General features: G+C 46.5%; 3 protein-coding genes, 1 long non-coding RNA gene and 2 pseudogenes across 5 annotated transcripts; 3 read left to right on the top strand and 3 right to left on the bottom strand.

Moving 5' to 3' along the window:
* The first annotated feature begins 22,197 nt into the window (after nt 1-22,197).
* Nucleotides 22,198-31,037, top strand: LOC144160250 (carboxypeptidase A2-like). Its single transcript, XM_077691769.1, has 8 exons — nt 22,198-22,374; nt 22,438-22,537; nt 22,707-22,816; nt 24,177-24,387; nt 27,819-27,909; nt 29,131-29,369; nt 29,879-29,963; nt 30,749-31,037. The coding sequence occupies exons 1-8, from the start codon at nt 22,232-22,234 to the stop codon at nt 30,943-30,945; spliced, it is 1,176 nt and encodes a 391-aa protein (XP_077547895.1). The 5' UTR covers nt 22,198-22,231; the 3' UTR covers nt 30,946-31,037.
* A 12,183-nt stretch (nt 31,038-43,220) lies between these two features.
* LOC144155051 (cysteine-rich secretory protein 2-like) lies at nt 43,221-128,594 on the top strand. Of its 2 annotated transcripts, none has more exons than XM_077686266.1 (8): nt 43,221-43,374; nt 70,357-70,472; nt 72,087-72,223; nt 119,553-119,646; nt 120,220-120,368; nt 120,978-121,081; nt 121,174-121,265; nt 128,317-128,594. In XM_077686266.1, exons 2-8 carry the CDS (start codon nt 70,388-70,390, stop codon nt 128,457-128,459), a joined length of 804 nt encoding a protein of 267 aa, XP_077542392.1. In that variant the 5' UTR covers nt 43,221-43,374; nt 70,357-70,387; the 3' UTR covers nt 128,460-128,594. The 2 variants fall into 2 exon arrangements, with proteins under 2 accessions (XP_077542392.1, XP_077542393.1); XM_077686267.1 differs by lacking the exon at nt 43,221-43,374 and adding an exon at nt 43,400-43,535.
* On the bottom strand, nt 46,000-50,765 carry LOC144155049 (uncharacterized). The gene is made up of 2 exons (XM_077686265.1): nt 50,384-50,765; nt 46,000-50,321 (listed from the first exon to the last, which is right to left on the bottom strand). Exon 2 carries the CDS (start codon nt 50,291-50,293, stop codon nt 49,289-49,291), a length of 1,005 nt encoding a protein of 334 aa, XP_077542391.1. The 5' UTR covers nt 50,294-50,321; nt 50,384-50,765; the 3' UTR covers nt 46,000-49,288.
* LOC144177018 (serine/threonine-protein phosphatase PP1-beta catalytic subunit pseudogene) lies at nt 82,754-83,725 on the bottom strand (annotated as a pseudogene).
* On the bottom strand, nt 97,866-113,661 carry LOC144171263 (uncharacterized). Its single transcript, XR_013322931.1, has 5 exons — nt 113,399-113,661; nt 112,256-112,429; nt 112,065-112,163; nt 104,520-104,598; nt 97,866-98,239 (listed from the first exon to the last, which is right to left on the bottom strand). It is a non-coding gene; the product is annotated as an uncharacterized LOC144171263 (long non-coding RNA).
* LOC144155052 (baculoviral IAP repeat-containing protein 5 pseudogene) lies at nt 122,366-123,259 on the top strand (annotated as a pseudogene).
* Nucleotides 128,595-144,179: the final 15,585 nt, after the last annotated feature.

The following is a 144,179-nucleotide window of genomic DNA, read 5'->3' as shown; positions in this document are numbered from 1 at the left end:
CTGTGTCATAAAGCTTGCAAGATTTGTGACCGTCGATCGACCCGAGAAAAAGCCGTGCTGATTTGGTATAGCAACGTTTTTGACGCAGGCAGCAAGAACTTTGTGCAGAGCTGACTCAAAGAGTTTTGAGGCGACACAAAGGAGTGAGATCGGGCGATAGTTAGAAACGGCTGACTTAGCACCAGACTTAAATATTAGAAAAATTCGAGCGATCTTCCATGCCCGAGGAAATTTTCCGAAAAGTAAACAGTTATTACAAATGGAAGTTAAGACAGGCACAAAAATGTTGCCGTAAGCCTTCATGAGAGCTGCTGGAATTCCATCTGCACCACAGGAAAATGACGGTTTCATCCGTTTAAGGCTATCATTGACAAGTTTTTCATCGAACATAAGTGTACTAAAATTAGACATATTATTAAACGATAGGCGTCCGTCGTGACCATCTGGCAGTTGAAAGACAGAATGAAAGTACTGAGCAAATCTCGCGGCAACATCCTCAACCTGTTCCCCATCGGAATTAAGCAGGCTAATGTGTTCTTTAGACGCCTTAGAACGGCCGCGTACGTACCTCCAGAAGTCAGCCGGTTTCTGAGACGCAGAAACCTCTAACGACTCTATATAGAGCTGGTAGTCACGCCGGTAGAGGCTTTTACAAAGTGAGCGATACCGACTAAACTCCGCTTTCAACTTGTCAAGCCCACAACGCTTGGCCTTTTTGTGGGCGCTGTCCTTAAGTTCAAGCGAACTTCGAAGTTCTTTAGAGAACCAGTGGGGAAATTTGGAATGAACAGGCTTATAACAAGGGATGTACTTTTCCATGCCACTTCTGATAATTTCGGTAAAACGTCGAACCTGTTCGTCAACATCATTGACATCCAAAACACTAGACCATTCAGCAGATGAATAAAAGTGATACAGCCCAGCATAATCTCCACGCTTGAAAGCATATCGCGGGACTGCACAATCGTAAACACCACCATAGCAATGCTGGGCAGCGACAGAGAGAGACAATAAGAGGGGGGTGAAACTTGTCGGGGTGTACAAGAGATATTTCAGAGGCACACACTTGTACGTTTTTCAAGTTCGAGAAGCACACATCTAGGACATTACCACAGAAGTTTTCTATGTGGCAGAACTGCTGCAAGGAGGTGAATGATTAAAAATCTAATAACATGATGCCTTTCTGCGCTGCATAACGGTTTTTATGCTGAAATGAAAGACTGTTCCAGTGAATACCTGGGGTGTTGAAGTCCCCAAGTATAATTAGCTTATGGTTGGAGTGTGAATTGGAAACATTTTCAATAGCTGTGAGCTTTCGATTATATTCAGCAGGTAAAATATCCGGGGATATATAGAATGCACCGATGAGCAGCTTCTCGCCCCTCTTGAGGCCTACCTCAAGCCAGACTGATTCCTCGGTCTCGAGGTCTGCACGCCGCACGCATTGCACTGAGCGAACGATGGCAATGAGAACACCGCCACCCTTTTGTTTAGGCCCAGTTAACTTTCTGTCACTTCTAAAAATTTCATAGGTCGGAGAAAAATAGTCGGAAGATGAGATATCATCGCAAAGCCAAGTTTCAGTAATAACAATAGTAGAAAATTTGGAGCACACAACATTTCTAAGAAATTCGGAGGACTTAGTACGTAGACCCCGAGCATTTTGATAATAGATGTCGAGAGTGTCGTTCTTACTGGTCATTCTCAGAAGCTTCACAGCTGTGCACCATGCCAGGGTGGAGCTTGCCTTGGAACGGCTTGAAGAGGCAGCCCTTTGGCCACATAGACGGGTCGCACAGGCGCTGAAACACTCTGCGTCAACAGCTACACAATAAGAAGAATACGAGTCATACTTGGTTTTAAGGCGTTTGCACGACAATGGCGTGACTTGTACATTCGACAAGTGGGCCAACAGTTGCCCAGATGTCGTATTAGCCGACAACTTCGAAACAAAGATGGCCCTGGAATAATAATAATAATAATAATAATAATAATAATAATAATAATAATAATAATAATAATAATAATAATAATCAATCAATCAATCAATCATGTTTATTTACGTGCCCAGGAACAGCCAGAGGCCTGAGTGCTGGCGCACGGGTAGTTACATGAAAACAAAATACAAGAAACATATAGCAAGAAACAAACAAGCGACAAGACACACACAAATAGAAGTAGTGAAAATGACAGAAATAAAGCACAGGCGGAGCCTGGGTACAGGTAAAAAAATAAAAAAGAAGATGCCTATGTTGCTCTGCCCGTCGTAAAGGCCACACGACAGGCAGAGCAACAAAGTTTGACAGTAATACAACAAAAAACAACGGCAAGAGCGTAGAGACAAATGAAAAAACGAACAAATGACAGTAAACAGTTTCAAAAATAGGCAACTATCAGTTGGATAGACACAACCGCACAGAAATCAAATTCCAGAAAAAAAAGAACGACAGACATATCATAGGTGTTTAACATACTGTATTCAACAGCGCTGTACGGTAAACTGTAAAGGGTTTCTGAAAGATGTCAAGGCGTTCAAAGAAGCGGTTGTAACAATTCTGTATTCTGCGCACAGGAGAATGATTGGAGTTGCGCGCAGCGGTGAAGAACGGGCGATGCGACCTGGTGGGCCTTTGTGGTACACTAAACTCTAAACAGTTAAGCAGGTCTGCGCAAGAAAGGTCACCATGAACAATTTTGTGAAGAAATGTAAGGTCTGCACGCATACGTCTGCAGTTCAAGGAAGGGATGGAAGGGACTATGGATAAGTCAGAATCAGGATGAAAACTGTGATTGTGATGACGGTGCTTAAATATGGATAAAAACTTCTTCTGCACACGTTCTATTAATTCACTACTACATTTGGAGATGCCGTTCCAGGCAACTGAAGCATATTCTAACTGTGGTATACATATTGCATTGTATAGCGTTAGAAATGGATCTGGAGAAGAGAATTCCTTTGTAATCCGACACACATTTCCAAGGCTTCGGAGTGCTCGCCGGGTGATGAGCCTAATATGGGGAGAAAAAGAGAGGGTACTGTTGAAAAGCACCCCTAGGTCCCTAATCTCCTCAACCCTTTGCAGAGGAGCTCCCTCAATACTGTAGGAAAACAGCAGACGGTGGGTTTTCCGGCTGTAGGTGACAACCTTTGTTTTAGTGGGGTTTAAAATTAGGCAGTTTTTCCTGCACCAGACCGATAATTCCGACACATCCCTCTGCAAGGCACACCGCTAATGTGCCTAAATAGTTTGACATCATCAGCATAGAGAAGAAAAGAAGAGTTTGTTAACACTGTTGACACATCATTGATAAAGACAGAAAACAATAATGGACCCAGCACGGAACCCTGGGGTACACCACTTGTTGCAGGGTAAACACTAGACTTTTTGTAGTTAACATCTACATAAAAGGACCGGTCAAGGAGATAGTTGGACAACAAGCCAACAAGGCTTGCGTCTACACCGGACTTAGCAAGCTTGTTAATTAATAACTGATGGTTCACCACATCAAACGCCTTACTGAGGTCAAAATAAATAACGTCCAACTGGCCGTTTTCACAAACTGCAGCCGAAGCCTGTGTCATAAAGCTTGCAAGATTTGTGACCGTCGATCGACCCGAGAAAAAGCCGTGCTGATTTGGTAGCACAACATTCTTGACGCAGGCAGCAAGAACTTTGTGCAGAGCTGACTCAAAGAGTTTTGAGGCGACACAAAGGAGTGAGATCGGGCGATAGTTAGAAACGGCTGACTTATCACCAGACTTAAATATTGGAAAAATTCGAGCGATCTTCCATGCACGAGGAAATTTACCTAAAAGTAAGCAGTTATTATAAATGGAAGTTAAGACAGGCACAAAAATGTTCCCGTAAGCCTTCATGAGGGCTGCTGGAATTCCATCTGCACCACAGGAAAATGATGGTTTCATCCGTTGAAGGCTATCATTGACAATTTTTTCATCGAACCTAAGTGTGTTAAAATTAGAGTTATTAAACGATAGGCGTTCGTCGTTGCCATCTGGCAGTTGAAAGACAGAATGAAAGTACTGAGAAAAACTGGTGGCAACATCCTCAACCTCTTCACCATCGGAATTAAGCAGGCTAACGTGTTCTTTAGACGCCTTAGAACGGCCGCGTACATACCTCCAGAATTCAGCCGGTTTCTGAGACGCAGCAGCCTCTAACGATTCTATATAGAGCTGGTGGTCACGCCGGTAGAGGATTTTACAAAGTGAGCGATACCGACTAAACTCCGCTTTCCACTTGTCGAGCCCAGAACGCTTGGCCTTTTTGTGGGCGCTATCCTTAAGTTTAAGCGAACTTCGAAGTTCTTTAGAAAACCAGTGGGGAAATTTGGAAGGAACAGGCTTATAACAAGGGATATACTTTTCCATGCCACTTCTGACTATTTCGGTAAAACGTCGAACCTGTTCGTCAACATCATTGACATCCAAAACACTAGACTATTCAGCAGATGCATAAAAGTGATACAGCCCAGCATAATCTCCACGCTTGAAAGCATATCGCGGGACTGAACAATTGTCAACACCGCCAGAGCGATGCTGGGTCGCGACCGAGACAGAGACAATAAGAGGGGGGTGAAACTTGTCGGGGTGCACAAGGGATATTTCGGAGGCACACACTTGTACATTTTTTAAGTTTGAGAAGCACACATCTAGAACATTACCACAAGAGTTTTCTATGCGGCAAAACTGCTGCATGGAGGTGAACGACTGAAAATCTAATAGCATGCTGCATTTCTGCGCTGCATAATGGTTTTTGTGCTCAAAGGAAAGACTGTTCCATCGAATACCTGGGGTGTTGAAGTCTCCAAGTATGATGAGCTTATGGTTGGAGTGTGCATTTGAGACATTTTCTATGGATGTGAGTGTTCGATTAAATTCAGAAGGTAATACATCCGGGGATATATAGAATGCACCGATGAGTAGCTTCTCGCCCTTCGTGAGGCCTACCTCAAGCCAGACTGATTCGTCTAGGGTCTCTAGGTCAGCACGCCGCATGCACTGCACTGAATGATCAACGGCAACGAGAACCCCGCCACCTTTTTGTTTAGGTCCAGTTAATTTTCTGTCGCTTCTAAAGATTTGATAGTTAGAAGGGAAATAGTCGGAAGACGAGATATCATCGGAAAGCCAGGTTTCAGTAATGACAACAGCAGAAAATTTAGAGCATACAATATTTCTAATAAATTCAGAGGACTTAGTTCGTAGACCTCGAGTGTTTTGATAGTATATGTCGAAACTCTCGTACTTACTGATCATTTTCAGTTATTTCAGAGCTGTGCAGCATACCAGAGTGGACCTTGCCTTGAAACGGCTTGAAAAGGCAGCCTTTTGGCCACATAGACGGGTCGCTCAGGCGCTTAAAACACTCCTCGTTAACAGTTACGCAAAAAGAAGAATAGGAGTCGTACTTAGTCCTAAGGCGTTTGCACGACAATGGCGTAACTTGCACAGTTGACAAGTGGGCCAACAGTTGAGCAGATGTGGTGTTAGCCGACAGTTTTGAAACAAAGATGGCCCTGGAGCTGGGTGGTCGGTGTACCACAACCAACTGAGAAGCTTCCGACGCACCCACGCGGGGAGGGCTCCTTTTCTTCTGCAAATAATAATCAATCAATCAATCAATCAATCAATCATGTTTATTTACGTGCCCAGGAACAGCCAGAGGCCTGGGTGCTGGCGCACGGATAGTTACATGAAAACAAAATACAAGAAACATATTGAAAGAAATAAACAAGCGACAACACACACAAATTGAAGTAGCGAAAATTACAGAAATAAAGCACAGGCGGAGCCTGGGTACAGGTAAAAAAGAAAAAGAAGATGCCTTTGTGGCTCAGCTTATTATAATGAATACACAACAAGCAGAGAACAAAGTTTAACAGTAAGACGACAAGAACAATGACAAAGTATAGAGACAAATGATAAGACAACCATGATAAGTAAACAGTTTCAAAAACAGGCAACTATAGTGGTTAAACAGAACCACAGAGAAACCAAATTTCAGCAATAAAAAAAAGAAAAACGAACGACAGAGATATCATAGATGTTTAACATACTGTGTTCAACAAAGCAGTACGGTAAATTGTAAAGGAGCTTTGAAAGATGTCAAGGCGTTCAGAGAAGCGGTTGTAGCAATTCTGTATTCTGCGCACAGGAGAATGATTGGAGTTGCGCGCAGCGGTCAAGAAAGGGCGATGCGACCTGGTGGGCCTCTGTGGAACACTAAACTCTAAACAGTTAAGCAGGTCTGCGCAAGAAAGGTCACCATGAACAATTTTGTGAAGAAATGTAAGGTCTGCACGCATACGTCTGCAGGTCAACGAAGGAATGGAAGGAACTATGGGTAAGTCAGAATCAGGACCCGAACTGTGATTGTGATGACGGTGCTTAAATATGGATAAAAACTTCTTCTGCACACGTTCTATTAATTCACTACTAGATTTGGAGATGCCGTTCCAGGCAACAGAAGCATATTCTAACTGGGGGATACATATTGCATTGTATAGCATTAGAAATGGATCTGGAGAAGAGAATTCCTTTGTAATCCGACACACATTTCCAAGACTTCGGAGTGCTCGCCGGGTGATGAGCCTAATATGAGAAGAAAAAGAGAGGGTACTGTCGAAAAGAACCCCGAGGTCCCTAATCTCCTCAACCCTTTGCAACGGAGCTCCCGCTATACTGTAGGAAAACAGTAGACGATGGGTTTTCCGGCTGTACGTGACAACCTTTGTTTTAGCTGGATTTAAAATTAGACAGTTTTTGCTGCACCAGACCGATAATTCCGACACATCCCTCTGCAAGGCACAGCAGTCCTGAAAACTGCTAATGTGCCTAAATAGTTTGACATCATCAGCATAGAGAAGAAATGAAGATTTTGCTAATACTGTTGACACATCATTGATAAAGATAGAAAACAATAGTGGACCCAGCACAGAACCCTGAGGTACACCACTCGTTGCAGTGTAAACACTAGACCTTTTGAAGTTTACATCTACGTAAAAGGACCGGTCAAGGAGATAGTTGGACAACAAGGCAACAAGACTTGCATCAACACCGGAGATAGTAAGCTTGTTAATTAATAATTTATGGTTCACTACATCAAACGCCTTACTGAGGTCAAAATAAATTACATCCAACTGGCCGTTTTCACAAACTGCAGCCGAAGCCTGAGTCATGAAGCTTGCAAGATTTGTAACCGTCGATCGACCCGAGAAAAAGCCGTGCTGATTTGGTATCAGAACGTTCTTGACGCAGGCAGCAAGAATGTTGTGCAGAGCTGACTCAAAGAGTTTTGAGGCGACACAAAGGAGTGAGATTGGGCGATAGTTGGTAACGGCTGACTTATCACCAGACTTAAATATTGGAAAAATTCGAGCAATCTTCCATGCACGAGGAAATTTACCGAAAAGCAAACAGTTATTATAAATGGAAGTTAAGACAGGCACAAAAATGTTGCCGTAAGCTTTCATGAGGGCTGCTGGAATTCCGTCTGCACCACAGGAAAATGACGGTTTCATCCGTTTAAGGCTATCATTGACAAGTTTTTCATCGAACATAAGTGTACTAAAATTAGACATATTATTAAACGATAGGCGTTCGTCAGGACCATCTGGCAGTTGAAAGACAGAATGAAAGTACTGAGCAAAGCTCGTGGCGACATCCTCAACCTGTTCCCCATCGGAATTAATCAGACTAATGTGTTCTTTAGACGCCTTAGAACGGCCGCGTACATACCTCCAGAAGTCAGCCGGTTTCTGAGACGCAGAAGCCTCTAACGACTCTATATAGAGCTGGTGGTCACGCCGGTAGAGGCTTTTACAAAGTGAGCGATACCGACTAAAATCCGCTTTCCACTTGTCAAGCCCAGACCGCTTGGCCTTTTTGTGGGCACTGTCCTTAAGTTTAAGCGAACTTCGAAGTTCTTTAGAGAACCAGTGGGGAAATTTGGAATGAACAGGCTTATAAAAAGGGATGTACTTTTCCATGCCACTCCTGACAATTTCGGTAAAACGTCGAACCTGTTCGTCAACATCATTGACATCAAAAACACTAGACCATTCAGCAGATGAATAAAAGTGATAGAGCCCAACATAATCTCCACGCTTGAAAGCATATCGCGGGACTGCACAATCGTCAACACCACCATAGCAATGCTGGGCAGCGACAGAGATAGAGACAATAAGAGGGGGGTGAAACTTGTCGGGGCGTACAAGAGATATTTCGGAGGCACACACTTGTACGTTTTTCAAGTTCGAGAAGCACACATCTAGGACATTACCACAGAAGTTTTCTATGTGGCAGAACTGCTGCAAGGAGGTGAATGATTGAAAATCTAATAACATGGTGCATTTCTGCGCTGCGTAATGGTTTTTATGCTGAAATGAAAGACTGTTCCAGTGAATACCTGGGGTGTTGAAGTCCCCAAGTATAATTAGCTTATGGTTGGAGTGTGAATTGGAAACATTTTCAATAGATGTGAGCTTGAGATTATATTCAGCAGGTAAGATATCCGGGGTTATATAGAATGCACCGATGAGCAGCTTCTCGCCCCTCTTGAGGCCTACCTCAAGCCAGACTGATTCCTCAGTCTCGAGGTCTGCACGCCGCACGCATTGCACTGAGCGATCGATGGCAATGAGAACACCGCCACCCTTTTGCTTAGGCCCAGTTAACTTTCTGTCACTTCTAAAAATTTCATAGGTCGGAGGAAAATAGTCGGAAGATGAGATATCATCGCAAAGCCAAGTTTCAGTAATAACAATAGCAGAAAATTTGGAGCACACAACATTTCTAAGAAATTCGGAGGACTTAGTACGTAGACCCCGAGCATTTTGATAATAGATGTCGAGAGTGTCGTTCTTACTGGTCATTCTCAGAAGTTTCACAGCTGTGCACCATGCCAGGGTGGAGCTTGCCTTGGAACGGCTTAAAGAGGCAGCCCTTTGGCCACATAGACGGGTCGCACAGGCGCCTGAAACACTCTGCGTCAACAGTTACACAAAAAGAAGAATAGGAGTCATGCTTGGTTTTAAGGCGTTTGCACGACAATGGCTTGACTTGCACATTCGACAAGTGGGCCAACAGTTGCCCAGATGTCGTGTTAGCCGACAACTTCGAGACAAAGATGGCCCTGGAGCTCGGCGGTCGGCGCACCACAACCAACTCAGAAGTTTCCGATGCACCAACGCGAGGAGGGCTTCTTTTCTTCACTAAGTTCACCGGCGGGTCATTACTCGCAGTGTCGGACTGTAGAGGCGGAGGCAAGGGGCAGTCCGATGGGGAACTCAAATCACTCAACACCGCAATAATAATAATAATAATAATAATAATAATAATAATAATAATAATAATAATAATAATAATAATAATAATAATAATAATAATCAATAAATCAATCAATCAGTCAATCAATCAATCATTTATTTGCGTGCCCAGGAACAGCCGGGGGGAGCACGCGTGGCGCGACGCAGATCTTCCTTTAGTTGGACAAATTGGTCATGTGGGTCAGTTGTCAGCAAGGGCAGGGGCCGTGGAACCGACGTAATGTGACAGAAACTATCCGCCGCAATATGAGCGGTGATAGTATTACGCCGTATCCACGACAGTCGGAGAGGGCAGGGCCACGTGTCCAGCAGGTCATGAAAGTCTCTTGAGACAGACGAGTTGGAGGCTACACGTCGCAAATCCCGTATGGCCGCCGTTGAGTCCGTGTAAATTTGTGCCGTAAAACTTCCAGGAGCTTCAAGAAGTGCCGTTAGGAGAGCTTGCAGTCCGTCCCGGATGGCTGTAAGCTCCGCCAGCATAGAAGGCCAGGTGCGGAGTGTTTCATAAGCACAGTTTTGGTTTGCTTCTGGATGAGAGGGGCATACGATCGCTGTAGTTAAAACGCCGTCTTGCGCCCCAGCGTCCACAAATGACTCTATAACCTGGGGCAGATTCGCAGTCGCTAGTAATCGCACGCCCGCGGATTGCTCGACTGCGTTTCCCATCGAGAGACTGTGGAGTCGAATGAGAGGCCGGTTGTCGGTCACTTGATGGTACAGCCAGGGCGGCCTAGCTACAGGGTGGGCTGGTAAGGCGGGTAGAGAACGGCCCATGTAGATCGCCAACGCCGCTGCCTCCGGAACAAAATTTAGTTTGTTCTGGCGTGCGGAGCGGCGTTGATGTACAAGCTCATCCAGGGTGTTAAGTTGAGCTTCGGCCTGAAGAGCTGGTATAGGCGTTATTTAAACGGGACAATTAAAAAGTGAATAAACAGAAAAAAAAACCGAAAGGATAGGTTATGTTGAAGTCACAGAATGAAAGTCAATTAAGTCCATTAACTCAGGGATAAAAGACAAATACAGAATAAGTTGACAGTTACGCCAATACAAACTCACAGACTTGTTTGCGAAACAGAGTAGGCCAATCATGAAATATATCAAGTAATCCGAATAATAATAATAATAATAATCAATCAATCAATAAATCATGTTTATTTACGTGCCCAGGAACAGCCAGAGGCCTGAGTGCTGGCGCACGGATAGTTACATGAAAACAAATACAAGAAACATATAGCAAGAAACAAACAAGCGACAAGACACACACAAATTGAAGTAGTGAAAATGACAGAAATAAAGCACAGGCGGAGCCTGGGTACAGGTAAAAAATAAAAAAAAGAAGATGCCTATGTTGCTCTGCCTGTCGTAAAGACCACACGACAGGCAGAGTAACAAAGTTTGACAGTAATACAACAAAAACAACGGCAAGAGTGTAGAGACAAATGATAAGACGAACAAATGACAGTAAACAGTTTCAAAAATAGGGAACTATGAGTTGGATAGATACAACCGCAGAGAAACTAAATTCCAGAAAAAAAAAAAGAACGACAGACACATCATAGATGTTTAGCATACTGTATTCAACAGCGCTGTACGGTAAATTGTAAAGGATTTCTGAAAGATGTCAAGGCGTTCAAAGAAGCGGTTGTAACAATTCTGTATTCTGCGCACAGGAGAATGATTGGAGTTGCGCGCAGCGGTCAAGAACGGGCGATGCGACCTGGTGGGCCTTTGTGGTACACTAAACTCTAAACAGTTAAGCAGGTCTGCGCAAGAAAGGTCACCATGAACAATTTTATGAAGAAATGTAAGGTCTGCACGCATACGTCTGCAGTTCAAGGAAGAGATGGAAGGGACTATGGGTAAGTCAGAATCAGGATGAAAACTGTGATTGTGATGACGGTGCTTAAATATGGATAAAAACTTCTTCTGCACACGTTCTATTAATTCACTACTAGATTTGGAGATGCCTCTCCAGGCAACAGAAGCATATTCTAACTGTGGTATACATATTACATTGTATAGCATTAGAAATGGATCTGGAGAAGAGAATAATAATAATAATAATAATAATAATAATAATAATAATAATAATAATAATAATAATAATAATAATAATTAGTGCCCTTACACTTTGTGAAAAAAAAACATGACCCGAGAAGCTGCACTCCCTCTGCAGCCTATTTAGGTCCACTGCAGAACGAAAGCCTCTCCCACTGACCTTCAACCACTCCTGGCCTGCGCTGCTGGAGTCTATTTTTGCCCCCGAATTTCCTCATTTCGTCCCTCCATCGAGTTACTGCCCTTCCCCTTCGTCTAGATCCGCCTCTAGGTATCCACTTTTGTTGCCCTGGTCGTGCAACGGTTGTCATTTCGTATCACTACATGGCCTGCCCAAGTCCATTTCGTTTTGAACTATGATATCCTATACTCGAGTTTGCTCCCTCATCCAGGAAGCTCCTTTTCGTCTTGAAGTGTCACTCCTAACGTTATTCGCTCCATGGCCCGTTGAGCCGACCCAAGTTTGCTTTCTAGTTTTTTAGTAAGGTGCCAAGTTGATTGATTGATTGATTGATTGATTGATTGATTGATTGATTGATTGATTGATTGATTGATTGATTGCGGGGTTTCACGCGCCGACGCAACGCAGACGATGAGGCGCGCCGTAGTGGAGGGCTCCGGATTAATTTTGACCACCTGGGGATCTTTATCGTGCGCCGAAATCTCGTACACACGGGCGTTTTTGCTTTTCGCCTCCATCAGAAAGGTGGCCGCCTGCATCGAACCCGCGTCCTCGCGCTCAGCAGCACTACGCCTTAGCCACTGAGCCACCGCGGCGGGTAAGGTGCCAAGTTTCCGCTCCATGTAATCACCGGCAGGATCCTGTGCTTGTATATTCACCTTTTGAGTGATGAAGGTAGCTTACTTTTCATTATTTGGCAGTGTTTGCTGAAAAAGCTCCAGCCCATACCTATTCTGCGCCGAATTTCTCTCTCGTGATTGAGTTCAGCTCTGTTCTAGTGTTTCGTTACACAGGCTGAAGAGGGCGCTTTCGGCATGTTTATTCATCATCACTTTAGATTTATTCATTTTAATCTTTAGTCCCACGGCCTTGCTTAGTGATTAGTTCCTCAAGCATTTTTTCCAGGTGTTCCGCAGACTCACTTAGCAAGACTGTCGCCTGCAAATCTCAGATGGCTCAAGTATTCCCCATTTATCCGTAATCCTATGTTTTCCCAGACAAGCTGCCTGAATACCCCCTCTAGACATGCTGTGAATAGTTTTGGCAAGATGGTATCTCCCTGTGAAGAATTATCCTGCCCGCACATCCTTGATATATGTCGTGAAGAAGTCACAGGCCTTCGAACAAGTAATGCATATAAGACATAGTGAGCAGCGGGAGGCCGCATTGCTCAGCTATCTTCCCGAAATGCAAGCTGCTGTCATACAACTGGCAGAGGACGCCGCCAGGGACCACGGGTTTCTGGCCGCCGTCTGATGGGATGAAGATACCGGATATTTCCGCACGGTGCATTCGCCTTACAAGGGAAGACAATAAAGTCTGTTCTCTCTCTCTCTTTCTCTCGTCAAGAAGTTTTATGTAGGTCTCCTCTATTCCCTGGTCTTTTGATGGTTTCGACACCGCTACTGTGTGTATTGGATCAAACTCTTTTTCGTAGTCTAGCCATGTAAAGGGGTTTGGTGTACCCTGCCGATTTTTCTATTGATTGACAACATAGATGTGATCCATTGTAGAGTATCCTTTTCTAAACCCAGGCTGCTCTCTGGGTTGGGAATCTAGACTGTCGCTGATGCGGTTAACTATTACTTTTGTAAACAGCTTGTATAAAACTGATAGCAGGCTGATGGGCCTGTAATTCTTAAGGTCTTTGTTATCGCCCTTTTGTGAATCAGAATTATTCTGGCATTCTTCCAGGATATGGGCACTTATAAAGTCCTTAAGCATTCCGAGAATTGTGCAGAAAGCTTTTCCAGTACAAAATCTCCCCTCTTTTTTTGAAGATACACGGTTATGCCGTCGTCCCCTGCAGCTTTTCCTCCTTCATGCCCTAGAGAGCCTTTTCAACTTCGTCTTCGGTTAAAAGTGGGACGTCGCGAGCTAAGCTGGTATACTCAGTAGTTGCCCCTGTTCTAACGTCTCTGGCGCAGCGTCGCTCTGCTTCTTTTATTATCTCGTCCATTCTGAGCGGTTTGTTACCCTGTTCGTCTCTGAGTGCGTACATTCTGTCTTTGCCGATATCTAGCTTTCTCTTAGTTGCCTTTAGACTTCCTCCTGTTTCTAGCGTTTCCTCGATCACTGCCACGTTGTACGCATGAGTGTCGTTCGTTGTACATCTGTTAATAAATTTCGAGAGCTCTTCTAATTCAGTCAGGTCCACATTACTCGACCTTTTCACGTTCTTACGTTTCGCCATTAGTTCCTTTGTTTTCTGAGTTTACCAGTTTCTTTCCTATATGTTGCCTCTGCTTCATCTGCTGCAGATTCTGTGATTGCCGTTGTTAGGTTGTCATTTAGCCTGTCTTTTTATTTTTCTGTTTAACCCCAATCATGGTTCTTACTTTAGGGAAACGCCCAGCCGGCAAGTTCACCCCTAAGAGAGAAGTCAAAAACGTTCATTCAACTGCGCATAAGTACCGGCCTCATCCTGGAAGCGTTTTAGCACTGCAATGAGGACTCGGGGGTTAGGCCAGCGGCCGTGCAGTGACATAGGATGTTCGGCATGGGCCGCACCGCAAAAGGAAGGGCGGCGAGGCGTCGAAGCGCGTCTCGATGTGGCATACGGAAGCCGGATGACCCGAAATAGGTCAAAGGGCGGCCCCGTGCTACTGACTCTCGCCGACCGCGAGCCCCGCCCGAAGTCGACAAACCACTCGGCGCTGTCTCCACGCTGTCTTGCCACGGTCAGGGCGAAGGAACCTGTCCGCGTGCGTCGTCTTGACCGTGCTCACTCAGCGGGACGTCCCCGGCTGCCCAGACTCGCTGCTGCTCCGCGCGATCACGGCTGCACCGCCGCTATCGGCGGCCTCGCTCCCGCTCATCACCGGCGAGCTGCAAAGGAGAAGGAAAGGTACGCTGTCCTCGGTCGCTGCGCCGCCTCTCACGGCACGCTGACACTTTCTTGCTTCATTATTAGTGCTGATTTCTCCCCCGCGACAGATTGTTGTCCAAGTTTCTCGCTGGTGTCAGACGGTACGGGGGAGTTAGCCATGGTTGTGGTACTAAACTTGCAAATATTAGCGCAACTATCAGAACAAGAGGTGTGTCATCATCATAGAAACAAAAAAAAGTGAGAACCGTACAGGAGACGCAATACACAGCGGTAGTATTGCGTTTATTGTGGCCTGCCTGTACACCCGCGTTGTATACATGCGTGCTCGTTCAGTGTCATGTTAACCTGTATTATACGTCGGCTATTTCTCGCTTTCAGCATTGCACCATTACTCCCGGTGGCTTTTCTCAGTCATTTCTTATGCGCAGCTCTATATTTTGCCAAGTTAGCCACAAGCTGATTTGTTAGTACAGAGTCATTCTTGCGCGAGGAACTAGCGTACTTTAGAAGCGTTGCAGGAAAACTAGCATAAGAAGAAACAGTTTTGAAGCAATGTGGCGTTGTGGTAGCTGGGAATAATTAAGCCAGGAGCAGAAGGCGAAGACAGACATTATAGCAGACGGAGACATACAAGTTGGCTGTTAAAAGATATAAGTAGCTACTTGAAAGAGCACCTTCCTAATCACCCTAAAACACTTTAAGAACAAGAGAACCTCTTTGTGTTCTTCTCTTCTGTTAATTAATGAACTCTTTGGTCAATACAAAAATAAGAAAGCTCCTTAATTCATGAAATAACATTTGAGAAACCACCTTTACAGCTCTCCAAATCAGTGTAAGTTCTATTGTTTCCCCTGATGGGAGTTGTTTTTGCCACACACTAAAATTATGGATCCAGTGCCTCCCAAGCTCGCATCCGAGAATGAATGGCTTGTTCAAGAGGGTGATCTCGCGTTCAAGCCAACTGCAGTTCACCGTCAAATCTTTTTGCCCCATAATGACATACAATAATAGGGCGGTTCTATGAGGCCCTTCCTCTAGCCGGTATCTTGATACGCTAGTCGAGGCTGTTGCTGAATTTTCTCCCCTTCGCAAGGTAGAACTTCAGCTACACCTCTCATTAGAACCGAATCTTGCAAAGCTGGGAAAATGCGGGGTGGGAATACGGGTCCTGCTATTTGTAACAACTTGGCAACCTATCCGGTATACGGCCATATGGCCATAGAAGAAGTCCGTTTATCTGCTGCTACGAGCTGAATTGTGTTAAATGCATGTATTAAATGGATACAACATCTCTCACGTTTTCTTTGGGCAGCCTTTGTTTTCTTGCATGTACCGCTGCTCACCAATCTTGCAACCGAAGTGCGCAAAATAGTATTATTCTGGGTAAAGCGCTACTAACACGATGACTAAGCAAGAGGCACGAGTATTAAGAATTAAGCTTTATTGCGGAAGAACGCAAATATTTATATGAAATGTCTCAAGCGCATAATCCGTACGCATTGTCGTTGTAAACATGGAGCACAAAAGAAGTAACGACCAGAAATTATGTATAAATTATACATAAACGCACTTTTGCCCGCATAGATCCCATTACAACACACTTATCCCTGATCCAGAAAAGCTATATCATTGTCAAATGGCACGACGTTACGCACGAGGCGTCCTTTTTCTGTATACGGGAGGCTTATATGATTTCGCCAGTTAAATGCTGCTTGCGTTTGTCGACAAACATCGTGTCATCAAGTTCTGGGTGGCACGCAAAATCGATGCAGTTGTCATTGCAAGGTGTAAATACGTTGATCCTTTGAATGAACTAGCGTGAGCTTGCAAGGAGAGCTGCTAAACACTATCCAGCGAACAACACCTGCGAACAACGTCTGTGAACAACACCTCTTTCACACTGAACAAACCCAGTGCCGTGTTTTTGTTCGACACCCTGTTCGGCTCCCCGTTTTCTTTTGTCTGCCAGTTACTGAGCAGCTGGAAAAACCTCACCCAGTCTGTTTGATAACCATGCGCGTCCTTTACTGGGGCAGTCGTTAGTTCAAACGGATTGATTTCCTCTAAAGAGAAAGTACGATGGAACGTTTTGCTCCTGTCGCACTTTGTTTCCCTTTCCCTGCGGATCGCCTTGGTTAACTCCTTGCAATTTTTTTGTTTTCGTACGCTAAAATGATACAACAGCGAGAACACACCACTTCCTGCAACCTATTCACGTGGTCGCACGCCATATTCCAGCATATGCTTACATTATTTTGTCAACGCTGATTTTATTTAGAAAGCTTCCTAGAAATGTGCAGACTGACAGCTGAGCAGTAGTTTAGCCCACCCGAATGCATTCAACAGGTATCAAGCAGTCGTGATTTATTCTGGAGATAAAGACGTTTCATCTGTCGTTGAGATACTAACCCAGCCATAATATTTGTTCCTTAAAGGTCTTTATTGCGTGTGCGGGTCATCTGCTACTCTACATATCATCAGCTAACATTGGGCAGTCATCCACATGCCTAACAGGCTTATTTCTAGCGCATACAACTTCCGCTCGAGTGCTTTGTCAACCTTGCTTAATCAGCAACATTGCTATGGACCAAGATGACTTTAAACCAAGTGCAAGCGCCTGTCCCCGAACAAACACGCTCGTGTTCCAACCAACAAACGTAACAATTCAAATATAATGTTAACAACTTCAAAAACATTCCAGAGGCACGAGATGTGAAACTAGGAAAACAAACCTTGTTATGTTTCTCAGCTGCACTCCCTGACACTCTACAGTGAAAGCTCGTTAATTCGAACTTCAATAATACGAATTTAAGGATGATTCGAACGGTACAACTTGGTCCAGCCAAGTCTCCATAGGAGTTTACGTATAAAGAAGCCCGTTAATTTGAACCCGTGTATGTTCTGCCACAGACAATTCAAACTATGTGCCATCGCGCCTGCGGCTTGGCGCCTGACACACGATTAGAGAAACGCACCCTGGGCCTGCGCACAAGGTTGCGTGGAACGGAGAAGGCAAAATAGGGTAGAACCAAACTAAACTCCACATGGCGGACGTTTCTGAAAACGTATCTTTTGCGAACTACGTCGATGAAGACGCAGCGGTGTGTGGTGTGCTGGCAGGTGAGGGCATCACACCTAGAGGCGTAGCAAGGGAAGGGGGGGACACCGGGCACGTGCCCGCCTCGTCCCCGAAGGAGCGGAGCTGTTCTTGGTCGAGCCATGCGACGAAATTTCGTGACGCGGTCGCAGCGATGTGGAGAGGGCGTAGCCTAGCGAGGAGCGCAAGCGCCAAGCGCACATGCAGCAAGTTAAAAGAATGCTTGAACGAGACGCCTATACAGAGAAAGCTTTTCAAAACTACCAAATCTGGTGGCAATGTTTGTACTTGTGAACAAACGTTTTGTGTTGAGCAAAACGAAAACATTAAGCATATTTGTGGCAAGAGGTCAATACTGAAGTGATATTTGCACTGTTTTTTTATTTAAAATGCATGGATGCTTGATGTCTGCGACAGCAAATGAAAAAATACCCTGTGAAACAATAAAAAGCACTCGCGGCACCCCTCCGTGGCAGTGTTCCAAGTTCAAAGGCAACAACAGGTTCCAGTAGATGGCGCGAGAAGTGGAACACGGCAAAAATGTATTGGCGCGAATCGGAATCGATCTACTGGCTTTGAGAAGTTCTATGGAGCGTAGCCTTGTGATTAGAGAACGCCAGGCAGCTTCGCTGTTAACATCAGTGTTTGCGACGACAAGTTACTGAGGCTGGGCTGATTTTTTGTTCTTACTTTACAGTTCCACTGGTTTTTTTTTATTTGGCTCTTCTACTATGCTATATAATCTTATCAACAGCAAGACGTTTGATATAAATATTTACCCAAAGTAAATCTCCAGTAGTTAAAAGCGCCTTGTCCTGCACATCTTCGTAGCTGAACCTCTACTGGCTCGAATACTTTTTAGTTCTAGAAATAATTTGCATGCTCTGTGGTTTTCTTGGCACCTACCTATAAACCCAACCTGTTAGAAAGCTTATTCTAAATTTATATGTAATTTGATTAGCAACTGAAGTCAAAAGGTTGAGGTCTTGCGTTGTCGCTATAAGCGCCATCGCGGTTTCGACGAATGGAAAGTAACGCTAGTTTTGAAAGCCAAACTAGCGTTACTGTCCACTTCTTACCCTGCAAGGCGGGACTCGATATATTAGGTCGATCGTAAAAATGACACATTTCTGGCTTTCCTGTTAAGCTTAGTGGGTGAGAATGGAGCTTGCGGGCCCCATTGTGTTTTGTTTCATGAACCAGAACTATAGATTTTTAGCTTGAGAAATGCTCTTATGACGCTTCTATGCCTTCCCTTCCGCTCGGGGCACGGTTGCTAATATCTGCTTGGAATTTCGTGACAGCCTTCCCCGTCCAAGCCTCAGTCCTCGCCAACTTTGTGAAGAAGCGACAAAAATGAGCAGCGTCCACGACTGCGTTTTTTTGTGGATGTTGCTTGCCGTGTGCAGCGAGAGCAACGCACGGGTCAGCTTTAAAGGGTACGTACAACATCTATTCGTTTTTGTATGCAAACACTGATGCGTACTATCTGTTAACGAGCAACAGGATTTTGCTGTGGAGCGACGTATGCGGAAGGTAATTTTTAGTGCGGTTAGCAATCTTGGCCTTTACCCGCCTGCCTCACCTCCCCTATTCATCTCTGTGTGACGCCTTGGTGAAAGTGGACAGATTGATTGATTGATTGATTGATTGATTGATTGATTGATTGATTGATTGATTGATTGATTGATTGATTGATTGATTGATTGATTGTAAGGTGTTTAACGCGCCGACGCTACACAGGTGATGAGGCACACCGTATGAGGTGATGAGGCTTCGGATTAATTTTGACCACCTGGGGATCTTGAACGTGCACCGAAATCTCGAACGCACGGGCGTTTCCGCTTTTCGTCTCGATCAGAAAAGCGACCGCCGCGGCCGGGAATCGAACTCGCGTCCTTGTGCTCAGCAGAACAACGCATTAGCCAATGAGCCACTGCGGCGGGTAAAAGTGGACCGGAGGGCAGAGTGATGAGATGGGTAAAAAGAGTGGAAAGGGTGGTGGGAATGATATGGGAGGGTGGCGGATAGTAGAGCTACAACCCGAATCGATCGCCTCAGTGGAGCATACGCCACCGCATATACTGGAATAATCGCCCTGGATCACAGCGCATATATGCCGCAACTGCACCCGAGCAATAACTCTCAAGTGGTAGAAATTCTTCGTCATCCCTGCTTGACCACTGGAGATAGAATGGCGGCTACCTTCGGTAATCAAGCAGTGATAACGTTACCCATTACATACCCAGCAAAACCAACACAACGCAAATCGCATTCACGTAGGCACTCATTCCCCAAGGAATGGGTTCTGTGTCAAGTTTTCTTTTATGCCGTCGAGGCTTTAAATATTGCCTCTGTTTACACAGTAATATGCGTTTTATATTCATTTAAATTGGTGTCATTGGTTATGATTAATATTATTATAAGATTAATCGACAGTAAAGGATTTACAACGTGGACAGCGGTGGCTCAGTATAGCTGCGTCAGTGTGCCCGCTGGACATGACGCCGCTGCGATTCATAGTGGCGACGACTACTTGCCTGGCGGAGGCGATATCAGACTAAGACCTTGCGTTCAACATTTTGGCCAGTAATACAAAAACAGCATGATACAAATTAATCGGCAGGCTTCTATTATGACTAAACTTTGATTGTTCGGCGCGACAAATTCAGAAAGAAAAAGAAGCACTGAGAGTGTACATCGGTGTCACGCAATCTTCAGCATCCAGTAAGCTTCGGTGCATAACTACGATCATCGCCAGTGCCAGCGTGGCTAGGATAACGATTACTTAACTCATAAAAAACATGGTATGGCTTGTTGGTTCGATATAAAATATGTAAAACAAAACAGTTCAGCCCTTCCGTACAGAAAGAAAGACAGAGGATAAACACGCAGAGGAGAGACACACGTGTGTCTCTCCTCTGTCTTTCTTATAGCTGCACTATTTTTATATCAGACATAGATATAAAAGCCTCATGGTATGGTTCCAGATTACCAGTTTGTAACTAGATCATCTATTGCTGCTGTCGATGAACGTATGTGGTGTTCTTTGTTTCATAGTTATGTGTACAGCATTGTTTACAGCATTGGTCGCACTCTATACATGGTTAGCTAATCCCGGTAATCAAAAGAATTTACGTTTGCTGGGTTCTGCGGCGTTTACGAACCAATTTACGCAAATATTTCTGCTTTACTTGCTCGATTTCTCATCAACGCGTCATAGCGTAAAGTGTATTTGCGAACATTGATCCAGGAAGCCTCCGGATGTGTAATGTCAATCCATGTAATTGTCAGAACATTTGTTACAGGTGGTACAATATTGTGTACATAAATCTTAACTTATTTAGCAACTACCTATTGCATGTGGCACTACAAGCTCATTAAATGATTACTTATTCTCTAAATGATGCCAGATTAGTAGAACGAGTGTATTTGATTGGTGCACAATTCTACTTCTAATGTTTTGTTTATTGTCCTCTGCTGCAGACACAAGCTCGTAAGAGCCTTCGTAACGTCCACCACCTCTGTTGAAATTCTTCGCAACCTTCAGACTACCAACACTGACGTACGTATGGAAGCCTTTGATTCGCAACGTACGCCGTCCGTTGCAGTCGTTTCCCCACGTATAGCACAGGTCTCCGACGTCCAGCATCTCAGGGCTCGAAGATCATTATTATTATGCGAAGCAGAGGGGACAAACCGTAAAAACCTACAGAAATTTTGAGAATCGTCGGCTAACGTGTAAGCGTTCTTGCTCCGTTTCTTTGTTTCACTAAGCTTATGTTTCTTTGGGGACGTTGAAGAAACACGTCAAACTGGACAAGCACAATAATGCTAGCACAAGAATGCTACAAGTTAAAAGCAACTTTATTTTGTGATTCGCCTGAAAATTTGTTTTGTTGTGATTTTTTGTTCTTTTTAGGCGTGTGCGTGTGTCTGGTACTACTGCTGTCTTCTTTTGCCTTAATGATTGTCAAATGTTTACCGGTAGGCCACTGCGGTACACGTCGTGAACAAGGTTGTTTCAATTTCAATAATATCGCACCTAATGCAAGCTATCACTACCCATCCTGCCTAGTTTAACCAATGAAAATGATGCTTGTTCTGCTGTTGCCGATTATCCGTCTTCTTACCGTTAGGCTTACCGGCACATACCTCGATATATGACACAAAGGGTCCGTACCCATTACGGAATGGCTGCACGGCCATATTATGTTCCTGCTATCTTCAACGAGTTGCCTGACGAATTGTTCTCTTCAACAACGCGGAAACACTTGCGTGCTGCTATGCTGGCATTATAAATATGCTGAAGTATGTATGTGTATGCGGTGATTGGTAGCTATTTCTTTGTTCTCTAATTGTTTTCTTGTGATGAGGAAAATGCCACTCATGTAGCTGAAACACATGTTGATTTATTGTATTTTTGTTTGTCTTCATCTCTTCTGTTTGTCGGTTGTTGTTTGCTTTCCTTTTTTTTTTCCTCCCTTTAATTTTTCATCTTCCCTCTTTTTCTCTTTTTTTCTCTCTTTTTGTTTGCTTGTCTTTTGTTTTTTACCTTCCTATTCAGTTACCACTGTCAATGAGTGTTTTTTTACAGAAGGGAAGGCTGTTGCAGCCGGGCGACGCCGCACAAGCCCACCTGTAGGCTTTGGCGGCCCCATTTTGCTTTTGTATGTACTCCTTGATAATAAACAATTATTTCTTCTTATTTTTTATAATGCAGCTAGATTTCTGGGACGAACCCGTCGCCCCCCTTCAGAACGTCACCGTACGGCTGCCTCCGTCGGAAGTTTTCAACTTCCAAAAGCATCTCGAACTGGGCGGAATACAGTATACCATTCTTACGGAAAACTTGCAGGAGTAAGTAACAAAGTTCGCTAGTAGCCTAAATAAATTCTTCATGTGCCCTCGTTTGCATTTCAGATGGATAGATCGAGAAAGAAGAGACAACCAGCGGGACGGGGACCTTGGTCCTAGAGACACTGCAAGCTTCCGCTTGGATATGTACCACACCCTGGATGAAGTCAGTGGCGCACTTTCTTTTTACGAGGGAAACAACACTGCAGCTCTCTTACATTCCCCCCTCCTGTGTTTGAGCGCTACTGATAGGACTCTAGCGCAATTACGTCGTTTTACCACGTCTTCAAATGTTTCCGTACTTTCAGCTAACGCGTTTTCCTACTTTTGTCTAGATATACGGATTCCTGGATTCAACAGCGCAAAAATTCCCTAACATCGTCAGCCGTGTCACTATCGGCAAGACCGGAGACGGCGTCGCGATTCGGGGAATCAAGGTTAGGACGCCTCTTTTCTTTTTGTTTTTTGCCGCGCACCTGTTAATTGCATGAAAACATTCCCAGTTGAATGCCCTCTTCATTGTTGGCTCGCAACTGGTTGTTCTAGATATTTTTTAAGCAAGGAGCCACCCAGCACTTGGCTTCTACACAATACATTGACTGCACCCTAGGTAATTTTCCGTTGCGCTGTAAAGCATTATAATTCGGTACGAAATCTGTATAATAATAAACCTGAGAATAATATGAGAAGGTTTTATGACAAAACAAGTCAGATTCTACAGCTTATATGTAACATTTATATGTACACCCTAAGGAGTCCATGTTGGTCGGCTTCACCGCAAAGCTCCAATATATCTCGGCGAATAATGAGGGTAAGCATGCAATTTGTCTCGAAATTTTTACACGCGTAGGGACAACGCTCAATACGTGCATTGCGTTTCGCATTGCATTACTTCTGTGCGCTGTAAGTTAACTTGAATGCTAAACCTGGTATCTCTAGGACACCACAATTGGCCATTCTCGAGCGTGGTTGCGAAGTGGACCTGACAGTACTTCTTAGAGTGTATATTTATATTCGCCCATAGAGGCTTATATTCGTCAATAGAAACGCATTTTCAAGCAAATATCTCTTGCGTGGATACCCTGTTTATGGCTTCGATATCAGTCATAGGGGACAAGGGGGTTTACAGGCGGGATTCAGCTGTTATTTGACCTTCATATTGTAAATAGGACTGTCATTTGGGGGAGTTGTTAGCGGTTCACCGCGTTCAATATAGTGAAAAAGAATAGGAAGAAAAGAGGAATACACAGGACGTGCGCTGACTAACTAGCAAACAAGTTATCACACAGGAAGATCACAAATAAATACCCGTGAAGCATCAGAAAAAATGAGAGAAAAGCAACGGGCATAGTTTTTTTTTTTTTTCGCGTGACCACTAGAAAACAAAAGCTGCAGGCTTTAGGCCAAGGCAAGGACCTGAGGAACGTGCCTTATACGTGTACGTATGCACGTACAGTCTCTGTCAAAATTTTCTACGCCAAGCCGAAAGTGCGCAGGCCGCAAAAAATTCGATCCACAGGCTTACGTCTCGAACGAGGCTGAAACGTTTTATGCCAAGCTAGAGAAAACATATTTTTTACTTACTGTCATAAAATAATATTGTCACAATTGAAGGTAAAGCTTATTCTATGAATTCTTTGTGGTTCACAAGGCTTAACATTTGCCTAGAAAATTTTGACAAAGATTGTACGTACATTTTTTTGCTTTGATCCAGTCGTAAATAACATTCTATGATAAAATGAGGGCCAACTACGAGCGAGCGTCGCAGTGCTTTGTTAAAAACACTGTTGTCCTGTGCAGATTAGCTCCGGGGGCAACTCCAGCCGGCCGGCCATTTGGGTAGACAGCGGCATACACGCCCGCGAGTGGATCTCCACGGCTTCAGCGCTGTACATCATCGACCGATTCCTCGCGAGTTACAATGACAGCGATGAAGTCACGAAGTTGATCGACACCTTCGACTGGTACATATTTCCCGTCATCAATCCGGACGGCTACAAGTACACCTGGACCACTGTAAGTGCTCGCGAACACTGTTCTCTTTAGATAGTTACAGTTGGAGTTTCACGCACCGAAGCCCCACTCGGGCTACGAGTTGCGCTATGTGAGGGGCTGCGGATTACCGTACACTATCCAAGGGTTTTTAACGTTTTCCGCAGTCTCATTGCAAGGGCGGTTGTTTGTAATAGTATGCTGTCAAAACAAACAAACAAACCAACAAAAAATCCCCGGCCATCTCCACTAACGTGAAACCTGGGGAGGGGTGAAGCATGCAGTGTATAAATGTATTCTTGGAGCCTTGGTGTTTTTGCCAAGGGAGATGAAACCGTTGGGGGATAGCGGTATACAGCTCTGCTGTAAAAGTCTCTCGGCTTTTAAGCACGAAGCTGTCTAGCGCGAGGCGTAAACGAGTTTTCAGATGTTTTGTTAGCACGCGTTGCGTTCTAGCGCGAGACGTAAACGAGTTTCCCGGTGTTTTAGTACCGTGACTACATGAGACGAACGACGATTACGACGACGGCGACGACGACAGGAGACGCCAAAAGCCCCAGCCCCTTTAACAGCCGTCTCCGCCTGTAAACGAAGGTCTTACTCACTGTCGATGAATGGCCCAACGCCATAGAGGTCAGTTTGCGTGGCAAATCAACATGCGCAGCGGCGTCAGAACAAGGGCACGGGGTGGCTGACACCTCCCTCTTCCAAATACTTCCCTTGTCCGTTATTAACGGGTCACTGCTAAAAGCAGTAATTCAAAGAATCCCTTAAAATTTATCCATCCAATTTATATTTACACTTTTCAGGCCGAAACGGAGACTTGCTTTGATTCCGGTGCTCGAGCGTGGGATTTAGGTTCAATAATTAAAGCTCTAATTGCAAATTTTGAGGCAGATAGGATTGTTATAACTATTTTTCTCCTACTTGTTGGTCTCTGTTACTGTCCGTGTGTTGGCTGCGACGAAATTATTGTTTTTAACTCAGCTTCTCTGTTCTTAAAACTTTTAGTAAAGCATTGCTGGAACACCAGGTATACGTGTGGTATACACACACAAGGTAAGAGCTATCGGGCCTTCGGGAATCACTGTCTCATACGAAAAAAGAAGGGGGAGGGTAGGCGAGCTCTATCTTTCATTCCTAGGTTTTTAAATGCAGAGCATTTCTTTAACTCACGACGTCACCCGTTCTAGTTGTCCATCGTCGTCCGCACCCCTCCCCCTACACTATATAAAAAAAAATAATACTTACCGGCGCCTGGTTTCGATCCCACGACCCTGCGGGCGGAACGCAAGGTACATGGTGCTCTACCCACTGCACCACAAAGCCGACACAGAATGGAGGGCTACGAACGCGCCTTATATCCTTGACTCATTCAAACTACGTCAAGAAGCTGCTGATACAACGCATTCACTACCTGTGGGCGGAACACGAGGTACATGGTGCTCTTCCCACTGCGCCACAATAATCATACCCACCTGCTAATAAATGATGTCACGTGACCACGTAATTACGTCTCCTCATTTAATTACAATACAACAACCAACAGCAACAAGTGCAACAACATTAACGTAACGCAAACTACTTAACGTCGTGCGCCCCCGGAAATGCTCTGCATTTGATCGCGCCCCTCGGGGGGATGTTTAGTTTCCTGCCGCAGCAAGAACCAGGCGGCCTCCTGCGCAGTTTGTGGCGCATACCCACTTGGGGGATTGGCCAGGATCGTTTAACCCAAACCCCGAATATACACGGAGTCAAGCATACAGTCATAACTCCGAATCAAGCACACAGTCATCACAAAGCTCATAAAACTGCGAATAATGAAATTAATTTTTGTCCTGTAACAAAAGCAGCTACAAAACACTCGTGGTTACGCTTTTCCACGTTCACATACTCGGTCCGTCCGTTACATTCCAGGACGACATCTCTCCTTGCTATTAACAAATAGATACGAAATGAGTCAAGAACTAACACGGCATGAACACGAATGCAAATGACGTACACTTCTTGGTACATAAATTGTGCACTGAGAGGACAGCCTGTGTCCTGGGAGAGGGGGGGGGGGACTGCTCCCCCACCCCAGGCACCAGCTCCCTTTACACAAGACGTTTCATTTACTCGGGGTCTTCCTTGCTTCATACGCAACTACAAAACATTCAAATGCAAAAACAAATACAAAAGAAACCGAAGATCAATCCGCATTGCCTTGAGGGGAGGTTTGAGCGTATGATTAAAGGCACGTTTCGTCGACGGGGCCCATCGCGACGAACCGACAACATTCGCCGCTGGCCAAATGTTTAACGAAATCCTCTCCATCGTTAATCCTTCTTTATAAACATTTGTGGCTATCATCTCCTGCTATACGTACCGGGCACAGGGCAAGTGGAGCGCAATGGTCTTGAAACACAGCTAATTATAGCCATAACAACAGCACAGAAAAAAATTGAATTGAATTACGGTTAAAAAGTTGTTAAATGATAGGATGAGCTGATGCGGCATCATATCAAAATATTATATTCTGCACATGCGTTCAGGACAAGATGGTAGCAGGCCTTTGTTCTTTTTTTTTATTTTTTTTTTTTGCATTCATATATGGATGACAAACAACCTCGAAAGTTGAGAGCAGAGTTTTAGCCAAAGCGAGGGGAGAGAGAGAGAGACAAATCCTACAGGTAGGGTTGGGAACTGGAGTTAGAGTGGGGGTCCATTGGCACTCCCATACCACGTGGTGTAGGGTGCCAGCAACAGGGCAGACGTTACAGGTGGTAAGGTATTGGGTGGGGTACATTGCGTTTAGTAGGGCGTTATGAGGATATGAATTGGTTTGTAGGCACCGAAAAGTGGTTCTTTCGTCACGTGTTAGTTGTGAATTGGGTGGTGGGAAGTGACGGCGGTAAGACGTTACAGGTGGTAAGGTATTGGGTGGGGTACATAGCGTTTAGTAGGGCGTTATGGGGATATGAATTGGTTTGTAGGCACCGAAAAGTGGTTCCTTCGTCACGTGTTAGTTGTGAATGGGGTGGTGGGAAGTGACGGCGGTAGTTTTCGTAGTGGGCTAAGATTTCGGTGTACGTGTGGAGTGGCGCTGGCGTTGAGGTAGACCGGTCGTTGTTTCCTCGTTCTGGGGTAACGACCCTGTGTAAACTGACGGTTTCAACTTAGGGTGGGGGTTGGGGGGGTGGAGGGCGGTTATGGTTTATTCACTGCATTACAAACAATGAAAGCTCTCTGCTCCCTTTCATTGACATGCTTCATGGGCATTCTAGCTGTCTAGGAACACTTCGTCGTATGTTTTTCTTAGTGTACTCGGCAGAGGCATCCTATTTTTACGACACGTAGAAATACGTAAGCCAGTATTCGTGTTTTATTATAGCCTTTTCGCATATTTACGCTTCAGGCTGACTAAAATGATAATTTAAGCTTATTTCCGTTTTTCCTCCCAATTTTCTTACTAGCACCGCCTGTGGCGAAAGAACAGAGTAAGAAACGTTGCAAGCCTTTGCCGTGGAGTGGACGCGAACAGAAACTTCGACGTGCGGTTCGGACGTAAGTGCCTAATATGTGACATACATCACCACCACCATCATCACCTCATCAGAAGCATCGTAATAATAAAAAAAAAAACATCAGCAGCAGCATCCGCTTATTTATGTACACTGCAGGACGAAGACATCCGCCATAGAGCTCCAAATCCATCCCGTATTGCTACGTCCTCTCTTTGCCCCCGATACTCCTATTTCATCCCTCTATTGAGTTAATGCTCGGTCCTCTCCTACTTCTATTCCCGTCTCTCGGTAGCCACTCTGTCACCCTGGTGGCCCACCGTTTGTAAATTCTCCGCCTTCCAGGCCCAGCCTACAGTTCCCTCCTTCCTCTTAATTGGAGCTACGATGTCTTTTCCAGAGTTTGTATCCTGATGCAAGCCGCTTTTTTTTCTATTCCTAAGCATTCATCCCATCATTCTTATTTCCCCGGCTAGTTGAGCTGACCTAAATTTTCTTTGGAGGTGTTTAATAAGGCGCCACTTTCCTGCCCTGTAAGTAGGATAATATGAGACAATCGAACTTGGTTTAAATGCACTAGGCCCCGTAAAGTCGAGCTCCTATTTAAGCAAGGTTATAAGAGAAAGCTCAATAAGTTGAAGTCGCCTTGTTGCTCTTCAATAGATTCAGTGGAACAAAAGTTGCCCGGTAAGAAGCATAGTTTTAACCCTCAATTCTTAATTGTAAACGGTGTCTGTTTTCTTTTGCGTGGTTTCAGTGAAATTTACTGAGTATCGAGTTGTGTATCGCGGTAAAAGCGGGCGGAACTTCGTAATTTGATTAGTTGCTCATTAAAGAACTCTCAATTATTTTTAGGCGCTCTAATGAGGAGTACCCCTTAAGGCAAATCTTGGAGAAAGCAGTGCAGCTGCTCTCCAGGAACACGGCACTAATTTTTTTGTCTTAACAAATCAAATAAATGTTTGCATACGAGCTCATGCAGTGCAGCTCTGTTCATTATTTACTGACTGACGGCAATTTATATGAATTTTGTGGTACATTTTGAGTAATTTGGATAATTTCTAATAAACTTGACATATTTTCATGGCTTGTTCCGGTTCGGCTTAACCGGGTTTACTTAGCGACAAAAGAGAGAAAATTGTGTACTGCTTGATTATAAGGTGTTGCGGGCGCAAATAAGTATAAAATGTACACGCCTTCATGGATTTCGTACAGTTCTTTCTTTTTTTCTTTTTTTTTCGGAATTCGTGAATTGATCGTGCAGTGGCCGGCTCGAGTGCCAACCCTTGCGCGGAGAACTATGCTGGCATGTTTCCGTTTTCGGAGGCCGAGAGCCGAGCCATCAGGGACGGAATCAACAACCTTAAAGACAGATTGAAGGTGTACATCAATCTGCACTCGTATAGCCAGATGGTTATGATACCGTACGGCTACTCCAAGGGCTACACCACCGACTACAAGAGCCAGGTCAGTCGCTCGTCGACGCTTCTTGCAGGTCTATACGTGAAATACTGATTATACGCAACTTCAGAAAACCTATTACTGCAGTCACGTCACGCTAGAGTTCTAGAGGTTGCCCGAATACTCTATTGACTTTAGTTCGCTTCAGTTTGCAGCAGAATGGTAGGTAGATTGCTACACGATCAAATTAATCTTGTCAGTTCCCCAATCTGGCTACTGGGACCTCGATAAGACGAATTCAAACATGACAAGGAGAATCCCAGTAGCAGCTCGCTTAGAAAATGTCATTAATGGCTTTCAGTGAAGCGTTTTAAAACAATGTCTGCAATACCGACAAAAAGTTCATCGCGTAAACAGGCACAATAAGCCGTTGCATGTCAAAGAAACGCAAGCTTTATCACATAGACATTTTGTCGTACAACAGGCGGTGTGTTTCCAGCTCCTTGTGTGTACAGACACCCTCCCCCCCCCCCCCCCCCTTCCAATGACCGAATACAGAAGTAACGTTTTTGAAGCTTGCTGATTATGCGCTTTAATATGTTTCATTTCAGTACGAAGCACTGGAGAAGCTCGTAACGGCCATTCGAAAAAGGAACAGCGCTTTTTACCGCCATGGCACTGCAGGACAAACGTTGTGTAAGTTCTTCACTTCTAAAAGATAATGAAGTTCAGGCTTACCACTACGCCCGAACTGCCAGTGTTCGTTTTTTTTTTTTTTTTTTTGTGCTTGCACACACACCTCTACTTCGGCATTATTGCCGCTCCTTTGGTGGCATGTATGCGCTGTAAATTAGCGAAGCAGATGTTTTCGTTCTGGGAACTCCGTTTTAAAGTCTAATGCGCGTTGATAAGAGAGACAAGAAAAAAATTGGCGCAGCTTGCACTACTGGTGCAAGGCTGGAAAAACAGCAGAGCTGGCGGCCCCGCTCCCTTAGTCGGAGACCCTGCTATTGCACCTCACGTGGATTTCGAACTTGCCGCTGAAAGTTCTCCATTACTGGCAGCCCCGGATTGTTTTGAACGCGGGATTTCACATCTCTCCAAAAATGGACCGCGTTAGTCCGCGCTAGAACCGGCGGTAACCGACTTCGCGAACTCGGCGTCTGTAGCATGAACTAGGTGTCTGTGCTCCCCATTTCGGGCGCGAACGCACGTGAACTGACGAGGAGAAGAGCACGTGAGAGATCACACCCCGAACGCTGGGTAGAGTGTTCTCAAAGGTCGAGCGGTGCCGGCGCGCGCGATGACGTCATAGGTATGCGAGGCTTGGCTCCACCTACGCGGCTGTGCGAAGGTCGTGCCGGGCGCCTCGCGGTAGAGGAGCTTTCTTCCTTCATATTTTTGTGCCAACGGCAACGGACCAAGCTCAAGCTCACACAGCTCTGCTGTTACAATGCGCCGCGTCTCTGACCTATACGCAGACATCACGTCGGGCGCGGCGCTGGACTGGGTGTACGACAAAGCCAAGGTGAAGCACACGTTCGTCATCGAGCTTCGGGACCGCGGCCTGTTCGGCTTCATCCTGCCGCGGGAGTTCATCACCCCCACGGGAGACGAGCTGCTCAGCGGCCTCAAGGCGCTCGCCTTCCACATCATGAAGGCCGAGCTGGGCATGTGACCGCCCCCGCCGGACTTGGCTCCTCGTGTGACCTTCGCTCTCTCGGGAGAAGCCCTTCCGCAGTCTTTCACGAAGAGCCCCTCTGCAGGCAATTAGGCAATTCAGCCACACTTGTCGATAGAGCGCAGCCACAATTCGGCGTGGAGCAGTTAAGCCGTTGTGTCCGCTTGTTGCAAAGAGGTAATTATCGGAAACTGCTTTGGCGAACGCGTATTATTTGCCAGAAATCTCAAACGAAAAGCATCGTGCTCTCAACGAGTAAAATCTCATAACTCTGATAAAAAGCGACCTCTGAAATTGTCTACGGAGAATTAAATTTTTGAAATCTATCGCTGTTCAGAAGGCAGCCTTGGTAGAATGAGGTAAGCAATGGCTGGACCGTTTTTTGGAAGATAATGATAGGTAGGCCGCAGTTGCTATAACAACATTTTGTTATGTGTTTTCTGTCTTAAAAATGCCGCGAATAACACTTTGCTGTTAATGGCACCGAATCCTCGGATTAGGTAGCCAAAATGGTGGCGAGCATATTGAGATGGAACCTACCTATTCACGTGTCGTTACCGGTTTAATAATTATGGGGGATCTCTTCTTTTAAGTTAATCCGGAACCGCTAATTCAGGTGCCGTTTGCACTCTGTGCAGTCACCTTGCGATGTTGTGCGGCACAGATCGATGCTACGTTTCGGCGGCGTACTGAGCGTACTGATGCGCTGATATATTCAGTGCGATGCTAGAGATATTGAAATATTGCAATACACCGCTGCCACTCCCGAGTGTAGTTAGCGGCAAAAAAGTGCACGTGCACATGCACGTTTGTTGTGCTAAATTTATCAACTGCGTATCAATGGACGCTGACGCCGCGGCAATTGGTTTGAGGGCCTTAGCTGGTACTCTGCTCTTCAGAGTGGTCGGTGTCCAATTGTGGAAGGCTGATGGTTGTTCTTTGCGAATTGTACTCACTAAGTTTAAAGTATACATAGTAATTTCGTGGTACCTCGAAAAAAATTAAGCAGAAAAATTTAGCCTGGTGACGCAATTCGAGTGTATTTAAGCCTGTGGCTCTGCTATTAACCCTCTGCACCACTCTCCCCCTTTTATGATAAATAAAATCGACAAAGAAAATTCTGCCGCGGGAACATAGCTCGGGTCCCCATAGTTCGAAATGGTGCCGCACGCATGAGGCTACATCATTTGTCTTGTTATAACAAATATCCTTGTTAAAAAGTGTGTCATGGTCCTTATATACCGCAGGTCCGGTCTTAGGGGGAAATGAAAGGGGAAAAAGGCCCAGAAAGAGTGGTTCCGTTTTTTCAAGAAAGGTATAAACCTTGCGGAGAATGATACGACAAACACTGTGTATCGCCGGCACTTTCACTTTTCTGATAAGCGACGGCAACACTTCCGTCTTCACGCCCCAACATATCGTAGCGTAAAAAAGATTTTTATGCTCTACTGCAGCTCTGATACAGTGTAACATAAACAAACGGCCGGCCCGTCTAAAGAAATCAGACTTTCGTGCCTATTTTTAAAAGAATTTCAGCGATTCTGTGAAGCCACTTACGTAAGGGTATCACTTTCCCTCTACTCGTACTACAAGTTAGAATGTAAGGTTGAGGCTTGCATACAGGAAAAAGGAAATTGAGCGTGCTTTCGTGTTTTGGCGCAGTATTCTCAAGTTCACTGCCGGGAAAGTCATTATTTATATAAATTATTCAAGACTCCATCACACCAGTTTTTTTTTATATATTGTGGCTGGAAAACGAAATATGGTTTCCTAAAGAGCGAGTGAACATGCTGACATATATGAGTGTAAATAGTGAAACATCAAACAGCGAAGTAGAAGGCTAGCTACCCTGTGGATGAGCTGTGTGGACATTGACACCAATTTTATATCAACATTTTTTGTTTGTAAAATAAACATCGTCAAAAAAAAACCTACCCCATGACTGTGGTTCTTAACCAGCTCGGGCTTGTCTCAGCCGTAGACTGGTTTCCATTCACGTAACACGCAGCCCGCAGCGCATTCCACGCTCGGTATGTGCATGCCTAATTAGAATGGTGAGTACATCACGCACCTGGTAGTTCGCCCTGCCCTTTAATGAGTACGGGCAGCTTTGATTTAACTCAGGGGAATATAAGCCCATACAAAATTGTACTTTTTTAAAATTTATCGAGGAGAAGAATGTTACCATTGACATTACACGAATAGCAGGGACTATTTTTAGCAAAATAAATTCTTACGGTCCCTGGCGATTAAATTATGGCAAAAATAATTTACCCCTGGTGGCCCCTCCTAAAGGCCACTTGTTCGGAATCCCGACACAACTGCGAGAAGAATCTAAACAACTTTGAGTCTACTTCACCGCAATGCATCAGAAGGACCAACTGCTGCTGCCATTGCCTGCCAACGAAACAAATTTGGCAAATAGTGTGGCCCATTTTGCAATTTGACCGAACCGTTTAGTTTCGCGAAGTCACATCACGTGCGTAAAACGTCATGCTTTTATTGCGTCACAGCTCTGGCAGGATTCTAATAAGAGTCAAGTTTTATCCTGGCATCATCATTGAAGTATACTTTCTTCCTTCAGCCACAGCAACTTGTCGTTATGGTGGGTGGCAAAGAAGAAAACAAACTGGTGTTTTAAAGAGAAACGACACGCGAATGTATATCTGTCAAAAAGAATTTGGTGTTTTTGAAAAGAGTTAACCTGTTTCCTTCGCTGAGCCAGGACCGGAATGTGTAATTTTTAACCGATCTATATTTTTGCGGGCATTTCGTTGACTGCATGGCTCCGTTTAAGCAGTCTGTTTGGTACACGCTGCTTTAGCCGCTGGATGGCAGTTAAGCAAACCGGCAGTTAGCATCAAGTGATATGTGAAGCAGAAATGTATGACACGATTTGCACCGCGAAACAGTTGCGTCATTTACATCTGTCGAGCATGTTCCGTAAGATTTCTTTAAAGCAGAATAAAAGGCACCTTCAACGTGCTTTCAGTACTTTTTCACCAGTAAAGCATATGTTGGAATGGGGGAAAACGTGGAGATATTCCCCACTTATCACAAGAGCCTTGATCAGTGTCCGTTTCAGGTTCTTTTTCCTTCCTGCTAACACAGACCCAGGAGGCAGAGCCACCGCCGTGACGGCAAAGCTCGCCGAGTTTCTTGTTCCGAAAGAAACAAACTGACTTTATGCTTGAGAAAGAAAATGGAACAGTCAGAAGCCGGACAGGCGCAACGAAAAGTGACACCTCAGCACCCAGCGTCTTTGAACATCATCTGGAATCGTTTATCTCGGCCGACAGCCAGGGTGTTTAAGATCTACAGGTCTGTCTCTCCGCCGTGGCAGATGGCTGGCCGTCGCGTTAACTAAACAAGAAAAGCCCCGGCTTGAGGGCCGTTTGATGGGCTAAGATGTGCTAGGACCGAGCGGCATCTGCAGCAGCTTTGTGAGACCAGCATACAGGCACCCGTTTGTTGGCACCGTGGTACAGGCGATCGGTGGTGCACGCAGACGCCAAAAGAAGTTTTAGCACCAGGAACAATCTGTGCAAAATAAACGACGAGGATATGAAACGTACACCCTTCATGGAACCAGGCGCCACCGTCGGCCGATTTTTGCTGGCGGGCAAGAGTATTATTTTCTCGTTCAGCTCCCCTGCATGTTTAAAGGAGCCATGAAGACAAAATACAAGTTGGGTTTATTAGAAAGACTGCTTAGTCCCGATAACAATGATACCAATATCATCGCAATCTTCGAACAAATAAGGGAGATATTAAAGAAAACGTGTGAAGCAGTCGCGACCCCCTAGCCGATTTCCCGCAACTTCTCCATGACGTCATTGAACCTTGTTTGTGTGTTTGGAGGCCGCCTAACTGACCTGTCGCGACGACACATGACTGGACGTCTGTAATGGGGCCTCTAGTTCCATTTGACCGCATCACTTGAATGCTAACGTGCAGTTAACGCACTGAAAATTATGTTTTATTGTTCGCCCGTATGACGTCATTCTTGCTCATGACACGTCACTGTGGCGCAAAATTTGAAAGTTTTTAAATACTTCTTGCTTTTTTTTTCGTTAAAAAACTATCTTTTGTGGCTTTAATGGAGCTGAGTGAGATACTAAATCCTAGTACTTCCAAATTAAACGAAGTTGTATTTTCTCTTCATGGCTCCTTTAAACGTTTGTCCCGTCAGCTCAAACTACGCTGTACTTTCGTTATGTCGCGCTGGGTGGCTCTTGTACAATAAGGGTTAGGGAATTTGTGCAACAAGGTTAGAAGATGATGTTGTTTCATTTTTGTTCTTTTTTTTTAAGTTTCCGCTTATAATTTTGTGCAGGTTTCTAAGCTTCTTTCAGAAACTACAATGTAACGTGGTATATAGTGTAAGCATACAAAAAAAGATCCCAAGGTTGGAAACCGCACGCGGAACCACCTATGACACTGCACAATGAATAGCGAACATTTAACAAAATATTACACGGGTTAAGTTTAGCAATCTTACAACACGTAATTACCTAAGTAATAAAAAATCAATTTCAATATAATGACGCAACAAAAACAAGGAATATCATTTTATACAGTATGACACGAATTTTTATATACAGTGAAACCCAAGTGAAAACACGCCATTGAATAAAAAATAAATTGTGGTTAAGTTGTTAACAATGTCTTGTAAAATACTTCGGTAAAAGCAGCAGTTTATAAATGCACAGAGATAAAAACAACGCGAGTCAAGAAATCGGTAATATAACCAACCAGCATAATATCGTAGCCTAAATTTTCGATTTTATTAGGCATACGTGTAAATACTTTTTAAACAAGAAAATAGAATTTGGGTTTTTAAGATTGGTGATTAAGTGTTCCAAAGGCTTATAGAGCAAAATGATATTGTAATTTTCCGAAAATGGTATTAATTTGGACAACAAGAGGTTATTTTGAGTCGCGAAACGAGCATTATTTGGGCTAGACAATAAATGACGACGGAACATTTGAAGTACAAGGTCATTATTCATAACTCCGAAACACATGATACTAACACTATATTTATACAATTTAGAAACGAGGGAACATCCAGCTTAATGAATATCGGTGAAGATGGTGACTGCCGGTGGGAAAATGTAGTGACTTGTTTTGGAATATTTCCTAACGAGCTAATATAAACATTGTACGACATTTCCCTCAGTGAAGTCAAATCGTATACTGGAAATTGGTATTAGCCGAAAGCAATTGACTATTGGCAGCATGGATGGGTTATTCGAGTGAGACGCCACGAGATTGCCTTAAAGTGTAGTGTTCCGTAAGGCGCCATCCCATAGTTCACCGAGGTCGTTCTACCGCTGAATAGCAACGTTCTATACTATTACCGAGCAATACTAATCAGGGAGGTGACCTCCAAAAAAACACGGCGGGTCCGTGCCGGATACCCAAGTTGGGAGTGCCAGCTGGTTCGGTGAAAAAATGCATCCCGGATACCAGCAGGCTCAAGTTAAACACGACGATGAGGATGTTTCGTGTCTGCGGCACGAAGGTGATGGTGAGCAGGTGCGGCTGGGCGGTGATGAAGACCAGTGTGAATAATAAAAGGGTAGAATTTGAGCAAATTCTCGCACTATATAGTGAGGAGAGCCAACAGTCAAAAGCCCCAATGGCGGCAACGGGAACGTGGGAACGCCTCTTTTCTTTAGAGAAAATGTGAAAAGAAGGGTTGTAAAGAAAGAAAAGAGCCAAATATTTGGGCTCCGGGTGGGAAGCGAACCCGAAACTTTCGGATAGCGCGTCCGATGGTCTACCAAGGGAGAGCTTTTTTTCGTTATTGCTAAGTATGGGCATCAACAAAAAGGCCCTTACAAAGGTTTAAAACCTAGCTCAGTGCTTTATAGCGTATCATAATTATAAACATGGTATGTGCAATACTTTTCCAATCTCGGACAACCAGTCAGGTACACATGGCTGGTCCTCTTCAATTCTCATGACGTTCACGCGGGTGTACATACTGCATTTACATCGCTATTGCGGAAAACCATGCGCGACCACCATATCTCGTGCAAGACGAAGACTATTAACACATCATAAGCCACACCATAATCGTTAGCTATACACACACAAAAACCGAATTCCGTGACAACCTAGCGGAACATACTTTTTTTAGCGTACGTTGGAGGACGTCCCACCGAAAGAGAGCGTCCCAACAATCCAGCAATACGTGTTCAACGGTTTTGGGCTTCTTACAAAGTGTACGTACAATCTATGCCCCATGGTACAAACATATAGCTTTTGCCCTTATCCACGTTTGGGAAGGCCAATTGCCAGCATGCAATTCAAAGAAAGAAGTTTCGAAACCTGGTGGAACCGCTGTTAACCTCGACCCGTTACAGCCTGTTTTGCGCAGGCACTACGCGGTACAAGGTTCTATACAGGGGATCCGGCAGTCATGAGTCGAACCGGTCTGTGTAGAACGTTCTTCCTTTTGACACTACCCAAGCATTCTATAGAAAAACGTGCGCACAAAAATTGAGCCGCAAGAACAACTTCGCCGAAGTAACGGAGAAATCCGCCGGCCAACAGTTGTGTTGCACTGGCAACAAGCTGTTGCAAAACCTTGCCCAAATGTACCTGAGTGACGGTGCGTAAAAACGGATCTTTCGTATCGCGCAGAAAGACAAAAACAATTTGCAACTAGACGCAGGAAAACATGCGTGCGACTCGACCGCTCCCATGTAGACCCCCAGATAAGGACTGTTGCGGATTTCTAATCTGCCGCCAACATGGACAATGATGATGATTGTAGAGACGCTGACAACGAAGTGGCACGTTCACGCGCCTCGCGATGCGTGCTGGCACGTTCGCTCGGGATTGAGTTCGGAACGCTGCGCTTGAACGACCATGCACGGCTTTGCGTCGCTCTCTCCACGGCGCCAATAAACCCTGAAGATCGGCTTTCCCTACTCGTAACATTGGTGCCGAAAACTCGGAAGCAAGCCAGCAACGCGGCGAGCCTTCTTTTTACGAGCTGGGTGAGCCTTTTCTTCAGTTGCGACCGGCATGGATCGAGTAAAGAGCAAGCGCGCGTCACGGCGGGCTATGAACACGAAGATTATCAGCGAGGTGGACCAGCTGCTACAGTCTCAGCAGTTGGACCTATCCGCCCTTCGTGTCATTCACGGACGTCTCCGAGCAAGCAATTCAGCATTGTCTGCACTCAACGCCGAGCTCGAAGCCCACCTGACCGACGACCAAGCATCCGAGGACTACGCTTCTGTCATGGAGTACGAAGACGCAGCGAACAGCACCCTGGCGTTACTTGAGCATCATATGGACGTCCTGAAATCTTCTACGTACCAGACTTCTTCTTCATTGGATGACGCCAGCGGGGACCGAAGAGCTGCGAATTCGGGCGCACAAGCTTCGCCTGCTACCCGTGAGTTTGGAGCACGTCTCCCGAAACTAGAACTGTTGCGCTTCGACGGAGCTATAACGCGGTGGCAACCCTTCTGGGAAATGTTCCGACATTTGGTCCATGAAAACCCCAGGCTGTCCAACACCGACCGCTTCCACTACTTAGTTTCGCTTCTAGACGGAGCTGCTGCGGAAGCCGTTGCGGGCATTCAAATGACCGAGTCCTCGTACTCAGACGCCCTAGATGTCCTAAAAAATCGTTTTGGAAACGTAAAGCTGATCGAGCAAAAGCACCTAGAAAACCTGCGGATGCTCAGGCCTGTCGATTTATCTAGTAACGTGGCTGCTTTGCGGAAGCTTTACGATGCAGTGCAGATGAACCGGAGAGGACTAGAAAGCCTGGGAATCGGCATGTCATCATACGCGGCTATGCTGAATGAAGTGCTTTTGAAGGTCATACCTAGCGACATTGTCGTGGACTATTTGAAACGACAGAGCCTTGCTACGAGCACATCTTCTACGAGCAGTCAAGCTTCGTCGGAACAGGAGATTGAACATCTGCTGTCTTTTCTGCGAGTGGAAGTAGAGTGCCGAGAAAGAAGCTGTCAAATCAGCAAGCCACCGCAAAGTCATGACGCCGAACGCGGATCTAAGAAGCAGCCGTTTATTCCGGCCGCTGCGGTTCTCCACAACAAGGCACAGACCTCTGCTTGTTTCTTCTGCGCCGCTATGGATCACAGGACTGAAGAATGTTCTGGCGACATTGACTTGGCTGACAAGCGAACTCGCCTGTCAAGTGACGGCCGATGCTTCAGATGCACCGGAAAGGGACATCTCGTACGGAGTTGCCGAAGAAAGGTCCAATGTCAATCATGTAAGCGCCGACATGCCACCACGATGTGCAGCTACCGCAGCGCTAAGAGACCTTCGTCGGAATCGGCTGGAAAAATGCGACAGGCAGCGATGCACATCGCCACACGCAAACCAGCCGTCCCGCGACTCATCAGCGACGTCCTACTACAGACGTTTAGGGCATGGATGACAACTTCATCGCATTGCTGCTACGTCCGCGGAGTGTTTGACAATGGTAGCCAGCGGACATTCATCAGAGCAGACGTCGTCGCTAAGCTGAAGTTAAAGGCGACTGGCGAAGTCGATCTAGCCATCAGTGCTTTCGGCCAATCTGGAGGTCCCAAGAAGAAGTTTAAAGTCGTCAGAGCGACCCTTCGCAGTCAACATGACAGCACGTCTGCTGAGGTCGACGCCATCGTCGTGCCTTTCATTTGTGAAGACGTGGCTGAAGCACCGAAGGGCAACACGCTTCTGCAACGCCTGGTCTCCGAGGGGAAGCTTCTGGCTGACACCATTGCTTTCCCAGGTATGGAGTTCAAGCAAGGAGTAAGCCTTCTAATTGGATCCGACCAGATCTGGAAGTTCGCGCCAAAAACGAGCCAAGTACAGTGGGAAGAAACGAATCCTGCTTTGGTCGCCGTCAGCACAAGACTGGGATGGACCTTTCAAGGACAGTTATCTCTGCAAGAGAGCAATAGATGCAAAGGCAGCACCCTCGTCTGTGTTCTCCGCACAGACACGCACGACAATGAGGACCGACCTTGCTCTTTTCGGCGGTTTCGGAAGGTAGATACTGTTGGTCTCAAGAACACTTCGATTCCCCATCCAGATGAAGATGCATTGCGCAGGTTTGAAGAGTCCACGGTCGACAACCGCAAGAATGCCCTTTCCAGACCTCATAGGTTACCTCGACAACTTTCTGCAAATGAAGACGGCATAACAGCCTACGATAATGCTATGAGGCAAGGCAACAGCGCTGACCACGCAGAAAAAGTTGTGAAGGGCCACATTGAAAAACGAATGAATCTTAACTGCTCCTCACAAGAAAAGAAACGCCGGCTACTGGAACCTGGAGATGACCGTTATAACCACTCCATTGGCAACGCTCATATGCGACTTTTTCACTGTGGAGTCGGCAAGGCTCTCGCTGAAATACGCGAGAGTGACGGGGAGGCTACAGGCCGACAAAGCATGAAGTTTTCGGACGTTGTGAATTGTGTTCACTTCCCATGCAGCAAGCAACTGCGACCACAGCGCTGCCGAGGGACTTAGACGGCCAATTCCAGTACTTTTTATGGAGCATGGTCAATCGACGATAGTGTTTGCCAAAGACGCTCACACTAGGATCTGACAAGTTCAGCTAATGTACTGTAGAATGTGCTTGACTAGTGCTAATGTTGTCTGGTTTGTATCTATGCGAGTGAGCATTTTGGTGGGCGCGGAGGATGTGGCGGATTTCTAATCTGCCGCCAACATGGACAATGATGATGATTGTAGAGACGCTGACAACGAAGTGGCACGTTCACGCGCCTCGCGATGCGTGCTGGCACGTTCGCTCGGGATTGAGTTCGGAACGCTGCGCTTGGACTACCATGCACGGCTTTGCGTCGCTCTCTTGACGGCGCCAATAAACACTGAAGATCGGCCTTCCCTTTTCGTAACAAGGACCGCGAACACGTACGCGATGCAGTTTGCACATTCGCTCAAGCACAGTGGAGAAACTGCAGAATATATCACGTTCGCTAAAGAACAACAACAACAACAAATCGCATCTTGTCGCACGTACAAACATAGACAATAATTTTCCTTTCCGTTCCAATTTTCTAATCTTACCATGCACCTCTGTCGTCTGCCTTCGCCAGTAAGGATCACTATCGCGAAAGCATGGAGCAATAGAAGCGACTGAATTCCCTCCCATTTCCTCATATGCTTATTTGTTTGTGAACGTTTCCGGCTTTCAGGGGTGGTAGCCAGCGCCGCGGTAACAACTTCGGGGTGAAAGGCACCTTCGTTTACCCTCGCGATAGTGCCTCGAGCGTGGACGCCGTGCAGAGAGAAGTCTGCTGGCCACAGACCATCGTGCGCTACCTGTGACACCCAGACTGCCAGAGACGAAGCCTTCCCTTTGCATGCAGCTTACGATCATGGGGAATGCGGGGCACGTTGAACGAATGATAGCAAGGAAAGCCAACATCCAGAAATGCCAGTGAGAGCACAGGGAAACCAGTGCGTCTCTTCTTCGCAGTCGGAATGGTGGGAAAGGAAGAAAATGGAGAGAAACTTGCGCTGTGAGCATAGAACCTGAACCTACAACCTACAAGGGCAGGACCTACAAGGGCAGGAAAAGCTTGCAGTGCACAAGAAAACTGGGGGCAATTCCTTCGCTCCCGTAGCTGCATTAATAGCGCACCGGACGCGTTGCAAAATGACTTTGAAAAAGAAAAAAACGGAACCATTTTTGCTTTCCTCGACGCCAGTGTTTCGGGGAATAATGTTACGAAAGAGCTGCGGGGTTTTGTGCGCAAGTTTGATTGGCTGCTATGAAGCCCAGGAGGCGAGACGAAAATTCACCGTGGTATTTATATTTCGCCACGCTCAAAAAAGTCCCAGTATAAACAAGAGGTCTTGAAACGTACGTCTGTAGAGTTCAGGCCTACGTCCACATTCCTAGAGAACGCACATACGCATGTGGCGGATTGGCCAAAAATATAGGCCTTTATATGGCCGGCCATACCCGCAGATTACACATACCCACGCGTTGGCGCGGCAAATAAGTGATAGGGTCCTTATATCACGTGCTAAGAGTGCCTTCACGTTTGCTTGCTTCCCGCCCCTTAAAGGGACCCTGCAACAGTTTCGATAAACGCTTTCACGCTTTCGTTCGCGTCTGGAAGCACTGCGAAAATCGCCAACACGGAGCGGCACTGCGTAATTTGCTCATCGCACCGGATGCGCCTTCCGTTTCTGCTTTGTTTTTGTGGCTTTATTTTTAAAGTTGCTATCGAAAAGCGTTCATTGCTGCAACTGAAAGAAAACCGGCCAACAGCCGCTACATGGCCTTAGTGACGTAGTTAGAGCGGTCGAAGAACGTCAAGACCCGGAAAGAGAGAAAAATTTATTGAGCGAGTTTCCAAGTTATCTGATGGGTATAAAGCCGTAATTTTTGGCTGAGGTACTTTGCGACCCCTAATCGAGTACTGGGCGTGTTGGGTGACTACGTTCTGCAAGCATGATTTCAAAAAAAATTGAAGAAAGTTTTGCAGGGTCCCTTTAAGGGAATCCCGTGGTTAAGCTCCACCACAATCCACTCGAGTGCCCAATCCATGCCACACACACAAAAAAAAAGAAGTGAAGTCGGCGAATGGCAGCAACATGCATACATTGACTAAAAAATGTGAACTGCGCTGTGCAACTGCGCAATGCAGAACGTGTGAAGCTACAGGGCAGACCAACTTTTGCTTTTCATCGGCCAAAATGTTATTGTTGGCATCATGGATTGGTCAGTCGAGTGGATTGTGGCAAAGCTCAACCACGGGATTGTCTTAGGATTGTCTTAGACACCTTAGTTGCTGGCTTGCTCAGCCGCAAGGTTCATTTAAATTTTTCATGCACTCAGTTATCTCTCCGCGGAAAAGTATTACTAGTAAAGGAACGAGCAACTAATACATAGAGCACGCGCAAAGGCCTGCTCCCATTGTGGTGCTTCTTCGCACTCTTGACACCTTTTTCTTAAACAGGCGACAGAGGAGGTAGGGGTCGCGCATCTTTCGACCTTCACGGCAGCTATGGCACGAGGACGTGTCTGGCGCCTTCCTTTTCTCACCGAGCTGCCCCGAGCCTTTGCAGGACGCTACAGCTCGTTTACCTTTAGCAGCCGGACTTTAGAGCAAACATGGGCTCCTCCGAATGGCCCGGTCTTCCCAGCCAGCCCTGTCTGCCGACGAGGTGGCTGGCTCCAGCGCAGGCGTCTCTGGGGTCCGCGAAAGAGGCTGCGAAATTCGCGTCTCCTCCTCCGCCTCCTCTTCGCTATTTGCCTTTCTTCGGCGGCGCGCACGCGAGCGTTATTTGCCTCGCCGAGCTCTGCCCCGCAAGAGCCGTGCCCACGCGCTTTGCGGCCTTGGCCCCGGGGCGACTGCAGACCGGCACCCGGAGAATCCCGGTGGTGGGCCTTTAAACCACGTAAGTACCTCTCCGGAGCGTTCTTCCTGTCGCATCTCAGCGCACTTCAGCGCACGTTCGCCCAGCCAGTAAGTTAGTGCGGGGTGTTCCAGCAATTCTCTTCGATAGATATCAACGGTCAGCGCAACACCAGATGGAAGCTCCTACATTCGTTCTTAATGGTGCGTAAGCCGTGTCTGAATCCACTGCTCCGGCTATCAATGTTGTCGGTACCACAATGGTGCCGATAGCGTTGATATCCCGAAAAAGGTCCAATTCATTACGATTTCGAAAACTTGTAATGTGAGATATATTTATCCTATCTCGAATCTGTAAAATACAGCACACTGTTTTGAAGGCCTTAAAGGGACAATGAAGTGAGTTGTAAACATTTGTTTAATTGTTTTACCACATTATGGTCCAGAATGTTTAGACCAGTTTCTCGGGCCAATTTACAGCCGTTTCTAGCCAGAAAACTGCGCTCAAAATGTCGTTTCGCTTGCTCCATCTTCCACGTCAATTACTTGAGTCCGCAATGATTTGGCAAGGAATTCGCAGATTTACAGCGTCCGCCTGCGCGTGAAGGAACAAAAAATCGGTCTTGATTACGAAGTGGGTGAAAATCAAAATTTTGAAGGCCAAAGTGGCATGAAAACGCATCGTAAACCAGACTGACATTATGCATTACGTTAGTTGGCGCAGCGGCCGGGAACGGTGGGGGTGTTTTGTTTTCTGTCAACCCCTACAGGGGAATTATATTTTTGCGAAATAGTCAAATCATGGCTAACAGTAGTTTAACTGCCCAATGACGTCCTAAATAAGACTTCGACAAAATCACTTCGGTGTCCCTTTAGGTTAGATTCACTCGCAAAATTTTAATACGAAATCGTTACTTGATTCGGCGTCCTCGGTCTAAAGCAGGAAATTGCGTACAAAACGGCTCTGAGCGCAGGGAGAATAAAAGATATGTAACAGAGCTGAAAAGAAATTAGGTCTGGATGGGAATGAAGCCCAGGGTCCCGGAATCTGAAACAGGCACACAACCCGAACGCTGGCTCAAGGTGACCAGAGGTGGACGTGTGGATAGCGCCTTGGCCTTCGACATAGAAACGCCACTTAGAGAGATGTACTGAGGTCTACATGAGTAATTGCAGCGTGATAATTGTAGTCATAGCAGTTCAGGGAGTAGCAAAGTACGTTGCCGCTAAATGTCCTCTTTGTTTGGCTATGCGAACGCGAGTATGCGCCGATGATGATGATTATGACGATTATGATGATGATGATTAGTGGCTCTCCCTATGAATCGGGGCGTCGGTTGTCAGCAACCAACTTGCCTGTTTTATTACTCTTACTTGCCCTACTCTCAGCTAACCTAATAGATTTGCTTCCTCCCTCCCATCTCCCCTTCTTCCCTGTTTTAAACTCATCGCTCCCACCCCCCTTTTTTCTCCCCTCGCTGTTCTAAATTCTCATCCGTATGATTACTCCGCCTGCGTACCCATCCCTTCCCTACTTTTCCTTTACCACCCCTCCAGTCGCCTCTTCGTCACCTCTACGGCCTTGAAGTTGATGTTCCCTCTCGCCCCAAATCCCAAAGCCTCCGCCAGCGTCGTTTCCCCCTCACCCCGCGGTGGTCGTATCTCTGTGCAGCCCCTCACAATATGGTCTATAGTTTTCCGATCAGTGCCGCAGCATGCACATGTTTCATCCTGCTGCCTGTAGCTACCCGTGTATGCCCGGGTTCGCCCGTGCCTCGAAGAGCAATGCCCTGCCTCTCGTATTGCCATAGAATCCCTCCTTCTTAATTTCCAGTTTCTCAGCCCTATAAGTATCCAGGGTTTTTTTCGCTTCCATTCTCTGTGCCCACTTTGTCATCTCTGCTGCCTTTACTTGCTTTTTAACTGTTGTGTAAACCCCACTTTCCCCTACCGACTTCCCGTACCACTTGGTCAGCTGTCTGGTCCTCCGTCTCCACCGCGTGTTCACGCTCCTCATATACACGTACTTAAACACCCTCGCGGCCTATTTTTCGTCCTCCATGTCACGAAGTCGCTCCTCAAACTTTATCTTGCCTGCGCCTCCCTCGCCTCGAAAGACGACCAGCCCACCATATCCCCCTGCACCGCTTCATTTGCAGTTTTGCCGTGGGCCCCTAGGGCCAATCTTCCTACCGCCCTCTGATTTATCTCCAGGCCCGCTTGGGTCTCTGGTTTCATGCACAGAACCGCATTTGCGAAAGTTAATCCTGGTACCGGTCTGCCGTTAGTAGCGCCATCTTGCCGAATCTACTCGAACCTGCCATCTTACGGCGCTGCCCCAACAGGCGGCGCGCCAGCTGTGCGAACGCCGGCGTGGCGGACCGGCTTTAGGCCTAACGCTACGTTTTGACCTCTAGCGCGGGTAACCGATACCCCCCAGCTTGAAGGATAATACGTCAAACTTTTATGGCACGCCAGAAGGCTTAGCGCTACGGCCATGAAACTTTATGACCAGACATGAGCCTAGCAAGAGCGATTGGCCAAGGCTCCCAGTCGTAAAAACTAATAGAAGAAGAAAAAGACGAAAAGGAAAATTATGGTAATAATGAGAGAACACATTCCGCAATTTGGAACTAATGACATGACATTTACTACTTCTCAAGAAGGGCTTAGGTGTATCTGTGATTTTATTTCCAACAAATATGCGCCGCCTTTTTCGCAACGATGCTCATATAGTTGGGCGCAAAAAAATGCATAACAACATTATAATGACAATGCAACAAAACAAAGTCTATGTACGTACAGGTACAGTCGGGATCAATTTGAAGGTGTCGCTCCAGTGGCAAAGAAACAAGCAGCAGGGCCATGTTAACGGTTGTATCATGGTTGTATTATGCAAGATACTATATACAGTCTCTACGAGGGGAAAAAAGCAGTGCTATCTTTATATCCAGAGTCCTCAAATCGGTCGCTATGCAGCTTCAATGGCCCGCTATTCGATGCTCCCGCGATCACCTTCAAATTGATCCCCACTGTACAGTGTATTATGACGTCCGTACGAATCTGAGTGGCACTAGTGCTTTATTGCACGCAACCCCGAAGCTTACGAGTATACTTAGAGCAGGGCAAAGGTGGATCTGATAACATCATCCAGGTTAAATACCCTGTTGCATCAGTCTACTAATGGTTGCATGAAGTAAATGGAGCGCATAATACCAGAAATAAGCGTAGTTGTGCTGTAATTTGTTTCATAAATACGGCGCTCACCAAGTGTTTCAAAAATGACCAAATTTAGCGCGAAGTATGCGGTAGACGACATTTACCAAAACACCGCAGCAGATAATATATGTCGTGCTCATGTCTTCATAGCAGTAAAGTCACCCAACGATGAGCCTCATTTCATACCGCGGCTCCCTTTCCACAATTGGAGCAGGGTTGTAGGTGCATCATTTCACCTACCCCTCCTCCACCCCCTCGCACACACGCACCAATCGCTTGTTTTATACTAAAAAATTCTGATGCTTAGAAATACATTTGAACTGTGGGATCTCAAAACCGCATTAGAGGCACATGAATGGACTATTCTATAACCACGACTAAAAAATCCACTTTGCAGACACCACCACTCTTCGTACGCCACAGTTATTCACTCGCAAAAGAAAATAAAAAGATCAAGCATAATTAAACTTGAATAACATATAGATAAAAATTAACACTATAGATGGTTGGCGTATCACAAGGGGCCCGACGACAGCGGCATCTCACCCTGCCCATCCGTTAGGCTGAAGACGACTCTGCCAGAAGACGAGCACGAGCCACAGAACAAGAAACGCAAAAGACAGACTACACAGAGGGAAGGTGCATATCGAAATAACGATAAATATTGCCGCTAATGTCTCAGCCGGCATGCGTCGTGAACGAAAGAGATAATGCGAAAAATTCCGAAAAAAAAATACGTGCAAGCGAGTAATTTTGCGAGAAGTGAGTGCGAAAAATCGAATATATGTCTGAGGTACGGAGTAGCACAGCCTTAAGGAACCAAAATTCTGCGCAAATTTATAGGCGGCGTGGCCACGGCACAACAATTGACTGATGTACGGACACCAGCAAGTACACACACGAAGTACAAAATAAGCACTGCTGAAAAAAAAAAAAACTTACTTCAAGGAGTACAAATACGGAAAAGAATACACAAAATGCAAGTACGTACGGAGGAGGAAAATCGGAAACGCGTATACACTGTGCAAGCAAAGCTATGTGCCTATGTAATGACTAGGGGTGTCTTCGATATGCGTGCTGTCTTCGTATGTCATCGACATACGGCTTGAGCCGGTTTATTCCTAGCCTGTTCAAGAAATTTGGAAAAATAGTATGAGTTTAATCCTACTTGCGGCTACAACAGGACCCCGCATCTTGCCATAAACTACAAAAATAAATACATAAAATGTTGCGATAATAAGCGACAGCGCAACCCCTTTTAGGTAACCGTCCGTAGAGCCTTAAATGTGAACGTATAGCGAAATAAGCAATCGATTTCACCTTCACTATACCGACCCAAAAATATTCTTCTAAGGTGTGGCTGATAACGGGGGCCGGATTCCCAAAGTAGCTTCAGTACACTGTACCGCCCTGCCCGCATCGTATACCACTTCCGAAGGTGCAGCCAATGTTTCCCGCACGTCATGATCCTTGCTGGTCTGGGGTGCAATCTACTTCCTGCACGAAGCGTGAAGTTACTTCCTTGAGGATGCGTAAAACGCTCTCGCGTAAACACATTTCTCGCTGTTTCGTCCTGAGGCGATATTTAGAGCAAGACAGTTCTTTCATTGCTACATTCTTCTCCGTCTCGTTCTCGTTGAAGTTCTAGCGGCATCTGCTCACCACAGCTACGATTTTTTTTTGTCATTTCGCTTGGCACGGTGCGGTGACATTGCAAACCCACTGTGTAGTTTGGAAAAATTTTGCCGCTGTTTCTATAAAATTATCAATAAAGCCATGTCTACTCCTTCTCCCTGCTTGCCTACCATACATATTTACAACGTCTGTGATCTTTTGTTTGAGCGCATACATTTGAAAATCGTTGTAGTCAGCGTCCGATGACTAAAAATGGCACAACCGGCAATTGCAAAAAATGGAATGATAGAATATGGTACACACAAGAGATTTGGCGAAAGATGGAAAACATTAAAATGCGGTTCGGAATGTTATTTTTCACATTCCGAAATGAAGCCACCCAGACACCAACCGAAATCTTGCGGGCTTGATTTCCGTACATGGCGTTTGCACTTCAATAAAGGTGAAATAACAAACATTATTGCCACGAAACATCAGTAAACATCCACAAAAAATGTATGCTGGTACAATGAAATGCAAAGCACATCCCCTTTTCTACTATGTCCCTGTCGCTACAGCGGCATGTGTAGAGCCACTGTTCTTTGGCAAATTTGACATGCATATTTACATCACACTCAACACATTTGTCTTGGCTTCAAAAGGTCTCCGAAGGAATTTTTTCACTCAGCGCATGATCTGCGATGTACCATGCAGCACTGCAAGGTGCATTGATTTCCCTTCAATGACGTGCTTTTCATACAGTTATTGGATTTCCCTTTTGCGCAAACTGCCAATCAAAATAAAGACTCCGCATTCGTTCTCCCGTCTTATTTGGATATGGAACACATTATTAGAACGCAAAGGGTGGCGAAGTCTTCACCAACCTTCACTCTGTAATGTGTTCCATAGCCGAGAACAAACTTGCCCAACAACATATTCTCCCGCCATATTGTTTACGGCAATGACATAATGACCCGCTAGGATTACAAATTTTTACTCTAGCTTGTAAAAAAAAACAATGCTAGGATTTGTACGGGCTTGAGTCCCGGCTATTAGGCAGACATGACGGAACGCGCAATCGGCCGAAAAGGCAGCTACCAACAATGACCGCATCACAAGGACCGTTACATTCCAAATTCCTCTCCTTTCGCGTCCGGATTTGATAACGATCGTCTAAGCCACGCACTCCGGCAGGCGCTGCGGTACCTGGAACATCTCAGCAAATTAAAGAAGGGACCCCAGCAACCGAGGCCAGTCCACCAAAGGAATGCCAAGCGGGAGCCGAGGCAACCAACCTCCAGCTGTAGGTAACTCTCAATTATCACGTACGGCAAATAACCCATGTAGAAAGTGCACACCAAAGATAGCACGAAGACCATGGAGGACAAGTCTTTCTCAAGCTTCTGGCTACTGCTTTTGGAGCAAGTAGCTTGTATAAAGCGCGGCATGCTCGTATCTGGCGAGTTCTGGGGAGAATTTTTTCTCACCGACATCACGTGCGTCATGAGTCGGACGTACACGAAAGCCGTCACGGCTACCGGCAGAAGCACGGTGACGAGTCCGTTCACGAGGCGAGTCGAGCGCGGCCCGCACAGCGTGCACAGGCTTGTGAAGCTGCTCGGCCGAAAGTGGCCCCAGTATTCGACCGCGTGTGGGATGGTCAGCGCCCAGGACAGCACCCACGGAGCGATGGGGAAGAGGGCCCTCGTCCACTTGCGATGCCGAGAGCTGCAGTGCAAAACCACCATGTACTGCTCCACATTCAGGAAAGCTAGGGAGAAGGCCGTCGTCTGCACTGCGCTGTGGTACAGACTTCCCGTGAGCACACATTCGACACTCAGTCCGGGCGCTGTGCCTCCGAGCTGCATGGCCGGATTCACGAGCGAAGCAACGCACAGAGCCACAGCCGACGTGAAGATGACCGCTAGCAGACGGGAAGACACGCAGTCCGCGGGCGCACGAGACATGAGCAGAGCCACCAGCATCAGCGCGCTAACCACAGCACCAGATGACGTCAAGCCCACAACCACGGCTTGAAAGGACAGGTCAAGCCAATATCCTTCACACATTTCGCCTTCCGTAGGTGTCAGGCCGCAGTCGTTCGATGGCCTTGCGATCGTTGCATTCATGGTGCCGCGGCTTGACTAGGAGTCGACTCTGCGTTAAAGGTACGGAGTGACGGTCTCAAAGCTCAGCGCATTCGCCGAAAAGTGGCTCACCTATATCGATAACGTAGTCATTTCCTGGCGATACCGGCCGCTTCGGGTGCGCTGTGGCTTGGAGAAAGTTTCGCGAGAGAATATTGCGGGCCCGAGTGCAGCGCTCGGCCGCGCTGGCGCGAATCGCAGCGGCTGCGCCCTCGCCACAGCGTGCGTAGCTCTGAGCTGTCCCGTACAACGCTGCTGCTGAATCAGAGGAGCCCATATATTCTTCCGGCGGCGTTTCCTTGACTCAGAACGCGAGGGAGGATGTTGTGTCACCTGAGGACAAAATGCTCGCAACTGAATGTAGGCGACTGCAGCGTTCATGCGCCCAGCGCGAGGTTCGGTTTCCCTAGTGTACACGTTCCGCGTTCGCGTAATCTTATTTATACAACGCAGGGAACGCGGTGACTCAACATCGCCCGTCGCGTGCTTTCCGATCAGAGCAAGTGCCGCTATCGCTAGGCGTCAAAACGCGGTGGAATGGCTTGTTTGTAAATGTAGCAGTGGTGTTCCGTTTCCGCCTTCAGGCTTAGCTAAATATGTGCTTTTTCGCCGCGTAAAGTTCACACATTTTGTGGGGAGTTATGCTTTTTGCGCGTGTTGTCATGGCTTTCAAGCAACCGCAGCATTGAGGCACTCGGTCTGAAGCAGAGCATCAATAATAACGACTAAAAAAGATGAGAAGCGAAAAAGCCGGTCCAATAATATATCATCTACTTTGTACCAACCTCATTTTTCAGCTGATCATTGTAGATAATTGCTTGCAAAGTTATCACATGTAACCCTGCGTCATGCCGCAGGCCGAACCTGTCGATCAGAGAAATATATTATACATCTTCGCCTCACGAACTACCTTTTACAACCATTTAAATACAAAATTCCGAATATCTTCAACAAAATAGAACAGCACTCAAGGAAATATAATAAGGTCAGACGAGGGGAATTGCGTATTCTTTGTTTCAGTGATGAATTGCTTGTTTCTTTGTCTGCATGGTCGGGAATTTGAAGCCGTTGCCTCCTTTATCTAAAAAGGTATAGGGGGCAACGTCTTGTAAATAAGCAACGATTTGTAAATACAGCTACTGAGGCAACGAGGCAACGAGGTAACCTCAAATAAGCATAAATACTTCTGCTTACACAACATTGTAATGCAGTTTTCCCTTTCGGTAGACACCGTAATTTCCTGCCTTGTTTTGTTGTATTTCAGTGTTTAGACCAGTTTTGCATCCGAGTACCGGCCGCAGTTTTTATGCAAATAATTCCAATGTGCCGCACACTGCATCTCGAATTCCATGTGTCATTATTTTCTGTTGTCTGCGCAAGTTCTCTAACCCTCCAGCATCTTCTAGCTGTTAAGCTTTTCGCAAGAAAGGCCGCAACATAGCAAAAAATGTTGACATGCACTGTGATTTGATTTGATTTGATTTGAATATGCCCAGATTTACTAGAGAAAGACTTTTTTTTTTTTCTCATGGGTCACATGTCCTATTCATTTTTCTGGCAAAAAGAGCACGCAAAATCGAAAGCAGTGATTCCTTTCGCGATTCCGGCGTCCTTCAGACTGAAGATAACTATTACATTACTACAACCCACAAACCAGACGCCAGTTCTGTGTTTAGCTATTCTCTGCGAACATCCCGCAATTGCAGAAGAAAACATGGCGGCCTTATCCAAAATAACGACTGCGTAACCACGTCTCTCCCTACTAAGTAATGTGACTGCACAATATAGCAACATGGTTGGCCCCTAGAAAAACGGCTAGAAAAGCCAGCAGAGGGAAGCAAAGCTGATTTAGGGGAAGTTGTTAACAGCGCCCGACAAAATGAGTCTCAACTACCTCGAAGGCACTGCAGAGAAGCAACGACGCACAAGGCTCACATCATCTGACATTTTCTTTTTAGAAAGAAAATAAACACTGCGCTGACATATAAGTATTTCCACACCGGCAGATGTAGTCACATTCTTGAAAGATGGCATCTAAACGTCGTGTATGGAGTATACTTCTAAACGACGAAATAGTGCACCCTCCCTCTCCCTCTTTCAGCGCATATATCTCGAACTTTAAGGGGCTCTACAAATGGTATGCATATGGGTGCTGGTCAAGTGGAATTGAGTGCGTTGTTGTTTCACCTTAACTGTCCGTTCATTGTAGAAGTGCCAGCCGAGCAAGTTAGTAGTGGTTAATTCTGTTAAAACAGCGCTAACACGACGGACGACGAAAAAAGTGTACCTCTTTTTCTTCGTCCGTCGTATTGCCGCTGTTTTAACAGAACGGAACTGCTACGTTGTCGCCTTAGTGCACAGACTGCTGCCTGCTGCGGAGGCCCGTAAAATGTGCGCCTATATCAGACGACTTGGAATGTGTATTTAAGGCGAAGCCAGGCCCATGGATCCGCGAGCATTTCTCCTGGAATTTAGGCAGTGATCATGGACACTATAAAACACTCTGGTTCGTGCCCATATCAGGAAAAACTGTGTTAATTCGGGCTTGTTGGTACATACTTAGTTTGATAACAGCGCTAGGACAGGACACAGAGAAGGCGACACGAGACTGGGCGCTGACTCAGCGCCCAGTCTCGTGTCGCTTTCTCTGTGTCCTGTCCTAGCGCTGTTATCAAACCCATATCAGGATTTATGGTTTACCCCCCCCCCCTTCCCCCGTAAGTTAACCGTATGCATTCATCGAGCACGTAGTTCAAGCGTATGTAATTTGTAAAATTCCATACACTTTTGCCAATTTGCCTTCGTACAAGTTTGGATGAAAGCCTGTAAAGTCGATATAGTAGATCCACATATCCTGAATATTGCAAATCGATTGATCATCGTCTTTTTCACGACGGTGACGAGTAGTTCGGCATTATGTACTCAAGGCCTTCTTGCCCTCGGTGCGATCTGATTCGAGACTTGCGAGTCTCCGCGCATCATCCAAGTGGTCGAATGACGCACGCGGCGGCACAGATTGGGCTCGATCAGCTCAAGCGGCGCAATGCCCTCGGTGAGGCGTGAATTCTATGCCCTCCAGAAATGCTCCTTGACATCTTTCCTCAGCGCTAACAACTGTATATATATAAAAAGAAGGGGGTGGCTGCGAGCTCAGGGCCGATGTTATCAATACAGACCAATTTTCTGGGTGACGTCACTCGCCCAGGCTATTCTCATGTCAAAAAGTTACAAAAACTCAGTGCGCGTATAAGAACAATAAGGATGTAAAATTACTACATACTGTGAATTAAACTACAAAGAAAGAGAGATGCAAATAACGCTTTTGATTATCTCAATTTTAACCACGATCCGCGCTGGGCTGGTTGGGCTAATTGACTCTTGTGGAGTTCAAGGGTACTCTGCTAAAAAACAAGAAAATTCAAGGAAAGTAGGCACAGCGCATGTGTGTCGTTTGTGCGGCTTTCCTGTGACGTCTTCTCTTAACAGCGGAGCTGTTGTAGGTCGAGTCTTTTCGTCTGTCTGCTGTCGGTCGTGCGTCACGCGCGGGTAGGAACAGGTTCCCAATCCCACCGATAGAGGGCGCCGTGGTATCGTATGGTTGGATTCTGCTCCCTTTCGCTAGGGGAAAGAGAGGGGAGGGAGTCTCCCGCATCTAACGTTTACTTGACGATTTCTTTGCGCGAACCGTAGAATTTGCACGGCGACGGCGCGGCCGTTCTCGGGCAAGCGCCCGTTTACGTTCGAGCCGACACAAGAGAACCACAGCTTCGCTGTTTAAGCCGCAGCAGATGTGACACTGGGTGAAATTGCGTTTAATTTTTTCAACGCGTGGGCATCTCTCGTTTGTTACTTGGATGAGTTGGGGAAAAGAACGGCGTCTCAGGTTCGCGGAGCCACAACTCCTCATCGAAATCCCCGATGCTGCATCCAGCCAGAAACCTGCAATCAAAATGTCCATTGGCTGCCAGCGGAGGTATGCGCTGGGCTGGCGTCCCTATTGGCTACGAACAGATGGCTGCTAACAGGGGCATGCGCGGCCTGACCTCCCCATCGGGTGTACGACGGCCCGTATTTAGCACAGCGTTGAAGTCGTCCATCGGTACCCACAGCTGAATGTACGTTGAGTTGGACGTTGTTTCGCACGCCGTTTGGCTCAACGTTAAGGTCACCCAACATTAAGGCTGAATATAGGCCCGACAAGATAACCCCGCAGGTGGACTGGCCGATGACAGTGCCGATGACAGTAACCATCCGGAACTCATGGCCGATTCATTAACTCCCGTTTGGCCTCGATGTCAACACACGTACCCACAATCTCGCCAAGGAAGACTGCAGCCACTCAAGAAGACTGGCCAATGGCAATGACAGCTGCCGAAGCTTATGACCGATTCCCCCTTCCGTTTGACTGCTTTGCTAACATATAACCATAACACCCACAATTCCCAAATTCTCTCTCACTGGGAATTGTCCAGTGACGATAACAAAAGCCACTAGAGGCTCAAGGCAGATTTACCGATTCCTTTACGAACGACGTCGTCATCATCATCATCATCATAAGCCTATCTACGGCCACTGCAGGGCAAAGGCGTCTCCCACGGATCTCCAATTATCCCGGTCCTGTGCTAACTGTGACCAATTTATCTCCGCAAACTTCTTCATATCCTCTGCCCATCTTACTTTCTGCCGCTCCCTGCCACGTTTGCGTTCTCTAGGGATCCACTCTGTTACCCTTAATGACCAACGGTTATCTATACCTTCGCATTACAGGCCCTGCCCACACCCATTTCTTCTTCTTAATTTTTCCTAATATATCCTTACCACGCGTTTGTTCCCTGACCCCCTCCGCTCCTTCTTGTCCCTTAATGTTACACCTATCATCTTCCATTCCATTGCTCACAGATGCGTCCTCAATTTAAGCTGAACCCTTTTAGTAAGCCTCCAAGTTTCTGCTCCGTAGGTGAGTACTGGTAAGATGCAGCTGTCATACACTTTCTTCTTCAGGGACAATGGTAGGCTGCCATTCATTATTTGAGAATGCCTGCCGAATGCACTCACCCCATTCTTATCCTTCTAATTATCTCTGTCTCATGGTTGGGATCCAGGGTCACTACTTGGCCTCAGTAGATAAATTCGCTTACCCCTTCCACTGCCTCGCCACCTATTTCAAACTGCTGTGCTCTCCCGAGTTTATTAAAAATTACTTTAGTTTTCTGAATATTAATTTTCAGGCCCACGATTCTACTATACTTGTCCACTGCGGTAATCATGCTTTACAATTCGTCCCCCTAATTACTTAGCAAGGCAACGTCATCAGCAAATCTGAGGTGACCATTAACCCTTACGCCCAGCTGATCCCAATCCAATGTTCTGAACACTTTTTGTAAACATGCTGCGAATACCATTGAAGAGATTGTGTCTCCTTGTCTGACGACCTTCCTTCAGGGCATTTTACTGCTCTCCTTATTTCATTTCATTTCATTTATTGTACCCTCAGGGCTTTACAGCATTGCAGAGGGGAGCGGGCACTGACGAACAGTGTACAAGATACAAAAACACATGAATACGGCACAGCAACATTTTCAAACAAGAGGCAACTAATATCAAAATGCTACTGTTCACAGTATCATAATTCAATAGAAAGCAGTAACAAAAGTCAGCCTGTTACACTGTCAATGCAAAATAGATTATCAAGCGCTCTTGATGCGAGTGATTGTGGGAGGTGATTCCATTCCTGACTCGTGTTAGGCAAGAATAAATGAAAATATTTTGACGTCCGGCAGCGAGGTACGGCAACTTTCTGCGCATGGTCAGTACGATTTGAAACACAAGATGGTGGGGTTGTCAACAGTGGACAAAGAAGAGAGTTTTTATGATAAATTTTGTGGAAAAGTACCAGGCGCGATATCTTATGGCGAGTAGTGGGCAGTGGAATGGCAAGAATCGATTTCATGCTTGTAACGCTAGTGGCTCGGTGATAATCAGATAATATAATCCTTACGGCACAATTTTGGATCCTACCGAGATCGCTAACTAGGGTAGTATTGCCAGGGTCCCATATAGATGAAGCATATTCCAAATGTGGACGAACGTAGGTAGTATAAAGCAGCTTTTTTAGATCCACCGGGGCTGTGAAAAAATTTCTTCTCAGGAATCCTAAGACTCTGTTTGTTTTACATGTAACAGACGTGATGTGATGTTTCCAAGGTAGTTTGTTAGATATATGGACACCAAGGTACTTGTAGGAAGGGACGAAATCGAGCGTGGTTGTGTTAAGGAGGTAACTTGGACATGCGGCGTTGTTACGAGATACGCGCATAGACTTACACTTGGAAACATTTAATTCCATTTGCCATAATTTACACCAGTTAAGTACTTTGGTTAGATCCTCTTGGAGAATAGCGACATCATCATCATTGTATATTTGGCAATAAATTACACAATCATCCGCGAATAGGCATAGTTTTGATGATACTGTTAGGTAAGTCGTTAATGTAAATTAGGAACAGTAAAGGTCCCAGGACAGACCCTTGTGGGACACCGGAAAGTACTGGTGTAGTAGAAGAATCTAAATTATTGGCTGATACAAATTGACAACGGTTAGTAAGAAAGCCACGAATCCAAGCAAGCACAAATGAGTCAATGTTTAATAGGCCGAGTTTGTGTAAGAGCAAGGAGTGAGCTACTTTATCAAAGCCTTTGGTGAAATCAAGGAAGACGCAGTCAGTTATTGTTGCGGAGTCGAGAGATATGTGCAAATTATTGGTAAATAGTAGTAGCTGGGTTTCGCAGGAGAATTGTTTCCGGAAGCCATGTTGAGCAGGTGTAAAAAATTATGTTCTTGAAGAAACTTGATAAGGTGAGTGGCGATGATATGTTCCAAAAGTTTGCATGGCACAGATGTAAGCCAGATGGGACGAAAGTTAAGTGGATTATGGATTGCCTCCGACTTACGCACTGGGACCACCTTGTTTATTAACCAGTCGTTAGGAAGCTCAGCCGTAAGAAGTGACTGTGTAAATATTCGTTCAAGAATGATAGCAGAATACTCGGCCGTATTTTTCAAGAATTTTGTGGTGATGCCATCACAGCCTCAAGTAGATGAAATCTTCAGTTTGTCGTTGATAGACCGTATTCCTTCTGAGCTAACAACTATGATATCCATTAAGGAAAACTTTGATGGCTTTGAGGGAATTGTTTTATTAGTACTGGCTGGTTCAGAGAAGGCTTTAGCGAAGGTACGGTTAAGTAAAGATGCACACTCATTATCCGAGACTACATGCCTTGAAACATTAAAGACAGTTTGTTATGCTTCTCATTACACTTCACAATGTTCCAAAATTGTTTACGATTATTTTGGAGGATAGAGGGCAAAGTACACTTAAAAAAGGTAACTTTAGCAACTTGTATGCTGACCATCGAGCCGAAGACTGGGACGATCTTGCAGCTCTAAACAGTCTTTTCTTGCGGTTAGAAAGCCTATCTAAGTGTCGATTGTACCAAGGGGAATTAGCATTGCAGTACACCTTTCTTAGTGGAAAATATTTATTTGTTAATTCGAAGATTTTATTTTTAAACAAATTCCAGATTTCTTTTACAGTGCGTTCAAAGCTTGCAGGAAAAAACGAGTCCAAAAAAGAACATAAATCGTTATTTATTGCGTTAAAGTCGGCTTTGTTATAATCTCGGATCATTTTGAAATGACTGGGCGAGCGCAGGGGTGGAAGCGATACCGAAAAGTGAATTATGTCATGATCGCTGAAACCAGGCATCAATGTTATCGGGGACACATGATCTGGAGATGACGTGAACACAAGATCTAGAAGCGATGATGAAGTCGAAGTGACAGGCGTCGGATACTGCACTAGTTGTGATAGCCCAAAATCACTACAAATTGAAGAAAAATGAAGAGATTCGGATGACGTTGCGATAGAGCACTGATACGCGTCTGACCACTGAATGTCGGGAAAGTTGAAACCGCCTAAAAGAATAATAGTTGCGCCAGGAAAACGTACAGTGATCTGGTTCAAGCAGTCGTGAAACGATTCACAAAAATTTGGCGGGCTGGATGGTGGTCGATAACAGACTCCTAATATTAGGTTTTTAAATCCGGTACGAATACAACACCATGTCGATTCAATGTCAGTAAGAATAGGAACAGAGAAGCATTCAATTGCATTTTGGACCGCAAGTAGAACAACCCCACCTCGTCGCTCAAATCTGTCACAGCGAAACACCTTGTGCTGTTTTGCGAAACACAGCGAAACACCTTTTAGTGTTTTGTACTGTTTTGGTACTGTCGACGCACCAAAGAAGTCATGAGAGCGACATTCGCCAGTCGGCGTCGTTGCGTTTATGCCTTAATGCAATAGTTTTCTTACACGGGGCCGCGGTGGAGGAATAAGTTTGTGCACGGGGCCATCGCACCCGCAGCATACGCGGCGGATAAGCACCACCGTTTACGCTCCTATATGCTGCCCTATCGAGGCGCCAACTATCGGTCCTCATTAGCGTCATGACGCACTACTTCGCTTCATCTCTACTAGACGGCAGCTCCATTTGAATGGAGAATGTTATAAGGAAGGATATAAGGCGCGTTTGTAGAGCTATGCAGGCTTGAGTTCATAGCCCAGCCGGCAGGGCGTTTCACACCTCTCATTGCGGCCAGAGTGATCGTAGGCTCGAATCCTAGTGCCGCTGAGTCAATGGAACTTTTTCTGGCGATGTCATTTCCGTGACGGATATGACGTCGGTGAGGTCTTGCTGTACCACGGCTTAAAACCATTTCGTGTTAATATATCATAGAGATGGCTTCACGTCATAAACGCGCAAACACAAGAAGGAGAGCACAGGCGCAGACCTCGTACGATAATGGAAGTAGCCCGCACGCGCATGCACTTGCAGCGGCACCAGAAGTATCTCGTGCCGTTCATGAAAGCACCGGAAGGAGGAGGGGTTAAAAACTGTTTATACAACGCGACAACTACAACGCTGCAGCGCTGCGTTGTATACGAAGGCATCGCTGCAAGCTCTCTTTGGCAGTGAAGTGCCATCCATGTTTGCTTTAAACACGTACACGCGATTATAGGTTTGCTTTGCGCTGCCACCGAAGTCCGAAGTCTCACCCGCACCCCCTTCCCGAGTTCCGTGAACGTGCGTGTGTTTGCTTTCAATTTAGGCGAGAGGTGAAGGGAGAGAACTTCTGATGACGCCATTTCTCAGATGTTCTTTTAGTTAAATTTGCTCGCTGAAAACAGAATTTCAGATAGATTTGCATTACTTTACGCATCCGACGTGCAGATAAGTAAAATTACGTCGAACGCCATTTCAATTGAGCGAACCTTTGGGGACGCCTATGACTAACCACAAGCGAGATATTAAAATTTTATTAATTGGGCCAGCTTTCTTAAACACTTTCCTCCAATTCCCTGCATCCGGTAACTAAAAGCTATAGGACTAATTAACTAATTATGTCAGCTATTGTGGTTACTGGTGTCCCCTCGTGGTCGGTGGCCGGGTGCCGATGCACGTACTTTTATTTTATTTATTTATAATACCTCAAGGGCCTCAGTCAAGGGGTGTTACATGAGGGGGTAGACAGTTCACAAACAGATGATTTGTTCGATGGCTTCTTTGAAATCGGCGATGCTGGAGTGGTGCACGATGTCAGCAGGAAGATCGTTCCAGTCTATTGATGTTTGCACAAAAAATGAAGAGTGATGAGCAGTGGTATGCGCACGGGGTGGATAAACGGCTTTCGAATGGCTAATACGGCATGAAAGACAATGAGCTTGAATGATAACATGGTTTAGGTGCAATGCATGATAAAATTTATGGAACAAACACAGTCTTGAAATTTTTCGGCGTGAAGCTAAGTTAACCATGTTAGCTTGAGATTTTAGTTCGGTGACGCTACTGTGATAGGAGTAGTCTGAATAAATGAATCTGGCTGCGCGATTTTGGATGGATTCAAGTGTTTGAATAAGAGAGATATGATGGGGATCCCAGATGGCACATGCGTATTCTAGCTTCGGGCGAACTAGTGTTAGATAGGTTAAAAGTTTAACAGAAGGTGGGGCAAGACGTAAGTTTCTACGGAGACAGCCAAGAACACGGTTAGCGTCATTAGTGATGTTCATTATGTGGGATGACCAGGTCAGATCTGAAGTTAGAGTGATACCGAGGTATTTACATGAATTTGCTGCTGTAATTTCAGAATCAAACAGGAAGTATTTATCGGAGGGATAAGATTGACGGCGATGGAAAGAAATGACACAAGTTTTCTTTATGTTAAGGGACCTCAGCCATTCTTCGCACCATGATTGAATCAAAGAAAGGTCAGACTGTAGGATGACAGTGTCGCGTGCATTGTGAATAGGACAATAAATGACACAGTCATCTGCGAATAGACGAATGTTAGAAGCCAAGTTATTGGGGAGGTCGTTAATATGGATTAGGAATAGTAGAGGACCAAGGACCGTGCCTTGAGGTACGCCGGAGGTTACCGCGGATAAGGAGGAGCGATGGTTGTTAGCACAAACGAACTGCTTACGGTTAGTCAAGAAGTCACATATCCAATTAAAAACAAGACAATTAATGTTAAGACGTGAAAGCTTCAAAAATAATCTATTATGGGGAACTTTATCAAAGGCTTTTTCGAAATCAATGAAAATGGCGTCTACAGGTATGTTAATATCCAGGCAAGAACTGAGGTCGTTAACGAACAGGGCGAGTTGAGTGTCACATGAAAGTCTTTTTTGAAAACCGTGTTGGTTAGGGTGAAAGAAATGTACTGAACGTAAAAAATGTACTATGTGGGAACAAATTATGTGTTCCATTAACTTAGAGCATACACTTGTGATAGAAATGGGACGATAATTACTCGGCGAAGATGAAAGACCTTTTTTCGGGACAGGAACGATCTTACCAAGCTTCCAGTCCTCCGGCACCACTCCGCATGAAATGGACTGCTGAAATATGTATGAAAGAATAATGCTTGTTACAGGCTTAGTGTTTTTCAGTATTTTGGAATTAATTCCGTCCATTCCCGCGGATGACGTTAGTTTCAATTCGTCAATTAGTTTTGCAATTCCGTATGAATCGAATGTAATGCCTGGCATGACCGGATAATCAAGGAATGGGGAGTCTGGAAGCGGGCTGCAAGATTCAGGGGTAAATACGGAAGAGAAGGCAGAATTTAATACTTGAGGGGTAATATGATCTGGAATAGAATCACCGAGTTCATCAAGTAATGATAATGTTTTTGTGGGGTTGGGGTTAATGGCTCTCCAAAATTGTTTAGGATTATTGCGTAGCATATTAGGTAATGTAGAAGAGAAAAAAGAACGCTTAGCCTTCGCAGCAAGCGATTCAAATTCCTTTGCTGCTCCGCGGTACCTGTTCCAAGCACTCGCGGTGTTAGACAGTCTAGCCGAGCGATATAATCGCTTTTTCTTATTGTTAAGACGCTTAAGAGATGTGTTAAACCAAGGTGAAAACGCCCGTTCCGTAATTGTAATTGTGGGTATAAACCTATTGATCAAATCATGGATTTTGCACTTGAACAAAGACCAGTTAGTTTCAAGGGGGCGTTGGAAGAAGTCGTTTAAATACCAGTCGCAAAATATGGATAGTTCATTGTTAAAGGCGGCATAGTTACCCTTATCGTAGAGCGTGAGGGTTTTCTTTGAATGTTTTGGGGCTGGTAGTTGATTAGAAAACGAAGCGTGAAGTACAGCGTGATCACTTATCTCGGGGAGAGGAACTAACGATACAAGATTGCCGGGGTGTGACGTGAGAATGAGGTCAAGAATATTTGAAGAGTGCCCAGTAGCTCGCGTTGGGAAGGAAACAAGTTGAGATAAACCAAATGTTAAGCACGTGTTAACAAAGTCGCTTTCCATAGTGTGTTTAGATACCGTGAGCGCGAGGTTAGACCAGTTTATTCCTGGAAAGTTAAAGTCACCCACTAAAATAACCGGTGTGTTAGGATGAGAGGCATTCAGGAAGTTAAGAGCACTGTGGAAATTAGCGATAAATGAAGCATCTGAGTCTGGGGGGCGGTAACAGACTCCAATGATAACCGGAGGATATGAATTTCTGCAGCAGACAAACAATAATTGGAGGCTGGAAGGGATGACCACTGGGGAGCAATTTAATCGACTGTGAGCAGCTATAACAATGCCACCACCACGCTTACCATCACGATCTCACCGAAAAATTGTAAAGCCAGGAAAGCATGGTGTCAATTCGGAATCGCTTATTGAAGGGTTTAGCCACGTTTCAGTTAAAAGAACAAAGTTGCATTCTGTCGTGCTGATAAGATTAAAAAGCGAGTCGCGTTTCGGCAAGAGGCTTCTAATATTAGTGTGTACAATTGACAAAAGTTCAGGGTTTAATTTAGGATTCGCTGGGGTGGGAGGTGGTAGCTATGGGCGGAGGGGGATTACTTTTTCAGAACAGCGATCGAAAACGTAAGTAGTATCGTCAATGGTTAGCTTGTTGTACCGAAGTTTATACGTCTTGGGAGATGCTTTACCAAATTCAATGAGGTGCTTACGGGCCTTGCGCGTGTTGGGGGAAAGATCTTCACTAATGCTGTAGTTGGTGTCTTTTAGTTTTTTGGCGTTAGACAGCACTAGTTCTCGGTCCTTGAAATGGCAGAACCGGACAATGATGGGCCTATTTTTACTTGTTTGAAAACGCCCTAGGCGGTGAGCGCGTTCAATGTCTCTAGATTGGACTGAGACTTCAAGATTGGCAAGACATAGATCGATGACGCGCTTCTCAGACTGTGCCCAAGTCTCGTCACTGTCATCTTCAAAACAGTAAAAGACAAGGTTGGATCGTCGCTGTCTGTCCTCAGAGTCGTCCATCCTGGCGACAAGGCTAGCGATATCACCGCAGTTTTGCTCAGTTAGTGTCTGCAAGCCGTCGACCTTTTCTTTTACCGTGGCTATTACAGAGCAGTTGTCTTCAATTTTAGAGAGTCTTTTAGTAATTTCTTCAAATTTTTCCTCGTGTTGCAGCAGCGTAGAGCGTATGAATTTCATTTCATTAAGGATGGCTGCCTGTCCGGATTGGATATCGCTGAGGACAGACATAATGTCGCTAAGGGTTTCAGCATTAGCGGACCGAGTTGCAGGGCCAGGGTTAGTCTCGATGTCACCACATAATAGCAACAGCACTCGCAGGGCACGAATACAACTACAAACAATCTCTAAGCAACAGTTGGGGCTCGGCAGCACTAGCAAAGCAGCGTATTTGGTACGCTTGGAAAATAGGGAACAGGAATGTAAAAAAAAACTGGATGGATCTAACATTAGCACTCTATATATAAATGTCTGGTGCAGTTAACAATATCCCTGTGTATAAATTTTCGCTTCAAACGTGAAGCATTTGGTGGACTGTTTGCTGCTACCATGACATTCCGGCTCATTATCACTACTGCAACTGATTCGCGATCACTGCTTCGCGGCCATCGCGAGTGGGGGATTCCCCGCCCGGAACAAGGCAAGATTTCCTGCCCGGGAAAGATATAGGGCACACGACGACATGGAGCTGGGTAAAAGACAGAACGTCTTTTTTCAGCATACAATCCTATCCCTGGTCGCCACGTTGCCATCTTCTCGAATGGAAATTTCCGACCTCCAGTTGTAAGGGATATCATCACGAATGGACCCAAAGTTAGCCAGACTTTTGAATCGTGGACCCTGCTAAGGTTTGCGATTATTACATGAACGAACGTTTTCTGGTCATGACGAATTAATTGTAGGGTCATATATGTGCCATTGTAACGGTTCCTGTATATCTACCGCACTTTTCAGGAGGCTGGATGTTATATAGCAGCCGTAAGTGCAGTAATAGCAAGCACGCTTTAGTAGGCTCTCTGCTCACACTTTTATGATGTGCAAGGAACGTCATGCTTTTACGTATAGCGTGCCAATGGTAAATGTTTTGCTGCAGCTCAGACGCGTACCACCTGTCCTGTACGGCGCTCATGCATGGTAGATGCAGTCACTGTAACGTGCAAAATCATGCTTTTTCGAAAGCTTGACGTTGGCCTTCTTGGGTACACATTTCTCAAAAATCAGCGCGGAAAATTTGAACGACGTAGAGGTGACACAGCGCTTGTGATTGTGCTCTCGTTCGTCCAAGTTTTCCGCCATGTTTTTCAAGCAGTGCTTTTGCTAAATATTAGCTGGTGACTCTGTGCCTTTCCTGTGCCCCATGTTCCTCAAACTTGTTGTATCACTTGCACTTATCAAGCACTTGTCTTGCTTGCGCGCCAGAGAAACTAAAATTGTCAGAAAACATGCACATAAATAGTCTATGCGTGTTCAAACTCTCTTGCTAGATTGCCGAGTTCAACAGGGAAGGCAATAGGTATCTTGACAAGGCCCTCATTGACTCGCTCAATGGCCCTGAGGGTTGTTATTTCCTCTTCGCAAAAGTGTCCGCGACATCGATGATGAACGCCTTGCTTTCTGCATACTAATAAAAAAAAAACAAGTTACCATCAATGCCGGCGACAAGAGAAGTTTGACGAAAAAGCTATGAAGGACGTGTGAAACTTACATTTTCATGCATGACAACAAGTAAGAAAACTCAAGCAATTTTTATTTGCGCAAGATGTTGGGACGCCAGTTGAATTGAACAATGCCCATTATTTTGAGAGCATGAAAGAAGAATATGCAACTAAGCAATTTGCAAGCTGTTATTGTTCGGCGCGTAAGCCAGAACAAGGTGCTATGACGCTTTTAGGAGATATGATTGAGCAACGGCACTTTTTGAAATAAAGAGATGAGGACATGCAAAGTAGTTACTGAAGTAATAGCGTCATTTGGACCTCAATCCACAATTAAGTCTGCTTCAATGGAACTTATTGTAATTCCTCAAGCATTGTTTGCATGTGTTCTGCATTCTCACTCAGCAAGACTATGTCGTCTGCAAACCTCAAATGACATACGTATTACCCGTTTATTCGTAATCCTATGTTTTCCCAGTTAAGCTGTCTAAAACCCTCTCCAGACGTGCTGTGAGTACCCCCTCTAAATACTCCCTCCAGACATACCTATATATGTCTGCTAGAAGTATTATGTAGGTTTCCTCTATACCTTGGTCTTTTAGTGCTTCTAAACGGCTGCGATGAGTACAGAATCAAACGCTTTCTCGTAATCTATAAATGCCATGTAAAGGGGTTTAGTGCACTCTGCGGATTTTTCAATCACTTGATTGACAACATGGATGTGATTCATGGTTGAGTACCCTTTCCTAAACCCAGCCTGCTGTCTGGGTTGTTGGGAATTCAGGCTGTCACCTATGCGGCTAACTATAACTTTGGTAAACAGCTTGCCAGCAACTGAGAGTAGGCTTATGTGTCTGTAATTCTTGAGGTCCTTGGGATCTCCCTTCTTAGGAATCAGAATAATGTTGGCGTTTTTCCAGGGTGTGGGCACTTTTTGAGTCTTCAAGCATTCTTAAAATAGTACAGCAAGCTTTTCCAGAACAATATCGCCTCCCTCCTTCGAAAGATCTACGGTTACGCCGTCGCCACCTGCAGGTTTTCTATTTTCATGCCTTTGATAGCCTTCCCTACTTCCTCTTTAGTTACTAGTGGAACATTTCAAGTTGAACTTGTATTCTGCGTAGTTAAACGTTGCTGGCACACAGCCCGGTGTAGAATAGTTTTGCTTCCCTAATTATCTCGTCCGAGTTGTGTGCAAAGTTTCTGCTCATCTCTGAGTACGTACATCATGTCTTTGCCGATGGCTAGCTTTCTTTCAGTTGCTTTGAAGCCCCCTATTTGCAGCGTTTCTTCAATCCCTGCCATGTTATATGCACGAACGTCTTTTCTTTTATTTCTGTTAATCAGTCGTGGCAGCTCGGCCAATTCAATCTGATCCACCGTATTTGACACTTTCATGTTCTTAGGTTTGGCAATTAGTTACTTCGTTTTTTAGTTAGTTTTCCCGTTTGTTCTGTACGTGGTGCTTCTCCCAGAGCTGCTGCTGATTCACTGAGTGCCGATGTTAGATTGTCATTTAGCCTGTCGACACTGACCTCGTTCAGCTCGCTCAAAAACGAGAATTTGTTTTGGAGAGTTATTTTAAATTCCTGCGATCTGGCCCTGACTGATTCCATGCGGAGTTTCTTAGTTTTCACGACAATTGTTCTTTCTCGTCTGAGGTCTGAGGCTCAGCCTTAGCTTGCATCCAACCATCCTGTGATCACTGCTCCGTTAGCACCTCTACGTCTTGCCCGATCTCCGAGTTGTCACTTAGAATGAAGTCAATTTCGTTTTTCGTTGTACCATCAGGTCTTTTCCAAGTCCATTTCCTATTCTTTCGTTTGTATAAGAATGTGTTCATTAACCTCAGGTTGCTTAATTCAGCAGATCACACCAGTGTATCCCCTAGACTTATGCGATTGTCTATTCCGAAGTTTCCCACTGACCTTTCTCCCATTTGCTTCTTACCGACCTTTGCGTTAAATTCACCCATCCCAATCGTGAACTGCGTTGTTGCCCTCTTCATTGCTGATTCGACGCCATCGTAGGAGCTATCTACGGCTTCATCGTCATAGCTGGTCGTTGGCGCATAAGCCTGTACTATCTTTAATATTTATCACTTGTTTAGCTTAATCACAAAAGCCGTAACTCTCTCGCTAATGCTGAATAACTCACCCATGTTTCCTGCTATTTATCTGTTGATTCAAAATCCAACTCTGTGCTCTTTCTTCTCTTGGGGTCCACTGTAGCACAGAAAATTCCCGCTGGCCAGCTCCATGACACCTTCTCCTGAACTAACTTCGCTTAACCCTATAATATCCCACTTAATGTCAGAGAGCTCCTCTAGTAGTTCGGCTAGGCTTCCCTCGCTAGACAGAGTGCGTCCATTGAATGCTTCCAGGGTCAAGTTCCAATGGCGGCCTGTCCGGACCCAAGGATTCTTAGCACCCTCTACTGTATCGCTGTTCTGACCGCCACCGTGTACAAGTGCTCTACAAGCTGCTGGGGACTGAGGGCCGAGAGTTGAGTTGATCAGTCATTAGAGGTGGCGGCCAACTAAAACTCCAGGGTGGCCTGATCCTTCTCTGGTGAGGGAATGCTATTTACGTCCCTAAGAGCCTCCCTAGCATGGTTGGACCTTCCTAGTGTGGCCGCTTAGGCAACCGGGATGATGGTTACTTCTGGAGCAGGCAGCACTCCATACCTGCATGGGTTGGGCATAGAGAGCCAGATGAAAAATTGCGAGAGAAAAATGAAAAAGAGCGAGAGATGCGAGATGCTTGAGGACCTACAGTCAGAAAGCATGGCCATGGGGCTAAAAATAAATATGAATAAATCCAAATAAATGAGCAATAAGCATGCCAAGAACGTCTTCTTCAGCTTAGGAAACAAAACGCTAGAAGTAACAGAATATAACTACCTCGGGCAGATGGTTAGTGCTGACCCCAACCACGAGAAAGAAATCCGGCGCAGAATAGGCATGGGCTGGGGAGCACTCGGCAAGCACTCCCAAATAATGAAAAAGTAAGCTACCTCTGTCACTCAAAATAAAAATGTACAACCAGTGCATATTTCCGGCGATGATCGGAGCTGACACTTCGCGCCTTACTAAACAACTAGAAAGCAAACTTACATCGGCTCAACGGGCCATGGAACGAATAACGTTAGGAATAACACTTCGGGACAAGAAACAAGCTACCTGGATCACAGAACAAACTAGAGTTGACGATATCATAGTTCAAATAAAGAAAAAAAAAGGCTTGGGCCGTGTAGTGAGACGAACCGACCACAGGTGGGCAATCAGGGTAACAGAGTGGATACCAAGAGATGGGTCTAGAAGAAGGGGAGGGCCAATAACATGATGGAGGGATGAAATACGGAACTTCGGATGTAAACGGTGGATTGGAGTGGCGTAGGACAGGAGCGGTTGGAGGTCAATGGGAAAGGCCTTCGTCCTGCAGTGGACCAGACCAGGCTGATGATAAGAATTGAACTGAAGCGAGTATGATGCCATTACCGCAGAAAAGACGCTTCAATAACAGGCTGGTAAGAGTCAGTCAAAAATTAAAACCGTTTCAGTCCAGATGTACACTTAAAATAATTCCATAAAATTCATTGGGTGAATTATTGGTTGCACGATTCAAACACAAATTTTGGGGGTTTAACGCGCCGAAGCTACACCCCGCCTGTGATGCGCGCCGTAGTGGAGGACTCCGGATTAATTCATATCCGCTGGGGTTCTTTAACGTACGCCGAAATCTCGACACACGGGCGGATTGAGCTCCCCAGAGAAAAACCCCAACTTGTCCCTCCGCTGTTTTTGCGGGAGATGCATCATAGTGGGTGCGAGGGTACACCGGCCGTGCTTCAAAGCCGATGCCCAATTCCAGAGTCAAGGCCCTGGCAACACGGAAGTTCGTGCGAAACTACGCAATCGGTAATGTACAAGGGCCCATACGTAAGAGGCGTACATTTGCATATCAAACAAATACTTGCTATATATGCCGCTTCATTTGAGTACTTTAGAGCGACGTCGTCTATGCACCCGACTACTTTCGACCGCTTACACGGAGGTCCGGCAGTGCTCGTGTGAAAAACAGTTTGTACAAAAATCGCAGCAGGTACTGGCAAATGGGAATTGTCGAAGAAATTCTCAAGTCGTTCAGATATACACCGAGCCCCTCTGAAATCTACTTCACTAATACGCTCATATGCATCGCTGCAAATACATTTTTAGGGCTCTATATGGGCAGTCCCTATGAACTTCTATTGAATACCTACTTCCATTAGGCCCCATGCATACCTATATGCGTTATACCGAGCGTCTTTACATTCGCTTTCTATACTTCACATGCAGGTATTTCTAGGGATACATTTTTGGGGGGCATATGCTGTCTGATACTAAAATGGGAAGGCTTTAACCTTTTTGTTACATACCTCTAAAACTCCCCATTTATCTCTACAAAGTGCTGTATGCTGTTCCCTTTAAAGTCGGCTCCAGCACAATACCAAAATGCTTCGCTGAAAGGTCATCTCTCAAGAGGTGGTGTTTGTAAATATGAAGACCCCAAGGCCATAATGCACATCCATAAAAGCCGACGTATGCCTAAGAGCGCTATGCACTGACCTCTTTGCGATTCAGCTTCCCTGCTATGTATACACAAATGCATTGCTGGGAATGCATCTTTCTTGGGGCAATATAAGAAGTGTGCTATTGATATGATCAAGTGCAAATAATTGTTTTCCACAACTTTAAAGTGATGCACACACTGCGTTTCCTAGGAAGCTGAATGCGTATAGGCGTAAAACGCGTTTTCAAGAACGTACAGTTGCCCTGCAATGAAAAGTGAACAGCGGACTGACAGTGTTTTATACAGTTTAAGCTTTTAATTCTAATAACACCCCAAAGCGCCAGACTTAGGCATGTAGTCTCTCGGTGCTTCAGCGGGTATGGCACCATCCCACCCACGGACGGTGTACCGAAGCGTGAGCATAGGGAAGTTGCAAGAACGGAAATCTTAAAGTTACCGCAAATCAAGAAAATACTGTCGGCCCGCTGTTAGTTTTTCATTTCCGGCTAACTGTACTTCGGAATGACCCAAAACAATGCATTCCGTTGGACTGGTTCTCCCCAATGCACGAGATTCTGTGACGGCTCCGTCCAACGAAGCAAGTATGGCGAATAACGAGGCGCAACGTACAATTTGGCTCAAAGATTCCTTTTTGAATTGTGATATGACAAACTATAAAACTGTACGCATGCATTGCATTAGGACACAGCGAACAACGCATGTTTCAAGTAGAATTGTTGGCTGTGGGCCTAATTTACGCCTTTATTCGCAATGACTGGTCATGTCGATGCGTTGTGGTGAAGTGAGTGAGTGAAAAAGACTTTATCAGACACGTTTTTTAGAGTGTGCTGTGTATGCGAGGCCATGGTGTGATGTGCGCGCTTCTATATTTTTTGGTTATGCCTTTATTTTCTTCCCATGATGCCGTAAAACTTTGATCTGCAACTATCTCCTCTGGACAATTTCAGCCCTGCGAACTGACGGCTGAAGTTTCCGGCGATGCGTAGTCGGCTGAATGAAGCGGCGTCTCTATGGCTGCTGCTGTTAGATTTTTCCTTTGGAGCGAAGATACCCACACTGCCAAGTAAGTGAAGATCAAGTCAGCATTCGTTCCTATCAAAAGACAAACTGAGGTCCTAAATCTTGCTTGCTAGCTATTAATCTCGGACCCCACACTACGCGGTTCACGTCTCTATTCCTGGCGATGATTAACTTCAAGGCAAAGATTGATCTTAAGCTACATAAATACATATTACAACAAGAAATGCCAGCGTGCTTATTTTACCAACTCCCTTTTTAAAGATTACGTACCTAAATAGCCATGTCGGCATCCAGTAGAATGCCATGGGTGCGTTTGGTTCGCTTTTAGTCAAGTGCAAGGCAGAAGCCCCCCTCCCCCATTTCTGCAATCAACCATTGAGATACAAGAAGTGGCTAAGATAGAACATGAACTAAACTTCTAAACTAAATTACCCAGCTAATTTATTATTTTTGTAAGGAACGCAATCGAAAATAAAAATAAAGCTACGCGATCGAAAATAAAAATAAAGCTCCTCCATATTTCCCATTTGGTATTCTAGCTTCGGTGAGACAAGAAGTGAAGAAGAATAAAGAACCAAAGCTGCAGCTACTCAGACCGTCGAACAAAGGTGGAGAGATGTGAGATGGCTGTGGCGGAAAACGGCATGAGTGTGGAGAGTGTCCGTAGTTCCAGTCCACTGCCCGGCAGGGACGTCTACCAGGCGTGAGATGGTTTACACGATTGCTACAGTCAAAGTATAACTCAAGTCCAAAGGGTGCATTACACCATTTCACTGTAGTATTTGAGATTTCAAACTTTAAGAAAAATCGCAAGGAGGGGCTACGCAACGTCCAATACCCGCACAACAATCTGTGTTTGCCCACCGGAAAGCAATGAGTGCATTATGTTAATAAGGAACGCAATTCTCAAGAATTTTTTAACCTTCCCAGTTTCAAGACATTTGTGGTCATTTAGTTGGACATACGTGCGTGCACACTGGCTTGTATAAGAGCCGTGATTGAGGGTATTGAAGGCCACTGAACATTATAAGCAGCACCTGGTGCAGCACAGGGCAGATGAGGTGTAACAGGGTCAGTCCATTGCTTCAAGTGCACTTGTACAAGTAATGCCAGCAACGGCTCCGTAGCTATACGGGTTAATTGTGCTGGTTGGGATTCGTCCTAATGACATTGAGCCATTCGATCACTCTGACGTTAGCGCCTCGTCTTTCACCGAATAGAAAAGTCCTGGCTCCCGTGCCCAAATGGAATGTCTAAATAGAATGACCTGGCTCGCTTGTGAGTTAAGCCGCTGGGCGAGACTAGCGGAACCGACTGGAGTGCGAAGGTCGGCGGCAGCGTGCCGAAATCAAATAGGTTTAAGAATAGCAAAAACAGCGCAAAGGACGGGACAAGGAAGAAAATTTTGGGCCCAGATACTGCTAAAGCTTGCTTGAATTATTTTTTTTTTCGTGGTTTACGTTTTGTTTTTTGTGGAGAGTACTATAGTTATCGAAGCACGCATACATTTGCATTTCGTTTTTTTTCCCCTCTTTTATTACGCATCCAGTTTCGAGCCGGAAGTCTTGTTTGTATGGTACGCAGTAGCATCAAGCCAGTCAAGTCTACCCCACTGTAATTATTGGTTCGCCTTCTTTCTTGTGGTATGTTCGCGCAGGGCCCAAGGTATATGGAAACATGTTGCCGAAACGAAGTTTGGACGCACGTTACAGGCCCGTGATGAAAAGAATTGTTCTGTACCACAATTTCTTTCGCACCCGAGTCGATCCGCCAGCCAGCGACATGCTCGAAATGGTATGACATCTTTTTTATTTATTTATTTACTTATTTATTTGCTACCGTCAAATTTAAATTTCTTGGCAAGGCCAGTTTGGGAGACAACACGGCGAGGAAAGCTTGTTGGTATTTCATATGGGGAAAATCATTACGAGGACAAGAAAAGAACGAGGGTTAAACACAACGCGCAGAGAACAAATGAGTTGTACTCTATGTACCGTTTCTGTCCTCGTTCTTGCCTTGTCTTCGGTAGCGATTTACTTTGCCAAGACGGTTTTGGGTGAAATCGATTGATTGATTGATTGATTGATTGATTGATTGATTGATTGATTGATTGATTGATTGATTGATTGATTGATTGATTGATTGATTGATTGATTGATTGATTGATTGATTGATTGTAGGGTTTAACGCGCCGACGCAACGCAGGCGATGAGGCGCACCGTAGTGGAGGGCTCCGGATTAATTTTGACTACCTGGGGATCTTTAACGTGCGCCGAAATCTCGTATACACGGGCGTTTTTGCTTTTCGCCTCCATCAGAAAAGCCGCCGCTAGGGTGAAATCTGTCAGGTTACCGCAATGCCACTGCATGCCAGCATACCACGTGAAGAGGGGAAAAGAGCAGAAGGGCCCTACTGATAGCGTGTACAGTTGCACCAGTCACTAGGTTGATTTTTCATTGATGGAATTTAAATAAAACGTTTAGACGACCCCTTAGAGTGTGGACGGTATTACCGGCCCGGTAGCCAACAAATCACACCTACATTAACATGACGTGGAAGAGACAGATCTGGGCACTGCGGCTGAAGCAATAAACATTTTATTCGGGACGGGACATGGTCAGCGTTCACAGGACATGCACACGACACAAGACAAGACGCAACACAAGAGTACCCGATGCAACAAGAATACGATAGCGCACACGATATATGAACCCAGGAAGAGTACCGCGACGCGGTCTAGTCTCAGCGCTGTGCGTGGTGTTACTTGCCGGTCTGATCACGGTTCGAGGAGATGCCGGTGAAGAACCGAGGCCAGTGGTGCTGCCGGACGCGAATCGGCCGACCCGCGTGGGGCCAGCGATATCCAGTTCGCAGTCGGAAGGTCCGGCAGCCGCCGCTGGATCTCGGGATACGAGTGGTGCATGCTCCGCGGACCCCGCTGTAGTGCACGGCCACGGCCTCACTGGACGATCGTGGCTAGGGACATGAGAGGGCTCGAACTCGGGTGTACCGCTCGGTACTCTGTCTGCCGCTGCCGGAAGTCGACCGCCGTCCCTCACAGCCCCTTGCCGACTGCCTCAGCACTTAGGGGAACCGCTGAAAACCCCGAGGTACCCGCGTGATCCTTGAGACGCACGGCCCTACTTGCCCCTTCTTAACCTTCTGTTGTCAGTGCCCCCCCCCCCCCCCCCGATGTATCGATGATGGTGATGATGATGATGATGATGGCGGGAAACCGTGAGCAGACTCGTCGGTACTGATTCGCTGCTGATCACGGCTGTGACACACGGCACTCGTGCCTGAGAAATGTGTGGTCTATTCGGTGCAGGTGGACGACATGGACTGTTTTGTAAGGGATAGCTAAGCATACACTGTACCTTCAGCAGTGTGACCTCTGCATGGAATAACGATTTAGGTCCTGAGTGGACTGTACTGGAAATAAGAAAAACTGTGGTTGATTCCTCTGTCATAGGAATCAGTATTTATTTATTTATTTATTTATTTATTTATTTATTTATTTATTTATTTATTTATTTATTTATTCAAATACTCTCAAAGCCTGAAGGCGTTACAGAGAGGAGTGGTTACATTTCATACAATATTAGTTACAGCCGTTTTGAATGATGTAGGATGCAGAATGCTGGCGATGGCGGCGGGGAGGTGGTTCCAGTCGTCGCAGGTCTTGGGAATGAACGAGTGAAAGTAGGGGTTTGCGCGACACTGAGGAACCCCTACCTTGAACCTGTGATCGTTTCGTGCGGAGTTGTAGGATGGAGCAGAAATGAGAGCCTGTTTTATAATGGAGTTAGTAAAGTAAATCTTATGAAAGAGGCACAGGCGCGCAATTTTCCTTCTAGCAGCAAGGTCACTAGCAGCAAGAGAAGATTTTTTTGACGTGATGCTAGCGGTTCGTGAGTAGTTTGTGACAATGAACCGAGCAGCCCGGTACTGAATGGCTTCCAAGAATGAAGACAACACCACCATATGAGGGCCCCAAATCGATGATGCATACTCTAATTTAGATCTAACAAGGGTTTTATATAGTAAGAGTTTTAAAGACACTGGAGCAAGAGCAAAATTACGGCGCAAGAAGCCAAGCATGCGGTTAGCATTATTGGCAACATAATTAATATGTTCATGCCATTGCAGATTAGTGGTAATGTGGACGCCAAGGTACTTATAAGAAGAGACAGAAGATAAATGTACATTGTTAAGTTCGTACGGAAATAGCTCAGAAGGGTTATACTGCTTAACGCCAGAAGAAACTCTCATTATTTTACATTTGTTAACGTTAAGTTGCATCAGCCAATTATTGTACCAAGAAGATACGGTATTAATGTCACGTTGGATAGAGACGGAACCTTCCGGGTTAGTTATTTCACGATAAATCACGCAATCATCAGCAAAAAGTCTAATTGTAGAAGAAATAATGTTAGGAAGGTCATTAATATAAATTAGGAAGAGTAAGGGACCTAAGACAGAACCTTGCGGCACCCCAGATGTTACGTGTTGCAACGGTGATTGTTAGCACTTAGATATTCTGTTCGGTTAGACAAAAAACAGTCTATCCACTTGAGTAAGCTGCTTTCTAGTAACACGAAAGTGAAATGTGCAGCGAAATCTGCAGCTGAGCATGATTTGTGGGTCGGCGGCTGTCTTGTGGGTGTGTTTTGCGAGCGACGTCCTGCTGGCGGGTCGCTTCGGCAAAGGTGTACTGCTGTCATTTCCGTGACGGATATGACGTCAGTGAAATCTTGGTGTATCCCGGCATACAACACTTTCGTGTTAAACTATAAAACCCGAAAACGAACAACCCTAAGTATAACGTACTCTTTAGCACTAAAGGTTGCTTCCCCGCACGAAGGCCCTGTGTGCAGGGGTGCACCGTTTACAGGCCACTTGCTTCGTTGTACTGGCGTCACTTCAGTGACGGATATGACATCAGTGAAATCTTCGTGTATCCGGCAATAAAACACTTTCGTGTTAAAACATTTCTTACAGCTCAGTTCTGCATGGTTGGGCGGAACTCCACCAAGGCCTTGTGCCGTGTGCTATGCCTCCCATTGCTCCACATAGGGGTTGCTTGGTCATGGGGCCAGTCGTTGTGTTTTGGCATTCCCGTGTGGTTTGTTAGAGGGTGGGTTTTTGATTGCCCCATGGGCACGCCGCTGCGTATTGAGTGGAGTAAAGTGCCTGTTGCAGCTGTCTCCAGTTCTAGCCTTCTGCCGTCGTCAGGGATTCGTGTGACGGGTGATATCTCTTCCTGGTAATCATCAACAGCCAATTTAGCTCCACCGCAGGACGAAGGCTTCTCCCATTGACGTCCACCCGTTCCTGACCTGCGCTGCCCGAGTCCATTATTTGCCTCTTAAAGGGGCACTGACACAAAAATTTTGCATCTTGTTTTTTTTTTTGTTACGATAAGTAGCTAGTGACCTACTTATAACATGTAGAAACCTCATTTGCTTCAGCGTGCGACGGTTGTTTAATTAGAGGCATTTTCAATGCGGCCAGTCGCAGTTTCGGTTTCAGCGAGTGCCGCGAAACGATGGATTTTGTGGATTTTGTGTGAACAAAGCTGACCACGTGACCGTCGGAGGGATATCACAGAGCAGAGCCGCCGTAGCACTGTCGAATCCGCATCGACGGCAGTTTCTGCGAATGCCCCCACGTACTGATCTCGTGAGGCTCTTAATTAAAAAGCGACCGTGGATGTGACGCAGGCGCTGCGAGTGCAAATGCTACCGCGGCTAAAGAACGACGCGCGACGCTCGAGACGGTGGGTGGCAAGACGCGCGCTGGGAGCAGCCGGCCGGTCTGCCTACAGGTCCGCCTACAGATGTGTTCGGCTTAGCACTGCGGCGGATATTCAATTGCCGCTCTCGTAAGCGGTGCAGATGACAATTTTTAATGGAACCCGCCATCGCATCAGTATCTCCTTTCTCATCAGCTGCCACTTGGGTACAATTTCGTGCAGCGGTAACAAGCTTTCACTCGAGCTACCTGCGTCGGCCTGGGCCACTTCGCGGCCGTGCCCGCCGCCTGCACAGCGACCGTGCGGCACGCTCAGTGGGCTTTTCGTGTCTCCGGCGCGTTTTCGCGTCCAATGTAAATAACAAGTAATAGAAACAAAGTACTTGGAATCGCCGTAGAACTTTGGTCGCGGCCAGCTGCCCGATGAGCTGACGAAATCACAGCGCCTCCGCCGCCAACGATCGGGTCGTTCGTTCTCGAGATTAGAAGCTCCGCCCTCCGGCCCTCCGATTGGAGCGGCGAGCCGGGCGAGCCGGCGAAAAATGCCGGCAGTGCGGAAGCGGCAAACACAAACTCGTGACGTGTTTCGATGTTGTTTATTTACACAATATCCTCGGGATGTCGATTGCGCGTGGTCCTCTGCTGGCTGCTCGGTTGCGTTTCGCCCACTTTAAAATTGATTTTATATATGTTCTAGGCTGTATTCGCCGCTGATATTTTGCAGATGATGTATATGTGTTCCCACCAATCTATCTCCGAAGTTATCTCGCCTTCAAAATTTTGTGTCAGTGCCCATTTAATGTTTTTATTTCTTCTATCCACCTTCCCTTTCTTCTGGTCCCGTGTCTCGGCATCCATTCTGTAACCCTCGTGATCCATCTGTTGTTGGTTCGTCTCACTACATGACCAGCTCAAGTCCATTTATTTTTCTTAATGTGAACTATGACATCTTGTATTCGAGCTTGCTCCCTGATCCACGATGCTCGTTTGCGGTCGGTAAGTGGTACTCCTACCATTAATTACTTCATATGTTGCCGAGTATTCAGTGGGTACTGGCGCGGGTTTTTAAGGTTTAAATCTTCGAATTCTCGGTTTGTCATTTAGCCTCAAGCTACCTTGTCAGCCTCTCTGTTCGCTGCTGTACGCGAGTGCACCGCACCGGTACCCACATAATCCTGTCGTAGATCTCAGGTGGTTGCTCAGGGTGTTGTGGGATGCCGCCTTTCGCCTGGAGAACTACACGGAGTGTACGGTGGGTTACTCTTGTCAAGGGCTGCGTCGTCGTCGTCGTCGACAGCCCCGCGTATACCTCGGAAATGTAGTGGCTTAGATGCCCGCTCCATTACTGGATGCATTCCGTTGCATTTTTTGTCATATTCGCTTATCACTTTGCACACTGTCGAACTCGGGGATAATTAGTAGAAAAAAAGGTTACGCCTGTGCTATCAATGTCGCCAAATTGGTTGGATATGAATTAGTCCAGATGTGCGCCCTTATATCGCTCACCACAGGCATTTCGTATTTCGCCCCCGTGAAAGATCGATATCACAGCGCAAGTAAACACGCGGTTATTACCTCTGCACCTTGTCACACGGGGAGCGATGTCACTCACCCACCTGAATATTCTGAAACCGACAGTAAAAGTGCAGATGATTTTAGGCGCGAAAGCATCCCAAACGAAAGGCTTCCTTCCCCTTTTGATTTCACTTCAACCTTGCAATGCCTCTGTTATGACCTCAAAACAAAGGCGAAACCCGCTGAATGGAAGCTTGAAACATTTCATGCTTAAAAAGTAGATCGAAGTGTTCACTACTTCAGCCTCCCTTTCTACTTTTCATTTCTCGTTTCTTAAAATGTTTCTATATCCATACGTCCATCCGTCCGTCCGTCCGTCTGTCTGTCTGTCTGTCTGTCTGTCTGTCTGTCTGTCTGTCTGTCTGTCTGTCTGTACAAGCAAATGTGCTGATTTTAAACTGCTCGCTGTTACTATTACTGTCAGCTACGTAAGAGCATGTAATATGTAGTAGGCCAATATAACTTGGCGTGTAGCAGGCCATAATTACATAATTATTATTAATGCGAAAGTATTAGGTGCCCATTGAACGAAAAGGCCGGCGTCCGGCGACTGTAACGGCTCCTTAACAACCCAATGAATGCGGCGCGTACCATATACTTGCAGCGTTGTATTGGCCAACTCTTGCGAAAACATTAAATGTCCCACTAAGCGAAAAAGTCGGCGCTCGGTGTCTGCAGCAACAAAACGGCTCCGAAACCTCCCATTGGGCGTGACGCATTCCATAGCGCGCGCTGTGTGGTCGTTCTGCGTGGCACGACGCATCTCCATGCCGCAAACTCGGCAGTAGCGAAATGGAACCGTCAACACCCCTACACCGCGTATACCCTGCAGGAAAACTCAAATTTACTCGGAGCGCTAATCCTGAAGTAGCATTCAGATGTGCTCAATTGGATAGTAACGCTTTTGCACTCACTACTCGTATATGTGCTTAGGTGTGCGCGGAATTCTTTCTGCTCACAGCATTAGTTACTCAGTCTTGAAAATGCTGACACTTTGGTCTGTTTGTCTTTTTGTAACCCGAAACATACAATAAATAACTACGGGCATAATTCATCTCGGCTGATTGTTTTTAAATCCAAAGCCTTCGTAGATTCAGGAGAACGACTACGTAGTTGTTACGTATCCAAGGCACAGGAAAAATTTCGCTGGATCCTTACAAGACATGATTGTAAGGTTTAACGCGCCGACGCAACGCAGGCGATGAGGCGCGCCGTAGTGGAGGGCTCCAGATTAATTTTGACCACCTGGGGATCTTTATCGTGTGCCGAAATCTCGTACACACGGGCGTTTTTGCTTTCCGCCTCCATCAGAAAAGCGGCCGCCGCGGCCGGGAATCGAACCCGCGACCTCGTGCTCAGCAGCGCAACGCCTTAGCGACTGAGCCACCGCGGCGGGTGAAGCGCCTTTTCAAGCTGCGTCGCCACGGAGTAGAATGATCGTTGAAGGGCATCATGATGGTAGCTGCAATCATCCTGCTGCGCGCTTGGCTCCCTAGTTCAGTGGATAACAGACTGCCCAGAGGCGGCACTGCATAAAAAGATGCCTAAAAAATGGCTGGCGGCACCTCTTTATCAAGCATTTCCCATAACAGTAAGCCGCGCTCTCAAACGCTCTACAAGAACTACGCATGCGCGCAGTTTACTGACAGTGCAGCCAGACGGTGTGGCATGCGTCGGACGCGGTGTGCTCCGTTGGTCGTATTTCCAGAGTCCTTGTATTTCTTTTAATCCCCCCTGTACATCGGTCAAACGGGCCGCTGTCTTATACGACACATTAAGGTAACACCAGCTGAATATGCGTAACAAAACGGGCTCCCACCTTCCGCACCACTGCGTGGCTTGTGAAAGCAAGCCATGCGAGCCGGTTTTGACTCAGACGAAGGTGCTGAGCAAAAGCCGAGAACAGGTGGCAAGGGAATTAATCGAGGCATTTTTCATTCGGAAGCATGGTGAACAGTGAGTGGACCACCTATATCTTTGTATGGAAATGAGTGTGAATTTTAGATGCGACGCATCTCTTGCTCGCGGGCATGTCCCTCCATCGGCGTTGTCGTCGTCGCGGCGTTGTCCGCACGCTCACTGCACATGCGCAACTCTCCTCCGTTCTTCTCTCCGACAGCTGTGCGCAACACTCTCACTCCGTCTCATTATCATAACAACAGTTGCGCGTGTGCGCTTCGCTGCTCTGGGTGCGCGCATGTGTGCGCCTGCGCGCGACTCTCTCTCCCCCCCCCCCCCCCCCCCCCCGACTAGCCCAACATGCATTACTGAGCCGAGAGACCGTGGCCTCACGAGAGCGTGGGCGGTTTAGCACGTAAATAAATGAGTGAAGTGTGACACATGTGTTGTGTACGGTATTCTCCTCTCCTGCGGACGCTCTTGCGCAGAACAGGGAGCATGTGTCAGCAATAAAAAAACTCAACATGCATTCGCACCTCCGGGAGCATTGCCGCGCTTGCACTGTTTTCCCAAATTCGCGGAAACTACGCGGTTGTACCGGCAGAAATATGCGCAAACTTGAGAGATTGTGAACGTTTTTCACATCCTTGATAGGGACGACGCATAGGGTGGGCCCTCACGCAGAGTGAGAAACGGTATCTCGCAGCCACGTTTTCTGGCTCGCAGAAATGATCCACACACTCGTTGGCAGCTTAAAGTGGCCATGACGACAAAATACAAGCTTGTTTCGTTCCAAATATTAGGTGTTTTATAGTGCCGCCAGCGCTTGTCAGGCAGCAACCAATGCTGTGTTCACTGACAAATTAATGATGATTGTGGGGTTTAACGCGCCGATGCTACACAGGCGATGAGGCGCGCCGTATAGTGGAGTGCTCCGGATTAATTTTGACCACCTGGGGACTTTTAACGCGCGCCGAAATATCGAACCGTGACACGGCCGTTTTCGTATTCCCCGAGAAAATACACAATTTAAGCCAAAATTTCAATTCTCCCGCTAAATCGTGTGTTTCGTTACGTCAGCGATGGCGCATTTACGACAGGTATATAAAACGACTGTGACGTATGTCGACTAGGGCTGCAGCGGATAACGAAACTTTTTGCGTTGCTTCATTTATCGTGCGTCCTCTAGATGGTGCCACAATACCGGCCAGGCTAGGTCAGGCCCACTGTCTGTACTCGCTTGTTGTTTTTGACCGGATTTGCACCTCCTGACTTATTTTTATTACGGTTGACAGTAATAGTTTCGTGAAACATTGAGTATGCTCGACAAACATGGTCACGTACGACAACGTCGCTTCTGCCAATTCGACAATGTCATCACGGAGACCCACCTGGCCACAAGGGCTTCTCGCCAGCTGAGCTTATTATGGGACGCAAACTCGAAACGAACATGCCTACCCGGCGTGAAAGACTAAATCGAGCCAAACTGGGACTATCAGCATCAGTACTAGCAAAGCAATGAAGTCATTCGTGAGCGAGACGCCGGACACTACAATATGTGGCGTGGAACAAAAGACATTCCACCGGTTCAGCCAGGTACAGTTGTCCAGATCTGACATGGGAGCTCATAAGAAACCATCGTTAGAGCTTCAAGTGCACTGAGATCTTGCATCGTGCAGACGGTCAAAATAAGCGCATGTCGCACAAAAAGCGCATGAGCAAGAAATGCGAGAAATTGCATCTCCGGACAAAGCAGGGACTAGCTCTTCAGAATCAGCCAACCACCCCACCTGCAGTGATTGAGCCGTTAAACCACAACCCTGCCTGCACCCGTGAGCAGGCTGAGAACTTGTCTTGCAAAAGGAGAATGCGTCGTGCTGTGAGAACTGCCATGGCACTCTCCAAAGAGTGCCCCACATACCACCTGCTTACATCTCCACCACTAGAAATGCTTGGATAGCGACGATTGGGAACCAGAAAAACCATGGCATGAGAATAAACGCATCATATCGTTATCTTGCTCCCCATCAAATGTGTGCCTTCCTAGAACCCCTTGACAACACGATACCGAGTACATTCTTTGAAAACAATTTCAGTTGTTCGTTTCCTAGCTACTGTGTCAGAGATAGGCTATTCCATCCGCAATAGAATGGGATCATTGGTCAAGATTGGTTAATGTAACTAGTCCTGGTTAATTGCACTACGGCGATTATTTTCAAGCGCTATACGAATAATACAGTTTGGCTTCGAATCAAATTAACAGTTAGCCCAGCTTCACTGACCTAACGTCGCGAAAGCTGATGTTAATAGTGAACCTGTCTGGCGTTCCCAAATCACAAGGCTAAGCTTCATGGAACTCCTCAAAGCCGGCTGATCCATTCCCGTTCACGTCAATCCAATTGTAACTTTCCGATTATTCATATGCTCTTTCCCACCTTTTCCAGACCAGGGCGTTTTGGCATTTTCTCACCAAAGCCTATCAACCAATCGATTTCAGTTGTGTTCCACTGCTCGCGCCATCTACTGAAACCTTTGGTTACTTTTGAACTTGCAACACGGCCACGAGGGGGCGCCGCAAGCGCCTTTTGTTTTTTCATGGCGTATTTTTTTCATGTATTTTTAATTAAAATAAGGTTGCAAATATCCCTTATGTATTGTCTTGCCTCAAATATGCAAATGTCTTCCTCTTGCTCAACCATGCTGACCAGTATGAACATTGCCACCAGATTTAATAGTTTAGAAAATATTTACCTATATAAGCGTCTAGGTGCATGTGTACTTGCTGCATGTGTGCTTGGCGCTTGCTCTCCTCCTTGCTAAGCAATACCATCGCCCCATCGCTGCGACCGCGTTACCACATTTCGTCCCATGAAAGACTCGCCCAAGAACAGGTTCGCTGTGACACGTGATTCAGAAACTCAATATTTTCATAATAGTATTGCAACATGTCCAAAATGCAAACCGGAATGCACTCCACGGGGCGAGCGCATGAACAGACTTTGCAGTCAGCAAGAAAGCTTTATTCTCTTTATCTTACACCATGCTCCTTGTGCGGCTGCATCAGCCCCCCCCCCCCCTCCCCCCTCCCCTCCCGCTCATTTCTCCCGACCACGCGGTGGCGTCAAGGACCGCACGGACTTGAGACCACCGTACTGGTACTTTTCCTTCTGGTCGTACGGTTTCAGAATCTTGAAGCTGCACAGAAGCGTCTCGTCCACGGACATTATGGCCCCGGCGTTGTCGAACTCGCCGCAATAGTTGGGTGCCGAGAAGAGCGTCACCAGCTCACGCTCGCCGAAGAACTCGTAGCCGTCCTCCACTACCTGGTGGGCTCTGCAGATGAGCTCAAGGCCATGCTTCTTGAGGAACTTGGAGACTACATCGGGACCAAAGGTGAAGGACACGCCGCGGTCGTTCTCGCCCCAGCCCTGGATGTACTTGTCCGGATCCGCCCAGAGAAGATCACACACGAGGCCTGTGTCGGGGACGTCTGTCGGTCGCATGATGCTTCTGATCTGCTCCATTGACTGTAGGTCCGGAGATAGTCCTCCGTGACAGCAGAAAATCTTCTCGTCAACAATTGCGGCAAGAGGCAGGCAGTTAAAGCAGTCGATAAAGGTCTTCCAAAGCTTGATGCTATAGCGGCGTTTGCACTCGTCGTAGAAGCCATAGATGCGGCTTATCGAGGCGCACTCGTGGTTGCCTCTCAGAAGAAAAAAGTTCTCAGGGTACTTTATCTTGTAGGCGAGCAGGAGACCGATGGTTTCGAGGGACTGCCTGCCCCGGTCCACGTAGTCTCCCAAGAAGAGGTAGTTGGCCGCCGGGGGAAAGTTGCCGTACTCAAAGAGCCGCAGCAAGTCCGTGTACTGACCATGGATGTCACCAAGGATCTTGAGCGGTGCTTCCAGCTCAAGAAGGATCGGCTGCATGAGGAATATCTCGCGCGATTTGAAGCAAAGGCCCTGCAGCTCCTGCTCTGTCAAATCCACAGTCTTGCCTGGGCGGCATCCTCTAACTTCCAAGAGTCTGGCAATGATGCTGTCTATGTTTAAGACGCCCTCCGCCATTTCCGACTTGCTGGTCCAAGAAGCGGCAGCAATGCGCTGGGCCACGTCAAATAGAACAATCGGAGCTCGCGGCTGGGTGCCACACACTCTGCACGGGCTCAACGCTGATGATGATAACTACCCAGTGCCCATGTGCTCCTTCCCTCTTCTTTGCTAACGAAGTTCCCAGGAGAAGTCCCCTTGAGTGGGTGAGTGCGAACCCTGCAGTACGCCACCATTACCAATCACGAGGCGGGGGTTGATGATAGCGGTTCCGCGTGGCTCTCCTGGTAGTAAAACCGGCATGACTGCGCTCAGAAATAGGATAGGGGTCGTGTGGTGCCCTAATTCCCTTTATTTGTTCCTCTTCGGCGCTACCATAACCACCCTTCACCAGGTGGTAAAAAGAGCTTAAGGGGGAATGGAGGGAAAAAACCGACTAAAAATTTCATCTTTTTTAACAATGCCAAAATATTCCAACACTCTCCGAAATGTTCTCCGCGAAGTGCCTTCGTCAGATGCGCACCAGAAGTCATTTAAAGGAGTACTGCCATCAGATATTTGCTTTTTGGTTTTTATGCTGTAAACAACACCTCTGCACCCACTAGAAATGAAAATAAAGCAAAAACAGGTCAGCAGCAAGCGTGGAAATAGTTACAATGCATTACATTCACCCAGTTTCGGTTTCGGTCACGAGCAGCACAGATGGCAGTTCTGAGCCATGCCGGACGTCACTACGTCACACTATTGTGGCCAAAACTGCAGGTTGTAACGTTAATAAAAAATTCTCGACGTCACACGCGATTCCCGCGTGGGCTCACGGGGTCTGCATTGATCCGCCCGAGCTTGCGGCGAAACTGGATTGCGGGAAATTTGAAAAGTAATTTGCAAATTCGTGTAATTAAACGCATTTAAAGGGACACTGAAGTGAATTTGTCAAGCTACCGTTTTTGCTTGCACTGCGTAGACTGGCTCAAATTAGCACACTTTTCATCGTTTATCCGGTTGACAAGTCGGTAATTATTTTACAAAGCGCGAAAGAAGAAAAACTACCATGCGCGGTTTGCGGCGGCTGCACCAACTAAAGGATGTGACGACGGGAGGAGACGCACCGTGATTGGACGATTTCCCAGTTTAGCATTCAAACAAGTTTCAGTTTCGGTTCTGTAAAACAACATGCTTGACATCCGACGGCATCGTTGGATGGGCATTCTCGATATCTCAGTAATCGTCGTACCACGCTTCTGCCATGTTGTCGGCTGTAAAATGCATAAGATAAGCCACCCAGGACGGCTTGGAATCGTAGCAATCTCTTGCCGATTCCTACGCAGTGGACGAACGCCCTCCGCGTCCCCGCAGACGCTCAAATGCCATGCGCTTTTCCCCGATATTTGGAGCTTGTCTTACTCATGCCTGTATCGTAAAAAGCGTGTTCGCACCAGGCCAAGGGTCTGTTCATTCTGGCCTGTGCCCACTGCCCGCAAGCAGTCGGTGCTTACGGCAACAGCACGCCAACGAGAACTCGCTAGCGCGCCAGTGTCAGCCTGCGCGCGTTCTGTGAACTAGTTCGTGGAGCAGTCAACGTTACGGCCCAAAAAAGGTGAACTCAGTATAGAAAACATCGGCCGAAAACGAAAAAGTCAACTTATAAAAACTGATTTTCGATGTGTTTCCCAATGCGGCTAGTTGCAAAACTGCTGGAAGGCATCTTCGCAAACCACTGAAGCCAGTTACATCATTCTTTTAGGACTCTGAATTTGCTGTCAGTACTCCTTTGAATATGGCACTAAACACACCCTGTGGCCCCGCCTAGCGCTGCAAGTTTTGTGCAGCGCGTTCTTTCCCATTAGAAGTGCACTGTGGTATAGTAGTGCCTCCCTTCTCTATAATTTCGCGCAAGAAGCGACGAGAGAGAGAGAGAGAGAGAGAGAGAGAGAGAGAGAGAGAGAGAGAGAGAATAAACGTTTAATAGAGAAAACGGTGGTTGTTGAGCCGTCACTCGGCTTGCTATGCCTCACAGATGGCGTTTGACGGCCGAGTAAAACACACTGCAGGAAAGCCAACTTTGCACAATGTGCTCACAAAATCAGGGTGAGCCAATCATATACCAGTACCACATAACATAACAACCCTAGCAAAAATTCTGATACAAATTCTAATACATGTATATGCTTATTGCCACTAATAGACCTATCAGTCTGTATTAGTCTATTAGGTCTATCAGTTTGTATTAGCCTATTAGTTCTATCAGTCTGTATTAGTCTATTAGGTCTATCAGTCTGTATTAGTCTATTGGGTCTATCAGTGTGTATTAGTCTGGTAGGTCTATCAGATTGTATTAGTCTGATAGGCCTACCAGAGTGGACTAGTTCTATCAGAACCAGTGGCAAGTTCGAACAAAGCAATTAAACATGGAAACACATTTTATTATCAGGGTACACAGGCAAATTCCTCTGGCTGACAGAAATCTGGCTGAATAATTTAATGATACATAAGTTCGTAACCTGATCAAGAACGAACGAATAAATTGCAATGCGAATCCACAAAATAGCTGCACCATGCAATCAGAAAAGCTCCTCAAACCTGTGCGGTCTAGCCATAGGTATACATATCGAACGGATTAATGGCCGATTGAACACCATTCCCATTTCGATGCAACTTCAAAACGGCATTCACCCTTCCGCAACACGCGATTAGAATTGAGTCTCTTCTTCGTGAGGCATTCCCTTGAGAATGAACAAAGGAGTCTGAAGCGGCGAGGTGACGGGTCAAAGATGGGTCGGCGGGCGGCGGCCCAGATCATATTTGTCAATGTAGGCGGGCGCTAGACACATCGCTAACACTTCTGGATGACGTGATGCACACGCTTTCTTCGGTGTCAGGCGTTCGTTACACAGCATAGCAGACAGAGCGAAGATGTCCGGAGCCCCGAGGTGACGAGTCCATGATGGATCGCGCTGCGGCCTAATTCATACTTGCCAAAGTTATACGGGCGTTAGACAGATCTCCAACACTTCTCGATGACGCGATGCACACGCGTCTGATGTGAACTAATGCTAGAAGCCGCTTCCTTCTAACCGTCTTCTTCCCGAATGTACACACACGCCAGCCGCACTTTGTTGTTGTCGCCATATTGGATACCCAGCCAGCGAAGACCATTGGCATGGCTTGGCTTGACTTCGTTTTTGGCTTAGCAGATATCTTGCTGCTCTCCTTGCACCCTCGCAGGCTTTCCTCCATGCTCGCAGGTAAGGTCAGGTAAGGTGGCTTATCGCTGGCGCACCACTCCCAGCTCCCGTCAGCTCTCTTCATGTAGCGCATTTTTTAGGAGCGAAAATTAAACAAAAATGTTGACCTATTTTGCATAATAATTAGGTTGGAGATTTACGGAGAGTTATTAGTGAACAAAACGCTTAATAATATTATACCAAATAAAAATTATTGTTCAAGGGCGATCATTTCAACCTTTTGTCTTGTGATTTTCGGGAAAAAATAAAAATTCAGGAAATCGCACTTTGCGGGTTCATTTGTAGTAGTTTTTATTTAAACCAATACGTCTCTATTAGTTCGTATTAGACTCAGGTCTATCAGATCTATTTGTATTTGCAAACTAATACAAACTAATAGGTGTATTTGTATTAGACTAATACAACTTGTATATGAAACTTATAAAACTGATACAAGTTTGTATAAGACTAATACATGTCTTATACACCTAATACAAAAATGTATAAGACTAATACAAGTTTCTATCAGAATTTTTGCTAGGGAAGGGGGTGTCTTTGCACGCCTAACGGACCTCTTGTAATACACAATAAATAGTTTGGAAGTAGCGATAATGATTGCGAAATATATTCTGCAGGGTTGGACTTTGGTTTCGGGACTTGGCAATCTGAATTTTGGACTTTGGGAGAGTGGATTTTGGACTTAAGCTTTCACTCAGGTTGCATGGAAGAAAGCTTCGTGTTTTAACCACCATTTTCTTAAGATCGATCTATTGTAGGGTTTAACGCGCCGACGCACCGCCGGCGATGAGGCGCGTGGTAGAGGAGGGCTCCGGATTAATTTTGAGCTTTTGTAGCGTAAGCTACACTGGCCGAGGTTGAGCAGTTTCGCGAGTGCCGTCAAGGGCCGTTCTGCGCAAGCGCGAGGAGCACTGGATTGGTCTGGATCGGATTGGCTTGGATTGGATTAAATTGGATTGTGTTGGATTGAAATCCTATACAATTGGAGTACGGGTGTGTAGAGAATTGGGTCTGCACATTCGCCGGTCTGCGCATTCCGGAAAAGTGACGTCAAAGCCGCGGCAGACGCACTGGCGCCGGCGCGTGCCTAGCTGTGCGGCTCTGTTGCGCAGTAGCCAAGTCTGACGCTGCGCCGGAGCCGCTTGATAGCCGTTTCACGTGACTCCGAGGGAGCCATGCTGCGCATGCGCGAGGAGCTGTGACTGGACTGGATTAGACTGGACTGGAAATCGTTTTAGCAGCAGTAAGCATGATAATCAGCTGATCCTGGACAACCAGAAAACCTAAGACTAACCAGCTGAACCTTAGCTCACGCTACGTATATCCTGGCATAGCCGAGCTAAGCCACTGCTATTTTTTTTTCTTAAGCAAGGGGATATGATTTATTTAATTAAGAAACACATCACATTAATTTTTATTACTTCCAAATATAGCGCTTAGTTACTTGAATGTTTCACTTTAGTTAAGTTTAAATAACATTGTGCATGCTTGAGGAGCGTTTGTTAACTTACTCACCTGTTAAAATTTCTCCAGGAGTTACTTCATGACCCACGTACTTAAAAACCATGTGCACCAATACGAAAAGCTTTACAAATACATTTCAGAATGGCCTAGTTTGCTTATTTTAGAGATATGCCACTTCTGTATTGAAATAATAAAACAAATATCTTGCTTGCTAGACTGCTAGCGCCAGCAAGTGAAAACTCGGTAAACGAAAATACGTTTCTTGTTTGTTGTTGTTTTTTTACCTCAGTAAAGGAGGAATCTATTTCTGAAAGAAGCAAACTCGCCGTTACGAACATTTCTATGAATTTGTAGAGCCTTTCGTATCGGTACGCAATGCATTTTAAGCCCGTGGGTCATGAATTAGCAAGTCCCATAGGAATGTGATCAGGTGAGTCCCTCTTAAACTTGCGCCTGGTCGACCGTCTATCGTTGTGTTTGTCCGCCCGTAATTCGTTGCTGTTTTGACAGATCAGCGACCTTTCACATTAGAAGTGCAGTGTGGTATAGCAATGCCGCCCTTCTCTCTAATTTCGCGCAAGAAGCGAGCGAGAGAGAGAGAGAGAGAGAGAGAGAGAGAGAGAGAGAGAGAGAGAGAGAGAGAGAGAGAGAGAGAGAGAATCGTCTAATAGAACAAACGATGGTTGTTCACTCGGCGGGGTGGGTTCGCCTCAGTCCATGTACCCTTAGGCGTTGGCTGCAGCCCTGGCTCGGGTGACCAAAAAGATCTTGTCAGCGTGACGGGAGCTGGTCATCAGGCCCTCCCACTGCTCGGGGGAAGGGTTGAGATTGGGGGTGAGCGATCGGGTGTTTTGACCAGCTCACACCATGCGGTACGTAATATTAAGAGAGGGCCAGAAGTGAGAGGTGAAGGGGTATTGTGTAGAATAAATAGAGTGGAGGATGGGTGCGTTGTAACAGGTGTTTTTAATCGACACCAGATGATTTATTCCTTCTTGTTGAGGGTGAGTGTAAGGTCCACTTATGAGATTAGCGGCCAGGCGCCCGGGCTGCGCGTGAGAACCCGCCACTCTGTCTGGTGGCCCAGCACTGTAGACTCTACGCTGCAGCCGTCGCCAATTCGTCACGGCGCGCACGGGAGACGGATTGTCTGGCCCAGCGCATACCACAGGGATAATCCCCCATTGAGAGACCAGACGGCGCCGCCGGATTCCGGGAACCGACTGCGTGACGCGCGGAGGTGGCGGGATTACCGGCGTCGAAGCGCGCGCCGCGCAAGACACCATTGTGAACGCACCCCGGCCGGCACAGTGCACTGTCGCCGCCTTTCGCTCTCACCCCGCGGGGTCACGCGCACCTGCTCGTCTGCGAGCGTGCCGTTGACCCAAAGATGGCAGCGCCTCATTGAATATTCCGTGGCGTGCTGAGTGACAGCTGTCTACGTGAATTTGGGCACTCCCTTATGCGTGTACGAACGCTACAAGGGCGTTCCCGAGAGAGGGTGATCTCGAGGTTTTATAAGGCCGAACTTGGCCGTTGGAAATCGTTCTTGTCTGAGCGCCGAGCTGGGCAGTTCCCGGCTGGACAAGGAGTCTCGACCGTTGAAGCTAGGGTGGGATTTGTGAGCCCCCTAGGATAAAGGTTAGGATCGCGTCGGAAGTTTAGGGTGCAGCGCCGTACCGGGCAACTAGACGGATCCTGCGGCGAGACAGGGTATCGGCCGTCGTTTCTCGAGCGGTTTGTGTACGCTCCGAGAACAGGAGAGTTAGACGAAGTTGAGAAGCTCAAGTGATTTGTGCGCACTTGGAGCTAGCGTCTAGCTGAAGTACGAAGTTTTTCCTTTTACTACTCATGTACCCAGTTATCCTACTGTAAATAGCTGTATATAAACTTGCGTTTCACTTAATCAACCTCAACGCCTCGAGTTTCGTCGATTCGACCGCCGTCTCCAAGAACTTCAACACCATCGCCCTGCCAGCCTCCTGCCAAACCAACCGGAGCCCGGGCGATTGGATTCCTGATCGACACCGGACTTCGGGGAAACGAACCACAACCATCTTTACTGTGAGCTTGAGGCAAGATGAGGCGAAAATTGCGATAATGGTGGAAGATGTCGTGGTAGCGTGATGGAACAGCGGGAGGTGGAGGAGGCTGGACCGTGGGTTCTGGCCCTGGGGGAAATTCCCGGCGTGTAAAGGCATGGACAGCAGCGTGAGCTGCCTCAATTCCCGCGAGGGACGAGTGGCCAGGGGTCCAGACGATGTAAACCTCGAGGAGGGGTTTGATTGACGCGAGTATGCTTAAGGCGGGAGGCGAGATGCGTCCACGTTGAATGCTACGGCAGGCTTACTGGGAATCTGTGATAATTGTACGGTATTCGGAGCCAGTGGTAGTGGCGATGGCTATGGCGATTTCTTTGGCAGTGGTGGTTAATGTGTGGAGAGTCGTGAGGGATGTGAAAAGTGTGCCTTGGGAGTTGACAACTGCCAGAGCATAAGCCTGGCATGAGGGGTAGAGGGCGGCGTCGGCATAGCGAGTATAGGGGTGGAAGTGGAATTGGATCGAAGATGTTTAACCCGGGAGAGTTTTCTACCTTGGTTGAATGCTGGGTGTCATATCGTTGGGAATTTCGGGTACAGTATAATGTGGGACCAGATTGAATACGGAATATGTTGGGCTTGTGAAGCAGGTGGAGTTGGGTAACCGAGGGTCCGAAGGACGTGTGAGCCAGTAGTGGTAAACAGGAGTCTGGTGAGCTGGCTATTGTGCTGAGCTTTCAGGAGTTCTTCGAGAGTGGTCTGAATTCCGAGTTGAAGGAAACCGCTCAAAAAGCCGACGTTACGGAGACGCGCTGGGCAGCGCTGCTCGCGGTCGCGCTCAGCGCCAATATACGCACCGATAAACTACAAGACCTCCGTGGGTTAGCTTCCAGTACATACACAACGCGGCGAATGGCGTTGTGAGCGACCCCCCGTTCTACGGGACGTGGCCGCCAGCATGCCCAAGTCAGTTCCGCTGTTTCAGCAGATTGCACACCTAGGTGCGGAACTGGCTATACTTTTTTTTAGAAATTATTGCGCTCACCCATGGCCTGCGATATCCACTCCACGCGCGGGCAAGGATCCACCATTGCGCGGAGGTGATCTCAGTGAACAACACTGCCGTGTGAGACAACCCCACGCCGGACTGCTGTGAGCAACTATAATGAGTACAGTACGCACTGGTGTTTCTATGTTTACGTGTGCGTTCGTAACTTCCATTGTTTAGCCCACCATTTTTGCTGCTATAAAAAAGAGTATGCATTAAATTTAAGCGCAGATACTCGTTCTGCAAGCTTACAAGTCCTCCATCCTAAAGAGCGCTTGACAACACGACGAGGAAGAGGGGACACAAGACGGCGCTGGCTCTCAACTAAATCTTAATTCGGAAGGAAACACACATATATACAATCATACACCACACGTCTCTAAACGTGATCACTACACAGCGGTGCGCCAACAATCTTATCGTAGCCCACTCCCCCAAAAAACACAACCTAAGGCATCGTCATTGACAGGAAAGCAAATTCCTTATCGCACAGTGTCACAGAAGCATAGCTAATGCACTTCCCTTCACTTTTTCTTATATGAACCGCTTCCCCCAACTCTCTTGTCAACTCGTCATTATGGCGCCAAAAAATACACGTGTCCTTATACAATGGGTTGCAATTTTCTTGACTGTCTTCCTCGTGGGCCTTACAGTGCCGAGTGATATGTGCAAAGGAATTATTCTTTAGTGAACCAGGGTGCTCCATGAGCCGTACATTGACGCACCTGCCTGATTGGCCAATGTACACGTTATCACATGAAAACAGCAAGGAGTATACGATGCCAGTCGAGCAGGGAACCAAAGGTGACACATGTTTCACATTGCACCCGCTGCCAGCTTTCTGTCCTGACAACTTATTTTCGCTGTTTTCTGTTATCCCCTACATCGCTGTTATCCCCTATCGTATCTCACATGGCCTGAAAAATATAGCCGGCCGTTACGGGGCTCGGGTCGTTTGTTCGGCCCCGAATAAACTTGAGATATGTAAAATGGTGTAAAATAAGTTGTCAAGACAGAAAGCTGGCAGCGGGTGCAATGTGAAACGGGTGCAATGTGAAACATGTGTCACCTTTTGTTCCCTGCTCGATGGGCATCGTATACTCCTTGCCGTTTTCATGTGATAATGTGTACATTGGCCAATCAGGCAGGTGCGTCAATGTACCGCTCATGGAGCACCGTGGTTCACTCAAGAATAATCCATTTGCACATATCACTCGGCACTGTAAGGCCCACGAGGAAAACAGTCAAGAAGAAAAATGGAACCCATTGTATAAGGACACGTGTATCCTTTAGCGCCATAATGACGAGTTGACAAGAGAGTTGGTGGGAGCATTTCACATATGAAAAAGTGAAGGGAAGTGCATTAGCCATGCTTGTGTGACACTGTACAATAAGGAATTCGCTTTCCTGTCAAAGACGATGCCTTTAGTTGGTGTGTTTTTTGGGGAGAGTGGGCTACGATAAGATTGTTGGCGCACCGCTGTGTAGTGATAATGTTTAGAGACACATGTGGTGTATGATTGTGTATATGTGTGTTTTCTTCCGAATAAAGATTTAGTTGAGAGTCAGCGCCGTCGTGTCTCCTCCTCTTCGTTGTCGTGTTGTAAAGCGCTGTTTAGAATGGACGGATACCAACTGGCCCAGCTGTCGATTCTGTTGACTTATAAGCGCTCGCTAACTGGCGTTTGCTTTTGATGGATCCCAGCCAATCGCACAACTTCCCATAATACACATTATAGGTAAATAAGGTAGTGGTTTGGTCATTCTCTTTTTTTTCTGATTACAAGCTTATTTTAGGGAAGCTTGCGTTAAAAGTGGTTAAGTGTTATTCTAAAGAGGCAATCTTTCAGATGAACCAAACTTGCATTTTGTCTTCGAGGCCCTTTAATTAAGGGCAAATGGACATGGCCATGCTTGTTTCTTGTGTGCTCTTGTATCTTTCGGACTTTTTCCCCGCGCACCCCTACATATTTCCTCTCTCTGTAGTAAAAATCAGGGTGACGAACGGGAACCGAACTGAACCGGCATTTTTGACCCGAACATGAACGATTATTTTTTGAGCATGCTGAACCCGAACCAGAACTGAACCGAAAAAAGAAATAATGGTTGCCGGTTCACAACGAAACGATTCGATTATCGATTATAACAGGGGTCAGCAACAATCGTGCTTTTCTCTTTCACGCACCATAAATTTCTTAACTCTTCACGCACTTTCTCCTTCAGATCAGTCACAACACTTGATACGCTCTCTACGTCGTCATAACATGAGGAAAGGTATACGCACCGATGTTTCAATGGCATGCTACTCCTGGTAGTGTGAGCAGAGTGCAAGGCTGAACAAATGAAATGTAATCTCTCAGCAGCTTGCAAGGGATATGAAACAGCGACTTTTCCCTTCCCTCCCTGTGGCTGTGTAAGGAAAGTTGGGTCGCAAGATTGCTGCACTGCGCAACGCCGAAGGCGAACAGTCGAAATGTGCATATTTATTGCATTTCACAATTTTCTTGAAAAAAGTCACACACCTGACCTGAAAAGTTAAAAACTTCCCAAATGTGACCCGGAAGAGCTTCACAGTGGCTGAGCCATTGGCTGCTGACCACAAGAATGCGGGTTCGATCCCCGCACCCTGTTGCCTTTTTCTGATATAGATGAACGAAAACTTTCATGTGTCAAGATTCCAAAGCACGCTAAAGATCCCCAGGTGGTCTCAATTGGTCTGCCTGGAGTGTGCCTCATATGGTGTGCCTCAGAGCACAGGTGTAGCTTCCGGGCATCAAACACGCCAAACCTTTTCTGGAAGTGGGCTTCTACGGGAAAACAATGAAAGGCCCTCCACGTGGTTTTAGATCAATCTGCGCCGAGTTCGAACACGAATAATTTATGCTCATGTTTTGCTTCTTCGAGCCATCAAATAAGAAAAACACCGAAAGGTAGATTTTGCTCTAAACATCATTTCCTTTGTCCGACTTTCCACAACCAAGCGTGCCATCACTGCGAAGGCAGCGAATGCTTTGGTGCCTGGTATAATCGTAAGCGTTTCAGGACGCATAGAGCGGACAAGTCCATGTTTTTTTAACGGATCCAAGCAATAATACATAAAGCAGAGGAAACTGTTAACCTATAATACACCGTTCATCTTTTTGAAAGAAGCTGTATTCCCCAACCGTGCAGGCATTTTGTCTTGGAAGAAAAAGTAGCACTAAAGTAGATGACACATTTGGAAAGGCAGGCCCGTCTCGTAATGTCCTCTTATCCCAGTGCTCGTCCCTTATGCTTGTCCCTCTGTTTCATATTTTTTAACGCTGCTTTGTTTTCGGAGATGCACTTTAAAGGAGCCATGAAGAGAAAATGCAAGTTGGTTTTATTCGAAAGATTTCGTGTTTTATAGTGCCCCCAGCGCTTGTCCGGATACAAACGGTGCTTTATTCACTGAGAAATTAAACAATTTAGGTTAAAATTTTGATTTTCCCGCTCAATCGTGCGTTTTCGTGGTCCCAAGTGACATCACGGGAACCGCCCACTCTGCAGCCTAGAGTACCTTCATTCACGCATCCGCCGTACAGGGTAGAGACACGTAACGCTGGCGCCGCCATGTTCGGTTGCTCGCTCGCCGCCGAAGCAAGTCATTGTGTCAAAACCGCGCTAAAATTATCGCCGCAACGCGGTTTACTGAAGAAGTTTGAATCATATTGTCTGTTTCGCGTTGCTAGGTCTCGTGGGAAACGAAAAGAATAACGCGTTGAGCCCGTCGGCCCAATTGCGGCGGCACGGGACCGTTCAAAGGTTGTCTCCACCCTGTAGCGGTGTTGGTTTGTTCCCGCGTTTCTTTACGTTCCGTAACCTAGATGGCGCCACCATACGGTGGCAAGCGTTTGGTTTGTTTTTGCCCGCATTTAAACCTGGCTTGTTTTTGTTCTGGGAGAAAATATTCGTTCCCTGAAACAGTGCTCGCTCGACAAATGGGGTCACGTAAGACACCGTTGCTTGCGTCAATCGGCCAGTGTCGTCTGAGACAACCCCAAGCCCCATAGTGCTGTGCAGCTAAACCAAAGCATGCTGTGCGCAGTACGAACAGCAGAACGCATCAGTACTTCTATGTTTACATGTGCTTTCGTAACTTCCACTGTTTGTCCCATCATTCCTATTGCTTTGTAAAGAATGTGCCCTAAATTTAAGCGCAAATCGCTCGTTCGTCTAGTTTGTAAGCTCTACCTAATTTGCGTCTGCTTCTGCCAGCCTCCGCCAATCGCAGAGCTTAGCCCATGTGACATCACAGGTTCTGTTGCGGGAAATGAGCTGGTGGGTCGCATGACCATTCCCGTTTTTCCTAATTATGTAGCTTATTTGAGCGAAGTTTACGTTAAAAGTGGTGTCAGTATGATTCTAACGAGACAATCTTTTGAATGAACCAAACTTGTGTTTTCTCTTCATGGCTCCTTTAACTGACTAGTCTAACTTGCTACTCTGCTGGTCCTCCTACTCGTTCCGAAGGCGGAGTACTGTTGTCGACAAACTAAATAGCGTCGCCCCAAAAAAGTTCCATGTTCTGCTCCACACGTCCAATCACCCTTTCAGCTTGTAATCGCATAATCCCTTATAAAATTCCACAATTTAGCAGACGGAAAGAAGTTGGTGGTCAGGCAGAACGGGTACGTTTTCATGCTGGCTCACATGTCCGTAACAGCTATCTCAAAATGCGTTTAAGTGATCAGAGCAATAATGAGTGACTGAGTGCTAACTAAAGCTCAGTTGTAACAAACTTTTCGTTCACACCCTCTAGAAGGTGGCTGCTAATAAATTATCCTAGTTGGCCAAACCGTCTGTTTCACAGATAGCATAACGTGGGTGCTGTAGGATTTTGTTTGTTGTGTTACAACAGATGAAAAAAAGTACACCACTAGTAGTTAGACACGTCCCTTGCTAATGTACGGAGGTGACTCGCCGCATGGCAGGCCTAACTCTAGAGGTTGAAGGTTCAGTGTGATGGGCAATTTCAGAGAGATGATTGCGATTTTAACAACATAAGAAGGAAGTGGGAGAAAGTATATCCCAAAGAAAATCCTAACTTTTAGTGGTTTCTTTTAGGTACTCCCTAGAGGCCAACATGAGTGCTGTGCGATATCGTACCTGGTGAATCATCACTAGTTTGCCTGTTTTCCTTTATATCTAGCTTAATTCCTTACTGTCACCTTTTTCGTGAAAAAAGCCGTATTTCGAATGCCCCAGGATTGTATTCTTATGGTCGCTTTAAACTACAAAACACTTCTTCGTACTTCACTTGTAGTTTAACTCACAGAATTGCTTGCGAACTGGTTCGGGTTGTGATTTAGTCAAACTGGAACTGAACCAGAATGAAATGAATCCACCCGAACCCGAACTGTAACTGAACCGGTATTTTTCCCAGTTCTACACGCAGGTAAAAATGTAGTTGATTGTCTGCGCTCGTGTAGTCCAGTTCTTTTTCGAAAGAGTGTATTTCTTGCACAGTTTTTAACGATGCCCTCTGGTTTCAAAGGCGGTCCTTTATGAGCACGTCCACCATATTATGCAGACCTACATACTAAGAAAAAAGGGAGTTTCTATGACTCTCTGCGGGGGTATCTACTCGCCACAGAATTGAATCTTCTTTGACCCCTCTTTGCAGAGTCATGCGACTCTTATTGAAAGGGGGTCATGCGTATCCCATCCCACTAGTCGCACAGTAGAGTATGGGTGACTATTTCCCCTAGAGTCAGCAGTAACTGCCCTGACCCTAATCTAATGAAAAAAGAGGGTCACAGGACTCCTTCCTGACGATCGTCGTGACACTGTAACAAGAATTGTGAGGACGCTCCTGTTATGAAGAGTCCCGTGATGCTTATGGCAAAAGAGCCGTGGCAGTGTATGGGTGACCCTCGAAGACATGGTCAGTACTGCTGCCAGTGGAATCATTGCAGTATATGTGCAACTCTGACGGAGGTGGTCAACACGGACCCCCTAGTTATCCCTGTTGTCCCAAGAGAGTCAAATTATTCTTGCTTCATGACCACTGTCCCCGTCTTGAGTAGATACAAATCTCACGGCTGCCAGTCAAGTCACTGTCAAACAAAGGTAGTCACTGTAATCATTAAGAGACTTCTCTGGTGTGTGTGGGATTTAACTTTGATTACACCTTTAGCAGCAGCTGTATTATAAAAAATATGAGATGTAAACTTCAGTTCCACATAAACTTAGCCCACACATCACTGCAATTTGAGCCCGTATGCTTGCAGCTTCATGAGCCGTTTCATACAGGTACAGCAAAGCAAAGCAAAAGTATTAGAAAATTATTTTATTAAAGAATGTAACACATTTGAATGAAAAGCCTGCTTAGGCTATCACAGCTGTTTTCAATTACAAAAAAACAAATAGCTTAGAAATAATACTGATACACAAAGCATATTTCATTGTTTGTTGTGGCTTGTCACAACAGAGGTTTGCTAGACTAACAGGAATGAAAATAAATTACAAATAACAAGTTTCGTGAAGGCCAGGTTTGCATACCTGCTGCTGCAAGATTAAACAAGGGTGAAAATAGAATGCAAGAATTTTTTAAAGGCTTCTTTCCTGCTTGCTATTTTTCTGAAGCAGGCTTCTTACATAACAAGAAGTCCACAAAGTCAATCCAGAAATCTTCACAGACCAAGCACACCCTGCCAGGTGTCCTCATGCCGTCCCCAGTGTACAGTAACGTCCCGTTTGCAAACACCTTGCCTCGGACCTGGCAGAAATATCAATGAAAAAGAAATTAAACGATAAGAAAAAAGTAAAATGAAATTGTAGCCAGCACAGTAAAATCATCGATGACAGGCTAACTGCCTAGTGTCTGACAAAAAAAGAGGGCAAGGAACACGCCTCTTGCCTTCACATTTCCTTGCTTCCCCATTCTCACTTTGCTATGAAATGTTTTGTATGGGGGAGCCTATGTATAATGTATCAAGTTACACATGGACACCCCAAAAATGCAAAGGCTTCAAAAATTATTGCAGCCAATAAAAGGATCTTAAAGAACTAAGAAGGGAGACTAAGAATTTAGGAGTGCAAAAGGGTGCTACTCCCCCCTTTTGATGGTATGAAAACATCTATGTAAAGCTTAAAAGCAGCACAAGTAACAAAGCAGTAAGTGCGCTGAGACAATCGCAGCACAAAGGGGGCATGGTTCATACTGCAAAAAACAGGAGGGGTACAAAGCCTAATTCAACCTGTTCAGTAAAAAGCATCGGGCAAGTTGGTACTTGGTTCTTAAAGAGTCAAGCGCAAAGCACACGACAAAGACGATGATAGGACAAGCGCTCGCTTACAACTAAGTTTATTGAATGCATCATCTCAAATAAACATCCTTTAATAGTGGGCCGAGTAATGGTAATAAAGTAATCATAGCGAAGTTTCTAAATATTCACGTTCATTGCCACACAGGAGCACAGATTCACCGTGTGCCCTTTTCTTGATATAAAAAAACAGCTCCCAAACCAGTGCTTTTGGTTCTTTCCAGAAGTTAAACTTGGCCGAACAAAGGCTTGTACTTACATTTTTCGCAATGAGTGGGTACATGCCAAAAGCCTTATTCCCAAGAGACAAACAAATAGGATATCGACTTCTCCAGATGAGAACGGCACATCATAGATCACCCCCCATTCACAGGGCACAAATTGCTTGGCGTGCTTCTTCTTGCACTTATCTTTTGCTTTTAGGCTTGACAGCAATTTGCCTGCAGCTTCAATCTACGCTTCACTGAGTAACTTTCACACTTTTTTAAAGTTATTCAACAAGACTGACTATATTTTCTACTCTGCATGCAATGTCTGCACTCCTATTAGCCATTTTCCTTCAACAGTTTTTAACTTAACTGAGAGCACGAAGCACTATATCATGCTTATGGTTATGGTTGTCGAGATCACACTTAATACTGATAAAATAGAGACCTAAGTTGTCAGTACCAAGGGCCCACTGCCTTGTTATGTGCCTCAGTTTCTTCGTGTTTAGTAAAATCGACAGTTGGGCTAGTTGCTGTTGATACGTTGTAAAGTAGCGCTTGAGACAGGACTAAAGCAGAGGAGACACATACGACGGCGCTAGAGGCTGCAAGAAAATAAAATTTTGAACCACTTGTCTATTTGAATTCATGTCAACGTATTTAGTTACCGTACCCCTATTTTTTTTTTACTTCTGATGTCCTCCGATTTTGTACAAAATTTGTTTCAAAGTGTCTGACGCATTGGATGGGCGTTTCTGCACAAATTGAGAGCGATGCCATAAAGCTGACACAAGAGCCTTAAAGGGACATAATTAGTTTCCCTATCCCAATTTATTTACTTTAAATGTCCTTTCTTTAATACGAACTTGTTCTCAAGTTTCTCATGCACCGGAGGAGCTTCTGTGCACAAATTCAGAGTGACACGGTGAAGCTGACACACGTGCCGCACTCTTTTGTTACCGCAGAAAATTGACCAGTTTTTAGGGCATGAAAAAAACCTTTTTTTGTGCCAACGTATTGGTTAGGCACATAGTGCAGTGGCAAAAATGCAGATGATTCAATGCCATTTCTAAAACCAGTTTTGATAATATTTTCATAAATAATAATTGCAAAAAAAAATTATCCAATTCAAAATTTTTGTCCAGATGTAAAAAAAATGAAGAGAAGTGCATAACAAACCACCAATAGTGGAAAAAATTTTGAATACACATTTTGTAGGTTCACATTTCAAAAACCTATCCTAAAAAAAAATTGCACTCCGTAAATTTCCGGATTTCCGTAAAATTGCATTCCGATTTAAAAAATGTGAGCCCGCATGGTGCCCGCGATTCTCTGGAAAAAAAATCTCGTGGTTTAACATTACTAGAGGTCTAACTTAGTCCCCACGTGATGTAAAAACATGTCAATGACTACAGCAGCACCAGATTCAGGGCAAGCAAGAGATGCGAAGAAATCCATTTGGAATTGAAAACCAAACTCAGTGGTGGATGCTTGTTGACGTTCTGATCATCAAGTATCTGCCAGAACTTTAAGCTCCAATATTATCATCTTATCATCTCTGACTTGCTATGGTAGCCCTGCTTGCAGGAATAGGGTGCGATGAATTAGAACTGTACCTAGCAAGCTTTCACCAAGCAGCTTTCACATGACTAAAAGTGTTAAGCACTATGAGCCTTTTACATTGCAGTGCTGCCTGACATTTTCGAAAAGACACTATATCAAGCCTTTTGGAGACTGTCAGAAAGACAGCCTTGTAAGAAGTGACACTAGACCTCCAAAAACACCCTCATACTAACAAAACTGGCCAGTGAACCGCTGGCAGTGTTCAAGGCTCACTGAAAGCTCTCTCCTTGTCTGAACTGATATCCGATGACTTGGTGTTATCTTTTGACTTTCAGCTGGAGCTGTTATTGGAAAAAAAGGCATGGATGAAGTTAAATCCCGAGTGGCGTGCTTTTTTCGTGGATCAGAAGCGGGTGACGGGGGCGCCATGGCAAATCGGCTTGAGTTGCTTGACTGCGTAGTAGTGTCAAATATTAAGTTTGCAACACAAAAACGAAACGGAACCTGCTGGAAACTGGCTGAAAATGCCTGGTCCACTTGCTACACATATGGGGGACCTCCAGAAATAAGCTCTTGCAGAATAAAGCTACCCTTTCTCCGAACCAAAGCTCCCTAGTGAAAAGCTGGTGTCCTTTCCATGTAATTCTCGCTGTCAATGCCATCGGATTGCAAAGCTGACAACATAATTTGGTATTTGACTTGCTGGGAGCCTTTTGATCAAGAAAATTTGATGGTAATGCAGCATGACCACGAGCAGCATGCTTTTTTGTCAAGCGCAGCAGCCACGCTCCCTTTCGAGAAAACACACACACCTCAGCTTGCAAAATACTTTGCCGAAAATCTCAATGTTGCCTAAGCGGGAAAATTAAAACTGATTTTAAAGGTGGAGTGCTTAGACTAACCACTAGGGTGCATGATAAACAACTACAACATGTCAATACCGGCAACATAAAGCACCGATCACCGGTGATCAATGCTGTATATTGCCGATATCCACGTTGTAGTCACTTCTCATGCCCCGAATGCATCCCATTGGTTAGGCTGGGCTTGGCAGTTTTAAAACCAGTTCTAATTTTTCTGCTATGGAAACACCGAGATTTCTGATGGTGTTTTCAAGAGTTGAGGAGCATGTGTTTTTTCAATAGGGGCCGTGGCCGCTGTGCTATACAAAAAAAATTTCACTTGTGGTTATGCTGCACTACCATTATATTTTTTCAATCCAAAGGCTCCCAGCAAGTCAAATATCAAATGATGTTGTCAGCTTTGCAATCCAACAGAGCTGAAAGGTGAGAGCTACCTGAAAACGACACCAGCTATTCACTAGTGAGCTTTGGTTTGGAGAACGGGTAGCTTTTTTCTGTCAAAGATTATTTGTGAAGGTTTCCGCATGTCTAACAAGTACCCTTGGCATTTTAAGCCCTTTTCCAGCAGTTTCAGTATCATTTTTGCATTGTGCAATCCATATTTGGCACTACTACACAGTTACACAACTTCAATCCGATTTGCCATGGCACCTTTGTCGCCCACTACTGTTCCTCGAAGAAAGCATGCCGCTCATGATTTCACTTTATACATGCCTTACTTCTGTAATAACAGCTATAGCTGAAAGTCAAAAGATAACCTCAAGTCATCAGATATCAGTTAAGACAAGGAGGGAGCTTCAAATTAGCTTCAATTTAGATTCTGTACGAGGATATTTTCGGAGGTGTAGAGTAGCTGCTCAGTAGAACTGAATATTCAGACAGAGTCTCCAACAAGATTGGTATTGTTTGTTTTTGAAAATGCTAGGTGGAGCTGCAATGCAGGCGGCTCATAGTGCTGAACTCTTTTTTCTTCGCGCGACAGCTACTCTGGGATAGCTAGCTCAAAAGCTAGCCATAAGCTCAAAAAGATAGTGGGACGGACTGGTGTGTAGCTGCTGCTCTCTGCCCCCAACAAGCTGGGCGGGCTCTGCACAAGAGTGAATGGTGAGCAACCAGCAGGAAAAGGGTGCCTGAACAATCACAGCAAGCCCTATGTCGAATGCCGGGAAGCAGTGGTGTATGAGATCCCCTTGGTGCCCTGTAGCAAGTCGGACGTCGGACAAACCGGGCGTTGCATCAACGACCGGTTAAGGGAGCATGCCAACACACTGAAGACTGGCACGGGCGGCATGCTTGCTCAACACGTCAAGGCTTGCCGATGTACACCCCAGTTAGAGAAATGCAGTATCTTGCAAAGATACAAAGGCCAGCGCACGCGCGAAATCTGTCAAGTGTTTGTGATACACAAAAGAGAAACCTCGTGTGTAAGCACCCCGTCATTAGCGCTCCTGGAAAAAGAAGTTTCCTACCTGTCGAGATACCGCTGTCTGTTGATAGCAACATTCCCTCCGTTTGTAAATAACTTAATTTGTTCCCTGATCATGCGCACGGCTACTGTTCGGAAACATTTTGCCGATATATTCCGTTCTTTGTAATCAAACAAACAGTTGTTAGTCAGCGCCTGTGTCATCTTCTCTTCCTTTTGTCCCGTGTGTCGAGCTGTTTCATTAAATGACGCACCAACTTGCCCAGCTACAAACCCTGCTGCGATAGCTAGCTGCCCATGGTTCCAGCACATTGCACCTCATTCCTGCAAGCAGGGCTACAAAAGCGAACCAGAGGATTATAATAAACAGCAAGTGAAAGTTGCGACAGATAAGTGATAATAAACCGGCACTGAACGAGTTTCGTTTTCAACCCCAAGCGGTTTTGTCCCATCCCAAATTTCGTGCTGGCCGTAAATGCAAATTCAAGCATTGACAAGATGATTTTACAAATGTCAAGCCACCAGATTGTTAATTATTAATTATGTCAATTATTTATTTATTAATTAATTATGTTAGATCACCAGATTGTTTCCAGAAAACTATCTGAAATTGCACATTTTGGAATAGAGGTTGGGCTTTACTGCATAACAAGGCACCACACCTGGTAACATTTTTTTTATATCTGAAAAACTGTTTTGGGCAACTCATTTTTTTTTCTAGGATGTGTTTTTGTGATGTTTGGCAAAAAGTATACTCCAAATTTTTCAAACTATTGGCGAATTGGTATACACAATTTCTTTTTCATAAGTATTTTCTACGTTCGGACAAAAACTTTGATTTTGCTAAACTGCTAATCTGCTCTTGCTGGAAAGGACATTGAATCATCTCCATTTTGAGCTGCTGCAGTATGTGCCTAATCAACATGTTTAGCAGAAACAAATATTTTCTTAGACCCCAAAACTTGGTCAATCTTCTGCGGTAAAGAGAGAGTTATCACCCTCTGTTCACAGAAAAACAAGCATCTTTTAACTCGAGCCGTAATCAGCTGCCATGAGACAAATTCAATCAAGCTATTTTTGTTACAAAGCTGTTAGTAAAGACAACTGTTTTTCTAGTGGCTCATTTTTCATGACAATGTTGGCTGCAGTCGGGGAAATCGCAACTGTATGACAGCTTTCTGAGTTGAATAAAGGAACTCTAACCTAATTGCTTGTAGTATTAGCATGACAGGGCTGACCTGCAAGATCATTTCGTGAGAAACCACTGCCAGAATAGCTTAAAAACTAACAAAAATTACGTACACATAAAAACATTCATTGATGCTAGGGTTTTGTATGGGAAATTCAGGAGATTTATCACGGTGTCGCAATGGTGGCGTGGTTAACACACCAGACAGTTGTTGTGAAGGACGGTAGTTTGAACCTCGCAATACGGCTTTTTTTTGTGTGTGAGCATTTCACATGTTTTTTTCTTTCGGCAGAGTATTCGGAACGAGATGATAGAGAAATAGGTAGATGATTTTTGAAGACTGGAACGATTCCTACAAATTTAAGTGATTTCGCTCACGCAAAAGTTTTTCTGAAAATTCTGAAACCACACAAACAAGCAACACTCAGTTTTCCTGGAGCTTCTGCGAAGTGATTTGACCAGAAGTAATATTACTGCTATACTTACCAGTGCTCTCCTGAAGGCTGTGACACCTCTTTCATTCAGCAAAACAGGCCGCAGGGCAATGTATCCACCCCTCTTGCATCTGTATGATAAAAAAGGATGAATGTTACTGCGACGTCGGAAGCAGTAAGGTGTGGGGGACTAACAAAAGGGAATAGATATAGAGGATGCCATAAGGAAAAAACACCCTACAGGGCACAAGCATCACAAATGCAATGGGACGATTGCTAGGTTCCTCATATTTTCGTGGTACTTTAACAGTTGCTGTGTTATCGTGCTCTTTTCATTTACCAATATTAGAAGTGGAACTGGATCACCAGTTTGTGAAAGAAACTGAATTGCTGTAAACAGGCAGATGACAACGGCAGCACTGTTATAGGCAGCAAGCAATTAATAGCACACGCAGTTAAAGGGTCCATGCGGACAGAATACAACTTTGATCAGTTTGAAGGAACTAGGCTTTGGTAACTCGCTTGGCTCCATTCTAACCTGGAAATACATTCTTTAGCCAGTAATACGCAAGCAAAACAGAATATTTTAAGATTTCTCAACTGAGGCTTTGGGCAGGAGACACAAATATGGGCTAGCATTAAAAAATACCGACAGACGACAGTCTTCTGCCAGCCTTGCTACATTAGCGTCGGCACATTGGTGCTTCTCCACCATCTCATCCTCTGTGTTTTCCAAGCATTTTCTGGGCATGTGTTCGCTGCTAGATTTAGATTTAACACTTCGCGACTACTGCCATGGTCGCTGAAGGGTGGAAAACCGCTTCTTCCCACCTTGTGGCCCACAAAAATGATTAAAAAATAACATCATGCGGCATTACGCATTGCAAAAGTTGTTGCAAGTGAAGACAGAGGCCACATGGCACACAGCGAGGTCTGTCTGGAACAACTTGTATCAAGCGTGATAACTGTACAGTGGAATCTCGTTAAACTGTACCCCCATAAGCCGTAGTACCCGCATGCCTGTCAGGTACGGTTTAACGACGTTTCACTGTACTTAGGCTTTGCTTGCACTGCAGGCCATATTTGGCACCTTGCACCAATTTGAGCCCTTCGAGAAGGCATTTTTGCACTCTGCCCTTCAAGTTCCTGTTCTTCAATTGCTCTGTTTGTCAATTTCTGCTCTTTAGGCTGACCAGTCCTCCTTTTCTTCTGTGCCCAATTTCACCCTCGCCCTGTCTCGTCTGCCTTTGCGCTGTGGGGAATAACTGGTTTGCATGTTTTCATTTATGTTGGTTGCATTTCCCACACAAACAGAGGGTGAAAAAAAAAACTTACCTGAACTAGTGTTTGCCATGTTTGTCATTATTCTAATCTGACGTTGCCTTGAGGAATATCAGTCCGCTGATCAAAACCGTCTGAATAATCAAATCCTCGTTAGGGTTTCTACAGCTGTTGTATGAAAGTTTTGATGTATTCGCAGTGGTTCAGGATTCCTTCCCCTGCTTTATGTCTGTACATATGGAACACACACACACACGTATACTTTTTAGGAGACTAAATTTTGGCAGTATCAGCCCAGGAAACAATGGTCATTTTTGGGATGCCTTATGAAAGCGATACGTTGCCTCGGTGATAGAGCATTTTATGAGAGACACAAAGTGTCAGAGAATAGTTCATCGGACACGAGTGAGTCAGCAGAAGAGAGATCGGGTGTTGCTGGAGGTACTTTTTAGGGGAGACAGTTGGGGAAAGGAAAGTTATGTGTCAAAATAGTTCTTTTCAGTGAGGAAAGGGGGCAGGGGTGTGGAAGGCACTGGATAGTGACACTGCAGGACTTCTGGTGAGGCTTTGGGAGACATCAGCAGGAGGGCAGGTGCGACAGCGCAACATGACTGGTACGGTATCGCAGCATAATATGCACAGGCAGGGCGACATATAAAAAAAAACACGTCCGAGAGCCCCGCTAGCAAAAATATAAACCTAATGTTCTTTACCTTGCAGATGGCCACTTTCTAAGTCACGTGCTTCCCTAAAGAGCATTTATTGTTGCAAGCACTTTTCTTCGACGTGTTCTTTTTTTTATTTTATTGAACTACCTAGGCAAGTAGTGATAAGAGCACTGGGCTTCCTGTACTGCCTGCCCTCTTAATAATGTCTCCCAAAACATCACTAGAAGTCCACCCCTTTCCGAACTGCAAAGAACAATATCGACACATGGCTTCCCTTTCCCCAACTAGTTCCTCTGAAAAGCCACTGCAGCAACAGTGGTTCCTCTTTTGCTAATTCGCTCTTGTCAAACCAACTTTCCCCTCACCCACTGCTTCTCTCTCACCAACTGTCTTAGGCATGCCAAAGATCACCATTTTTGCCCAGGTTGAGGCTGCTCCTCCAGATTTGTCTCCTGTTTGCTCCCCATCTTCTAAGCTCCATCATTCCACATGTATCTGCATGTGTCGGTACAACATGCCGGGCACCTCGTGTAACTTATAGGAAAGATGAAAATTAGAAACATTGTATTTTCTAGAAACAAAGTAATTACAATCACTAAAGGTGGATTTACTCTCGCCTACCTTATTAGTTAAAAAATTTGATAAAATCAGCTTTGTAACTGACAATGCCAATGCGCAATGCTGTTGACTATCCCAAACAGACTGGATAACAAATAACTGGAAAAATTTCTTCTATAAGAGAACGCTGATGGCAGTTGAATGAAACAAAAACAATGCAGGTACAGTGCTACAATCATTCTTACGCATTTGTTTATAACAATGGGTCGCAAATGTTTGGAATTTTACCCAAATCAGTAAAATCAAGTACACACACAATAATCTCTTGCAAACTGCTCCATTACGTGTTTCTAGCCAGCCTCTACAATGCACTAGAAACTTCTAAGCTATATTTACTCATTATAAAGTTAATTAGTTTAATTACCACTTAAGATGCATTAATGGCATGTGACAGTGTATGCTACCATTTAATTGCCATTTTGCTAAAAAATTTCACATTACGATATTTACTCGAATCTAGGCCGATACTTTTTCATTTAATTGCCATGTTGCTGAAAAATTTCACATTACCATATTTACTCGAATCTAGGCTGATACTTTTTTGTAGCGTGAGTTACACTAGCCGAGGTTGAGCAGTTTCGCCGAGGCTCCTGGAGAGCCGTGCTGTGCAAGTGCGGGTCGTGGAGGCCCGGTGCACTTGATGATCACGCGAGGGGTGGCCGGGTGTAGAACTGATGGCTCGTGCATCGCAGCAACACCGGCGTGTGCATGTGGAACCACAACCCACGCGTCCAGCGTCTTCGCCGACCTCTGTTCCGCACGTGGCGGCCCGGTCCCCTGAACCCCTACTTCGCCTGCACCAACACTTTTAAATACAGCTTTTTTCCACGTGTTGTAGAGCAATGGAACTTACTTGCTGACTCCACCCGCTTTCTTTCTTTGTCTGCATTTCTATCCGCTGTTTCTTAATACGCACCAATATATTCATGCCGTCACTATTTCCGTTCATTATAGTGTGTATTTGGAGTGTTCCGTTATTTTTACTTTTATGTGGTTTTGTTGAACGGTTTCAGTGTACATTGTACGGGTGATGTATGCTTTGTATGCTCCACTCCTGCAATAGCCCCATGGGGCTGCAGTATGTAGAAATAAATAAGTAAATAAATAGAAATACATGATAATGCTAGGGGTGGCCGGGTGTGGAACCAATGGCTCATGCGTCGCAGCAACACCGGCGTGCGCCTGTGGAACCAGCTTAGCTCTGGGGCGATCGGAGACGCGTGATCAATATACGTGTCACATAATGCGTATACCGTGTGTGTGTCATTGAAACTGCAGTAAGCATGATAATCAAGTTAATTCTAGACAACCAGGAACGCTAAGAATAACCAGCTGAACTTTAACTCACACTACATATATCCTGGCATAGCCGAGCTAAGCCACTGCTAACTTTTTTTAAAAAGTCGTTTACAAAAGTCACGGGTCGGCTTAGATTCGAGGATGCTGCTTTCCTGCCACCGCTAGACACGCAACGCCATCTCCCGGCTACAGGCTGGCAGCTGACAGGTTTTCACGGGGTTTTCAGAACTCTGGTTTTCAGGCTCCATTCAGCCTGCTTGAATGTTGTGAACCATATGTTGTGAACCCAGCTCTGAGAATTCCGTGATTGCTTGCACACATTTTCGCGTGACCTCAAGAAGCGCCCACGTTCACGGCACAATGGCGCCCAACAAGCGGTGCCACTATGCCACGGCTTTCAAGCAGAAGCTGATTTTGGAGGCCAAGAGAACTTCAAAACCTCGAAGCATAGCACGACTTCGGAGTCAATGAGAAGAACGTGCACCGATGGTGGAAGCACCGGAACGAACTTTTCAACTGCACCGCCAAGTGAATGGCCTTCACAGGATGCAAGATCTACATCACGAGGTGGAGAAGGAAGTCGCTGATTTTACCCAGCAGCAGAGTGAGGGTGGAATGCCTGGAACAACGGAGATAATACAGGCGAAGGCGAGGGAGATCGCAAACATTCGAGGCGTCGTGCGGGCTCAGTTCAAGGCCAGCAGGGGCTGGGTTAAGCATAGGTTATTTAGTGGCACTAGGCTGGGTCACTCATTTTATGAAGCGGTTCTGGTTGAGCCCGTGAGTGAACATTGAACATGCTGCAACAAGCACCGCAAAAAATAAAGTGCATGTACTAGTCTCGGTCTAGTGCCTTTTTTCATTCGGCTGACATTCATGAAAAGTTTCTTTTAATTTCTGACCAGCTGAATTTCCGGGGTCGGCCTAGATTTGAGTAAATACAGTAGTATTATGAAGCTTTGGTTTTTTACATGAAGCCTTCAGTGCATAGATGTAAAGCACAGGATTCACACAAACTCTCTGCGAATAAAAAAGGAATGACAACACAGTTCAATTTTTAACAACTCGCACAGCATTACAACATGCAAAGATGCCTTCGTGCAATTACAGTAGCCAACCGCTACTTGGAATAAATTTTAAATCAACATTATTTTCGCGATCTCTAGAGGACAGGAAATGGCAGTTATAAGCCGAACTGAAGAAACTGAGATAACGACAAGTGTAATACAAAGCTGTAAAAAGCCAGAGTACACAGTGAGCATGAACATCCACAGGACTTGAGGAGTAAGTGCAGCCATGTCTGACTGAGCCAAATGTGAAGGCAAAAAGTAAGTGTGGGAACACTTATCACAAATGACAATTCTACACAGAAGTCAAGCTTCACAAGCAAGTCGAAGTCTCAAGGGCCAGTCTAAGCTATGCACAAGCAAATTTTACATTTAACGCGGAGAGTTGGGCGAGTTGGTTACTGACTACTGAACTCATATTTCTAGCGAACTTTAACACAGGACGAAGAAACAAAAGACGAAACACACGCTAGACTTCAACTTGGTTTATGCAAAAGGGAACAGGATGAACATGATTCGAAAAAAAAAAAGAGCCAACAAGCACATGATTTTGCGGAAAAGAAATGGCGCAATGTTTGCACTCGCTCTTATCACTATTTACATTGAAGCACAAACAATGCCTGGTCACATTACAGGACATGATCTTTACCGACACGTGTGCACACCAGTCGCCGATTGCGCATGATCAAGGGACACCCCTTCTCTCACCAAAAAGTGGATTTCTCTGGTTGAAAGTGCCAAAGATGGGGCACTGATGCAGTTCTCGCCCTCCCTGTTAATCACAAGAGCCTCGAAGACTTCCCTATCAGTTTGAGAACGACATCTAAACAAGACGCTCGTCTGCATGAATTTGGGCGTGCACCCGCATCTATGGCAATGGTCAGCAAGGTGGCCAGCTCCCATCTGCGCACTCACAGCTGCGCGATGCTCCCTCAACCTATCATTGAGGCACCTGCTGGTTTGACCGACCGGTTTGGCCGGTTTGTTATCAAGGTCTGCAGATATACGGACGATTTTCTTGTTGTCACGGAGCATGTTCAGCATGATGACCGCGGGAGAATGGTTGCGGATGTGCTCCGCATTTTCGCTGAGTGTGCAGAGGGTCTAAAGTTCACACACGAGATGCCGGAATCGGGTGTTCTGCAGTTTTTGTACGTGCGCCTGCTCCTTGGTGATGGTCAGCCGTGTTGGCAGTATGCTCCTCGTAGCCAAAACGGCATCCTACCTTACCGGTTGGCCCACTCGAAGCTCGTGAAGTGGGGAATAGCAAAGATTGCTATGAAGGTGGCGCTCACTAGGTCCCGCCCGCACAAAATGCAGGCAAGCTTGCTGCAGCAAGCTGAAAGATTGAAAATGGCTGGCTATCCATCAGAAATGGTGGTTTCTGTGGTGGAGAGCCTTTTGAAGGAGGTGAAGAGCGCTCAAGCACCAGGTGCGGATGGCCTGAGAGAGAAAACCCCTGTTGTGGCTGTGCCATACGTGCACCAGGTCCCACCGCCTGAAGAAGGTCGGTGGCAAATGTGGTGTGCAAGTGGTATTCTCGGCTCCTGAGAAGCTTTTGAAGATGGTGCGAAAGGTCAATGAGCCACGCAATGAGCCCTGCTGTGTCACAAAACATGCAACAAAATTTGTGGAGTGCGCGACGGGTGTGGTTTACCGGATCCCTCTGGACTGCAAACGGTGCTACGTCGGTCAAACCGGCAGGTGCCTCAATGATAGGTTGAGGGAGCACCGCGCAGCTGTGAGTGCGCAGATGGGAGCTGGCCACCTTGCTGACCTTTGCCGTAGGTACGGGTGCACGCCCAAATTCATGCAGACGAGCGTCTTGTTTAGATGTCATTCTCAAACTGATAGGGAAGTCTTCGAGGCTTTTGTGATTAACAGGGAGGGCAAGAACTGCGTCAGTGCCCCATCTTTGGCACTTTCAACCAGAGAAATACACTTTTTGGTGAGAGAAGGGGTGTCCCTTGATCATGCGCAATCAGCAACTGGTGTGCCCACGTGTCGGTAAAGATCATGTCCTGTAATGTGACCAGGCGTTGTTTGTGCTTCAATGTAAATAGTGATAAGAGCGAGTGCAAACATTGCACCGTTTCTTTTCCGCGGAATCATGTGCTTGTTGGGTTGTTTGGTTTTTTGTTCGAATCATGTACATCCTGTTCCCTTTTGCATAAACCAAGTTGAAGTCTAGCGTATGTTTCGTCTTTTATTTCTTTGTCCTGTGTTAAAGTTCGCTAGAAGTATGAGTTTATTAAATTTTACATCCCCTGAAACCTAGCACAAGATGCAGGGGCATCACTGCACCTACAACATCACTACACACAGCCATGTTGGTGAAAATCTGCAGCATTGTAAGAACAGATTTTACCTGCTGTCGCGACATGTTTCAAAGCTGGGTCATTCCGTGCCAAACATCCCAGTGTTTGGTGCTTGACTCTCTCTAACCTTTCAGAAAAAATTAATAGTTGTGAAGATTCATTTGGCCTTGCAGCAGTGTGACATGTGGACACGGAACTCGGGAGAAAGGAAGAGAATGAGTTGTCTTTACAACGTTACAATGGTGAACGGTGGAAGGAAAACTCAGCACAAAACGAGAACACAAAGGTCAAAGTTGAAGTCCTCGAATTCCAGTTCAAGTGAAAAGAAAACCGCAAATGCTCTCACCGAATTGAGAGGCGTCGTTCAGCGATGTGTGTCGCGGGTCGTCATTGGCCTCTGATTGCAAGTACTGCTCGGGCAAGGCAGCACAGGCAGCACCACACCCTGCGTGGCAAGTGCGGTGATCCGTTCTGGGCCATGACCACAAACAATGGTCAGGTGTAGAACCAAGCCCAGTCGTCTGTGAACCAACTCACATGTCTAGAACCACTGGTACACAGGATCTGCGGGCCCATCTTCAGTCTCCTCGTCAGCTCACTAGTTCCAGAGTCCTGTGGTTCCACGATCAGCCTCCACCCGAACCGTGTTCCATTTCACTCGTCGAGCACCTCCTCTTTACGTGATGTTAACAGGCTGACGCGTCTATGGCTCTGTAATACAGTACATACGAAATCTAAAGAGAGGGAAGATTAAAGACTTAATAGGACTTGGTTGCTGGCTAGTTGATTCATTTGTTGAAAGATGCGGGTGACAGGACAAGTGCTGTTACGTCACCCTAATCTTCATCATCGTCTTTTGTGCAGTCTTTTACATTCGTGCAATGATTAAGCATGTCTACTTGTGCCACGCTTTGACTGCCCGGCGACTCATTAAATACAGAAAGTACACACTGAGTGCGTGATTAGCACGTGTCATATTTTGCAGCATGCTCCAAGTTTCTTTTGATGCCTATATCGAACGATTCATTTTGCATTGGCGGTCTAATATTTTTACCTGCAAATATCGCGCGAACGTGACAATACAAGCGGATATGCCATTCATAATGGCTTTTCCCCATAAAAAGGACACTGAACTGTCAAAACAAGACCGGAGTGCCAAGAATAAAACTGCACCAGTTTGCAAAGGGTTGAAAATGATTAACACCGACCCATGTGTTGTCTTTTTTGTAGTTCGGTTTGTTATTTCAGGAATCGTCAAAGAAAACTACAGGACGAAAAAAGGGAACAACTTGACGCACTTTTGAATTGCCAGCTGTTGCAAACTCGCGCCGCGTATTACGTGATTGTACCGTTCCGCTCAACATTCAAATTTTTTTCCGCAACCGACGGTGCAAAACGCAGCCGTTAGGATGCGAACACAATAGTCGCTCTAGAGACCAGCTTGACGTGGGCTACATGCACGAGGGCAAAATGAGGCTGGGCTAAAGAATATAGACGGGATTCACAAGTTAGTGCGCAGCAAAGGGAAGAACAACGCATATGAATCGCTTTTTTGCAGTTTGGGCACGCTTTACGCTACGCGAGCAAACAAGCACAGCGTATGTAACTTTTTCGTCATGTGCCCGAAGCCTAACAGAGGCAACTATTTCGCTCGGTATTATTAGCAGGGACAGTACTCACGTGAAAAAATACCATGACACAGTTTTCGTACCGGCTTTGCATTCAACCGTAGTTCGCCGTCGACTTCCTGAACTGAAGAACTCTAGTAGACGGTTTCAGGCGGTGCGCAGTAAATTTCACACAGGAAATTTCATACCGGTACTACAGTGCCTGGAATAGGCAGCCACTGTACCGGTGCCACGCCGTTTCCATCCGGTAGCCGTTTTAATCGGCGAATTCGACAAAAATGCGCGAGCAACTGTACATGACTGTACTGACTGTACTTCGCGCCACCGGCTTAATCCACTTAAGGTCTCTTCGATTTGGCTGCACTAGCTGCACCAGTTCAAGGGGTGCAGCACCGTCGTCCTCGTTTTGCCGGTGCCGCGCGCGCCCTCTGCACTTCCTTCCTCGTTTTGCCAAGGTGCAAGTACAGTGCAGGCCCACCTCGGCACTAGTTCTCGGTCGCCGTGCACTCGCCGAAAAGGAGGTGCCGGAATAGTGCAGCATGGCGTACGGGCCGCCCAACGCGTAGCAGACGACGCTGCGCGTCGTTTGACGGCGTGGAGAAGGACGTGTACCTCCTTCACAGCCCGGACGGGTCACCCATGCAGGGCGACAGCGGCTGCTACCTGTACGAGGCGTCGGGTAAGCGTTGTTGCATGCCGACGATGCACACGTGTAGCGTTCAAGAGCGGTTTTATTTTTGGCCGTAGCCATGTCGGCCTCGTCGCGTTGCTTTGGGTCGCAGTTTGTGATTTCTCAAAGGCTGTGCCGACTTTATACATGCTGGTGTGTACTTTTGCAGGCGGGCAGCACGTAACGTTGCGGTTCACGGCAGCCGGCAATGAGAATTTGCCCCCTCCGGCGCTACTGCCGACTTCCGCCTGCAGTGACGGCGATGATGGTGCAGCCGCACTGGCTGAAAATGAGGGGGAACTGTGGAGCGCCCGGAAAACGAAGTTCTACATCGCCCAGTACACCGCGCTCAAGGACTTGGTGGGAAAGACCAGAACACTCTGGTATGTTATCCTTTGTGTGCAGAATTACATTCAGGATGCCATAATTTCTCCCCGCGCTAATCTCTGAACGCAGTAGCTGCTAATGAACTGTACAGGGGCGCTGGCATTGTCGCTCGAATTTCTAGTTCCAAGCAATTTAAAATTATTCACAGAATGCTAACGTTCACACATCTTTTCCTCCTTCCTGCTTCAAATATGTGACAGCTGAAATACAAATATCCTGATAGAACGGCACTTAATAGCAGCGCACGTTTACTAAGTTATAGATAAAACGTTGTGCACCCCTAATGCGACTCGTGTCAGTCAAGTGTTACTTTACTTTACCCATCCATTACTTCAGCTGTGCTTTTCTTTTGTGTTTAGGACAAAAAAACAGCTCTGGATTAAAATAACCGACCTCATTAACAAAGAGTTCCTATGCAATATGACGGCCACCCAAGTGGAAAATAAATGGAAAAGTTTGTACCGATCATATAAGGCAAAAAAAAAAATAACACTTCAACACTTACACTGGCCGTGCCCCCACAAGTTGCGCACACGAGGAGTAAGTTGGAATTATTTATTGAACTATTCAACAGTTCTGGCATCCCTCATACCCCGAGTCACCTCGAGACACCATGAACCTGTTTAACCATTGAAATGTTCTTACATTTGCCGCAGTTCTAGAGAAGGAACATAGCATAAACCCAAGGATCCTTTTGGAGCCTGGGAAGGCAATCCTACCAGGAGGGAACCCACCCAGGGTAAGTGAAAATTGCATTGTGTAAGCAAAGTGCTGTCTGTTGGCGTGACGTTTATCCACAACTTCACCAGGGCCAGCACTGCAGCCGAAGGACCTTGAGGGTGGAGGAGATGGACCTCCTGAGGACTTGTCAGTGCACAACAAGGGGGGCCCTGTACCGAAGAGAGTGCGACATAGCAGGTCGCAGCTTGGTCCCGGTGCACAACAAGGGGGGCCCTGTACCGAAGAGAGTGCGACATAGCAGGTCGCAGCTTGGTCCCCTCTTGGAGACGCTCCAAAAGATGGGGGAGGCCAAAGCGAAGCAAGAGGAGGCCAGGGAAAAGGCCATAAAGCCCGCCAGCAGTGGCAAGAGGCGAAGGCAAAGCGCCACGAGGAGTGAATGCAGAGATTCGGCCGCCTCATAGATCTGCTTGCGACAAAGGACAAGTGAAACAAACAATAAAGACGGCGTGTCAGGACTGCACACTTTTTAATTTCATGCAAATGTTTCTTGCAGAACTGCCAACTCTGTTTTCATGCAAATATTATGTACATGGTTTGCCTTTCACAGTGGGTGCAGTTCAACAACATAGCAGTTTCCGTGATGTCGGATATTTCAGCACAACAACACAATTCAATCAAATCAACACAAGGCACTTTCATGTCAACTTTGCGTTGGCAGGCCAGGGGTGACCACAGTTAGCATGCGTTGGCAGGCCAGGGGTGACCACAGTTAGCACTGCTCTTTAGCGATGAAGTCTCTCAAAGCCTGGGCGTAGCCTGGTTGGTTCCAGTCGAAGTCCCCTTCGGAGGCGTCGTTGCCCACATCATCGTCACGGTGCAATGACGTCAGCTCCTGCAGGAAGTCCCTCTCGTCGTTGCAGAAGTTGTGCAGAACGCACGCAGCCATCACAATGAAGCAGGACTGCTCAACAGTTCTGGCGTCGACAAAGTAGAGCCTCCTAAAACGCTGTTTGAGGAGGCCGAAGGCATTCTCAATGGCCACTCTCTGCTGGCTATGTCGCCTATTAAAGTTTCTTTTCCACGTGGGAAATGTGCACTCATTGTCCCTGAATGGGGTCATGAGCCACGGCATCAAGGGGTACGCGCTGTCCCCAAGAATGTAGTTTTCCCCGCATTCGACGGCTGCGCGTTCAAAGAAGGGGCTCTCTCTCAGGACGCGGGCGTCGTGCGCCGAGCCCGGGAACCCGATGAAAACGTTGCGGAACTTGTTCCTATCGTCGCAGATGCCTTGCAAGATGATAGACGGCCACTTCTTGCGGTTGAAATACGACTGGGCCGATTCACTTGGTGTTGGTATTTCTATATGCGACCCGTCGATGCAGCCAATGGCATTCCGAGGTCCCTTTCCACCGCTCTTGGCGAGAAACCCGGCCTTGATGCGTGTCACTTCCTCCACGCTACTTGGCCAGCTGATGACTTCAGCGCTAATTGCGTGGAGGAAGTGAATGACCCTTGTGACGCAGGCATGCACCGACGACTCCGTCACGTCGAACTTGTCTGCGATCGCATACATCGACACTTGCGAGCCGAGGTACACAAGCGCAATGAGGCACGTCTTCTGAGCCGAGATTTGTTGCCGGCCTTGCACTGCGCTCGGATAGTAGGCCGAAGCGCTGAACCTGGAGCTCAGGCAATCAAACGTCTCCCTCGACAGCCTGAACAGCCTTTTGAACTCTTGTTCGTTGTACCTACTGACAACGTGCTCGTAGCCAGGCACACGATTCGCATCTTCGCGTACCAACGCGCACGCCACGGAAACGCACACGGTGTCGAACTCGTCGTCAGAGTCGCTCCACGGACTGTCACTGCACTCGTCGCTGTCGGAGTCGAGCAGCTGCGCGGCAGCTTCGAAAAGTGCCCTGTCTGACAGCCGATCCATGCTTGCGATCTTGGAGGCGCAAGTTCGCGTGTCCCGGCTGCTGCAGGCCTACACTTGTGTCCTCGTTTTGGTTGTATCCGGTGCGCGCTAGTGTCGCGGCTGCACCTGCACTTCCTGAACCGGCGCTGCACGCGCGCGACACCAGTCGGCACCGCTGCGGCACTTTTCGGAACTAGTGCAGCCAGTGCAAGCCAAATCGAAGAGACCTTTAATCTACTTGGCTCGCAGTGGATTCGATTGGCTCGCATTGTCTAAAATATTTGCATTTGAATCTTATCGTTAGGTTTGAAAGCAAACTCTAAATAAAAAAAGTTTGTTTTGGCATAAACTTTTTATATGTGCACGTTTGCATATTGTATATTGTTTTTGTATTACGCACACAAACCAATCACGTGGCTACCTGGCGGCTTTTTTAAACATACTAAAAGAGACGACGCTCGCACACAGGTGCAAATATATAATAATTGTGGGCAATTGCATTAATCGGATAAATAAACGAGTTATGTCAGTACTGCAGTGGACGCGCACTTCACGGGTCGCTGAAGGTGCCTTTCCCACGCTCTGCGCTGGCTGTTCGCGTTACCTGAGCGACCGCGTATGTATGACGCGCTTATCGTGTTCCACACCTGCGCCGCCGCGCCATCGGGTACCCGGGGGGGGGGGTTCCACCCTTTCTCTTCTCTTAATAAAGGGAGTTGAGTTCCAGCAACCGATCTGTGTGTACGCTTTTATCGTCGCTCCTCAACCGACGAGACATGTACGAAATAGTTTTTATTGACTAAAAGCAAATACAAATACAAACGAGGATTTTCTTGACTAACACTTGTATTCTGCTTTTTGGTCGTGTCAGCCTGGTGTGAATTGACGCGACGTTGGAACACAGAGCTCCGAACGCGCACAAGTGGCAAGTGGCAAGCACTGAAATTACTGCTTCATTGATAAAAAAAGACAGCATAACATTTGTTGTAAAGTAGCCTTTGTTGCACGACAACGAAGCTGTACAAGAAAGCAGGCTTTGCAGGACTTTGTATCGTACATAAACAGGCTGAATTGCAGGCGGCAGAATTCAGGCGCAAAAGCTAGTTACGAACACGTCACCTGTCCAGATATTCTCCCACCTGTTTTGCAGTGTTCCTGAGGAGGTCATGTAGTTGTATGGCCGTATATATTACAAAGTATGTATAGTTTTATTCTTGGTGTTTTCTTACTCGCGAAGCATTATCCGGTGCACCAGTTAGTAGCACATTAACGTAAAAACAGACAAACTATTTAAATCATAAACCGAAGCAATTTCAATCATACTTGCTGCTCATTTCATCAACTTGGAAAAGAATATACCCATTCAGTATATTGTGTTATTGTTACATCTCGTTTCTATGCAATGTTATAATATGTGCTAGTCCTTGTGCGCTTTAGCATTTGCATTCGCCCATAGCTACCGACAACTGTAAGAATAAAAAAATTTGTCTACCATGGGTGTGGTATGTATTGCTGATGACTGCTTTTGATATGACATATACAATTTTTTTTTATTAAAGGGAATTGGTTTCACTGATCCCGCTTTTACGCCAGAACGCACTGCAGGAATACCAACTTTACGCATTGGGAGGGCAAATTGTGATGATGATGATGATGATGATGATGATGAAACTCGAAGTAGGAAAGCCAACTTTACACATTGGGAGGGCATATAATGAAGAAGAATAGGAAGAAAGAAGAGGAGCAGGATGAGGAATGCGAAGCTTTCTCCGATACAAATGCAATGGCCAAATCAACGACAACGCTGAACTAACCAAAGCAGCACATTCAGACGACCCAATTACGCACTAAAAATCCTAACACCACATTCGCTTAGCTCAGCACTTTTCATTGTGGACTTTGTATAGGAGAAAGCTTGGCGTATCCACCATCTTTTTTTTTTTTTTTTTTTCAGAAACAGGCATTAGATTTTTTATGCTTTGCATTCCTAGAAAATCGAATTTTGTACCGCTTACGCAGAAGCGAACAAAGCCAGGGGACACGCACCTGTGTACCTTCACTTAGTATGTTTTTGTATCAGCGCCACAAAATTTTGCAATACGGTACCAACAGCCCTAACCAGCACTGTAGAAATAAAATTAGCTAACAAATATATGCTAAATACGTTGTTGACACGTGACTCCCACTGCAAAGTGCAATAGTCCCTGTGACCCCCCGTTTTAAAGAGAGTCGTGGAGTGTAAGGGTCCTATAGTAGAGTCAAAGAGAGTCATTGCAGCGACGAATCCCTTTGGACCACCTTTTTTAGAGTGTATGCTAAGGAGCCTGTCGGTTGACGCACACGTAATTAAGGATCCCTGAGGCTTGGTTTGTAGTTTTCCGGATAAGGGTGTTGAGTTTGTCTGTATCGTTCTTGGTACTGAGGGGCTGAACTGTAAAAGTTCTCAGCATTCGCGACATCTCATTAACCGCACAGGATAACGCTGATAGCTTGTTCATGCATGTCTCACTCAACATTTCATGGCCACCACCCCTTGCCGCACTGTTTCAGACTTGGCACAAAGGCGCTGCCACGGATGCCCAGCGGTGGGCGGAGAGTTGTCAGCTCCTGGTCCATGACAACAGCTCGGGACGTTGGGTCGAAGGTAATGCTGAGACACAGTTGCCTATCTTCGGAGAAAATAAAGTTGGTTTTCAGGGTGCAGCATGTCGAGCAATTGAGCTGGTTAGTTCTAAACCTGCGGGACTTAAGTAAATATGAGTGTTACAGATTTACTTTTGGCGTTTTATTTATTTATTTATTTATTTATTTATTTATTTAGCCCCATATTTCTGAGGTATTTCTAAGGGGCCATAGAAAATGGCTGAGACAAGCTATATAATTCCTTTTCAGCACAAAATGTGCAGAAGCGTTCTAGATCGTTCATATTTGCATTGACCCACAACTTGAAACTGTTTGAGTTCGTTCTTGGCTCTGCTTTTTAGCTACGTACTCGTAGAAGCAAAGCATTAGTCAAAAATTACTTAACAGCGAGCCATAACATGAATTTGTGTACAGTCGCCCGGCGTTTCCCCTTCGACACGCAGTTACACGTTCTACACGTCTGCATTTATGCCACATTATACTCCACAGATTTAAGTTTAAGCCTGCGCATGTTATTCACAAATATGGCTTAGACATGTTTTCCCAACGCATGCTGTTTCTGCCATCTGAATAGATTACGGCTCCTGCGGACAAAACATCTTCGTGTCCAATGTGAAGGTGCCGTGGTTTTTCGCCATCAAGATTTGGTTTCTGGAACACCACAACTTTTCCTTCGGAGATACTGGAAATAACATTCCTTCCTTAGTCGGCCATTACACTCAGGTCAGTGACTTTAGACTTTATACACACTTAAAGAACTCCATTGGTTCTGCCTCACCAGAACGCACCTGAAAAAATAAAAATACAGAAGATAAAACGGACAAGGTAAGCCAATGACTAGATCCGGGCTCCGACTTCACACAAAAAACGTGCAATACGCTGTGATATACGAAATGAGAGTACCACGCTTTGCATAGCCGGATGCCAATCGCAGACGATTTTTTTTTTCACAGCCAGATCGTTTTGTAGCTCCCCGCTATTCGTCAGATTTTCTTCCTTAAACGCAGTGACTTGTCTTTCGGTTGTCAGCGGCTAAGGAAGCCCGCGTAATATTTCTTGTGTATGCAGGTGACGTGCTCTTTTAGACAGACTCCCGTGACTCTGCGTCACCGTAATGCACCTGAAAGACCTGCCGGCGCTTCTGAAGGAACAAATTCACTGAATAACGAGGCTGAGCCTACGATTCAATGGGCAGTTATTGCCAACTCTGTCCACGGGAAAACCAAAGGCTTTGCTAGTCTGTATGTTTTACGCAAAGCGCTAGTGGCGAAGAGGAGTTATATTAATTGTAGGGTTGACGTAGGGGACACTTCGTTTACTGTTTTTCTACAGATGGTGTGGTACAGCTCACACAAGGTCGGGTGTGGCTTTCATTATTGTGGCCAGGACGTCGTCAATAAGCCTTTCTACAACTACGTCTGCAATTATTGCCCCATGTAAGCTCAACGGCGTCGTGTCATGAAGCCCTGACATTCACCGGGTGATTTGTTAAGCACTTGTGCTTCGCTAACTTTCCATTACATTTCAGAGGTAACTATCCCGAACGCTTCGGAAAGCCGTACACGAAAGGCAAGCCTTGCAGTAAATGTCCCGGCCACTGCCGCTCCAAGAAATTATGCAGTTGAGTACTCTGCACTCTTTGCAAAAAGTCTCTGGGCACAGCTTGAGTGCATTTTCATTGCCCACTTATGTTCGTGTCTTTTTCTAAGTAATCAAACAGCTGTACCCCACAGGGCGCGTTATATTTGTAAATTAAATATGTTAATGTGTTCATGTTGGCCACCTTGCATCTTCCTTTTCTTTCTTTTCGTGCTGTGGAGCAGTGCACGCCGACCATATTGCTCACTCAACACATGAAAAGTTGTCCAAAGATGTGGCGGTGTGCATTATAACGTGACTATGGGAAAAAACTGCGTAAATGCCAACCTCCATGCAGCGAAATTCGACGGCGAAATTCTCGTGGTGGCCGCCGAGGATCAACGCGCCGCGCAGTTTTCGTCGGCCCAACCTCCATGCAACACGAAGCGGCGAACGCCGCTTCATTATAGTGAACTATTCTAGTTCACTGTAGTTTCGGCCTATGTGACTAGTCTAGCGCCCTGCGAAGAGTAACAGTGCGTTCGCCTGGCCTCCTTCTGTGAGCGTTGCACGGAATCTAACGGCTTTGAGACGTGGTCGGCAATACAGCTCAATCAAAGGTTGACAAATCGAAACCAAGACTCAACCAGACTAAGCTAAGGTTTTGCTTTGCATATCCAAGGTTAGCAGAGCTTAGCCACAGCCATTCTTTCCATTTGTACGCAAGAGTTCCCGTAGAGCATGCAGCGGTAAATTGCTGCATATTCAAGTAATTTTGTGCTTGTTGCGCCGCCGAAGCCACTTCGCGCTTTGAGGCACGGGGCAGCGTAGTAGGCATCGCTGTTGAGGACCTCGCGTTGCCACGGAGCAATAACAAGACGGGAGGAGGGGGAACGGGGCCTCCCGGCGCTCGTCAGCTAGCAGGTGAACAAACTGCGCGGCCGCCGCGATCGCCATTTAACCAATTTCACTACGCAGCCACGGAATGAAATGCGCCCGCTATCATATCGTCCGTCAGGTGCCGCTACCCTCTCCCTCGCCGTCGCAGCTACGACGCTTTGCAGTCCGTCTTGGTTATCATTGTGACGTTATCTGGTCGCTCGCCCGCGCTTGCCGCAAGGGGGCGTTTCCCCTCCTGCATATTGTTACAACCGCCCCTCCTGAATGTAGCTGGCATCGCAGACGACGAGCAGCGCGTACGGTGATCGCTCGTGAACGAAGACGAAGCAAAACGCTCGGGGCGCGGTTCGGCCAGCCGGTTGCTACTACACCACCTCTCATCGGACGCGTCCGCGTCGCCTTGCAACGATATTCTTGCTCTGCGGCTGGCCACGAGAAGTTCGTCCACCCTGAACATCCTGCGCCATGGCCGTCGACCTGACCCTGAACACCGTGCTGCTGCACCGAACAGACCTCGAGATGGACCTGGTGGAACACCGTCTGGCGTCTTTCTCACAGTGGCCGCTGACGGGCAACTGCAAGTGCACGCCGGAAGGAATGGCGGAAGCCGGATTCTACCACTGCCCGACCGACAACGAGCCGGACCTCGTGCGCTGCTACGTGTGCTTCAAGGAGCTGGACGGCTGGGAGCCCGACGACGACCCGTTCAAGGAACACTCGCGTGCCACCGACTGTGCCTTCGTCCAACTGGGCAAGAAGGAGCACGAAATGACGCGCCTCGACTACATCACGCTGCAGCGCGAGGGCGCCAAAAACAGAGCCCGCAAGCTGTACGAGGTGCGCGTGACTCAACTCGACAGAGCGAAGCGCGAGGCTAAGCGCGAACTGGACAGGGTACGAAGGAACGTGCGTTGAGTGCCGCGTACGACGGGCCCTAAGCTACGCTTCTTTAGTGGCTTGAGGGTCTTTTAGTTTTTAGTTTAGTTTTAGTTAGTTTAAAAGCGATCTTTCAGTGCTGCGTGCTTTTCGTCACCAATAATCTCGGAACTTGGCAACTTTTATGTCTCTGGCCACTTTACTTTCTCCCTTCTGCAGAAATCGCAAATATTTGCAATAAAGAGTTTGAAAATCTCCAACTGTGTTGAACCCTGCTTTTTCATTTGTTTGCCGGGTTACAAAATAGCTCAAGGTCAACAACTGAGATCCCAAAATTTAGTACACGCTTGTGTAGCTGGACCAGTCAGTGTATTTGAGGGTGTGCGAGCATTCGAAACCTTGAATACTCCGCGAATCGTTCTTTTTAAAGACGATAGTCTTTCTTGGGCTACTTCAACCCAGAAATTTTGGTCTGTCTGTCTGTGACTCGATCCGGCCACCCGGCCAAAGTAAAATTGATATTGCGCAGTAGTCTTCTATACTCACAGCCACACGTAAACATCTAAGCCCGGTTTATATGTTTATACTTGTCCACTTAGTTGAACAAGTACAAGACATTACGCAAATATAAGACAGGAAATTAGTACACAAGGGATATTTACAGTGTTCCTTTATTAAAAAAATCATGGATGCTTGGTTTTTCTATAGCAAATGATATTCTACATCTACTGCAGAAAACCGCCGCCTCCTGGCGGCATATGAAAAATCACGCGGCAACAGCAACGAAAGGTTCCACTAGCTAGGCTCCACGTTCTGCTTGTAACTATAGGAACGCACGTGGAGCACGGCCACGCGGTTCTATAAACCTTGTAGTCGGCAGCCTCTATTCACGCGCGTCTCCGCCGTACTGCAGCGCTGGCATCGAGGAACCCGGCCTGTAGCAGTGGAACGCGATAAATTCAAATCGCCTTGAGCAAACCTTTAGTGTGTTTACCTTGGGATGAGCGCGACGGTGCAGGAACAGCATGAGAGGTGAGCGGGAAAGCAAAGGGGGGGGGGGGGCATTTCCTTGGCAAATGTCTACAAAGACGATCGTCTTTTGACGACATTTGCTACGAAAGGAGCAGATACGCGGCCACTTTTTGTATTGATTGATTTGATTGATTGTAGGGTTTAACGCGCCGACGCAACGCAGGCGATGAGGCGCGCCGTAGTGGAGGGCTCCGGATTAATTTTGACCACCTGGGGATCTTTAACGTGCGCCGAAATCTCGTACACACGGGCGTTTTTGCTTTTCGCCTCCATCAGAAAAGCGGCCGCCGCGGCCGGGAATCGAACCCGCGACCTCGTGCACTTTTTGTATTCCATTTGTTTACTGCTTGTACATAGTTCATTTGTCGCTTTCATTGTCATTCCCCATACCTTCCATATTCATTCCTTTCTCTTTCTGTCCCCAGTACCCTCCCCCCAGAGGGAAGTAGCAGGCCCAAGATCAATTTCTCAGGCCGACCTCTTCTCCTTTTTCAATAAACATTTACTCTCTCTCTCTCTCCATTTGCATTACTGTTTCAAATATTTGAAATTTTTGAACCGAAACATCGCGTACACAAAGTGGTTTTTTCACCTTCATAAATTCAACGCACCCTAGGCTGCCGGTAATCGAACCCATAAGACAATGCACGTCCTTGCAACCATGAGAGACCATGAGAGAGCTCGCTTTGTACGTGGCGCCTGAGAAGTCTTGCGGCGAATAAAGCCGCGGTGGAATATTATATAGAGTGTGGGGGTACTATATGCATAATTGCTTACAGAAAACTCGGAAGTAAAAAAAAAAGAATACGCGGGCGGATCAGCACCGTATACCGTGCCCTGGCCGCCCGCGTAATTTGTTCCTGCCTCGATTGGAAGCTCAGATGCGCCGTAAATGGCCCTGTGGACAGCCGTAACGCATGTCACCCCCAAGACTACAGTGCAAACTTAGTCCTGGCGGAAACTAAATACGGTGCAGTTCGTACAAAGGTCGCGTCAGCCCGCCATCAAGCTCGTGGCAAGTGACAACGTGTAAGAAAAGAACTTTTTCTGACAGCGCCTCATAGATGGCGCTTGAAGTTCGAGGGAGACAGAGAGAGAGAATAAATATTTTATTTGTCGAGCAGAGGCTGATGAATGGGCCTCGCCCCGTGGAAGGCATCACTAGTACGGGATGCCTTGACTTTGACTGGCTGTCCTTGCTCGGGTCACCAGGCTGAGCTGGGTACCCGGGTCTGGGCTGGCCAGGGAAGCCCTCCACTGCTCGTAAGTGGGATTGGGAATTGGGGCAAGTCCGGAGTACGTTGGCACTCCCATAGTATATTGTAGAGGGTGCCAGGCTGGGGACAGTGAGCCCAGACGAAAGGGTGTTGGGTGGGGGAGATGAAGTGGAGGCGGGTGGGATGTGGGTAGGTATTCGTTTGGAGCCGCCGTCAAGTTGTAGCGTCCTCTCTGGAGAGGCGCCAGTGTGGTAGTTGGAGACTACGGAGAGTTTGCCTGTAATGCGCGAGAATCTCCGTGTAGCCACTCAGTGGGTGGGGTTGATCTTGAGGGGGTAAACATTGGCCACCGTCGGCAATGGCTCGGTGTATCAGATCGCGAGCCGCGGCGTGAGCCGCTTCATTGCCGGGGATGGCGGCGTGTCCAGGAGCCCAGACGATGCGGATATGTCAGGGGTCGTTGAGAAGTTTTTGAGGATGTGAAGTGCTGATGAAGAAATTCGGCCAATTTGGTAGTTTCGGCAGGCTGTCTGCGTATCGGTGAGGATGGTGACTTGGTCAGGGCGGGAAATGGTGGCCAGGGCAATGTCGGCGACATCGATTGAGCTTGTGGTAGTAGTTGCGGCATTGATGCATTGGCCAGTATGTGTAACTACAGAAGAACGGAAAGTTGGGCTAGTTGGTATGTGTTCATCGTGGTGGAATACAGAAGCGCTCAAAAAAACAAGGACGAAGGAAGAAGCGACGTGTTGTCTACTTCTTCCTTCGTCCTTGTTTTTTTGAGCGCTTCTGTATTCCACCACGATGTGTAACTACACAGGCTACAGGCCAGCGCGACCAGGGTAGGGGGTAGCATCTCTATATAGGGCGGTGGTGTCTTCCCCGTATCGCGCAGTCAGGGCTCGAGCACGGGCAGCCCGGCGGCCAAGCTGGTAGTTGGCGTGCATATTGCGAGGGATTGGGGCAACCCGGATGCCATCTCGCAGGGTTAGAGGAATGCGCTGTTTTTGTTCCCTCGGGGGTATCGGATGGAGTCCTATAATGCTGTAAGGACCTGTCCACCTGTGGGAGTCACTTGCAGACGCCGTAGTTGAGCTGAATGATGGGCTTCTTGCAGCTCTTCCCACGTGTTGTAGGAACTACTCCCAAGGCGAGTAGTTTGCGGGTCGTAGTAGCAGTGGGGAGGCCAAGCGCAGTTTTGTACGCGTGGCGAATCATTGTGTTGAACCGAGCCTTTTCTGTTTTTTTGAGAGCGAGGTACGGGGTTCCGTACGTAATGCGGCTAATAAGCAAAGCTTTCAGTATTCGTAGTGCATCTTGCTCTTTAAGGCCTCCACGGTGGTGGGAGAAGCGTTGCATAAGGGGCATCAATTGTGACAGGGTTTTATGTAGCGGGGAAATGGTATGAAGTCCAGAGCTGTTTTGGGGTATAGTGAGACCCAACACTCGCAGGTGCGGGACGCTGGGGATTGGCTGTCCTGCAATGGTGACCTGAGGTTCAGGTATACCTCGAGCAGATTTGTGAGAAGGCCGAGAGTGGAGTGGATGACACAAGAAGAGACATGCAGTTACACGGGACGAGCGCTAGTCTCTGCTTGTGTCCCCGTCTAGTGCACTTTTTACCATGTCGAAGTCGTGTCACCAACTAGCCCAAATGTTTACGTTGAATAGTTACTGCGCGATATTTAGAACCAGTTTTGAGTTTTCCTCCATCAAATGGAACGGTTTGTCTGCTTCTGCCAGTGGTTCAATAAAGAAATGTTCAGCGCAGTTTTCTTTTTTTCCTATTGTGTATGATCGATACATTGGTCGACGCGTTGCGCGTGGCGCAGGTTGCTCCGTTAAACGGTTTACTCTCCACGGCCGGTTTGGACACATGGCGCACTGCTCTTGTAACAGAATCTATAGTTTACCCAACTTCAGGCCATGCTTAACCGAAACCGAAAATGTCTTGTGAAAATTAGCACTACACTCTTTTTATAGCTGAAACTTTAACAATGTATTTTAGATGAACCAAAAATTACCTTTATTTTTTAAGTTCTAAGCTTGTTGCATAAAGGTACGGCACAAACACCTAGGTATACACCCAGCATTCCCAGGAGCAGAGACATCAATTGACCAACATGGATCCCTTCACGTGCAGAGCAGCCTTAAATGTTTACATTATAGTGAATTAGAATACTTGGGCATTCTAGTTCACTATAGCTTCATGCTTCATCAGTGCTTGCATCAATGTTGCCAGACGCAAATCCAAAACACGATGCGCGTGAACAAATCCCTGCTTTTAAGTTGTCTTCATAAAAAGTAACTAGTAAACTAATAAAAGTAACTAATAAAACTTGATATCAACGACCTAACTAATATTTATTTATTTGTTTATTGTGGTGGTGGTGTTTTTTGAAATTGGCTTCATAGGTAGCCCAAAAACATTACCAATTGGTAACAATCAGTAAAACTGTCGAGTTGTGCGTTTGCTTGCTAGCTTTGCAGTTACTTTTAAGTTTTTCCCAGTCGTTTTCACGACGCCGGCGGGGCGTCGTTCGCCGCATCTTCGCGAACATTTCGCTGCATGGAGGTCAGCCTTAAATCATGAGATTTTATTATTCTGCCCACAGCATCAGGGGACTACCTGGCTCGCATATGTTTATGGATCAGCGTGCATGCAAATATGTACACCCTCAGCGAATGATCTCATCTCATCTCTTCTAAATGATAACACCTATGGTTTCGCGTATAAGGCTCAACAACCATACCTGAAAAATACGATTTAGCACAGAGTACACCTGTCGCTTTTGGGCTACCCTACCTTATTTACTTTGTTTGAAATCCACGTATCTTCATGTGCGAGCTCATTTCATCAGGATTTCTGGAGCACCAAAGATCGATTCTGCCCTGAGAACTTTAGCTGCGGCCAGCTGTGGATTTACAGAGCCTTTGCTTTTTATTTTTTTTTTTTTGCTTCGTCACTGGAAAGCGTGTCACTCAAAGAGAAATACTTCTCAAAGATGCTGGGCATGACAGTGCATAACATGAGCCCCCTCTCCCTTCCTCTGCTTTGTGAACTTTAGCGAATTCCTGCCAGCATGCCGACTTCTGGGTCAACTGCCGCGAGATCTCCAAGCACTGGCACCAGTGGCTGTGCGGAAACCCCGCCAAGGAGCAGTACAAGGCCTGCAGAGCAACGTGTTCCTGCAGGGAGAGGATCAAATGACCCGCGGGGGCACGCGGCCTTTTGTACCGAATAAATGAAGCCACGGCGGCTCCGTGAAAGGGGAAGCCACGTTTTGTATGCTGACGCTGTTCTGATCAGTGATAAGCCCTCTTTAGGAGGCAGAAGTTTGGGATATTCCAGTATGACTTGTGTAATAAAAGTGATCAAGTAGACGTCTTTTTAATGCGCCAGTTGTCCAGAACACGTCAAAATGATAATGAAAAACAAAAACAAAAAAACTAAGCCAGTTGTACCCTTTGCAGCGGGCGGGTGAGAGGTCTCGACCCTAACCAAAAAAAAAAAAAAAAAGTTTAACACTACGCACGCACTCTATATACAAGAGCTCAGGACCCGTGAAGGCCCAGTGGCCGAAGAACCCGAACCCACCGTCCTAGTCCCACGCCACACTACGACCCATACTACTGTGTGCCAAGGGTCGCCCTCTTCCACATTTCAAGGCGGCACTTTGTCCGCGCCACAGCGCGCATGTCCACTGAGCCACCCTCCTCAAACCCAAGAGCAACATGCAGAGGAGTGTTGCCATCGCTCCCCACGCCCTTGCGGTCTGGTCCAAGCTGATCACACTGGAGGACCACATGTTCCATCGTTTCTTCCTCATGCACACACGAACGACACAGGACATCCTCCACCGAATCGTCCAGCCTCTTCTGTCGAACTCGCGTACGAAGTGCCCCCGCTCGAGCGCCGTCGAGGCGATGGCGCCGTCTGCCGGCATGCGGGGTACCTTTGCCTGGCATGACGGGCATTATCAACGGACACTGTGAGTCCCCAAACAGCGCCGCTGTTAAAAACACAACGTCATGCCCCTCTGCTCAAGGATGGGTTGACTTCTTTAAAAGTGTATAGCAGTATTCTGGTCGGGCGAAAGACAAATGTTCCGTAAACGGAACTGGGGACCAGATAGCGTATTAAGAACGTATCCAATGAAGACCTCGGCTTGATAATGTATGGGTAGCACGCACGAAGGTTGCATGGGTCGGCGATCAAAATTTATTCACAGAAGCGGACACCCTGTAGAGGGCGTATACCAAAAGCAGAGGGTGGCCAACTCCCTCGTGAGTGCACTCATTTGTACTCATTTGTACTGAAACGCACGAGCAAGTACGATGCTGAATGAGTGATGAGTGAGTTCAGAGATGAGCACATGCACTCGGCATACTCGTGCGAACTCGCGGGTGCGTAATCATGTGTAAAATAAGTTTGAGCCCTCACTCGCGAGTCGCGACTACAAATCGCGTTCAGTTGACGAGCGGACACCTGAGTGAGTTGTAAATATTGTCTGATTATCTTACCAGATACAGTAAATATTGCATAGACAAGGCAATGCGATGAGATTTACTGCCTTATTTATGTGCATGTTAACGAGAAAAACACGTTAGAAAGGGCCGCTTCTCTCGCAACATTCTCCCCACCGATTTTATAATATATGACATCGGCTATGACGACGCGGGGCTGAACTTTGCAGGTTTAGAGAATGTGTAGCCTGTGGATCTTATGCACGAACAAATAAGAAGTGAAAATTAGCGCCGCAGTCTGATAAAATTGAAATTTGATACAAAAAACATTGCAATCCAGTATGAAGTCATTATAGCCGGTGACGGCCGTGAACGGCGCATGGCGTATTCTCTACTGCCACCCATTACAAACAAACTAAAGCTCTAAGCCTCTCCTAAATAGTCGAATGATGGGTTAAATGGGTTAAACTTTACAATGGAGCCATGAATAATCCTTGGACTAATTTCCTTCGGCGTCCTTTTAACTCTCAGTAAAAGATGAGAGAAGACCATGCGTCTGGAAAGTTGAAACTACTGCTCGCTCAATTCCCTCTTGGTGGAGTCATTGCTCTCCCCGTCGCTCACCAAGAGATCGATGCAAAAGGATAGACATTTGGGCAAGTTTCTTTTGGTTGAGCATCTTCAACGGCAGCGTAGCAGACGCAGACGCGAGGGAAAGAAGACGACAGCGTCGTCCTGTCTTCTTTCCCTCGTGTCTATGTCTACTACGCTGCCGTTCAAGATGCTTAAAGGGGCCCTGCAACACTTTTGCAACTCAGTACCTCAGCCAAAAATCATGACTCTATGCCCATCAGATAATTTAGAAACTTGCTCAAAAGGTTTTTATCTCTTTTCCGGACTTGGTGTCCTTCCACCGCTGGAATCACGCCATTACAGCGATCTAGCGGCTATTGGCCGGCTTTCCTTCAGTCGCAGCAATAAACGCATTCTATAGTCACTTCAAGAAAAAAGCCACAAAAGCAAAGCAGACACGGAAGGCGGTTCTGCAATAGCTTTCGCGGTGCTTCCAGACGCGAAGGAAGGAGTGAAAGCGTTTATCGGAAGTGTTGCAGAGTCACTTTAAGAGGTCTACGACCAGAAGTAGTGGGCAAGAAGAGTTACACTATCATTACGTGAAAAGTGTGGGCATGACGTGGAGACAAAGCTACAGAAATTCAGAGAATCATCCACTAATGCGTAAGCATTCTTACTCCGCCTCCACGTTACATCAACATCACGTTTCCTTGGTTGCAATGACGAAACATGTCTATTCAGACAGCATCTTTTTCTTTGATTTTTATCTTTTGAGTTATCGCGTGTGGGTGCTAATGCATAATTTGCTAAGTTAAGGAATTTAATCGTTATAATAGTTTAGGTGTAGATCATTGCAAGAAAAATGCAGATAAACCAAAATATAACCAAATGAAACGCCGCCGAATTAAGATATGCGTAGCCAATCAAGTCTGGCTTCATTTTAAGTTTTTTCTCCATTTTTCGAGTTTTTTAAATCCACCGTATCAATCGTTAACACGATGGCGGCCGGAAGGAGCAGGATACTGTCCGTCTCGTCCAAGCACTTTTCATCTGTCAGCGTTGATACCACCCGACCACGCCAACTAAGCTACACGCATTTATTCGAAAGCTATACAACACTGCTTTCGGTCTCCCAATCCAAACATCAACTGAACGCTTCCTCCAGCTGCATGTGCCTAACGCCCTCGAAAAACCTCTTGAGGCGCACAAAACCAGCTCACGTGAAAGAATTCTCACTGAGACCGGTCGTTTCGTATTCCGGCGACTCGGCTACTCGGTACGCCTCCTGCGTTCACCTTACAACACATCCCTTCCAACATCGGCAGCAAAATGACTGTATCACCCATCCCTCGTCATATGCGTCCAACTCAGAGTCAAGGCCCACGGCAAGCTCGTGTCGCCTATACCCTCCGGATACGACTCCCGCTTAGACGCAAGATATTCTGATGCTTCACCCTGTATACGGACCAACAGCGCAATTGTCCTCACCGACTGGAAATCAGTGTGTCGCCGCCATCAAAAAGAGCGAGTATCCGCCGTATCCCTCAAGATTATGACCCAACGACCAATCGCCCCACCACACTCTAGACTCCGGGTACCGAATTTCTCCTAGGGAATGAGCAGGCTCATGCCTTTGCCCGCCCGCTCATGCTTCGGGCATCTCTAGGAGCAACTGACTTGGACGACCACACACAGCGTCATTTCTCATACCAACTCGACACCAATGCATCCTGTCTCATCATCGGCTTCAACGACAAACCTTTCCCCTCCATCATCTCAAGCTAGGCAGGAATCAGCAAATGGTGCTTTGCAAAATCTATGCCAATACATTTCACCACGGGAGTTGACTTCATGGGATTTGTCCCTCCCAGTAGTTTTCCGCAACGCGTAAATTCTGCACATCTTCCTGCACCCTGTTTACTTAGATGTACTCGCCGCTCCCCAGCGTGCGGGCTATGAAGCGGAGACAACCCGCAGTGATTTCTACAGCCTCCCTGAACCCCGGAGACCGGTCGGCTCAACCAGGTTACCTTGGACAAGTCATCCTGGAGAGGAAAAGGTGGGGGCACTGAGACTCTCAGCGTATTTGCAGCATGAAAGCACTTGAATGGAAATGGGATGTCTCGTCTTGCAATGCCGGCAGAGTTTGGTGCGCAGGGGTCAAATCAGTGGAGGTGGGGGTTGCCCGTAGCACCAAGCGGCAACGGTAGTCCCACCTGCCGAGCCGTAGGGACTGGGCAAATACCATCCATCACCCACTCGGGATGCGCAATATGCCTGTACGGCTACGCAAGAGCAACTAGAAGTTGAGGACTAGTCTCCAGCAGAGTTCCACAAGCGCACGCAGCAGTAAGAACACACTGAGGCTCTCCGTAAGGCAACCGTAAACGGTTGAGTGTACCTGGGTCGCCCAAGGGGCTCAGGGCCCTGTACCGCCCTTCGCAAGCTCACGCACGAACTACCGGTCCAGGCCGACCTGAGCGCGAGTAAACTACCGTTCAAGGCCGACCTGAGCTCGCACACGAGACGCTAGGTTAGGAAGCGTCCAGTGCGTGGCCACCCAGGATAGGCCGGGAGTGGGAGTCGCAGCCGGGATTACCCGCACCCCAGAAGTGTGCTGGTTGGGGACCTGGCTACACGTGCCAGGCCCTCCAGAAAGGAACGAAAGACTCAGCTTTCCACCACATGGCCGTATGGCCAATGCCACACACACCCTTTGCCGCCGGTACCCGTAGGTACCGGTGTTGACCGTGGGACGGGTGTGACCATGGAGGCGGGTGTGGGCGGGAATGGAAGTCTGCGACACCACCTGTCAGTACCCCCCCCCCCCCCCCCCTGCCCTCCCGGAACATATTGTCAATGCTCCTGTTCCCACGATATATACCATATGGTATTAGAGTGCTCTCACACCCCAGATTTGGCTCCTCTTCCAACCCCTTCCCAAGAGCAGTGAAAGGACTGGATGGCCAGCTCCCATCTGGAGGATCAGCTTCAGATGATCTCCCGGGTGCAGCTGTCTGCACGTACCTAGACATATCGGACTTACAGATATATCGGACTTATCGGACTTATCGGACATATCGGACCTAGATATATCGGACTTATCGGAAATTACCGCGCTTACAGAGTTCCCAGCGCGGTGAAACGTTCTGTTAGGGACTGTCACTTGCAACTCTAACGGCGATGAAATATCTGCTGCGACGCCAAGCCTAAAGTTCCCAACATCCGATTACGTGCATCCGAAGCCGGCTGAGAGCTGTTGGCGAAGGCCCTCCCGTCGCGCACGCGCGTGTTGCGTTTGGGTTCCTGTAACTTCTTGGGGGCCCAACGCTCGGTTCTCCTATTCTAAATATCCCCATTACCCGAAATCATTAACGACGTGTTTCGCCTCGTACGCAGCCTCGCCTTCTGTGAGCAGTCGTGAGTTTCGAAATTGATGCTTGAGAAATGCCGGCTTACTGTAAACATACAAAACACGCTGCAATTATAAATTACCACGCCGAGCACCTAATGAAAACTAAATATAGCCTTGTCCGAACCCGCTGGAAGGCGTTAAAAACTCGCGTGCATACCGTTCATACATTGCGGACAAGTCGCGAAAAGTAAACATCAGCCGTGCAGAGTACAGGCTACGGCAGTGATCGTTAATCAAATCCGGGCATGACTATAAAAACATCGTAGGGGAAATAGGCACTGATTAAGCCAAACTGCAGACCATAACAATACTTTTAAGCATGTGCGGCGAAGCAATCGGATCACCGTTCTCGCGTCATTCATTTATCAGGCAATACGAGCCGTTCGCGCGGTGAGATCATAAGTGAGCGACGCGTTTCCGTCGCTGTTACAAGGTGTTTGCTTGCACACACATGTCCCGTCACAAGTATTTCATAATGAATTTACAGCGTACTTCTCTCGGCATCAGTTGCATAGTCCTTGGCGTTAGCTGGCTGCGTATGTAAGAGCTGTGGGTCGCGATGGTCGCAACTACCTAAACGCGGCGGTGTCGCCGGGAATAAGCGAGTCGCTGATTGCTTGCCCGAATTATTTGGTTTACAGACAACTTTTTTGGTAATTTGCATCAAATCCACAAGGAGCGGGCGAGACGGTGGCCACAACAAAAAAGCACGCTTCCGCATACGCACGGGAAATGTGTTGTAGCAGACGACAACACGATTCGGCGTCCTACAAGTGACGTCACTCGTAGGTGGCGCCACGGTATGTCCTCGAGGCCAATACGTCATACACAACGGAGACACACGACTGGAGAATATATAGACAATGACGTCTCTGGTGGGCCGCGCAATGCCGCGGCCCACCGCGCAATGCCGCGCAATGCCGCGGACACACTGCAGGACACTGCGCAATGCCGGAATTTCCCACAAACATTCCAAAGCGCAATTTCCCGTGCACAAACATTCCCTGTGGAAATGTTTGTGGGGGAAAAGTAGAGGGGAAATCAGGAAGGGAACTTGACGCCACAAATGAGACTAGCTTAGAAGTGCGATGAGATTAGTTTATTTTGGATTAAGAAGGCGAAGGGAATGGGCAGCGGCATTACTAGTGTTACGAGGCAGAACTGCTCCATGACACTAGTATATGTTGCTGTGCACCATCACTAGGGTGGCTACCCCCTACCACCACCCCCTTAATAAGAGGAAGCCACTGATTATCACCATCATCAAGCTTGAGAGGGGCAACGCCGGTGGTCTTTCGGGCCTTGAGCCCCGTCCCCCAGAGCAGGCGGATGGCGGGAGTTAATTATTCACCATTCCGCACGGCACTAGAAGGCATGGGTCGCTTCGACACGCTAGCGCCGTTCAAAGTGTCCGAGGGGAGGGACGCAGAAGGTTGTTAGCACTGGCGTACGCAAGAGGGGGGCCGATGGTGCGGCGGCCACTCCCGCAATTTTCTGGTTCAGGAAGTAAAGACATGGCCACTGACTCTGGACACCGAAGGACGACTGAAGAGGAGGACACTGCAGGAAAGACGAGTCCACCGACTCCACCTATTATCATTTTGACGACGTGCACCTATAATTATTTTTCTGTCGCACGCAATGGAGATTGGAAACACGCCTTGGATATCTGCTCTCACCCCGACGATCAGCCGTTTCGCAATACACATGAAATCGCAAAGACGAACAAAACAATCGGAGCGTTATGGAACACGACCGGCGCATCCCGAAGTTTCCCTTTTTTTTAACTTTCAACTATTTATTGTTTTCTTCTTGTTTTCTTTTCCACTCTTTTCTTCCTCTCGTATTTCCCCCTACATTTTTCCAGGCACCCCCACGAAACGAAATCCTGTGTACTCCATTGGCTTTTATATACAGCAGCTGTCGTAGTCATGCTTTACACTGTGTGGTCGCGCCGAGTGTTTGGTGAGCTGTACCGTTTGTCGATTTCTTAAAAGTGAAGTGACACACGCGTGCAGCATACGCGACCGTTCGTGGGCCAAGATTGCGAATGCAGAGGCCGACTCATCGCCTCATCTGCCGAAACTCAATGCCGTCGAAGAGGCCAGTCACGCCGCAATTTGCGTTCATGAACATTCGCCCATACACAGCGGTGGAAATTTTCGAACAAAGGGGCAAGTCATTAACACCCCCGTGAACGTCCAAACCCCTGAGTAGGCGTTTTTTCCACAATGTCGTTCTCGTCACGGCTCGGATGAAATAAAACTCCACCAACGTGCACTTCTTTATGTCAATATGATTTTTATGTCAATTGGTTTAATACACCCCACAGCTTCGATGACCATCCGCTTGTGTAGTCTCCTCGATTTTTTTGTCTCTTCGTGCTGCTTTTGTCAATGTCTTGTGCTTGGGTTAATAGTAAAATTTCCGAGTGAGGCACGCGGGAAATAATAATTTTAAAAACGGGGTATTACATCAGGAATCACGGGAAGGCGAATATTAACTGAAGTCCTATACTTTTTTTTTTTCAAAAGCAGCGCGAAGAAAGAAAAACGAGAGAGTTTCTCCGCATTTTAGTTCCTGGACTTTATTGATATCTCAGCAGTTTTGCCTTTCACACTCCCAGGATAACTTTCTGCAGCTGCGTGGAATAGCTAGTATGCAGTGCTACCATTACAGATTAGCACCAAAGAAATCAGATCCAGTCGTCTGTTTCAAGATAATGTACTGACGCCAGCAGCGTCGGAAGCATTTTGCAAATCAAAATCAAATCAAATCTTTATTTTTCTCTTGAGAAAGAGAGGGAGGAATAGGGAAAAAGCTGCACATTTGCAGCTTGCCGGAGCCCAAGATCCCCCATTTTATTTTCTCCGGTACGGTTTTGTAATATACAATAGTTATCACGTAGCGTCACGAGTACACACAATTTTCCAGAAGCAAGTATTTTCCAACTTGGAATAAGAACGCAAAAAGTGGCCGTTTGATGAATATGAAGTAATACAAATGGTAAATAAGAGATTTTCGAAGAAACTATGGGCAATGCAATACAAACACGCATACATATACATATCCACATCTATACATGCATATACACATACATATGTATAATTACAAAATATAATAAAGGAGAAAAGTATGTTTACCATAGCTCAAAAATTTAGGTCAGCATATATGTTAGGTAGTAAATCATGGGCATTTAACACACATAATGTATCATCACTTCACACGTTTCGTTGAATATAAATTGAAGAGACATAGGAAGACAAATAACAAGGAAAAAGTACAACAAAACTCCAACAAGAAAATACAGTGCATTACCTATTCTGAGATAAGAAAATAGAAAGAAAATGCGTAAGTAGCGAACGAGTCGACAGCGTGGAAATATCAATATCCAATGACGAGAGGTTATTTAGAAGTAGTGCAATATTATAAGATAATAACTGCAATCCGTAAGATGTGCGACAAAAACGTTGAATCCATGGGTATTGTTCTCGAGTATTGTATTCATAATGGCGTTCGACAAGATTAAATAAATTTGTGAACTGCTTATTTCGCGTACGAATACATGTCCGATACGTACAGGCGAGACGAAATTGGTAAAAATATTCTATTGGCAATATTGTATGAGCGGAATAAATAATTAGAGTATGAGAATTGTAGGGGGCATTAACAATAATTCGTATCACTCGTTTTTGACACACAGTTAGTTTAGTTATGTTTGTTTTGGATGTAGTTGCCCAGACTAAATGACAGTAATTGAGCACGGGTAAAAAAAGTCCATTGTACAAAACTCGTTTTACGGCCAAAGGAAAAACGTGGCGATTCCGATTTAACATTCCAGTAACTCTATTTGCTGCATACGTGTTCAACGTGCAAATCCCATGTTAAATTTTCAGAAAAAATAACGCCAAGGGTTTTAACATGATCAACAATTTCAATATAATTTGTATTTAAATATATCTGTGATGTTATGTTTAAGGCTGTATTCTTTGCTCGGTACAATATTGCCTGCGTTTTTTTGGTATTTATTTTTAAAAAGTTTTCTTCACACCATTTAGAGATCCGCTCTAGGATTTTATTTGCCCTGTATATTAAGCTATCCTGATGTACCCCACGCAACAGTATTGATGTGTCATCGGCATAGCCTATCCAAAGGGTGTCATCTAAAGGTTGAAAAATGTCGTTTAGATATATAAGGAACAGAAGAGGCTAAACATCGGGCAGGCCAAACATGAGGATGGAATAAAACTCAGTAGGGGCCCTCATTGGAAAAGAAAAAAGAAAGAAAAAAAGACCCCCCCCCCCCTTTTTTTTTTTCTTTTCTAATGCTACCATGCAGTGAGCCCGCTGTAGCTTTCTAAGAACGTGCCGTCTGTTCCGGCATGGAATTCCTGTTCCTCCCAATCTGCTGGGCTGCGAACGTATGCTCCGTTTCAGAGGCTCTGGCGGGATAATTTCCCCCCTTCGAAACGGCCGCGCATACTGTAGACCACCCACGATTCGTCTTCGAGTACGCCCACGTTTCTTCAGATGGCGCCACTCTCGCAACTCACGTTGGGCCCCGCGAAGGGCTCTCTTTCGCTTTGTTATTACCCCTTGGTTTCTCCTTCCACCTGGGGGGCCTTTCCCTCCTCATCTTGACGCCGCCCCAGTGCACTAGAGCGCAACGGCAAACACGGTAGTTAGTGGGTCTTTCGCCTTTGCTTTTTTGTTCCTCATTAGAGAGAAAATAAAAGCCTTGAAGCAACAACGCTCGCTTTGCTGCTCTTTTCGCCTCTTCCTTGCTTTTTCCTTCCGTCTAGCCTTATTGAGTCTTCATACCCTCCGCAGGACCCGAGGCAGCTTTCCCCGTGCACGGTTGTTCGTGCGGTGATTTCCTCATTTCTTTTCCAGCCGCTATTATCTGTAGGAAGAGGTGTGTGACACGGATTTGTTCCCGCTAATTGGGGCGTTTTGCGGTCGGAAGCACGCAAGAATACCTGCTGGAGCCCCTCTTTCGCTTCAACCGTAGAAGAAAATTGGCCTAGACGTTTTCGCCACGGGCTATAGCCCTAAATATGACGGCGACCCCTTAGAATGTAAAATAATTTTTAACTTAACTTTTTTAGTAGCCTAACTTTTCGAGTCAATTTTCTTTACTGATGCAGTCTGGTTACATAAATAATAATTTGCGCATACATTGCCTTGTGATAAGTGCGGCGAGTCCATGAATATTGAGGTTTTATTTGCGCCCCAATAAGTTACGTTTTGATTCAATTCTGCTAAACCCATCCGGAAATGTGCTTGCCTGCACTGTTGCTTCCGTCCGTAGCGTTCCTAAGCTTTTTTTTTTTTTTTCATAGTCCTGTACTGCACAGTTGGCATCAAGTTGGTTAGCATATCGCTCATCAATAATGCAAAAAGCCGGCGAAGAAGCCGGCTGTTTAGAGCGAGGCGGTGCCACAACTACTGCCACTAATTCGCCTTTAACGCTATTGCCTCTCCATCCTTGCGTTCTATTCACTTTCCTCACTGGATCGAGGGTCAAATGGTTCCTAAAATGGCGAAAAGAAGTCTCGAAGAGCGGGAAAGAAACAGACGTAAGAAGTTTAAAGGGGCATCAACTAATCTTTACAGACGTTCATCTTTTCTTTCCTGGAGCCCTTGTGTGGCAGCAAGGAGAGGACTTTCTCATTGAGTCGCACCATGGAAACAGGATGAAAAATCCCGTGGCGAGTGTCATCTTTCGAATAAGGTATTTGCCGCCGAGACCTAATCAGTACCGAAAATACGTAGTGGAGTTCCAACTCGAGAAACGTGAACGGGTCGGCGACGATGGCGCGTTGAACTCAGACACCAGCGAAGGCGCGTGGTTTTGAGCTGGACATGCGAACACAAATTTCTCTAAAAATTACCTGTCATTACTTTTCAACGGCAGTCGCCCAAACGAGCTAGGCTGTTGTGTCGGAAAACGTGACAGGTTCTTGGGTGACAGAAGGACCAAACACACTCGCTCCTTGTAGTCGACCGCCCGCGACAGCTAATAATATCAGGTATGATATTACCCTTTTGAACAGATTACTTGTCTTAATAGATGCGCTTGAAGCTCTAAAAGTTGCTTTCGGTATAAGGCATACCATTTAAAAAAAATATTTCGATTAAAGTTCACGCTCGTCAACTTCTTCAAAGAAGCGGTGCCATTAATCTGCTTCGGGACGGACTATTGATACGTGTCTGGTGCAGATGCGCATCTGCGCCAGACACGTATCAATAGCTTCGTGAAGTGAAAAATAAAATCAAAACACGCGCGTGTCTTGATTTTATTTTTCGCTTCACGATTCATCCTTATTTTCACATTTTTTAATCCACATCTCATGTTGCAAGCACTGCACTGGCAGGGAGGACACGAGCAATCATCACTCGCCCATTTCTAACCCCCCCACCTCTTATCAACGGGCTCCAGGTATTCGATCCTTAATTTAGCGCTCTCGCGGCCGGCCCTCATGCATATTCACAAGCCCGTTGCGCGCTCTCGATCGCCCCATTTCGACCAAGGTGTTTTCACCGCTTGGCGAGCAGCGTGTGCGCCTAGGATCGCAACTGAAGGCGAGCGAGGCCGGCCAAGGCTTCGCCAGGGCGGGCGCCAAATGCGCACACGAACGACGGTGGGGAGCCAGGCGAGCCTGTCCCGCGCAAGTGCTTGCCTGCGCAAATGAGCGAAAGGCCATCAAACCTAATAAACGACCTGCAGTGTGCACGCCCAATCCTTTGCGCTTGGCGGCCGACACGATCCTGCGCTTGTCTCCTCCCTGGGCAAAAACAATAGAAGGGAAAATGTAGAGCGGAAGACGCTGTGCCGGCTCTGATTAAACCGAATAAAGATGTTTCCATCCAGCCGCTACTAGGGCCATTAAACGAAGACGAAGAAGAAACGGTGGTAAGCCGCATCCTAATACCGTGATTTAATTTGTTTCAAATGCTGGTTCAATTTGGGTGCGTGTGAAATATATCAGCTCTCGTAAGGAGCTCTTAGTTAATTACACTGTTATAGCGGCATTTGCGCACAAAACCTCAATTTAACCTTTGTTCTATGTTACTGGTGCAGATACATCGCGCTATTCAAAATTTGCCACATGGTCGCAACACTCGCACCTTTCAGAGGTAATAAAACAGATTGTGAGGTTACAAACTCCACGAGTGTTCATGCGGATAGTGGTGTTCCCAATTGTATCTTTGAAAAAGGTGCACCGTGTTCGAGGCACTGCGGGACCCGGGGTCGAGTCTCATCGGGTTACCTGTGCTCGCGCCTCTTCCGGACACATACCTCGGCAAAGCTGGACGTCACTCATTCGCACCCTCAATGCACAGCAACTCCTGGTGTCCAGGGCTGGGACAGCAAGGTCGTCCCATGGTCTCCTGGACTGAGGAGCCACTCCCACATCACCTGGCTCACAATAAAGTTTTTCCTCCTCCTCCTCCTCCTACCCTCACTCGCGCTCACGCTCAACCCTCGCCCTCACCACTCGCACAGACAGGTAGACAGAGAAAAAAAATTCTGGTTCAAGTAGCGCAATAAAGACTATCGTCAGAGTCCTTCAAAGCATTGGAGGAGCCTGCTATCGTTTTCAAAAGCCCTCGTGCAGGAGCGCTCGCGTTCGAAAAGTGGTGCTGCAAGGAGCAGGCTCCAAACGAAGGCCCGCAAAGCGACCGAATGTTTGAGCATGAAGCTTCAGCGCGCCGCTCACGAAGCACCTCACCTGGCGCAATGACGTCGCACACAAAGCCCAACTTCGCCATGTCCCGGCGTCACCGGTGTTACCGCTGGCAGGTACCGAGGTGTATATGTTCCATGTAGCTGCATATGCAGAAGTTTCGGCGAGAGTTTGTTAGAGCCATTTTCGACCGCAATAGCCGGCTTTCAAATAGCAACAAATACTGCCGTCACACAAAACTTTCGAGCGATCAGAACATTGCATGATGAGGCAGAGTAGATCTGGAGAAAGTGACGACTGTCGGTTTATTTCTCGATCTATCAGCGTACGAAATGTCCCTTCGGATGCAGAATCAGCGCGAGGGAGCTGGATGAGCGCGCAGCCAACGGCGATGCATCCCGTCAAGCTGCACATGTAGCTCGCGGGGCCAGTGAGCAGGTATTATCCGCTAGGAGCAGAAAGAGCGCCGCTTGAGCTTAAGCTTCGAATTTAAGAACAATCGGCAGTCGTACCGTGCATGCCCGGAGGTGCGGAAGGCAGCCTGTGCAGATACAAGATCCCGCGCAGGTTAACTCCTCCATTTAAGGGCCGCGACGAACTGGTTGCTTACACACAGTGCTTTAAGAGCGTAGCGATGGTGCTGGCCTCCGGAGAAGTGGACATCTTCACTGACCCTATGCTTAACGGGAAGTTAAAATGTCGCTGGCGAATAGCAGATGTGGACGCCATGAACTACCATAATCTCAGACAGGCGCTCCTTTAACGTTTTCGCTAGATACGGAAGGCTATCGCAGCAAGTTCAGAGTCCAAACATGCGAGTCCTGAAGCAAGAAGGCAATTTGCAGGTCGCCTCGTAGCTTATTTTACCACTGGTGAGATTTGGCCAAGGCGGAGAGCTCGCCCGAAGACATAATTTTCGCGAAGCAATTTCTTTGAATGGTGTCGCAATAAGGTGACTATATATATTTTTTTCAAACGGATGCAGAGACCTTGACAAGCTTGCGAAGATACGAGATGGAGGCTGGCGAGCCACCGCTCACACTAAGCGACTGCACCAACAGCATGCTACAACAACATCGCATTGGCTCCTGTGTAACTAGCAGAATTGCCGACTGGCTATAATTGTTGGCACACAAATACAAAGCTTCGAACACTAAAGGGGCATTCTGCTGGAAAATCTGCGTACACGGGGACAAAGCGGACTAATGTCCAAAGGGCGACGCTGGCGAGCAAGCATCGTGTTTTGTAACACATCCTCGCCCTGGTAAACGTGCACGTTCGTGTAAAGAAGCACCCAAGAACACTGGAGACCAATCCTGACCCCAGCGTGGGTTGGATATGCCAACGGGGGTAGGCCATTGGAGGGGCAGCCCGTCACCATACTCAGGGACACAGGGTGCAACGCGATTGTCGTGCGACAATCCCTCGTACCGCACAACAAGATGACGGGCAAGACAGAGACCATACCTGCTTGACTGGACGGCGCTACATGTACCGCAATCTGTTCCCCGTTTGTCAAAGGGCGTACACTTGTGGTGTGCATGGCTAACCCCCTTGACGTCATTCTTGGGGCGTATTTTGGACGCTACTGTCTTAACAAGCGGTCGAGAAAGCTGTGGGTATCGGACCAGTATATAGCTTTCCGGGGTCGGCCAAGACTTGACAGAGCAGCCGTTTGATGGCGCAAGGAGCCGACGTCCGGACATGCTCCCATAAGCGCGTTCCGCAGGGGCCATGATGCAACACGCAACACCATGTGAGTAATGCGATTTGTTGTATGGCAAGTGCCTCAAAGCCTGTTGCTACCGTGAACACATTGGAAATGGGTTCATCGGAGTTACGGTCATTAGTTTACGAGAGTTACGAGACTTCCACACTATACCAATGAGGAAGAACCATGCAGATTAGCCAACTTCGTCGCTCAAATGAAGTCATCGCACAGAGATCTCGCGATGATAACATAATATGCAACTTCTCAGCACGAGGCCATCAGGAAAGAACATTTAGACCGGCCCACTTTCTGGTGACGATGCCTCCGTGGGAAGACACGATGGTGACAGCCCGCAAGCCTCTTCCGGCGAAGATACCCACAAAAGCCCACGTTCATCGAGGGCCACTAAAGTGCCAGCAACTCCACAGTTGCACTCAGAACGACGAGCCATTTACGAGGATGGCACCAGAGATAAGACCAACGCTTAACTGATTAATTGCAGTGGTCGCCACTGACATACTCATGCCACAGTATGTATCGAACGTTTCCGACCAAGGCGATCTCCACAATCGAACTATAGAATTACAATCCATCCTCCCCATGAAGACAGCGCTGAAGTACACATCTCCAGGAACACCACAGGCAGCAGTTTATACAGACAGCTTGAAAGACCCCAAGTCACGGAGGGGCCCACCTAAGTGAAACTGGGCACCCAAAAGACTGGAGCAAAACACTTCGCAATTGCCGCAATGTTGAGGAACAAATCGGATGGGCTCCCGTCTGCAGTGGCGGCAACACAAGCAATGAGGAGGGCCGCAGACTCACGAGGGAGGCCCCGTTCTCTCACTACTGGGAGTCACCGGCACCTCGCCTTCAGCCACATACAGATGGAAAACGAGCGAAACTGAAACAAATAAGTAAGGAAAACAAGAATACGATTCCCCACTGCAGCATCCGGTACCGCGTACCATTAAAGTGCTCCGAACAGTGGCGTACAGGATTTTGCTTCGGGGATAAAGGGGGTGGGACACACTTAAAAATTGAGAAAATAAAATGTAATAACAAACAAAATTA

This window comes from Haemaphysalis longicornis, unplaced genomic scaffold, assembly GCF_048455015.1.
Source record: "Haemaphysalis longicornis isolate Haplotype H1 unplaced genomic scaffold, Haemaphysalis longicornis Haplotype H1 scaffold_1, whole genome shotgun sequence".
Lineage (NCBI taxonomy): Eukaryota > Metazoa > Arthropoda > Arachnida > Ixodida > Ixodidae > Haemaphysalis > Haemaphysalis longicornis.
The sequence above is the reverse complement of the archived record's forward strand: the minus strand, read 5'-3'. Positions and strand labels throughout refer to the sequence as shown.

Bases quoted from the DNA above. Each gene is read 5' to 3' on its own strand.
- LOC144155049 (XM_077686265.1), bottom strand. From the start codon at position 50,293: ATGAATGCAACGATCGCAAGGCCATCGAACGACTGCGGCCTGACACCT.
- LOC144155051 (XM_077686266.1), top strand. From the start codon at position 70,388: ATGCGTAGTCGGCTGAATGAAGCGGCGTCTCTATGGCTGCTGCTGTTA. The intron at 70,473-72,086 runs GTAAGTGAAGAT...ATGTTCGCGCAG, and splicing joins GAAGATACCCACACTGCCAA to GGCCCAAGGTATATGGAAAC. The intron at 121,082-121,173 runs GTAAGCTCAACG...ATTACATTTCAG, and splicing joins GTCTGCAATTATTGCCCCAT to AGGTAACTATCCCGAACGCT.
- LOC144160250 (XM_077691769.1), top strand. From the start codon at position 22,232: ATGCAGCTAGATTTCTGGGACGAACCCGTCGCCCCCCTTCAGAACGTC. The intron at 22,817-24,176 runs GCCTCTTTTCTT...TGTGCAGATTAG, and splicing joins CGGGGAATCAAGGTTAGGAC to CTCCGGGGGCAACTCCAGCC. The intron at 27,910-29,130 runs GTAAGTGCCTAA...TTGATCGTGCAG, and splicing joins CTTCGACGTGCGGTTCGGAC to TGGCCGGCTCGAGTGCCAAC.